General features: G+C 42.0%; 5 protein-coding genes, 1 long non-coding RNA gene and 36 other non-coding genes across 79 annotated transcripts; 39 read left to right on the top strand and 3 right to left on the bottom strand.

Moving 5' to 3' along the window:
- Nucleotides 1–11,029: 11,029 nt before the first annotated feature.
- On the bottom strand, nt 11,030–19,479 carry LOC120024463 (mitotic checkpoint serine/threonine-protein kinase BUB1-like). 2 transcript variants are annotated; one of them, XM_038968712.1, is made up of 24 exons: nt 19,334–19,479; nt 19,068–19,127; nt 18,290–18,628; nt 18,174–18,217; nt 18,031–18,065; nt 17,820–17,866; nt 17,542–17,726; nt 17,173–17,309; nt 16,544–17,073; nt 16,303–16,349; nt 16,070–16,189; nt 15,731–15,847; nt 15,411–15,492; nt 15,227–15,302; nt 14,913–15,081; nt 14,537–14,606; nt 14,156–14,372; nt 13,394–14,066; nt 13,184–13,284; nt 12,820–12,981; nt 12,344–12,501; nt 11,943–12,120; nt 11,745–11,851; nt 11,030–11,574 (listed from the first exon to the last, which is right to left on the bottom strand). In XM_038968712.1, the coding sequence occupies exons 1-24, from the start codon at nt 19,354–19,356 to the stop codon at nt 11,379–11,381; spliced, it is 3,873 nt and encodes a 1,290-aa protein (XP_038824640.1). In that variant the 5' UTR covers nt 19,357–19,479; the 3' UTR covers nt 11,030–11,378. The 2 variants fall into 2 exon arrangements, with proteins under 2 accessions (XP_038824640.1, XP_038824641.1); XM_038968713.1 differs by having other exon boundaries at nt 13,394–13,994; nt 17,977–18,065.
- Nucleotides 19,480–19,676: 197 nt separating this feature from the next.
- LOC120024450 lies at nt 19,677–34,075 on the top strand. 30 transcript variants are annotated; one of them, XR_005472838.1, is made up of 34 exons: nt 19,677–19,727; nt 20,099–20,132; nt 24,097–24,147; nt 24,340–24,395; nt 24,593–24,640; nt 24,833–24,888; nt 25,081–25,136; nt 25,340–25,391; nt 25,586–25,633; nt 25,826–25,881; nt 26,077–26,124; nt 26,317–26,372; nt 26,573–26,656; nt 26,777–26,824; nt 27,017–27,072; nt 27,273–27,324; nt 27,517–27,572; nt 27,768–27,815; nt 28,008–28,063; nt 28,264–28,347; nt 28,468–28,515; nt 28,708–28,763; nt 29,208–29,263; nt 29,699–29,754; nt 29,955–30,006; nt 30,199–30,254; nt 30,449–30,504; nt 30,699–30,754; nt 30,955–31,006; nt 31,199–31,254; nt 31,449–31,504; nt 31,699–31,754; nt 31,957–32,008; nt 32,200–32,258. XR_005472838.1 is itself a non-coding variant. In XM_038968689.1 (27 exons), exons 12-26 carry the CDS (start codon nt 28,045–28,047, stop codon nt 33,011–33,013), a joined length of 768 nt encoding a protein of 255 aa, XP_038824617.1. In that variant the 5' UTR covers nt 24,921–24,963; nt 25,586–25,633; nt 25,826–25,881; nt 26,077–26,124; nt 26,317–26,372; nt 26,573–26,656; nt 26,777–26,824; nt 27,017–27,072; nt 27,273–27,324; nt 27,517–27,572; nt 27,768–27,815; nt 28,008–28,044; the 3' UTR covers nt 33,583–34,075. The 30 variants fall into 30 exon arrangements, 11 of the variants coding, with proteins under 11 accessions (XP_038824617.1, XP_038824618.1, XP_038824620.1 ...); XR_005472850.1 differs by lacking the exons at nt 25,586–25,633; nt 31,957–32,008 and adding an exon at nt 32,701–32,742 and having other exon boundaries at nt 32,200–32,255; XR_005472843.1 differs by lacking the exon at nt 26,077–26,124.
- Nucleotides 24,189–24,260, top strand: LOC120024630. Its single transcript, XR_005472882.1, has one exon. It is a non-coding gene; the product is annotated as a small nucleolar RNA SNORD50 (small nucleolar RNA).
- On the top strand, nt 24,439–24,510 carry LOC120024631. The gene has a single exon (XR_005472883.1). It is a non-coding gene; the product is annotated as a small nucleolar RNA SNORD50 (small nucleolar RNA).
- Nucleotides 24,682–24,753, top strand: LOC120024651. The gene has a single exon (XR_005472902.1). It is a non-coding gene; the product is annotated as a small nucleolar RNA SNORD50 (small nucleolar RNA).
- Nucleotides 24,930–25,001, top strand: LOC120024632. Its single transcript, XR_005472884.1, has one exon. It is a non-coding gene; the product is annotated as a small nucleolar RNA SNORD50 (small nucleolar RNA).
- On the top strand, nt 25,181–25,252 carry LOC120024670. Its single transcript, XR_005472920.1, has one exon. It is a non-coding gene; the product is annotated as a small nucleolar RNA SNORD50 (small nucleolar RNA).
- On the top strand, nt 25,432–25,503 carry LOC120024667. The gene has a single exon (XR_005472917.1). It is a non-coding gene; the product is annotated as a small nucleolar RNA SNORD50 (small nucleolar RNA).
- On the top strand, nt 25,675–25,746 carry LOC120024652. Its single transcript, XR_005472903.1, has one exon. It is a non-coding gene; the product is annotated as a small nucleolar RNA SNORD50 (small nucleolar RNA).
- Nucleotides 25,923–25,994, top strand: LOC120024653. Its single transcript, XR_005472904.1, has one exon. It is a non-coding gene; the product is annotated as a small nucleolar RNA SNORD50 (small nucleolar RNA).
- Nucleotides 26,166–26,237, top strand: LOC120024654. The gene has a single exon (XR_005472905.1). It is a non-coding gene; the product is annotated as a small nucleolar RNA SNORD50 (small nucleolar RNA).
- Nucleotides 26,414–26,485, top strand: LOC120024655. The gene has a single exon (XR_005472906.1). It is a non-coding gene; the product is annotated as a small nucleolar RNA SNORD50 (small nucleolar RNA).
- LOC120024633 lies at nt 26,623–26,694 on the top strand. The gene has a single exon (XR_005472885.1). It is a non-coding gene; the product is annotated as a small nucleolar RNA SNORD50 (small nucleolar RNA).
- Nucleotides 26,866–26,937, top strand: LOC120024656. Its single transcript, XR_005472907.1, has one exon. It is a non-coding gene; the product is annotated as a small nucleolar RNA SNORD50 (small nucleolar RNA).
- On the top strand, nt 27,114–27,185 carry LOC120024658. Its single transcript, XR_005472908.1, has one exon. It is a non-coding gene; the product is annotated as a small nucleolar RNA SNORD50 (small nucleolar RNA).
- Nucleotides 27,366–27,437, top strand: LOC120024634. The gene has a single exon (XR_005472886.1). It is a non-coding gene; the product is annotated as a small nucleolar RNA SNORD50 (small nucleolar RNA).
- On the top strand, nt 27,614–27,685 carry LOC120024635. The gene has a single exon (XR_005472887.1). It is a non-coding gene; the product is annotated as a small nucleolar RNA SNORD50 (small nucleolar RNA).
- Nucleotides 27,857–27,928, top strand: LOC120024659. The gene has a single exon (XR_005472909.1). It is a non-coding gene; the product is annotated as a small nucleolar RNA SNORD50 (small nucleolar RNA).
- Nucleotides 28,105–28,176, top strand: LOC120024660. Its single transcript, XR_005472910.1, has one exon. It is a non-coding gene; the product is annotated as a small nucleolar RNA SNORD50 (small nucleolar RNA).
- Nucleotides 28,314–28,385, top strand: LOC120024636. Its single transcript, XR_005472888.1, has one exon. It is a non-coding gene; the product is annotated as a small nucleolar RNA SNORD50 (small nucleolar RNA).
- LOC120024661 lies at nt 28,557–28,628 on the top strand. Its single transcript, XR_005472911.1, has one exon. It is a non-coding gene; the product is annotated as a small nucleolar RNA SNORD50 (small nucleolar RNA).
- LOC120024663 lies at nt 28,805–28,876 on the top strand. Its single transcript, XR_005472913.1, has one exon. It is a non-coding gene; the product is annotated as a small nucleolar RNA SNORD50 (small nucleolar RNA).
- On the top strand, nt 29,057–29,128 carry LOC120024637. Its single transcript, XR_005472889.1, has one exon. It is a non-coding gene; the product is annotated as a small nucleolar RNA SNORD50 (small nucleolar RNA).
- On the top strand, nt 29,305–29,376 carry LOC120024639. The gene has a single exon (XR_005472891.1). It is a non-coding gene; the product is annotated as a small nucleolar RNA SNORD50 (small nucleolar RNA).
- LOC120024664 lies at nt 29,548–29,619 on the top strand. Its single transcript, XR_005472914.1, has one exon. It is a non-coding gene; the product is annotated as a small nucleolar RNA SNORD50 (small nucleolar RNA).
- On the top strand, nt 29,796–29,867 carry LOC120024665. The gene has a single exon (XR_005472915.1). It is a non-coding gene; the product is annotated as a small nucleolar RNA SNORD50 (small nucleolar RNA).
- LOC120024640 lies at nt 30,048–30,119 on the top strand. The gene has a single exon (XR_005472892.1). It is a non-coding gene; the product is annotated as a small nucleolar RNA SNORD50 (small nucleolar RNA).
- Nucleotides 30,298–30,369, top strand: LOC120024642. The gene has a single exon (XR_005472893.1). It is a non-coding gene; the product is annotated as a small nucleolar RNA SNORD50 (small nucleolar RNA).
- LOC120024643 lies at nt 30,548–30,619 on the top strand. Its single transcript, XR_005472894.1, has one exon. It is a non-coding gene; the product is annotated as a small nucleolar RNA SNORD50 (small nucleolar RNA).
- On the top strand, nt 30,796–30,867 carry LOC120024666. The gene has a single exon (XR_005472916.1). It is a non-coding gene; the product is annotated as a small nucleolar RNA SNORD50 (small nucleolar RNA).
- On the top strand, nt 31,048–31,119 carry LOC120024644. Its single transcript, XR_005472895.1, has one exon. It is a non-coding gene; the product is annotated as a small nucleolar RNA SNORD50 (small nucleolar RNA).
- On the top strand, nt 31,298–31,369 carry LOC120024645. Its single transcript, XR_005472896.1, has one exon. It is a non-coding gene; the product is annotated as a small nucleolar RNA SNORD50 (small nucleolar RNA).
- Nucleotides 31,548–31,619, top strand: LOC120024646. The gene has a single exon (XR_005472897.1). It is a non-coding gene; the product is annotated as a small nucleolar RNA SNORD50 (small nucleolar RNA).
- LOC120024647 lies at nt 31,798–31,869 on the top strand. Its single transcript, XR_005472898.1, has one exon. It is a non-coding gene; the product is annotated as a small nucleolar RNA SNORD50 (small nucleolar RNA).
- LOC120024668 lies at nt 32,049–32,120 on the top strand. The gene has a single exon (XR_005472918.1). It is a non-coding gene; the product is annotated as a small nucleolar RNA SNORD50 (small nucleolar RNA).
- Nucleotides 32,299–32,370, top strand: LOC120024648. Its single transcript, XR_005472899.1, has one exon. It is a non-coding gene; the product is annotated as a small nucleolar RNA SNORD50 (small nucleolar RNA).
- Nucleotides 32,550–32,621, top strand: LOC120024669. The gene has a single exon (XR_005472919.1). It is a non-coding gene; the product is annotated as a small nucleolar RNA SNORD50 (small nucleolar RNA).
- Nucleotides 32,798–32,869, top strand: LOC120024649. The gene has a single exon (XR_005472900.1). It is a non-coding gene; the product is annotated as a small nucleolar RNA SNORD50 (small nucleolar RNA).
- Nucleotides 34,076–37,642: 3,567 nt separating the features above from the next.
- LOC120024100 lies at nt 37,643–56,199 on the bottom strand. 2 transcript variants are annotated; one of them, XR_005472807.1, is made up of 4 exons: nt 56,073–56,199; nt 52,825–52,929; nt 48,706–48,786; nt 37,643–37,693 (listed from the first exon to the last, which is right to left on the bottom strand). It is a non-coding gene; the product is annotated as an uncharacterized LOC120024100 (long non-coding RNA). The 2 variants fall into 2 exon arrangements; XR_005472808.1 differs by lacking the exon at nt 56,073–56,199 and adding an exon at nt 55,473–55,544.
- On the top strand, nt 43,188–53,639 carry LOC120024099 (heterogeneous nuclear ribonucleoprotein Q-like). Of its 3 annotated transcripts, none has more exons than XM_038968237.1 (12): nt 43,188–43,323; nt 44,051–44,228; nt 46,894–47,012; nt 47,104–47,211; nt 47,504–47,617; nt 47,904–48,080; nt 49,339–49,474; nt 49,643–49,848; nt 50,264–50,413; nt 50,520–50,641; nt 50,818–51,341; nt 52,764–53,639. In XM_038968237.1, the coding sequence occupies exons 1-12, from the start codon at nt 43,321–43,323 to the stop codon at nt 52,790–52,792; spliced, it is 1,866 nt and encodes a 621-aa protein (XP_038824165.1). In that variant the 5' UTR covers nt 43,188–43,320; the 3' UTR covers nt 52,793–53,639. The 3 variants fall into 3 exon arrangements, with proteins under 3 accessions (XP_038824165.1, XP_038824167.1, XP_038824164.1); XM_038968239.1 differs by having other exon boundaries at nt 52,767–53,639; XM_038968236.1 differs by lacking the exon at nt 52,764–53,639 and having other exon boundaries at nt 50,818–51,967.
- Nucleotides 55,359–77,881, top strand: LOC120024098 (sorting nexin-14-like). 5 transcript variants are annotated; one of them, XM_038968231.1, is made up of 30 exons: nt 55,359–55,548; nt 55,725–55,875; nt 56,086–56,206; nt 56,517–56,590; nt 56,824–56,902; nt 57,029–57,072; nt 57,177–57,264; nt 57,457–57,541; nt 57,673–57,829; nt 58,079–58,154; nt 58,441–58,485; nt 58,574–58,654; nt 59,016–59,130; nt 59,407–59,562; nt 59,683–59,807; nt 61,803–61,861; nt 62,242–62,268; nt 63,275–63,404; nt 63,757–63,943; nt 64,194–64,277; nt 64,443–64,543; nt 65,069–65,180; nt 65,472–65,512; nt 67,269–67,385; nt 71,473–71,593; nt 72,645–72,809; nt 73,126–73,221; nt 73,512–73,603; nt 73,716–73,772; nt 77,715–77,881. In XM_038968231.1, exons 2-30 carry the CDS (start codon nt 55,739–55,741, stop codon nt 77,745–77,747), a joined length of 2,805 nt encoding a protein of 934 aa, XP_038824159.1. In that variant the 5' UTR covers nt 55,359–55,548; nt 55,725–55,738; the 3' UTR covers nt 77,748–77,881. The 5 variants fall into 5 exon arrangements, with proteins under 5 accessions (XP_038824159.1, XP_038824160.1, XP_038824161.1 ...); XM_038968232.1 differs by lacking the exon at nt 62,242–62,268; XM_038968233.1 differs by lacking the exon at nt 55,725–55,875.
- Nucleotides 77,882–79,025: 1,144 nt separating this feature from the next.
- LOC120024101 (5'-nucleotidase-like) lies at nt 79,026–87,574 on the bottom strand. Its single transcript, XM_038968240.1, has 9 exons — nt 87,149–87,574; nt 85,845–86,067; nt 85,363–85,551; nt 84,091–84,288; nt 82,988–83,142; nt 82,787–82,895; nt 82,457–82,606; nt 80,392–80,592; nt 79,026–80,054 (listed from the first exon to the last, which is right to left on the bottom strand). The coding sequence occupies exons 1-9, from the start codon at nt 87,476–87,478 to the stop codon at nt 79,888–79,890; spliced, it is 1,722 nt and encodes a 573-aa protein (XP_038824168.1). The 5' UTR covers nt 87,479–87,574; the 3' UTR covers nt 79,026–79,887.
- Between the last annotated feature and the right edge of the window lie 53,089 nt (nt 87,575–140,663).

Raw genomic sequence — 140,663 nt, forward strand, 5'->3', positions numbered from 1 at the left:
ACATTAAGCATATTTTACTGTGATTGTCAGAGGAAATGACATTTTAACCAGCTTTGCCCACTGAGAAGTACTGTTAGTGAGAATAAATGTGTGTGTTCCTTATTGGATAAATCAGTTCATATGCATTACCTTACAATTCTCTCCTCTTTTAGCGGGCTCCTCTTTTTTCTTTAAATTACATTGGGGACGATATCATAACATTTAATTGATATTCTGTGGCATCGCACCTCTTTATTTACTCTTTACCCAAACAAACCCCTCAGCCCACTTAGTTTTAACGGCAGACTTTATATTCTGCATTGCAGAGCAGGTGTGAGCAGCTTCTTAATCTGTTTTGTGATCGCAGCGGGGTGGTAAGCAAACTATTGAAAGAGATTATTAGTTTGGAAATTAAATGCAGAGGTGGAACAAATACGATTGTGACTTAAACACACCTCTCTAGTAAGTTAGGAAGCATGAATATGAAAATGTTTCTGCAGTTGTTTGAAGGGTTTTGAAAAGCAACGAGGGTCCAATAAAATGTGTGGCCTGTGGGAAGATGACCTATATCAACAATCTTCCAAATCAGACTGGGTAGCCTAGCAAACCCCAAGCTGAAAAAAAAACATTCTAGGTTGGTGATGTTTTGCTTTAATTTGTAGAATTCTCAAACCCCACGACAAAAAAAATACAGACTATTGCTGTGTGTTCTTAGGGTATGACATACATTGTCCATAGGGTTAATTAGAGTGGCCTATAGAGGGACACAGCACGGGCATTTTTCTTTGAGGCATATTGGGCCATAGAGATTTCGATTAAGGATGCTTTGTGGTACCTCGCAACTGTTTACTTTGATTGCGTGACGCACTACACACCATGATTGAGTCATAATAGCGTGTCGCACACATGCAGCTTATATGGTCCACAACAACCTGTAACGGTCAGATAGATACACTTTATCAATCAGGCAGAGCAGTAACATTGTAATGTGGCTTCAACCCGACGTTCGCTCTTGGTAAAGAGCGCGCAACCACCAGAACAGAAATGAATCAAAGCTACATTCGTGGTTTCGCGGTAGAGCATTAAATAACGTTAGGGAGGTCATCATGGCGATGTGTGACTGAAGAAGGAAGATGTTAACATGTTTGCCACTGCAGTAAGTTACATGGGCCTCTGTATGCCCAGGCTCCTACAAGCATCCGAGGAGGAGTTCGGTTCAGACAAGGTCATCGGGCTCCACCTTTTCCTGATTCTCCTCTCCATTCTCCTGCTCCTGTTCTGGGCCATCCATTTGTGTAAGGACGATGTAAGTGCGCGCCACCAGTAGGGAGACGTTACTTCTTTATATAGTCTAATTGTGTTTGACGCGTGTGTGACAAACTGGCAGGGTGTGACAAACTGCCCACAAACCAGGGCTATATATTTAGAGAATTTTGAATATTCTAGACATTCAGTTACACAGGGTTTTTTAAATATCCCCCATATCATTTTAATGGGGAGCTAACATTGCTGCCATAGAATGTTGAAGTGTTATGTAAATGCACCATAATGCACTAACCGCATTGGCCCAACTCGCTAAATACATGGCCCTGCCACAAACATGAAAACTCTATAGCTGGCTAGACAGTGGCGCTGTCCATTCAGCACTGCAGAGTGACTACCACTATTTATAAAGCGGGTGGTTGGAGCCCTGAATGCTGATTGGCTGAAAGCAGTGGTAGGTATATTAGACCATAAATCACGGGTATGACAAAACGTTTATTTTTACTGCTCTAATTATGTTGGTGACCAGTTTATAATAGTGATGGCACCTTTGGGGTGTGGCGTCATGCCTAAGAGCAGCCCTTAGTCGTGGTATTTTGGCCATATACCACACCCCCTCGGGCCTTATTGCTTAAATACACATTACCAGTCAATAGTTTTGACACACCTACTCATTCAGGGGTTTTTCTTATTTTTTTTACTATTTTCTACATTGTAGAATAATAGTGAAGACATCAAAACGATGAAATAACACATATGGAATCATGTAGTAACCAAAAACATGTTAAACAAATCAAAATATGTTTTATATTTTAGATTCTTCAAAGTAGCCACCCTTTGCCTTGATGACAGCTTTGCACACTCTAGGCATTCTCTCAACCAGCTTCATGAGGAATGGTTTTCCAACAGTCTTGAAGGAGTTCCTACATATTCTGAGCACTTGTTGGCTGCTTTTCCTTCACTCTGCGGTCCAACTCATCCCAAACCATCTCAATTGGTTTGAGGTCGGGTGATTGTGGAGGCCAGGTCATCTGATGCAACACTCCATCACTCTCCTTGGTCAAATAGCCCTTACACAGCCTGGAGGTGTGTTTTGGGTCATTGTCCGGTGGAAAAACAAATGATAGTCCCACTAAGCTCAACCAGATGGGATGGTGTATCGCTGCTGTGGTGGCCATGCTGGTTAAGTGTGCCTTGAATTCTAAATAAATCACAGACAGTGTCACCAGCAAAGCACCCCCACACCATCACACCTCCTCCTCCATGCTTCACGGTGGGAACCACACATGCAGAGATCATCCATTCACCTACTCTGCGTTTCACAAAGACACAGTGGTTGGAACCAAAGATCTGAAATTTGGACTCATCAGACCAAAGGACAGATTTCCACCAGTCTAATGTCCATTGCTCATGTTTCTTGGCTCAAGCAAGTCTCTTCTTATTATTGGTGTCCTTTAGTAGAGGTTTCTTTGCTGCAATTTGACCATGAAGGCCTAATTCACGCTGTCTCCTCTGAACAGTTGATGTTGAGATGTGTCTTACTTGTGAAACATTTATTTGGGCTGCAATCTGAGGTGCAATTAACTCTAATGAAGTTATCCTCTGCAGCAGAGGTAACTCTGGGTCTTCCTTTCCTGTGGCGGTCCACATTCACAGCCAGTTTCATCATAGCGCATGATGGTTTATACGACTGCACTTGAAGAAACTTTCAAAGTTCTTGAAATGTTCCGGATTGACTGACCTTCATGTTTTAAAGTAATGATGGACTGTCATTTTTCTTAGCTTATTTGAGCTGTTCTTGTCATAATATGGACTTGGTATTTTACCAAATAGGGCTATCTTCTGTATACCACCCCTACCTTGTTACAACACAACTGATTAGCTCAAACGCATTAAGAAGGAAAGAAATTCCACAAATTAATGTTTAACAAGACACACCTGTTAATTGAAATGCATTCCAGGTGACTACCTCATGAAGCTGGTTGAGAGAATTCCAAGAGTGTGCAAAACTGTCATCAAGGCAAAGGGTGGCTACTTAGAAGAATCTGAAATATAAAATAAATGTTGATTTGTTTAACACTTTTTTGGTTACTACATGATTCCATATGTGTTATTTCATCGTTTTGATGTCTTCACTATTATTCTACAATGTAGACTTTAGTAAAAATAAAGGTTAGGTGTGTCCAAACTTTTGACTGGTACTGTATATACAGTATATACGAGTGCTCTCCATTCAGTGGTGCTGAAGGTCGGCCATCTTAACTTCCTAATTTTGCCATTGTTTGCCATGTGTCACTGTACAGAATTTACAATTTATATATATTTAAAAATCCTTATCGTATACACATTTTTTATATTTTTTAAACAGGATGATGTCTTCAGCGACATTGACCAGTAAGTTTCATCCTTCATAATTCATTGTGATTTCAAAGAGATCTTTCATGTGGTTAAAACATTTGTAAAAATCATGAAAATGAATGGCTCTGAACTTAATTTTAACCCAGTCTTAAATGTTCTCTTGCAGAGTGCTGGTCAATAACTTCACAGAGGGAGTTCATCTCTACTACAGCTACCTCCAACGACTGGAGGAACTAACGTTACATATGGAGGACCTCACCTCTGAGGTGGACCTGGAATCCTGGTCTGACCTCCAATCGTGCTTTGACTCATGCTCATCCAGATCATCTTCTAGATCACATTCTAGATCTTCTAGATCCTCCAGATTTAGTGACTGCAGCACATGCCGAACCTGCAATAAACGGCGGAAACGGCATCCACCTGACAGGTTTAAATTCCTGAAAGGTGGTGGTCCAGATAGTCGCTGTTCTTCAAGTAGTCCCAGCCCACTGGCTAAGCCCTGCCTCAAGCTACCAGGAGGTGGTGATGTTAAGGACAGTCACCATGGCTCCACACGCGCCTCCTGTAGCCCCTCCTGCAGCTCCTCTAGGTACGTGACTCCTTCTGACTCCCCTCAACCTCTGGAATACCAGCCCTGCCCTCGTAAGCTTACTGCTATTGGTTGGAGGCTAAACTGGACTCTGATGGAGGCCAAACTGGACTCTCCTGTCGCTGTGCCTGTTGCTGCTGCTTCTACTGTCACTGGCTGTAAAGACATAGCTGCCGGCCGCACAGACCGCTCCAGGACTCCGACTGTGAGACATATTCAAACGGTGAGACAGCTGTTTGAGGTCGTGCCGAGGAAAGGAGACCCGGCCGTCCTGTGCCGCTGGCACCGCAGACACTTGGAACTCAACGTGATACAGAAGGTCTGTAAAAAACAAAAACATTTTTACTGACCCTATTTCCTACATAGTGCACTATATAAGATATAGAGTGCCATTTGAGACACCCACTTCTGTTAAATGTCTAGTTGATGAGTTGCTGGTTAGGTGTTTGTCTAACTGTCTAATTTCCTCCTTGGAGTTGAATTAATCTAATTTAATCTATAATCTAAGGTGGCCCGCAAGCGCTGGAGGATTGCCGTGCTGATGATCTCCATTGTTAGGTGGCTGCTCCCCGAGAGACTGAAGAGAGGAGGCACCACCAGCTCAACCTCCACCTCTGCGTCCACCCCGACCACCACCACTACCATCACCACTACCACCCAGTTCAACACCTCAACCACCTGTCAGGCTAAGAAAGGATCAAAGATCACCAGGAAAACTGCCAGTGTTCCAGCTTTCTGCTCTCAGGGTGCCAACCCTCCATCTCCCTCCAAGGCTCCATGCCAGTCTCCAGGGTTAGAGGGTAAACCCAAGTCCATCATGATGTACGCTCAGGGCGCCAGGATCCCCTTCATTTGCCAGGAGGTCCGAGAGAAGCTTGAGTCTCATGTTTGCCGCAAGCAGAGCCAGCGCCTCTGGGGCTTCCCCAAGCTGGTCACCAGGTACGTGGGCGACCTTGCACTCCAGCAGCTCCCTACCTCCGGCAGCGCAGGCGACGGGAAGATCATGGGCAATGTGACCGACCGTCAGGCGGTGTTCTCTGGACGAGCGCACCGCAACACAGAGTTCAGGTTGAAGAACAAGACTACAAGGCCAGCGGAGGAGCCGCAGGCTACTGCAGCCGTAGCGAAGGACAGCTCACCAGCCACCAGACCTGTGGAGAAGACTACCACCAGCACTGTGCTCCAACCAGCCGAGACCCACGATACCAAAACCTCCCAGACCAGACACTCTCTGAACCAGATATCCCCTGTGAGGAGCCTGACCCCAGAGAGATACTGGTTAGAGGAGAAGGTGAGGAGTAAGTGTATGGAGGTGAAGCTCAAACACTTTCCCGGCATGGTGGCCCAGTCATACCACTCCGCCCTTGCTTCGGCAACCAGCCAGCCAACTAGGAAACCCACCCAGGTGGCAGAAGCCCCCGCTGTTCTGAAACGCACCACCCCACTCAGACGGCGGGATAAGGTGTTGTTCATGGACCAGGAGGAGCTCAGGCACCTAGAGGACAACCTGATCATGAAACACATGGAGCACCTTCAGAGGCAGGGAGTGACGACTGCCTCGGCCCCCTCGGCCCACACCCAGGGAGTGACCACCGCCTCGGCCCCCTCGGCCCACACCCAGGGAGTGACCACCGCCTCGGCCCCCTCGGCCCACACCCAGGGAGTGACCACCGCCTCGGCCCACACCCAGGGAGTGACGACCGCCTCGGCCCCCTCGGCCCACACCCAGGGAGTGAAGACCGCCTCGGCCCACGCGCAAAGCTCACACAGCCTGGCTCTAGAGACCTCGACCCACACAGCCACTGTCTCACATCCCCATCCTGCCCTCATTAAACAGCTGGTGCTGATGAATGGTTTGGAAGGAGGCTTCGGGGAGCTCAAGACCCTGCTGGCTCCACAACAGCACGAGGTGAAACCTAGCTCAGCCACAGCCAAGGTGGTATCCGGAGCAGCTGATTCTGCAGTATCATCCAACACTGAGGCCCAAAGGTCCAGCGGGCTCCCTCTGCCTCCTTTGATTAGGCCTCCCTCTCATTTTATTTCTGCATATTTTACTTAAAGATGTATTCTTTCTACCAAATACATTGTTTTGCATTTCACATGATTTGACTCTGTTTGTTCTATGAGTACAGTATGTGTCTGTTCCTAATGAATACATTTGGTATGCCTATTGGTTTGGGCTAATTCATTTTGGTTTGTTTTAAATACAACATGCATAGTTTAGGCTACAGAAAAAAAGTAAATATCATGGTGCACTGTTTAAAATACACAATGTCAAAACGTGTCTTAGAACAGACACAAGCGAAACAGCAGAATGGAGGTGAAATGGCAGGGATGTTGATGCTATAATACACTTTACAGTAACAAACTGACATGTTGAGCTATTTTGGTCTGAGGTGGTGCCTCTTGAAGTATTACTGCTGCTTACATTTCCATCGCAGAGCCCTTTTCCCAGTTAGCCTATGGGAATGACACTTGTAGATTCATTCCCCTGTGCTATTTTTCAGTCTATCTATGCTTGCGGATTCCTCTAGATGTCAGAAGAAAGCAAGACTACCTTGGAGACGGTGAGAGCAGAGATACAGAGCTATACTCCCACGCACTGACGCATAGCCCTACATTATACTACATGTCAGGCACATGGAGCAATACAGGAATGAAGAGAGGAGCACGTGCTAAATTATGCCTGAACACTATAATTGGGGTGTTACTATAAATAGTCAGGATGCATCCCAAAATTGCACCCTATTCGTTTTATAGTGCGCTACATTTTAACCAGGGCCCCTGGCTGCATCACCGCTTTTTATGGCAACTGCTTTGCCTCCGACCGCAAGGCGCTACAGGGGGTGGTGCGGATGGCCCAGTACATCACTGGGGTGGAACACCCTGCCATCTAGGACCTCTATACCAGGCGGTGTCAGAGGAAGACCCTAAAAATGGTCAAAGACTCCAGCCACCCAAGTCATAGACTGTTCTCTGCTACCGCACGGCAAGCGGTACCGAAGTCTGAAACCAACAGGACCCTGAACATCTTTTACCCCCAAGCCATAAGACAGCTAAATAGCTAGTTAAATAGTTAACCAAAAAGCAACCCGGGCTGTATGTATTGACCCTTTTTTGCACTTGACACTGTTAACACTTTGACTTGACACTTGACACTTTTTTGCTGCTACTGTTAACTATCTCGTACCCCGTGTATATAGCCAAGTTATTGTTACTCAATGTAATCTCTCCATTGTTGGGGAGGGTCTGTATGTAAGCATTTTACTGTTAGTCCACACCTGTTGTTTACAAAGTAGGTGACAAATACATTTTTATTTGACCTCCCCAGCCGTGTCACAGTTAGCTTCCTCTCTGGCAGACAACGAGGCTGACACTGTCAGACAGGATGATGCCTGCTGCACTCCACAAGGTGGAGCTCTGAGGGTTAAATGGGTGTTTAGATGGCTGCTGAGAGCCCAACTGGGACTGCTGAAGACCAGTGGTTTCTCTCACCACTGTGCATGGCACCCTATGGATGGGCTGTCACTGCTGCAGTCACAGCAATGGACGTTCAACTAAACTGAATATAAGGGGATAATGGGCTCTAGTCAAAAAGACAGACGACTGACATTGACGCTTGTAGTATGAACAGGTTTGCTGGCTGTTCTCATGGAAGCTTCTTATGGTAAATAATAATCACCTGCAAGCATCAGATTGGATTTGTGAAATAATCAAACTGTTCAGTCTGAATCAGTCACCTCAGAGTTCACATTTTTGGGGATTTATGTGGGAAAGTAATGAAGTGCCCTTAATGTGATGATATACCCCATGGATATCTCACTCAATATACACTGCTCAAAAAAATAAAGGGAACACTTAAACAACACAATGTAACTCCAAGTCAATCACACTTCTGTGAAATCAAACTGTCCACTTAGGAAGCAACACTGATTGACAATACATTTCACATGCTGTTGTGCAAATGGAATAGACAAAAGGTGGAAATTATAGGCAATTAGCAAGACACCCCCAATAAAGGAGTGGTTCTGCAGGTGGTGACCACAGACCACTTATCAGTTCCTATGCTACCTGGCTGATGTTTTGGTCACTTTTGAATGCTGGCGGTGCTTTCACTCTAGTGGTAGCATGAGACAGAGTCTACAACCCACACAAGTGGCTCAGGTAGTGCAGCTCATCCAGGATGGCACATCAATGCGAGCTGTGGCAAGAAGGTTTGCTGTGTCTGTCAGCGTAGTGTCCAGAGCATGGAGGCGCTACCAGGAGACAGGCCAGTACATCAGGAGACGTGGAGGAGGCCGTAGGAGGGCAACAACCCAGCAGCAGGACCGCTACCTCCGCCTTTGTGCAAGGAGGAGCAGGTGGAGCACTGCCAGAGCCCTGCAAAATGACCTCCAGCAGGCCACAAATGTGCATGTGTCTGCTCAAACGGTCAGAAACAGACTCCATGAGGGTGGTATGAGGGCCCGACGTCCACAGGTGGGGGTTGTGCTTACAGCCAAAACACTGTGCAGGACGTTTGGCATTTGCCAGAGAACACCAAGATTGGCAAATTCACCACTGGCGCCCTGTGCTCTTCACAGATGAAAGCAGGTTCACACTGAGCACATGAGCACATGTGACAGACGTGACAGAGTCTGGAGACGCCGTGGAGAACGTTCTGCTGCCTGCAACATCCTCCAGCATTACCGGTTTGGCGGTGGGTCAGTCATGGTGTGGGGTGGCATTTCTTTGGGGGGCCGCACAGCCCTCCATGTGCTCGCCAGAGGTAGCCTGACTGCCATTAGGTACCGAGATGAGATCCTCAGACCCCTTGTGAGACCATATGTTGGTGCGGTTGGCCCTGGGTTCCTCCTAATGCAAGACAATGCTAGACCTCATGTGGCTGGAGTGTGTCAGCAGTTCCTGCAAGAGGAATGCATTGATGCTATGGACTGGCCCGCCCGTTCCCCAGACCTGAATCCAATTGAGCACATCTGGGACATCATGTCTCGCTCCATCCACCAACGCCACGTTGCACCACAGACTGTCCAGGAGTTGGCGGATGCTTTAGTCCAGGTCTGGGAGGAGATCCCTCAGGAGACCATCCGCCACCTCATCAGGAGCATGCCCAGGCGTTGTAGGGAGGTCATACAGGCACGTGGAGGCCACACACACTACTGAGCCTCATTTTGACTTGTTTTAAGGACATTACATCAAAGTTGGATCAGCCTGTAGTGTGGTTTTCCACTTTAATTTTGAGTGTGACTCCAAATCCAGACCTCCATGGGTTGATAAAATTGATTTACATTGATCATTTTTGTGTGATTTTGTTGTCAGCACATTCAACTATGTAAAGAAAAAAGTATTTAATAAGAATATTTCATTTATTCAGATCTAGGATGTTATTTTAGTGTTCCCTTTATTTTTTTGAGCAGTGTATATATATTTTTTAAAGCAGCTAGCAGATAGTTAGTAAGTTGTGTTATCGTAAACAGTGCATGTTAAGGCCATCACACAACTACAAACTCAATTTTCAGTTTGTGACATTTAATATCTCACACACTGGAATACACCAAATAAAAAAGTAATTGCCTTGATTCGTATTCAATGTTATGAGGTTTGTTCTATGTGTAAATCCTCCCTATTCGTTAGGGTGTCTAGGTTCTCATTACAAGGTGTCAGATCAGTGGCCTGAATATAGTGATACATTTTCCTCTCAGAAGCTTTTGGTGGATTTTTAAATGATCAGTCACACCTGACCCTTTTCCTTGTCCTAGCATATATCTATTCAACTATGAAAAACACCCCACTGTGAGCCACAGCATAACAGCCAGATATTTATATTAAGGATTACTTTCAAAGTGTAGTTACTCAGGGGTTGATTGAGGACCAGCTGTTTTGTTGTAGTCTGGCTGACACCAGCTCTCGATGTCCTACTGTAGTCACATGGGTCACGTCAGCCAGGCTAGTATTGATGGTCTCTGATATCACTCTCGCCAGGGGGGATGGTAAAGGAAAAACAGATTGAGGCACGCTTCTATCATTAACACCCTTTGAGAGGTTTACTCTACCGTCCACCCTAAAAGTCTGGTCTGTTTCTAAATACTGGACAGAAAAACTGTGACCAAACAACAAAGAAGCTCATTAATAATGCTGAGGACATCAGAGGGCAGGGCTGTTAAAGTGGGAGTCAAACAGGGTCCCTAGCAATGGAATAGACAGTGGCAAAACTAGAGGCACCTCTGAGGGAACTGTACTGTAGAGGCACAGATTGTGGTAATTACATATGTAGCCTGGATCCAAACTGAATTGTAAGAAAGCCTTGTCCAAACCAGAACAGATCATAGGACACCTCCTGGGCAGGACACTAGCCTATCACAGGGGTTCATCACCCAATCGATGTCCTTAATGCCGAGCGCCAAGCAGAGGCATCGGGTTCCATTTTAAGTCTTTGGTATGACTCGAAACTGAATTGCTCCAACGGGAAAAAATGACATTTGGATCCAGTCAAGTATTTTGTGCTCATTTCGTACATCACTTCCTTAATTTGTTTTGATCCGTTGTTCTGGATGAAAAGTAGTTTTTGATTGCTGTATTCTGCTGGTGCATTAACCTAGCTATCATCAAACATCTGGCAATAGGTACTGAAACATAAATAATTGCCTTGCCTTCATTTATCTTGCATTGTAGTATCAAGGGAATACACAACTATATACTGTGTTAATATCATATACTGTCCTTAAAATTGCACACTAAATTCACAAACTAGAGCATGTTGCTCAACTTCTTGAACAAGGGTGACACCTAGTGACATATTTCTGCATGAAGTTGGAGCCAAAAGAAATTCAAAGGCCATGATAAACTACACTTGCAAAACAGAAATGTTTTTATTTTTATTCTTTACAAATGAAAATACACCATAACATCTCCAACCTCACAATTTCTGTTATTTAAATGGACAAATTGTTATCACTAAAAAACATAAAAGGTTATCACAGTGACCGGACCCGATCTAAGGTCAATCTTTTGTATTTACAAATGGACTAGAAATTCGACATTGCAGTAGTATCCATCCAGGGTCGTGTTCATTAGGGTTGTTCATAAAGTACAGATAGTATCTCCCAAGTTCCACTCAGTTTCAGACAGCTTTCTTTAATTCTATACCTACTGAACAGGACCCAGGAGTAGAAATGTTCTCAGGGGAGTTCTATCTCCGTGCCGTCCTGCTCTCTAACAGCTGGATAACCAGGCGGGTCTTCAGCGATGGCAGCTTGTTGCTGTAGTTCTGTTGGAGCACAGTGCTCAGTCTACTGCGCAGGCTCTGCAGGCAGGGCAGGGAGCTGCAGTCAGGTACATTCAGCAGAGTGTGGAAGAACTCTGTCCACAGATCACTGTGGGGATTTCTGGAGGAGAGAGACAGACATGGGGAAAGGTAATATAGTGTGAATTGTAACTATTTACGGTGGAGTGGAGAGATGTTTTCAAAATCAAAACAAATATATTCAACGAGTTTGAGAGCAAAAAATAAGTTGTGGGTTGTGTAAAAAACAACCTCTCCTACTAAAAGGGTTACCTTCTAAATACTGCATTTGTCTTCCACACGCCACCCTCCTGTGTCACTTGCATGTATGTTCCAAAAATCATGCAGTACACCGTTCCAGCTATTCCAAAGTAGTCCGTCTAAAACACAAAGAAACTTAATATCCTCAACAGGTATTATCAGACATCCACCATCATTACAGGAGCACGCACACAAACAAGCAATCTTTACCTGGTAGTTCCATGGTCTCCCACTCTGCATCTCTGTACACTGGAAGCCAGAGGTCATACACTTGGTGTTGAAAGCCGTGCCCTCTGGGAACAGAGTCATGTCAATGCTCTGACCCAGGTCAATTAGGGAGAGGCCATGATCCAGATTATCTTGGTCAAAAGACTTGTTCTCCAGGAACCTAAAGAACAACAGGCAAACAATTAAAACAGTTAAGAGGAGACATTGGAAATCCCTGGTAGAGTACTGCATCCACCCACTACTAAATAATTGGAAGGAAAATACTCAAAAATAAAAAAAGATGTTCCTCACTGAAATGACACAGTTGAACATATTGAACATAAGTTTAGCATTTGATACAGGATTCCTATCGGTCTGCTTTACACACTCAGGGACGTCACTACCTCTCTCCCAGCAGGAAGTTGTCTGGTTTGATGTCAGCGTGAACAATGTGGATATTGTGCAGCTGTTCCACCATGTGCAGGATGCAGACAGTGAAGTAGATCACCAGAGGCTGGGGAATCACCTTGCCACTAAGGTTCTTGTACAGGTTTACAGCATTCTAGAGGGGAATAATAAAACATGTTTAACTCCTTTCAGTGCTCTGCTGTGGCCTCTCCTTGGGTGAATCCCAATAATATTTCCTTTCTCCTATAGTGTAAACTTGCTCACTACTTCCCACAAATCAAAAACCATTGGATTGGTACAGGCATGGGCTAGAGGGAGTTTCCACTATATTTTTTATACCAGTCCTTTCAAATCAGTGAATGGAAGTGAAACATTACACACTTTGGGAAGAAAGGGATATAATTGGGACGTATCCTTGATCTTTAATTGATCGATAAAGTCTGGTGGGTGATGAAGAGGGGTTACTACCCACCAATAGGGTGCCACAGTTGTAGAGCTCGCCCAATAGCACGCTACCATTCTGGAAGAGGTGGGCAGAGTGGATGTTATTAAAGAGGTGGCGCACGCTGGGCTGCAGCCGGGCATTCAGCTGAGAGTTGATGTAAAACTCCCACGGATTGGCTGGTTTCTGCACCTATAGATCAAGAAAGACACATTCAAGCATTGAGAATCAATCATCCAATAGTAGCGCATTAATTGTGAGGGCCAGCTCCATATAAACTTGCCATGTTCTCTGGCTTTAGTAATGGCAGAGGCAAAATAATTACTACTAATTTTATTGATGGGTCAGGGGAGTCAACCGCTTTAAATTAATATAAAGTCTAGATCCATCTTACCTTTAAAATCATCTTCTCTGAGGTGTTGAGGTCAGTTGCCTGGTAGACTGTGGCAAAGGCACCCTGTCCGAGTACACAGTCAACCCGTAAGGAGCCTTCCCCTGTGTGATGACCATCAAAGCCATTTTCAGATGTCATTTTTTTGGGGGGTGATTTTTTTTATTTTTATGTCACTGCTTGTAAACACACAAAGATAGATGACTTTCTTACCAATCTTGATGGTCATCTTGGGTGCAATGCTGGGGACTTTGCACTGCCAGGTGATGAAGTTAGGCTGTGAGGTGAGTGGCGTGGACAGCTTGGAGAGCAGGGAGGAAATCAGCTCCTCATCCCAGGGGTCGGAGACCAGCTCTACAGCCGCTGCCCCTTGTGCTGCTGGACTCATGGGCACATCCATGTTCACCTTTGAACCTTGGTCTGGGCTCATAAGAATATCCATGCCATACCTCACCTCTGGAGCTGGGCTCATAGGACTATCCATTCTGAACTTTGATGACGACTGGAATGGACTCATGGTCACATCCGAGCCAAATTTAGGTGGATCTGGACTCATGGGGATGTCCATGGTCCCCAGAGGGATGCCGACTGTTCTCTGACCCTGACGGGCACTCATGAAGGCATTCAAGTCAGGTTCAACCACAAACTCTGGGCTTTTGACCACTAACCAGTCTGACTTGGGTGCATACTCCGGACTCATGGGGATATCGAAGGCAGGCGTTGTGGCTTTCTCTGGACAAGTTGGAACATCAAAGTTGGATTTGAGGGCATAGATCTGGCTCTTTGAAAGGAATGCTTCTGCCACAGGTGCACACTGTGGGAGAGGAAAAGCTGGCTTTGAGGACTGCTCTGGGCTCACATAGACATCCCAGTCTGGCTTTGAGGCCTTGGAAGGAGGGCATAGGTTAAGTCCTGAGATTACAGACTAGTACTAAAACACTTGAAGTAGACATTCTAGAGTTAAATCACTGCCACCTCAGCATGGGTCAGGGGGGCAGTCTGGTCTCTGAAGGACAGTGCGGCCGGGGCATGATGCTGCACTTCAGTCATGGAGCAGGTAGCCAGGCTTCGCTGGGCCAGGGCTAGCCCTTCTCCCACGATGGTGCCCTGCTCAGCAAAGCCCTGAGCTCTCATAGAGCACTCCGTGCCAGTCTCAGGTAACCCATCAGGTGGGCTCTGCTCTATGATAGGGCTGAGGAAGGAGGTCATTATCACCGCCATGGAGGCAACTACATTGGTTTGACCCACACACTCTTGACTACACATCAAAAACGTAGACCAACAAACATTCAACGTAAACACATATAGTACACTGCAGTTACCGGTAGTCTACAATAGGGGGTTACTGGTAAGTACCTGAGTTTTGTGGGCTGTCGTAGGAAAGGGACTTCTTCCAGACCCCCAAAGCCTCTGGGTTGATCATGTTCTAGAGGGATGAGAAATAAACAAAAAAAAAGGTAAAGTACTTGCTATAGACAGCATTGTTGTTCTGAACTACAGACACGTTTTGCCAGGCAAGGGCATTTGATTTTTGAACAGCCAAATGGCACACTATTCCCTATATAGTGCACTACTTTTGACCAGAGCTCTATGGCACACTATTCCCTATATAGTGCACTACTTTTGACCAGAGCTCTATGGCACACTATTCCCTATATAGTGCACTACTTTTGACCAGAGCCCTATGGTACCAGTTGGGATGCATCCTGTATAAGCTCAGACAGAGGACTACCTTGATCCTGCTCAAAGTCCCAGGAGTAAGGAGCTTTGTTTTGGAAGGGCGTGGAGACCAGGTGAGCCGACAGTGAAAAGTCTCTGGTGCTGTTGGGGCAGGCAGCCAGGGAGTTGTAGCGTGCTTCCCACATAGTGCTCTCATCTGGTATCAATTCCGACGGAGATTCCTGATAAAAATAAATAAAAAACAAGCACACACACGAAACGATAAAGGTTTGCATTGTGTACTCAACTTAAAATAACCCAACCATCAACAACATTGAGTACTTGTTGAATCAACATGGGTATGTCACCATGTAATTGTGCACTTACATTTTGTTTCTCTGGTTTAGATACAGGGATTTCTGCTAGGGCCCTTGGTGGCTTTGCATTGTCCACCATAGCAGCACTAAATGGAACAGGAGAAGAACAATAATGCATTGTTAATAAATGTCCTTTGAGAATTAAAGAGACGGCAAAGAGAAAGGGATGCAGGGGAATAAATGCAATGCTTCACCTGCATTTCTCCTTTATGTCATTCTCATCTTGAAAGATGGCGAAAGGGACTGCACTGCGGGGCTTGCTGAATGAAGTGGCGCCTCCATTACATAATACAACAAAAACATTTATAGAAAGATAATTTAATCACTGTATGTAAAATCAAAAAGGGCGACCCGCCATTATGTGTCGCTTTTATTGTCTGTTGGCTTTAACCTCTTATTTTATTTTATTGTTTTACTGTAAAATGTGATGCGATTTTTTACATGCACTTTTGATTTGACCTACAGTCTGAAACAAAGGTTTTGAGAAGTTCCAATCAGATGGAAATTGAATTACCCGTTCTCTGGTAGCCAGCATCAAAGCTCTTCTCCGCCTGATGTGGATGCATTGGCATGCTGCGGAACTGGTCCTCCTGCAGGAGGGTTGGAGCCTGGAACATGTCCATGATAGCATCTGGAGGTGAAGGTAAAGAGGAATGAGATACTAAGGACTCCATTGGTTGTACCGTCTTTCCCATACACAGGTATGGTAATAGAATATATCCACCAAAAAAAGGGACTGGGTGTAGTAGATAGCACCACAGTGGTTTTTCTGCATTTTAGACATCTAAATCACCAATATGTAAACACAACATGGTTTATGACTGAGTCATCAATAAAAGTATGCATTTATCACCAAGTGCCTCCCGTGTGTTGACTGTGGGGGATGGGAGCACCCTGGACGGAGTGGCTTGCACCAGTCCCAGAGAAGTGTTAGGAGTGATATGGGACACGTTTCCAGTCCCTCCCTGTGACACTGCCAGAGAGAATAGGAGGTGAGTGAGGGACGGTGTGATTAAACAATCTTTTAATTCCCATACGGATTCCAATGAAGGGGATAACGGGCCCAGGTTACGATCCTTTACTCACCATCTAATTTCACCTCCGACTCAGGAGCTTCACTGACAGACACCTCACTGGAAAAAAACAAAGAAGAGATTAGCTTGGAGATGAGCGGCAAATTAATTAAAAACAAATTAATTAGCTTAATCTCTGAGGCGTTTCACTCTGACTAAGCAGTGGCATAAGAGATGTAATTAAGTCTGGTTGGGAACAATTACACATCTGAAAAACCAGAACCAATCTGGAGACATGACTCATTATCACTTACTGATGATCACTGCCATTGTGCTGCTGGAAAATGCTGCTGAGGTGAGAGTGACCACCCTGATTTGGAACTCCACCAAACTGCACGTCAGATCTGTAGGCTGCTGGCTTCTGTGGGGCCGACCCAAATGGCTTAGGGTTTTGTTCTGGTTGGGGCCGAACTAGAGAAGCTTGTAGAGAATATGCCTGGGAAGCGACTGCAAATGGTTTTGGAGCTTTTGTACATTCACCCAAGTGACCCATTGTTGCTTCTGGCATGTGGAGGGAGCGTCTAAGGGAGGTGTTTACCTCCTCCAACTGTCCAGATGGGGAAACGGATCTCTGTGAGCGCAGTGTGTCTGTAATGGGAGCCCTGAGATGGTCGCACTGAAGGTGTGTCTCAGATTCCCTAACCATGCCTTGTCTGGGGTCCTGTCCACTGTTCAGTCTAAAGCCTGGAGTGAGTCTGATGCCGAGGTTGCTCGAGAGTATAGGTTGCCTTAAGGAATGTTGGAGGAACTCAGGATTCAGATCTGTTGCAGGTGTGCAGAGTGCCTGAAACAGAAGTGCCCTACCAATGTTTAAAAAAAAAGTGTACTAGGGAAACTATAACAGAAACGACTAAAGATAAAAAGGCCATGTGTTTTCTCTCACCTGCTGCACTGGTAGAGCACTGGCGGTGCTTCCCTGGCCTGTAGAGCTCACACAGAGATTACTCTCCAGCTCCTCCAACAGCCGGTTCATCCTCATTACCTCCTCCTCCTGCTCTCTAACCAACCTCTGACGTTCCTCTGGTTACAGAACACAAAGAAAACGTTGGTCAAAACCCACAATTAGCCCTGTGGTAGTGCGTTATGCAACCAGTTGTTAATGCATTTGATTTAGATGAAGGGTGTCTGTAAAGGATATCATGTGGCCTGTTCATATCGATGTCCTTGACTACACTAAAATCCAGCCATGCATTTCTTCTCTTTAGAGGAGTGTGATGGAACAGCGCTGGGTTAAGAAGTCATATGAACCTACCAAACTCTCTCCGTTTCTTCTCTTGCTTGCATCTCACAAAGTATCGTCTGGCTCTGACCTCCTCGAAGCATAGTTCAGACCCATCGCAGACGAGGTCTTCCGTACGGTACATCGACACTGTCTGCAGGCTCACAACCGGGCCTTGATTGGGTTTATTTACCACCACATTTTCAGACCGGGAGATTCTGTGGTAGAGTAATTTCATTAGAGGGAATATAATGTAACGTTCCGAAAATAAGGGACAAGAAGAAGTATTGGTATTCTGTCTAGTGACTTACATGCGAACAGTTCTGTCTGTAGAGAGTTGGTACAGACGTTCAGGGTCCTGTGGCAAAAAAAAAATCTCATTGATCACTTTTTATGAACAACACATGAGAAACGGCCATTAACCAATGTATACCAAGTTTGAAGCTACAAAAACTGTTAGTAACCCACTGTGGGCTGGGCACTCTGTGGGCTGGGCACTCTGTGGGTTTGCAGCCGATTTACCAAGTTGGAATTCTGAAGAGGACTCCGTACAGCTTCTGTTTTCATAAACACAGGTTAGATAGTGGATACATTAGTTTCCTTTGATAATTTCCACAGCCAAAGATCGGGTCCAGAAGGAAGAAATGCACACAAAACAGTCTCACCTGAAGCCCCTGCCCCACTTCCAGAAGTCCTGGTTTGGAACATTCTGTGAATACATTAAAATGTATCAACAATAGAAACTTCAACATGGAAAGGTAAACACAATACTTCAAGTTACCTGTATTGCTGAAGGACAGTGTCAGTTGGCTTAGCTTGGTTTTCCATGGCTCTCTGGTACACGGCATCAGCCTGTTGAAGCAGGCCCTGCTGCTCAAACTGTTGAGCCCACGCCACATAGAGGACTGCATCTCTGGTGCCAATGCCCTTACTGTATATGTGGCTGTATAGTTTGATGGGCTCATTGTAATAACTTGCACATTTAATGCAGTAGTTTACGTATCGGATGTCATTGGTATAACGCTCTTCTTGGAGAAATCTTTGTACTAGACGATCTAGCACAAGAGACATCGCTTTGGAGTCTTCAGCAGGTAATCTCTTCTCTAGATATTTTATAAACCTGAAATAATGTAAATGTATGGTAAAGAGTTACACACCAACACATTCAAGCTGGCCAAAAAAACATAGATGACTAATCACAATCACTTGCTTGCTTCATCAGTACTTCGATTTCGTATTTTTTTACAGAGTTATGTTGCTCTCAAACCAAGTGCGACATGCATGTGAAAATGTCAAATCAATGGCAGATGAATAACCCTTCATTGTCTACTTTTCGTTGGTGGCCCCCTCTGAAGGGCGACAGGTAGCCTAGTGGTTAGAGCGTCGGGACAGTAAAGGTTGCTGGATCGAATCCCCGAGCTGAAAAGTTAAAAAATCTGTTGTTCTGCCCCTGAACACTGTTCCCCGGCAGGCCGTCATTGTAAGTAAAAAGTTGTTCTTAACTGACTTGTCTAATTAAATAAAGGTTACACACATTATGCAATGCATCGACAAGTTACCTGTCCCATGGATCGAGTGGGTCGTCTCCAGTATAGTTGATTAAACTTTGCTCAAAACTCCTGTAGAACCAAAACATTTGTTTAAAACCCTGGTATCAAATAAACATCTATAACTATCAAATGTAATATTATTCACACATTTTTGGGAGAAATCATTACTTAGTTAGGTAGTTATCTTATTTGCAATAATTAGCGTTAGTTGGTTGGGGAAAATCAACAGTTAACGCGTAAAGTTAGCTAGCTCGTTAACTAAATTCGGAACTTACTGTAAATGTGAACCAACATCCATGGTGTACTGAACAACCAATTTTATAACAATACAAATACGAGCAATTTACAAGCAAGTTAAATTAATGAATTAACAAAATATCGCTCCGCTAGATTCACAGCTAGCTAGTTAGCTTAGCTGGTACATTTCAAATTGCGCGTTTAGCTGGTACGTCATCAGTAAGCACGGCGACAAATCCGAATGGAGCAAATCAGCGCCCTTGGAGCGAGAAAAACGCGATTTCAATGGCACTTTCGCCAATGTTTGAATCGGCTGTTTTGAATCGTGTGATAATATGAATATAAGTACTTCACGAAACGCTTACAGGATCTCTTTTATCTGCAAAGTCCAACTTGTTAACTCAGTTAGTTTGCTGGAGAAGTTCACTGGAAGTAAGACTATTAGCAATACATCTGCAGTTATAACCTAGCGACAGATAGCTATTGACATTAGTTGTCCGTCCAATCGTCACTTTTAAAAATGATATGTGAAATAATATTAAGCCAAAGTAGAGCACCACGTGTTCGCGAAGTTTGCTTGCTTTCCAAGCACCTTTTGCAACCCAGAAACATTAGCTAGAATGAAAAACTAACGGCTGTATGAATTAACTGCTGCTACTGACGAATCTGACTTCTGAAATTCGACAACACTCGTATCTGACTACTGAAATACAATTTACATTATATTAGCTAGCTATGCTATATTTGAACATGCACAATAAATGTACATGTTAACAGGCTATTCTTGTCTTAATGTATTTCAGGGGACTGCAGACATGGAAAAAAATTGCAACTCCTGTAAGTCAATTTAACTGCTGCTAGTTTTGTGAAATAGTGTGGCATAACATTAAAGTCTGTATGCAAAAACAAGACAACCTGTAAGAATATACTGTATTTTAACAGCTGCTAGTTTTGTTCAAGATTGTATTAAAAAAGAGCGACTGCTCCTAAAAGCAACTTTTAAGTTTTGAAAACGTCCTATGTGTGGCATCGATATGAGTCAAACATTTATTTTTGTGCCAAAATGGACTACAAGTGTAAATATAATAATTTGTGGTCAATGGGCATTCCTACTACCCAGTGTCTTTTGGTAAAAATGTATATTTGTTTTATTTTCTTAGTATTCTATCACAAAAAGGACACGTTTGACTTTAAGAAAAACATTGGTCAAGCACATGAATCCTAATATTTATAGGCAGATTGTTCAAACGTGGACCTTGAGGTATTTCCTCCCTATTAGAGACAATACTATCTGCAAATGTCTAAGACCTCAAATTTAGCTAACTCTTATCATATACAGTGTTTTATTTAAGTCAATATAAAACAATGATTATTGAGTGAAATATGTTATTTTCAGAACCAGTGCTTTATTTGCACCCTATTTTTCCAAACAAGAATAACAATAGAATTTTGACAACATTATTTTTAGTCGAACCCTTCTATCTCTACACGTTAGCACAAAAATATGCATGACATTTGATGGTGTTAAATTATGATTTTAAAATACTGACCTAACTGCGTTGAATGAAGCATAAGAGGGTGGAAAGCAATACCACTGTGGAAATAACACTACTAATGAATACAAGATTTAAACAATTAAAGGTATTCTAACTTTGGCATAATTTTGAAATGGTTGAAAAATACCTGTAATAAGAATGAATATTGTACATTAGTTTACTTAACTTTCAATTTATTACATTTTTTACCTGTCTTTTTAAAAACATTGTCAACCTTCAGTTTGTAAAATATGAAAATAGAGTATTTATATATTGTTGCTAGCTAATATTATTACTAATTGCATTTATATATGCATTACAATTACGTACAGTGCATTCCCGGAAAGTGTTCAGACCCCTTCCTTTTCCCCCCATTTTGTTACGTTACAGTTATTCTAAAATGGATTTTAAAAAATTAATAAAACTCAATCTACACACAATACCCCATAATGACAAAGCAAGAACAGGTTTTTTGCAAATGTATTAATAATTTAAAAAACTAACTTGTTTACATAAGTATTCAGACCCTTTGCTATGAGACTCGAAATTGAGCTCAGGTGCATCCTGTTTCCATTGATCATCCTTGATGTTTCTACATGATTTGGAAAGGCACACATCTGTATAATGTCCCACAGTTGACAGTGCATGTCAGAGTAAAAACAAGCCATGAGGTTGGAAGAATTGTCTGTGGAGCTCGAAGACAGGATTGTGTCGAGGCACAGATCTGGGGAAGGGTACCAAAACATTTCTGCAGCATTGAAGGTCCCCAAGAACACAGTGGCCTCCCTCAATCTTAAATGGAAGCGGTTTGAAACCGCCGAGACTCTTCCTCGAGCTGGCTGCCCGGCCAAACTGAGCAATCGGGGGAGAATGGCCTTGGTCAGGGAGGTGACCAAGAACCTTATGGTCACTCTGACAGAGCTCCAGCGTTCCTCTGGAGATATGGGAGAACCTTCCAGAAGGACAAGCTTCTCTGTAGCACTCCACCAATCAGGCCTTTATGGTAGAGTGGCCAGGCGGAAGCCACTCGTCAGTAAAAGGCACATGACAGCCCGCTTGGAGTTTGCCAAAAGGCACCTAAAGGACTATCAGACCATAAGAAACAAGATTCTTTGGTCTGATGAAACCAAGATTGAACTCTTTGGCATGAATGCCAAGCGTCATGTCGGGAGGAAACCTGGCATCATCCCTGCGGTGAAGCATTGTGGTGGCAGCAACATGCTGTGGGGAAGCTTTTCAGCGGCAGGGACTGGGAGACTAGTCAGGATCAAGGGAAAGATGAACGGAGCAAAGTACAGAGAGATACTTGATGACAACCTGCTTCAGAGCGCTCAGGAGCTAGCTGTGCAGCGACGCTCCCCATCCAACCTGACAGAGCTTGAGATGATCTGCAGAGAAGAATGGGAAAACTCTCCAAATACAGGTGCCAAGCTTGTAGCATCATACCCAAGAAGACTCAAGGCTGTAATTTCTGCCAAAGGTACTTCAACAAAGTACAATACTGTGCAGCTGTATTCATCGACCTGGCCAAGGCTTTCGACTCAGTCAATCAACACATTCTTATCGGAAGACTCAACAGCCTTGGTTTCTCAAATGACTGCCTCGCCTGGTTCACCAACTACTTCTCAGACAGAGTTCAGTGTGTCAAATCGGAGGGCCTGTTGTCCGGACCTCTGGCAGTCTCTCTATGGGGGTAACACAGGGTTCAATTCTCGGGCCGACTCTCTTCTCTGTATACATCAATGATGTCTCTTGCCGCTGGTGATTCTCTGATCCACCTCTACGCAGACGACACCATTCTGTATACTTCTGGCCCTTCTTTGAACACTGTGTTACCTAACCTCCAGACGAGCTTCAATGCCATACAACTCTCCTTCCGTGGCCTCCAACTGTTCTTAAATGCAAGTAAAACTAAATGCATGTTCTTCAACCGATCGCTACCAGCATCTGCCCGCCCGTCCAGCATCACTACTCTGGACAGTTCTGAATTAGAATATGTGGACATCTACAAATACCTAGGTGTCTGGCTAGACTGTAAACTCTCCTTCCAGACTCACATTAAGCATCTTCAATCCAAAATTAAATCTAGAATCGGCTCCCTATTTCGCAACAAAGCATCCTTCACCCATGCTGCCAAACATACCCTCGTAAAACTGACTATCCTACCGATCCTTGACTTCAGCAATGTCATTTACAAATTAGCCTCCAACACTCTACTCAGCAAATTGGATGCAGTCTATCACAGTGCCATCTGTTTTGTCACCAAAGCCCCATATACTACCCACCACTGCGACCTGTATGCTCTCGCTGGCTGGCCCTCACTTCATATTCGTCGCCAAACCCACTGGCTCCAGGTCATCTATAAGTCTTTGCTAGCTAAAGCCCCGCCTTATCTCAGCTCACTGGTCACCATAGCAGCACCCACATGTAGCACGTGTTCCAGCAGGTATATTTCACTGGTCATCCCCAAAGCCAATTCCTCCTTTGGCTGCCTTTCCTTCCAGTTCTCTGCTGCCAATGACTGGAATGAAATGCAAAAATCACTGAAGCTGGAGACTCGTATCTCCCTCACTAACTTTAAGCACCAGCTGTCAGAGCAGCTCACAGATCACTGCACCTGTACATAGCCCATCTGTAAATAGCCAATCCAAGCTACCTCATCCCCATAATGTTATTCATTTATTTATTTTGCTCCTTTGCACCCCAGTATCTCTACTTGCACATTCATCTTCTGCACATCTATCACTCCAGTGTTTAATTGCTATATTGTAATTATTTCGCCACTACAGCCTATTTATTGCCTACCTCCCTTATCCTACCACATTTGCACACACTGTATATAGACTTTTTCTATTGTATTATTGACTGTATGTTTGTTTATTCCATGTGTAATTCTGTGTTGTTGTTTGTGTAGCACTGCTTTGCTTTATCTTGGCCAGGTCGCAGTTGTAAATGAGAACTTGTTCTCAACTAGCCTACCTGGTTGAATAAAGGTGAAATAAAATAAAAAAAACTGAGTAAGGGTTGGATTACTTTCAGGGTGTTTTAATTTTTTACAAAAAAATAAAACCTGTTTTTGCTTTGTCATTATGGGGTATTGTGTGTAGATGAGGATTTGTTTTATTTTATGCATTATAGAATTAGGCTGGAATGTAACCAAATGTAGAAAAAGTCACTGGGTCTGAATACTTAACAATTGCACTATACATTTGAACATGCACGCACAAGAAAGTTAATGTTAATATTTTTACTGTACCGTCTTTCAGGGAACTGCAGACCAGAATGGATGGGGAAAATACAGACTGTAGCTAACAACTGTAAGTATCTGCTAGTTTTGTGCAAACTCGTTGCAATATTGTATTAAGGATGAACCTATCCCGAACCTGATTCCTGTAAGATTGACAACCCTGTCGGATCTGACTTCTGAAATACAATTTGCAGATTTCTGATGCCACAGTTGAACATGCACCAGGGTTTAATGTGAAACTGTTCATCTTACCGTTTGTCAGATATGCAGACCAGAAATGGAATCCTCCACACCAGAACATGGCTTCCTGTAACGCCTGTAAGATTCTGTTGTCTACTCCTAGTTTTTTTTGCAAAGATTGTATTAAGGATGAACCTATCCCGAACCTGATTCCTGTAAGATTGACAACCCTGTCGGATCTGACTTCTGAAATACAATTAGCATAATTGGTCATGATACATTTGAACATGCATGCACAAACTTCATGTTAATATTTTGACTGTACTGTCTTTCAGGGAACTGCAGACCAGAATGCAATGAAAAAGTACATCTTGTAGCTAACTGTAAGTATCTGCTAGTTTTGTGCAAACTCGTTGCAAGATTGTATTAAGGATGAACCTATCCCAAACCTGATTCCTGTAAGATTGACAACCCTGTCGGATCTGACTTCTGAAATACAATTAGAAGATTTCTGATACCACAGTTGAACATGCACCAGGGTTTAATGTGAAACTGTTCATCTTACCGTTTGTCAGATATGCAGACCAGAAATGGAATCCTCCACACCAGAACATGGCTTCCTGTAACGCCTGTAAGAATCTGTTGTCTACTCCTAGTTTTTTGCAAAGATTGTATTAAGGATGAACCTATCCCGAACCTGATTCCTGTAAGATTGACAACCCTGTCGGATCTGACTTCTGAAATACAATTTGCAGATTTCTGATGCCACAGTTGAACATGCACCAGGGTTTAATGTGAAACTGTTTATCTTACCGTTTGTCAGATATGCAGACCAGAAATGGAATCCTCCACACCAGAACATCGCTTCCTGTAACGCCTGTAAGATTCTGTTGTCTACTCCTAGTTTTTTTTTGCAAAGATTGTATTAAGGATGAACCTATCCCAACCCTGATTCCTGTAAGATTGACAACCCTGTCGGATCTGACTTCTGAAATACAATTAGCATAATTGATCATGATACATTTGAACATCCAGGCACAATAAAGTTAATGGTAATATTTTTTTACCCTATTGTCTTTCAGATAACTTCAGACCAGACATGGATGGGAAAAATACAGACTGTAGCTAACAACTGTAAGTATCTGCTAGTTTTGGCAATCTCGTTGCAAGATTGTATTAAGGATGAACCTATCCCGAACATGATTCCTGTAAGATTGACAACCCTGTCGGATCTGACTTCTGAAATACAATTAGCATAATTGATCATGATACATTTGAACATGCATGCACAAACTTCATGTTAATATTTTGACTGTACTGTCTTTCAGGGAACTGCAGACCAGAATGCAATGAAAAAGTACATCTTGTAGCTAACTGTAAGTATCTGCTAGTTTTGTGCAAACTCGTTGCAAGATTGTATTAAGGATGAACCTATCCCAAACCTGATTCCTGTAAGATTGACAACCCTGTCGGATCTGACTTCTGAAATACAATTAGCAGATTTCTGATACCACAGTTGAACATGCACCAGGGTTTAATGTGAAACTGTTCATCTTACCGTTTGTCAGATATGCAGACCAGAAATGGAATCCTCCACACCAGAACATGGCTTCCTGTAACGCCTGTAAGAATCTGTTGTCTACTCCTAGTTTTTTGCAAAGATTGTATTAAGGATGAACCTATCCCAAACCTGATTCCTGTAAGATTGACAACCCTGTCGGATCTGACTTCTGAAATACAATTAGCATAATTGGTCATGATACATTTGAACATGCATGCACAAACTTCATGTTAATATTTTGACTGTACTGTCTTTCAGGGAACTGCAGACCAGAATGCAATGAAAAAGTACATCTTGTAGCTAACTGTAAGTATCTGCTAGTTTTGTGCAAACTCGTTGCAAGATTGTATTAAGGATGAACCTATCCCAAACCTGATTCCTGTAAGATTGACAACCCTGTCGGATCTGACTTCTGAAATACAATTAGCAGATTTCTGATACCACAGTTGAACATGCACCAGGGTTTAATGTGAAACTGTTCATCTTACCGTTTGTCAGATATGCAGACCAGAAATGGAATCCTCCACACCAGAACATGGCTTCCTGTAACGCCTGTAAGAATCTGTTGTCTACTCCTAGTTTTTTGCAAAGATTGTATTAAGGATGAACCTATCCCAAACCTGATTCCTGTAAGATTGACAACCCTGTCGGATCTGACTTCTGAAATACAATTAGCATAATTGATCATGATACATTTGAACATCCAGGCACAATAAAGTTAATGGTAATATTTTTTTACCCTATTGTCTTTCAGGTAACTTCAGACCAGACATGGATGGGAAAAATACAGACTGACAAAGATTGTATTAAGGATGAACCTATCCCGAACCTGATTCCTGTAAGATTGACAACCCTGTCGGATCTGACTTCTGAAATACAATTAGCATAATTGATCATGATACATTTGAACATGCATGCACAAACTTCATATTAATATTTTGACTGTACTGTCTTTCAGGGAACTGCAGACCAGAATGCAATGAAAAAGTACATCTTGTAGCTAACTGTAAGTATCTGCTAGTTTTGTGCAAACTCGTTGCAAGATTGTATTAAGGATGAACCTATCCCAAACCTGATTCCTGTAAGATTGACAACCCTGTCGGATCTGACTTCTGAAATACAATTAGCAGATTTCTGATACCACAGTTGAACATGCACCAGGGTTTAATGTGAAACTGTTCATCTTACCGTTTGTCAGATATGCAGACCAGAAATGGAATCCTCCACACCAGAACATGGCTTCCTGTAACGCCTGTAAGAATCTGTTGTCTACTCCTAGTTTTTTGCAAAGATTGTATTAAGGATGAACCTATCCCAAACCTGATTCCTGTAAGATTGACAACCCTGTCGGATCTGACTTCTGAAATACAATTAGCATAATTGATCATGATACATTTGAACATCCAGGCACAATAAAGTTAATGGTAATATTTTTTTACCCTATTGTCTTTCAGGTAACTTCAGACCAGACATGGATGGGAAAAATACAGACTGTAGCTAACAACTGTAAGTATCTGCTAGTTTTGTGCAAACTCGTTGCAAGATTGTATTAAGGATGAACCTATCCCGAACCTGATTCCTGTAAGATTGACAACCCTGTCGGATCTGACTTCTGAAATACAATTAGCAGATTTCTGATGCCACAGTTGAACATGCACCAGGGTTTAATGTGAAACTGTTTATCTTACCGTTTGTCAGATATGCAGACCAGAAATGGAATCCTCCACACCAGAACATGGCTTCCTGTAACGCCTGTAAGAATCTGTTGACTACTCCTAGTTTTTTGCAAAGATTGTATTAAGGATGAACCTATCCCGAACCTGATTCCTGTAAGATTGACAACCCTGTCGGATCTGACTTCTGAAATACAATTAGCATAATTGATCATGATACATTTGAACATGCATGCACAAACTTCATGTTAATATTTTGACTGTACTGTCTTTCAGGGAACTGCAGACCAGAATGCAATGAAAAAGTACATCTTGTAGCTAACTGTAAGTATCTGCTAGTTTTGTGCAAACTCGTTGCAAGATTGTATTAAGGATGAACCTATCCCAAACCTGATTCCTGTAAGATTGACAACCCTGTCGGATCTGACTTCTGAAATACAATTAGCAGATTTCTGATACCACAGTTGAACATGCACCAGGGTTTAATGTGAAAATGTTCATCTTACCGTTTGTCAGATATGCAGACCAGAAATGGAATCCTCCACACCAGAACATGGCTTCCTGTAACGCCTGTAAGAATCTGTTGTCTACTCCTAGTTTTTTGCAAAGATTGTATTAAGGATGAACCTATCCCAAACCTGATTCCTGTAAGATTGACAACCCTGTCGGATCTGACTTCTGAAATACAATTAGCATAATTGATCATGATACATTTGAACATCCAGGCACAATAAAGTTAATGGTAATATTTTTTTACCCTATTGTCTTTCAGGTAACTTCAGACCAGACATGGATGGGAAAAATACAGACTGACAAAGATTGTATTAAGGATGAACCTATCCCGAACCTGATTCCTGTAAGATTGACAACCCTGTCGGATCTGACTTCTGAAATACAATTAGCATAATTGATCATGATACATTTGAACATGCATGCACAAACTTCATATTAATATTTTGACTGTACTGTCTTTCAGGGAACTGCAGACCAGAATGCAATGAAAAAGTACATCTTGTAGCTAACTGTAAGTATCTGCTAGTTTTGTGCAAACTCGTTGCAAGATTGTATTAAGGATGAACCTATCCCAAACCTGATTCCTGTAAGATTGACAACCCTGTCGGATCTGACTTCTGAAATACAATTAGCAGATTTCTGATACCACAGTTGAACATGCACCAGGGTTTAATGTGAAACTGTTCATCTTACCGTTTGTCAGATATGCAGACCAGAAATGGAATCCTCCACACCAGAACATGGCTTCCTGTAACGCCTGTAAGAATCTGTTGTCTACTCCTAGTTTTTTGCAAAGATTGTATTAAGGATGAACCTATCCCAAACCTGATTCCTGTAAGATTGACAACCCTGTCGGATCTGACTTCTGAAATACAATTAGCATAATTGATCATGATACATTTGAACATCCAGGCACAATAAAGTTAATGGTAATATTTTTTTACCCTATTGTCTTTCAGGTAACTTCAGACCAGACATGGATGGGAAAAATACAGACTGTAGCTAACAACTGTAAGTATCTGCTAGTTTTGTGCAAACTCGTTGCAAGATTGTATTAAGGATGAACCTATCCCGAACCTGATTCCTGTAAGATTGACAACCCTGTCGGATCTGACTTCTGAAATACAATTTGCAGATTTCTGATGCCACAGTTGAACATGCACCAGGGTTTAATGTGAAACTGTTTATCTTACCGTTTGTCAGATATGCAGACCAGAAATGGAATCCTCCACACCAGAACATGGCTTCCTGTAACGCCTGTAAGAATCTGTTGACTACTCCTAGTTTTTTGCAAAGATTGTATTAAGGATGAACCTATCCCGAACCTGATTCCTGTAAGATTGACAACCCTGTCGGATCTGACTTCTGAAATACAATTAGCATAATTGATCATGATACATTTGAACATGCATGCACAAACTTCATGTTAATATTTTGACTGTACTGTCTTTCAGGGAACTGCAGACCAGAATGCAATGAAAAAGTACATCTTGTAGCTAACTGTAAGTATCTGCTAGTTTTGTGCAAACTCGTTGCAAGATTGTATTAAGGATGAACCTATCCCAAACCTGATTCCTGTAAGATTGACAACCCTGTCGGATCTGACTTCTGAAATACAATTAGCAGATTTCTGATACCACAGTTGAACATGCACCAGGGTTTAATGTGAAACTGTTCATCTTACCGTTTGTCAGATATGCAGACCAGAAATGGAATCCTCCACACCAGAACATGGCTTCCTGTAACGCCTGTAAGAATCTGTTGTCTACTCCTAGTTTTTTGCAAAGATTGTATTAAGGATGAACCTATCCCAAACCTGATTCCTGTAAGATTGACAACCCTGTCGGATCTGACTTCTGAAATACAATTAGCATAATTGATCATGATACATTTGAACATCCAGGCACAATAAAGTTAATGGTAATATTTTTTTACCCTATTGTCTTTCAGGTAACTTCAGACCAGACATGGATGGGAAAAATACAGACTGTAGCTAACAACTGTAAGTATCTGCTAGTTTTGTGCAAACTCGTTGCAAGATTGTATTAAGGATGAACCTATCCCGAACCTGATTCCTGTAAGATTGACAACCCTGTCGGATCTGACTTCTGAAATACAATTTGCAGATTTCTGATGCCACAGTTGAACATGCACCAGGGTTTAATGTGAAACTGTTTATCTTACCGTTTGTCAGATATGCAGACCAGAAATGGAATCCTCCACACCAGAACATGGCTTCCTGTAACGCCTGTAAGATTCTGTTGTCTACTCCTAGTTTTTTTTGCAAAGATTGTATTAAGGATGAACCTATCCCGAACCTGATTCCTGTAAGATTGACAACCCTGTCGGATCTGACTTCTGAAATACAATTTGCAGATTTCTGATGCCACAGTTGAACATGCACCAGGGTTTAATGTGAAACTGTTTATCTTACCGTTTGTCAGATATGCAGACCAGAAATGGAATCCTCCACACCAGAACATGGCTTCCTGTAACGCCTGTAAGATTCTGTTGTCTACTCCTAGTTTTTTTTGCAAAGATTGTATTAAGGATGAACCTATCCCGAACCTGATTCCTGTAAGATTGACAACCCTGTCGGATCTGACTTCTGAAATACAATTTGCAGATTTCTGATGCCACAGTTGAACATGCACCAGGGTTTAGTGTGAAACTGTTTATCTTACCGTTTGTCAGATATGCAGACCAGAAATGGAATCCTCCACACCAGAACATGGCTTCCTGTAACGCCTGTAAGAATCTGTTGTCTACTCCTAGTTTTTTGCAAAGATTGTATTAAGGATGAACCTATCCCAAACCTGATTCCTGTAAGATTGACAACCCTGTCGGATCTGACTTCTGAAATACAATTAGCATAATTGATCATGATACATTTGAACATCCAGGCACAATAAAGTTAATGGTAATATTTTTTTACCCTATTGTCTTTCAGGTAACTTCAGACCAGACATGGATGGGAAAAATACAGACTGTAGCTAACAACTGTAAGTATCTGCTAGTTTTGTGCAAACTCGTTGCAAGATTGTATTAAGGATGAACCTATCCCGAACCTGATTCCTGTAAGATTGACAACCCTGTCGGATCTGACTTCTGAAATACAATTTGCAGATTTCTGATGCCACAGTTGAACATGCACCAGGGTTTAATGTGAAACTGTTTATCTTACCGTTTGTCAGATATGCAGACCAGAAATGGAATCCTCCACACCAGAACATGGCTTCCTGTAACGCCTGTAAGATTCTGTTGTCTACTCCTAGTTTTTTTTGCAAAGATTGTATTAAGGATGAACCTATCCCGAACCTGATTCCTGTAAGATTGACAACCCTGTCGGATCTGACTTCTGAAATACAATTTGCAGATTTCTGATGCCACAGTTGAACATGCACCAGGGTTTAATGTGAAACTGTTTATCTTACCGTTTGTCAGATATGCAGACCAGAAATGGAATCCTCCACACCAGAACATGGCTTCCTGTAACGCCTGTAAGATTCTGTTGTCTACTCCTAGTTTTTTTTGCAAAGATTGTATTAAGGATGAACCTATCCCGAACCTGATTCCTGTAAGATTGACAACCCTGTCGGATCTGACTTCTGAAATACAATTTGCAGATTTCTGATGCCACAGTTGAACATGCACCAGGGTTTAGTGTGAAACTGTTTATCTTACCGTTTGTCAGATATGCAGACCAGAAATGGAATCCTCCACACCAGAACATGGCTTCCTGTAACGCCTGTAAGAATCTGTTGTCTACTCCTAGTTTTTTTTGCAAAGATTGTATTAAGGATGAACCTATCCCGAACCTGATTCCTGTAAGATTGACAACCCTGTCGGATCTGACTTCTGAAATACAATTAGCATAATTGATCATGATACATTTGAACATCCAGGCACAATAAAGTTAATGGTAATATTTTTTCACCCTATTGTCTTTCAGGTAACTTCAGACCAGACATGGATGGGAAAAATACAGACTGTAGCTAACAACTGTAAGTATCTGCTAGTTTTGGCAAACTCATTGCAAGATTGTATTAAGGATGAACCTATCCCGAACATGATTCCTGTAAGATTGACAACCCTGTCGGATCTGACTTCTGAAATACAATTTGCAGATTTCTGATGCCACAGTTGAACATGCACCAGGGTTTAGTGTGAAACTGTTTATCTTACCGTTTGTCAGATATGCAGACCAGAAATGGAATCCTCCACACCAGAACATGGCTTCCTGTAACGCCTGTAAGAATCTGTTGTCTACTCCTAGTTTTTTTTGCAAAGATTGTATTAAGGATGAACCTATCCCGAACCTGATTCCTGTAAGATTGACAACCCTGTCGGATCTGACTTCTGAAATACAATTAGCATAATTGATCATGATACATTTGAACATCCAGGCACAATAAAGTTAATGGTAATATTTTTTCACCCTATTGTCTTTCAGGTAACTTCAGACCAGACATGGATGGGAAAAATACAGACTGTAGCTAACAACTGTAAGTATCTGCTAGTTTTGGCAAACTCATTGCAAGATTGTATTAAGGATGAACCTATCCCGAACATGATTCCTGTAAGATTGACAACCCTGTCGGATCTGACTTCTGAAATACAATTTGCAGATTTCTGATGCCACAGTTGAACATGCACCAGGGTTTAATGTGAAACTGTTCATCTTACCGTTTGTCAGATATGCAGACCAGAAATGGAATCCTCCACACCAGAACATGGCTTCCTGTAACGCCTGTAAGAATCTGTTGACTACTCCTAGTTTTTTGCAAAGATTGTATTAAGGATGAACCTATCCCGAACCTGATTCCTGTAAGATTGACAACCCTGTCGGATCTGACTTCTGAAATACAATTAGCATAATTGATCATGATACATTTGAATATCCATGCACAATAAGGTTAATGGTAATATTTTTTTGCCATATTGTCTTTCAGGTAACTTCAGACCAGACATGGATGGGAAAAATACAGACTGTAGCTAACAACTGCTAGGTTTGTGTACGAGTGACAACCCTATCGGATCTGACTTACTTTTTTGTCATTTTTATTTATTTTTTACCCCCTTTTCTCCCCAATTTCGTGATATACAATTTTGCTACAACTCCCTCAGGAGATGCGAAGGTCGAGTCATGCGTCCTTCCCAAACCGCACTTCTTAACACCCGCCTGCTTAACCCGTATGCCAGCCGCACCAATGTGTCAGAGGAAATACCATTCAACTGATGACTCTAGTCAGCCTGCAGGCGCCAGGCCTACCACAAGGAGTCGCTAGAGCGCGACAAGCCAAGTAAAGCTCCCCTGGCCAAACGCTCCCCTGGCCAAACGCTCCCCTAACCCGGACGATGTTGGGCCCTATGTGCACAGCCCTGTGGGACTCCCAGGCATGGCCGGTTGTGACACAGCCTGGGATCGAACCCCTGTCTGTAGTGACTCCTCAAGCACTGCGATGCAGTGCCTTAGACTGCTGCGCCACTCAGGAGTCCCCAATTTGCAGATTTCTGATGTCACATTTTAACATGCAAAAGGGTTTATCGTTAAATTATTTTCCTGGTTGTCTTTCAGGGCACTGCTAGTCGTGACTCCATCCTTCCAAATTGTCTCGTTGACTAGCGACGCCTGGGCTTCAGAGGTTGGGGGACAGCAGACCAGAAAAGGACACAGTGTTACACTTTAAGAATGCATTTTGTGAAGTTGTTGCAAGATTGTATTTAGGATGACACTATCCCGAACATGATTGACAACACTGTCAGACTTGACTTCTGAAATGCAATTTGCAACCAAATGTGTTAGCAGGATTATGGGGAGAATAGCTTTATAAAGGTTGTAACAACTTGTTTTCTTTCATTTATTTAATTCCTAGTGACTGTCTTCGCAAGGGTCATTGTGATCTTTATCATACAATGGAGCTGGCCATCACTAGCAATGTGGAGACCGCATTATTGCCTTTTCATTTACAAAGCTCTAAATTGGAACTGAGCTACCCTAGGACAAAGTTTGTTATATTGACTGTATTGATTTGTGGAGTAACTGGATGTTTGAATTTAATAAAGATAATTTAAATGCATTCAGTCTTTCGTTTTTGTTTCACTGCATAGGCTTTTGTCCCAACTCATTTGGGTGTGAATGATGGCCTGTGGAATCTAATGCGTCATAATGTCAGATCTCATAATCACAATATCAGTGTGTCATTGTTAAATATTTATTCTGTAAATATCAATTCTCTAAAGATTAGATCTTATTTTCTAAGAAAAGCTGCATGTTAATTTTCTTAGTGGTATGAGAGCAGCAATTAAAAATAAATAAAAATTCACTTGGCTAGTCAGTTAAGAACAAATTCTTGTTTACAATGACGGCCTACCCCGGCCAAACCCTACATGTATGACGCTGGGCCAATTGTGCGCCGCCCTAATGAATTTGGCCTAATTTAAGTAATTTTGTCTTTGAGAGAACGGAGTAAGACCGTTCTGTCGAGGTAAGGTCTGACTCAACTTTATTTGAGTAACGTTAGGTGTAAAATACTTGGCATATGGCTTTCTCAAGATGGACCTTATCAATCAAAGCATGTTAAATGGGTGAAAGATTCCCACAGCATGGCTTACTGACCACAACATGGAGATCCACAAGACAGCCTATTATTTGTGATGGGTGCATTTGTCCTATCACCTCCACCGAGGACCTTACCATTAGTGACTGGAACGAGCTGCAACAAACACTCAAACTGGACAGTTTTATCTCAATCTCTTCATTCAAAGACTCAATTATGGACATTCTTATTGACAGTTGTGGCTGCTTGGTGTGATGTATATTTGTCTCTACCTTCTTGCCCTTTGTGCTGTTGTCTGTGCTGCTACCATGCTGTGTTGTCATGTGTTGCTGCCATGCTATGTTGTCGTCTTAGGTCTCTCTTTATGTAGTGTTGTGTTGTCTCGTTGTGATGTGTGTTGGCCTATATTTTTATTTAATTCATTTTTATTTTTAATCCCAGCCCCAGTCCCCGCTGGAGGCCTTTTGCCTTTTGGTTGGCCGTCATTGTAAATAAGAATTTGTTCTTAACTGACTTGCATAGTTAAATAATTAACTTTGGAGGAGATGGTGTTGCACTTGGAGCAAGTGGTCATGAAGTGCAGGAATGACGTGATGGTGGGTTCAAAGAGTTGCCCTGGCCCATGGAGTTAGAGGAGAGATGTAACAAAGGTAATACCTTTGCCCCATTCTCAATTAATCTTTCCTCAATATGTCCAATCCTCAAAAGCCATAGGAAAAGGTCTGAGTGGAGGGACCGTTGAGATGAGACAAATAGAAATGGAGCCTCTGACTCTTTGCAATGTATGTTTTTCCTTGTACTGTAACACAACTGAAGCAATGCAAATGTTGGGCCCTCCCAAATTTCTTGTGGTCAGGCCCAATAACTGAGCAGTGGCATGCAGAAGGTGTGTGACTGAAGTCACCCAGAGGGTGCAAGACCTGCATCAGGCAGAACCTACTCAGGAACAACCTGTTGATGTTGGTCTGTTTTTCACCACAGCTTCCAATTTAAAATAAATCAATCTTTGCTTTATTAGTGTCCATTTTTAAGGACTTGTTTTCTGGACATAGATTAATTCTAATCCCGGACTATAAAACACCCCAACGTGTTTCTCAAATTGTGTACCTTAGGTGCTGGTAAAATGGAATTGATGCCCTGAAGGGGTGAAAGTGGCATAGTGGTAATTTACGAGGTATTTATCTTGAAAGACTGGTGCAAATTGTAGAGCACTTTTATTTGGGTCCATACAAGCATTTCGCTACACTCGCAATAACATCTGCTAAACATATTGTAATGAAACAGCAGGGAGCAGGTCTCAAACCCTCGACTTCCTAGGTCCGGCGCGCTATCGACTGTGCCGCAAAAGCATGCTCGAACCGCAGAGTCGATTTCCGCGCTTATAAACCCAGGGTCGTTACACTACTCCCTCCTTTCAAAGAGCGGTCCTCGCGCTAGCTTGCGACTCTACGTCTTAGGGGAACGCGCTCACCGGGCAAGCACACGCACTGTCGTGGATGCAAGGTCCGATCACTTCTGACACCAGTGTAATGAAACAGCAGGGAGCAGGTCTCGAACCCTCGACCTTCTAGCCCGAAGTCCGGCGCGCTATCGACTGTGCCGCAAAAGCATGCTCGATTTCCGCGCTTATAAACCCAGAGTCGTTACACTATGTATGTGACCGATAAAATTAGATTTGATAATGCCCTTATAACTTCTGTTGTGAGAACTTATTTATAGGACATGACAAAGGGATGAAGATGGCATATGAAGAAGATAGCTATGATGCCTGAAATATCTAACACCTTTATAAAAATGCCTCCCTGTTTGTTCTGGACAATGTCACTAGGCCACTGCTTCTGTTATGTGCCAAAAGCACTTAGTAGCCCTAGCGCTTGATCAGTTCCATTACATTACACATAAATCATTGGACAAGGCGTCTTCTGTATGGGGAGTTGTTAACCTTAAGAGCCCCAACACTTATTTAGAACACACATCACTTGCAGTAAGGTTTTGGAAGGACATATCTTTATCAGCGATAAATAATTGTCAAAAAACGATGTTAAATGTATACATTTTTTATAGGGTTAGGGTTCCCACGGTGCTTGTCTCCTAAAACCTGTGTGTAAATGGAAGACGTGTTGTCACTGAAAAATACTGTTGGCTGCAACTGTTAACTGTGTACAGTACGTATATTTGTCATTTGTGAAATTATTTTCATGTGGTATGAAAGTAGAGCGATTGATGGTTCTAGAACCGTACCGCAATTGAGAATCGATTCACGTTTAGGTTGAGTATATGGCTGTTTTGTCCTCCAGAGCCAATTTGCCTTTAAACAGTCAGAACATGTAAGGTCCTTGGACTACAGGAAGTAACGTCAGGCTCATTTGGTCCATTATTGGGCTATCAGTAGCCTCAGCCCCATTAATAAACTGTTGGCTATAAAATATTATGGATATACTGACAAGATAGCTCCCGGTCCTAACCGTGTGGGGAGTCGTCCACAAAACAGCACAGTGAGCTATCTAGCTCCCGCCTAACCTTTCTTTGGATTGGTGGATACATCTCATTTAACATAGCCACCTCGCGACAACTCCGATATAACGTGTTTTTTCTTAAAGTTGCCGGGATGTTACGTATCCTACTGACACTACTTGACCAAAAGTATCAATCAATCAATCAAGTTTATTTTATATAGCCCTTCGTACATCAGCTAATATCTCGAAGTGCTGTACAGAAACCCAGCCTAAAACCCCAAACAGCAAGCAATGCAGGTGTAGAAGCACGGTGGCTAGGAAAAACTCCCTAGAAAGGCCAAAACCTAGGAAGAAACCTAGAGAGGAACCAGGCTATGAGGGGTGGCCAGTCCTCTTCTGGCTGTGCCGGGTGGAGATTATAACAGAACATGGCCAAGATGTTCAAAATGTTCATAAATGACAAGCATGGTCAAATAATAATCAGGAATAAATGTCAGTTGGCTTTTCATAGCCGATAATTAAGAGTTGAAAACAGCAGGTCTGGGACAGGTAGGGGTTCCATAACTGCAGGCAGAACAGTTGAAACTGGAACAGCAGCAAGGCCAGATGGACTGGGGACAGCAAGGAGTCATCATGCCCAGTAGTCCTGACGTATGGTCCTAGGGCTCAGGTCCTCCGAGAGAGAGAAAGAAAGAGAGAAGGAGAGAATTAGAGAGAGCATACTTAAATTCACACAGGACACTGGATAAGACAGGAGAAGTACTCCAGATATAACCAACTGGCCCTAGCCCCCCGACACAAACTACTGCAGCATAAATACTGGAGGCTGAGACAGGAGGGGTCAGGAGACACTGTGGCCCCATCCGATGATACCCCCGGACAGGGCAAAACAGGAAGGATATAACCCCACCCACTTTGCCAAAGCACAGCCCCCGCACCACTAGAGGGATATCTTCAGCCACCAACTTACAATCCTGAGACAAGGCCGAGTATAGCCCACAAAGATCTCCACCACAGCACAAACCAAGGGGGGGCGCCAACCCAGACAGGAAGATCACGTCAGTAACTCAACCCACTCAAGTGACGCACCCCTCCTAGGGACGGCATGAAAGAGCACCAGTAAGCCAGTGACTCAGCCCCTGTAATAGGGTTAGAGGTAGAGAATCCCAGTGGAGGGGAACCGGCCAGGCAGAGACAGCAAGGGCGGTTCGTTGCTCCAGAGCCTTTCCGTTCACCTTCACACTCCTGGGCCAGACTACACTCAATCATATGACCTACTGAAGAGATAAGTCTTCAATAAAGACTTAAAGGTTGAGACCGAGTCTGCGTCTCTCACATGGGTAGGCAGACCATTCCATAAAAATGGAGATCTATAGGAGAAAGCCCTGCCTCCCGCTGTTTGCTTAGAAATTCTAGGGACAATTAGGAGGCCTGCGTCTTGTGACCGTAGCGTACGTGTAGGTATGTACGGCAGGACCAACTCGGAAAGATAGGTAGGAGCAAGCCCATGTAACGCTTTATAGGTTAACAGTAAAACCTTGAAATCAGAAGCCAGTGTAGGGAAGCTAGCACTGGAGTAATATGATCAAATTTCTTGGTTCTAGTCAGGATTCTAGCAGCCGTATTTAGCACTAACTGAAGTTTATTTAGTGCTTTATCCGGGTAGCCGGAAAGTAGAGCATTGCAGTAGTCTAGCCTAGAAGTAACAAATGCATGGATTCATTTTTCTGCATCATTTTTGGACAGAAAATTTCTGATTTTTGCAATGTTACGTAGATGGAAAAAAGCTGTCCTTGAAACAGTCTTGATATGTTCGTCAAAAGAGAGATCAGGGTCAAGAGTAACGCCGAGGTCCTTCACAGTTTTATTTGAGACGACTTTACAACCATCAAGATTAATTGTCAGATTTAACAGAAGATCTCTTTGTTTCTTGGGACCTAGAACAAGCATCTCTGTTTTGTCCGAGTTTAAAAGTAGAAAGTTTTCAGCCATCCACTTCCTTATGTCTGAAACACAGGCTTCTAGCGAGGGCAATTTTGGGGCTTCACCATGTTTCATTGAAATGTACAGCTGTGTGTCATCCGCATAGCAGTGAAAGTTAACATTATGTTTTCGAATAACATCCCCAAGAGGTAAAATATATAGTGAAAACAATAGTGGTCCTAAAACGGAACCTTGAGGAACACCGAAATGTACAGTTGATTTGTCAGAGGACAAACCATTCACAGAGACAAACTGATATCTTTCCGACAGATAAGATCTAAACCAGGCCAGAACTTGTCCGTGTAGACCAATTTGGGTTTCCAGTCTCTCCAAAAGAATGTGGTGATCGATGGTGTCAAAGGCAGCACTAAGGTCTAGTAGCACGAGGACAAATGCAGAGCCTCGTCTGACGCCATTAAAAGGTAATTTACCACCTTCACAAGTGCAGTCTCAGTGCGATGATGGGGTCTAACACCAGACTGAAGAATTTCGTATACATTGTTTGTCTTCAGGAAGGCAGTGAGTTGCTGCGCAACAGCTTTTTCTAAAATCTTTGAGAGGAATGGAAGATTCGATATAGGCCGATAGTTTTTTATATTTTCCGGGTCAAGGTTTGGCTTTTTCAAGAGAGGCTTTATTACTGCCACTTTTAGTGAGTTTGGTACACATCCGGTGGATAGAGAGCCGTTTACTATGTTCAACATAGGAGGGCCAAGCACAGGAAGCAGCTCTTTCAGTAGTTTAGTAGGAATAGGATCCAGTATGCAGCTTGAAGGTTTAGAGGCCATGATTATTTTCATCATTGTGTCAAGAGATATAGTACTAAAACACTTAAGTGTCTCTCCCGATCCCAGGCCCTGGCAGAGCTGTGCAGATCCAGGACAGCTAAGCCCTGGAGGAATACGCAGATTTAAAGAGGAGTCCGTAATTTGCTTTCTAATGATCATGATCTTTTCCTCAAAGAAGTTCATGAATTTATTACTGCTGAAGTGAAAGCCATCCTCTCTTGGGGAATGCTGCTTTTTAGTTAGCTTTGCAACAGTATCAAAAATAAATTTTGGATTTTTCTTATTTTCCTCAATTAAGTTGGAAAAGTAGGATGATCGAGCAGCAGCGAGGGCTCTTCGATACTGCACGGTACTGTCTTTCCAAGCTAGTCGGAAGACTTCCAGTTTGGTGTGGCGCCATTTCCGTTCCAATTTTCAGGAAGCTTGCTTCAGAGCTCGGGTATTTTCTGTATACCAGGGAGCTAGTGTCTTATGACAAATGTTTTTCGTTTTTAGGGGTGCAACTGCATCTAGGGTATTGCGCAAGGTTAAATTGAGTTCCTCAGTTAGGTGGTTAACTGATTTTTGTCCTCTGACGTCCTTGGGTAGGCAGAAGGAGTCTGGAAGGGCATCAAGGAATTTTTGTGTTGTCTGAGAATTTATAGCACGACTTTTGATGCTCCTTGGTTGGAGTCTGAGCAGATTATTTGTTGCGATTTCAAACGTAATAAAATGGTGGTCCGATAGTCCAGGATTATGAGGAAAAACATTAAGATCTACAACATTTATTCCATGGGACAAAACTAGGTCCAGAGTATGACTGTGGCAGTGAGTAGGTCCAGAGACATGTTGGACAAAACCCACTGAGTCGATGATGGCTCCGAAAGCCTTTTGGAGTGGGTCTGTGGACTTTTCCATATGAATATTAAAATCACCAAAAATTAGAATATTATCTGCTATGACTACAAGGTCCGATAGGAATTCAGGGAACTCAGAGAGGAACGCTGTATATGGCCCAGGAGGCCTGTAAACAGTAGCTATAAAAAGTGATTGAGTAGGCTGCATAGATTTCATGACTAGAAGCTCAAAAGACGAAAACGTCATTTTCTTTTTTGTAAATTGAAATTTGCTAACGTAAATGTTAGCAACACCTCCGCCTTTGCGGGATGCACGGGGGATATGGTCACTAGTGTAACCAGGAGGTGAGGCCTCATTTAACACAGTAAATTCATCAGGCTTAAGCCATGTTTCAGTCAGGCCAATCACATCAAGATTGTGATCAGTGATTAGTTCATTGACTATAACTGCCTTTGAAGTGAGGGATCTAACATTAAGTAACCCTATTTTGAGATGTGAGGTATCACGATCTCTTTCAATAATGGCAGGAATGGAGGAGGTCTTTATCCTAATGAGATTGCTAAGGCGAACACCGCCATGTTTAGTTTTGCCCAACCTAGGTCGAGGCACAGACACAGTCTCAATGGGGATGGCTGAGCTGACTACACTGACTATGCTAGTGGCAGACTCCACTAAGCTGGCAGGTTGGCTAACAGCCTGCTGCCTGGCCTGCACCCTATTTCATTGTGGAGTTAGAGCCCTGTCTATGTTGGTAGATAAGATGAGAGCACCCCTCCAGCTAGGATGGAGTCCGTCACTCCTCAGCAGGTCAGGCTTGATCCTGTTTGTGGGTGAGTCCCAGAAAGAGGGCCAATTATCTACAAATTCTATCTTTTGGGAGGGGCAGAAAACAGTTTTCAACCAGTTTTCAACCAGCGATTGAGTTGTGACACTCTGCTGTAGAGCTCGTCACTCCCCCTAACTGGGAGGGGGCCAGAGACAATTACTCGATGCCGACACATCTTTCTAGCTGAAGTATGTGGACACCTGCTCGTCGAACATTTCATTCCAAAATCATGGGCATTAATAAGCCCTTTGCTGCTATAACAGCATCCACTCGCCTGGGAAGGCTTTCCACTAGATGTTAGAACATTGCTGTGGGGACTTGCTTCCATTCAGCCTCAAGAGCATTAGTGAGGTCGGGCACTGATGTTGGGCGATTAGGCCTGGCTCGTAGTCTGTGTTCCAATTCTAAGGTCTTTGTTGGGGTTGACGTCAGGGCTCTGTGCAGGCCAGTCAAGTTCTTCCACACCGACCTCAACTAACTGTTTCTGTATGGACCTTGCTTTGTGCACGGGGGCATTGTCATGCTGAAACAGGAAAGGGCCTTCCCCAAACTGTTGCCATAAAGTTGGAAGCACAGAATTGTCTAGAATGTCATTGTATGCTGTAGCGTTAAAATTTCCCATCACAGGAACAAAGGGGCCTAGCCCAAACCATGAAAAACAGCCACAGACCATTGTTCCTTCTCCAAACTTTACAGTTGTCACTATGTTTGGGGCAGGTAGTGTTCTTCTGGCATCCACCAAACCCAGGTGGTGAAGCATGATTCATCACTCCAGAGAACGTGTTACCAATGCTCCACAGTACAATGGTGGCAAACTATACACCACCCAAGCCTTCGCTTGGCATTGCACATTGTAATCTTAGGCTTGTGCAGCTGTTTGGCCCTGGAAACAGTATGTAAAAATGTAATAAAAATGTATGCACTCTACTGTAAGTCGCTCTGGATAAGAGCGTCTGCTAAATGACTAAAATGTAAATGTAAAAAATGAAACCCCTTTCATGCATCTCCCTACAAACAGTTCTTGTGCTGACGTTGCTTCCAGAGGCACTTTGGAACTCTGTAGTGACTGTTGCAACCGAGGACAGACAATTTTTACACATTACGCCTTCAGCACACGTTCTGTGAGCTTGTGTGGCCTACCACTTTGCGGCTGAGCCGTTGTTGCTCCTAAAGGTTTTCACTTCACAATAACAACACTTACAGTTGACCAGAGCAGAAATTTGACCAGCTGACTTCTTGAAAAGGTGGCATCCTATGACAGTACCACGTTGAAAGACACTGAGCTCTTTAGTAAGGCCATTCTACTGCCAGTGTTTGTCTATGGAGATTGCATGGCTATGTGCTCGATTTTATACGCCTATCATCAATGGGTGTGATTGAAAAAGCAGAATCCACTAATTTGAAGGGGTGTCCTACTTTTGCATATATAGTGTATATCAGTACACTCGTAAGAACTTAAACATTACAAAACGTATATTCGATCAAGTAAACTTCACGTTACAAATAAGCCATTAATTTGCTTGTTGACCAATTTCGACACTTACTGACCATACAAAAACTCCTCGCTTTGGTTGGCGAAAGAACGACAAATCGCCATCTGCTGGAGGGAGACAGATTTTCCACCGAGTTGGCCCTCTCCCTTTTCGAGTCTACTCTACATCGTCAAAATGCACCAGCCCGTGGTTTGCAGCTGCAGAAACCCCATAGATGTAGAAGCACTCGCGGCGTCAACTAGCCGCCATTTTACATTATCGGGACAGGAGTGAAAACCCGACCTACGTCGGGAATCGTAGATTTTTTTTCTTTTTTTTTGTAACACCCTGAAATCAGACAAAATCAGCACCGTGCACCTTAGTGAACTATCAAATGGTAAATATTTGCATGACGTGCCAACTAGTCAAGCTAGGGATAGGTGAAGATGTTTGTTCTTGCAGTGTTTTCAAACAATGTGTAACGTGGTTAACGTTAGCTAACTAGCTACTCCTACCCGGCATTTTGAAAATGGATTCCAGAGCTAATGTCGTTAGCTAGATAGCTAACTAGCTAGTTATTTGGCGGCTGGACACCAGGCCGGGGCCACCGAGTAGCTAGCTATGGCAGTTTCACTAATGTTACTAGCGAACAGGGGGCAAATATTTCAGACAAATTCCTGAAGGGGTGAACATTAGCTAATGTATTAGCAAATACGTTAATTGTAGAACAATGAGGTTTAGTTATATCTGTGGTATTAGTTTACTAGCTAACGTTACTTCACAATGTATTGCTAAACAAGTCTACAGCAGTGCCGTCAGTGCGCACAAAACACGTGTAACGCTAGTTTTCTGGTTCCTAAATGAGTCCAAAAACGCATCCAAATGTCAGCTACTTACTGTAGCTAACGTTAGTTATATTTAACGGTTATCTTAATTTCCGAAGTTCAGTATAAAGTCTGGTACCTCTGGACTTAATTATTTTTTAAGGCACTGTTTGCTTAAAACAAGACCATCGTAAAATATTTCTCTTCGTTGCAGGAGTTTAATGATTCGCATGATCATAAAAGGGTTGTTGTTATACTACATTTCCCCGTCTAATTTATTTGACTCATTGCATTACACAGATGTCTGGAGACATGGTGACTGATCAAGTAAATGGAAATGGTACAGAAGAACCAATGGACACAACTACAGTGGACACAACTGCTGCAGAAGTTAAACATTCAGACCATTTCCAGACTTTATTAGACGTTGGTTTACCACAGAAAATTGCTGAAAAATTAGATGCAATTTACGTAGCAGGTGAGCGCAACTACCGTAATTGTTTGCCTTTTTATTTCTATCTATTAACAGTTTGTATTTACCACAGAAACTTTGTCTGATTTCTTTACAAAATGGATACAAACAAAGCTATCCTCACCATACCAAAAAGCTGTAAAACTGAGTGGGAATTTTAATGAATTGTGTTTGGACAGAGTAGAGAAGCTGTTGCTTAATATGGATGGAAGCCTATTGTGGTTTAGTATACATTTTGAACCTGAGAAACTGGAGTGGATGGGGGAGGGTTGTCTTGATATGGTCTCAGGGGGAATCTGGGGCCATGGCATATGCAGGAACAATGGCACCAGCTGCCTGGACTGGGACAAGTGATGTCCCCCAGAAGCACAATGTGGACATGCTAATTATAATATAAAGAAAAGCATAACAGGGCTCTTAATACATCTGTATTTACTTGTACAAGTACAGCTGACTGACCTGGGTTTTACAGTGTGATACTTGCTTGTGGGTGCAGATTAGAGGTCGACCGATTATTGGAGGACCAAAAAAGGCAGATACCGATTAATCTGCAGATTTTTATTTATTTATTTGTAATAATGACAATTACAACAATACTGAATTAATTCTTATTTTAACTTAATATAATACATCAATAAAATCATTTTAGCGTCAAATAAATAATGAAACATGTTCTATTTGGTTTAAATAATGCAAAAACAAAGTGTTGGAGAAGAAAGTAAAAGTGCAATATGTGCCATGTAAGAAAGCTAAAGTTTAAGTTCCTTGCTCAGAACATGAGAACATATGAACGCTGGTGGTTCCTTTTAACATGAGTTCAATATTCCCAGGTAATAAGTTTAAGGTTGTAGTTATTATAGGACTATTTCTCTATACGATTTGTATTTCATATACCTTTGACTATTGGATGTTCTTATAGGCCTCGAAGCAGCGTTACCCATGCAGAGCAAGGGGAACAACTACTCCCAAGTCTCAGAGCGAGTGACTTTGAAACGCTATTAACGTGCACCCCACGCTATTAACTAGCTAGCCATTTCACATCGGTTACACCAGCCTAATCTCGGGAGTTGATAGGCTTGAAGTCATAAACAGCGCAATAGCTGCTGGCAAAATGCACAAAAGTGCTGTTTGAATGAATGCTTACGAGCCTGCTGGTGCCTACCATCGCTCAGTCAGACTGCTCTATCAAATCATAGACTTAATTATAACATAACACACAGAAATACGAGCATTAGGTCATTAATATGGTCGAATCTGGAAACTATCTTCTCGAAAACAAAACGTTTATTCTTTCAGTGAAATACGGAACCGTTCTGTATTTTATCTAACGGGTGGCATCCATAAGTCTAAATATTCCTGTTACATTGCACAACCTTCAATGTTATGTCATAATTACGTAAAATTCTGGCAAATTAGTTCGCAAAGAGCCAGGCGGCCCAAACTGTTGCATATACCCTGACTCTGCGTGCAATGAACGCAAGAGAAGTGACCGAATTTCACCTGGTTAATATTGCCTGCTAACCTGGATTTCTTTTAGCTAAACATGCAGGTTTAAAAATATATACTTCTGTGTATTGATTTTAAGAAAGGCATTGATGTTTAAGGTTAGGTACCGTTGTGCAACGATTGTGCTTTTTTCGCGACTGCGCTTTTGTTAAATCATCCTCCGTTTGGCGAAGTTGGCTGTCTTTGTTAGGAAGAAATAGTCTTCACACAGTTCGCAATGAGCCAGGTGGCCCAAACTGCTGCATATACCCTGACTCTGTTGCAAGAGAAGTGACACAATTTCCCTAGTTAAAATAAATTCATGTTAGCAGGCAATATTAACTAAATATGCAGGTTTAAAAATATATACTTGTGTATTGATTTTAAGAAAGGCATTGATGTTTATGGTTAGGTACACGTTGGAGCAACGACAGCCCTTTTTCGTGAATGCGCACCGCATCGATTATATGCAACGCAGGACACGCTAGATAAACTAGTAATATCATCAACCATGTGTAGTTAACTAGTGATTATGATTGATTGTTTTTTATAAGGTAAGTTTAATGCTAGCTAGCAACTTACCTTTGCTTCTTACTGCATTTGCGTAACAGGCAGGCTCCTCGTGGAGTGCAATGTAAGGCAGGTGGTTAGAGCGTTGGACTAGTTAACTGTAAGGTTGCAAAATTGAATCCCTGAGCTGACAAGGTAAAAATCTGTCGTTCTGCCCCTGAACAAGGCAGTTAACCCACCGTTCCTAGGCCGTCATTGAAAATAAGAATGTGTTCTTAACTGACTTGCCTAGTTAAATAAAGGTGTTAAAAAAATACAGATTTCCGATTGTTATGAAGACTTGAAATCGGCCCTAATTAATCGGCCATTCCGATTAATCGGTCGACCTCTAGTGCAGATAGTGAGATATTCTTCACCTCTTTTGATAAGCTGCATTTTTGTTAATTTCCTTATGTTTCTGTTATCCTTGTTCATGTTTTCACTACTAACCCAACTTTTTCTAGCAATATTGACTACTTTGTGTTGATTGTTCACATGATATCTATTACTCAAATCCTGGAGCAACTCAACGTTGCTGTGATGTTTTACCGCTAAGATTTGATTGGACATAATGCCATGTCTTATTGTGATGTCTTTGGTGAACAAAATGGTTATATTTGGAATGTCTCATCTACAGGACTGGTAGCACACAGTGACCTAGATGAAAGGGCTATTGAAGCGTTGAAAGAATTTAATGAAGAAGGTGCTCTGCAAGTCCTGCTTCAGTTTAAGGAAAGTGATCTGTCGCACGTGCAAGTAAGTGGGGCAGCATTACTCTTGGTTGAGGATGATTTTCTGAGTTAGTGAAACGCTGGGAGGACCTAAAAGCTAAAATTTTCCCATGCAGAACAAAAGTGCATTTCTCTGTGGAGTAATGAAGACTTACAGACAGAGGGAGAAGCAAGGGACCAAAGTTTCAGATTCCACAAAGGGACCAGATGAGGCAAAAATAAAGGTATGTCAATACCAGGAAGTTTACTTTCCATGCTCTTTGTAGAAATGAAATATTTCTGTTCCAATCTCTTCCCACTGCCTTGGCATATTGTAATAGTTGGGCATTTGTTGGCAGACTTGATCTAGACTCCACTTAGCTTGTCAGAGTATTATACCAAGGTTCATAAAGTCTGTCAATTTAGGCTGTGATCATAGATTTTTTTTGCATAGCTGAATATTTTGGTTATTTGTGACAATCAAGCATTGTTTTTGTGTAGTTGCAACATTTAATCTATTTATTTTGATTATGTCAGGCTCTGCTTGATAGAACCAGCTATACACTTGATGTGACAACGGGTCAGCGCAAGTATGGAGGCCCCCCTCCAGAGTCTGTGTATTCAGGTGCTCAACCCACTATTGGAACAGAGGTAAGGTCTTTACCTTTCAGTGAACAGACGCACATGAATGAGACCATCAAACATCTACAAATTGCTGTTTGTCCTAATGATGACATTTGTAGTTCTGGAGAGACTGAGAGCTTACTGCTAAGATCTGACTGGGCTTAAACTTAAAACACTAAAGTGTAATAATAAAAAAAGAACCTATCTCGTGCCTTTTAAGTTCCATAAATATTTTGTGTATTCATTTCCAGAACCGAGCACTTTCGCATCTGCTCGCAGATGTTTCTTCATGACATGTTCCTTCCCTTTCCAGATATTTGTTGGGAAAATTCCTCGAGACTTGTTTGAGGACGAGCTGGTGCCGCTCTTTGAGAAGGCGGGACCTATCTGGGATCTACGTCTAATGATGGATCCCCTTAGTGGCCTGAACAGGGGGTACGCCTTTGTCACTTTCTGCACTAAAGAGGCTGCCTCAGAGGCAGTAAACCTGGTGAGTGTGTCTTCGTGCCTTGACGAGGGTTGCAAAATTCCAGGAACTTTCAATAAATTCCCTGGTTCTCCAGAAATCCTGATTTGTAGGATTCTGCATTTCATAATTATTTGCTCCTGATTCCAGGAATCCTCCAACTGGGATTTCAGGAATACCGGGGAATTTTGCAACCCTAACCTTGACACTCCAGTTATGGCATCCTCTACAGCAGGGATCTCCAACAGGTCGATCGCGACCTACCAGTAACTCGCAGCCCACATATGAGTAGCTCGCCAAACAATTCTGAAAGTACATGCAATTTCCATATGTTCCACTGCAAACTGATAAACAAATCTCACCAGTATCCGCTACGATCTAATCAACCCAACATTGACATTATCTCAACCCCTGGTTAGCCACTATTGGCTTAAAAAGCTAAATCTAACACAATCTGCCAGTTAATTTGCAGCAATATTGCCCCTGTCTGTGTGGTGCACGTATTTCTATCGCTCCGTGTGTAGCTAGTTGATGTGATAAGTCTTGTGGGTTGACAGAAATGCTTTCCCCAAAGCCGTCTCAATTAAATGTTAACTGCAAAGTAGGCTAACCTGGCAGAAGTATATTATTTGTATCTATTATTTGTTACCTGGAAACGTTGCCACGAAATTTGAGCAGCAGCAGTACAGAACCATCGCTAGACCGGCACATCAGATGGCACATTCCTCACCTGCCAGATGCACAATTAAAGGTAGAATTACACAAAAAATCGAAATGGCTTCATTTTGTTCCAGACTTATAAAAATGGTCTTCAGGTGTGATTTAAGCATTGTCATGGACTCAGAACATCCAATTTCGTAGTTTTTTTTTGAACAATTGCATTTTTGATTTCAAAACAAATCTAAAACCAGGAAAATTTTAATTGAGAACATAATTTAGGGAAATATACAACATAATTTGGAGAGAAAAAAATCCTTTGTTTATTAACCATTATTTTACCTGGTATATTTACCGAAAACGCAGTGCACTACTTTCTCTTGTACAGTAAGGACCTTGGGAAGAGTTGCGGGGGAGGGTGGAAAATGTGCCTATTTAAAAGCCACAATTTTTATTTTAAGTAGCTCATGCTAGAAAAGGTTGGAGAACCTTGCTCTATGGTATTCCTCAAATTTGTTTTCAGGCTTCATCGGTTTAATCAATTTGAAAATATGAACTTTCTGTGCCATGGTGGTTTCATATTTATGCTTGTCACCCTGGTTGACGAGTTCCTCTCTTTCCGTAGTGTAATAATCATGAAATACGCCCCGGCAAGCACATTGGAGTGTGTATATCTGTTGCCAATAACAGGCTGTTCGTCGGCTCCATCCCCAAGAGTAAAACGAAAGAGCAGATGGTTGAGGAGTTTGCTAAAGTCACAGGTAAGAAACATCTTTGCTGATGGGTGAGATTAGGGCTCTTCATTTTATTAAATTAATGACATGTCTTCTGGTTGTAGCTAACTACATCAAGAGCAGATTTGCTTTAGCTATGAGAATGTGATATTTAATGCATTTCAAACCTGAACTGACTTTTTCTTTTTCCAACAGAGGGTCTTAATGATGTCATACTGTACCATCAGCCGGATGACAAAAAGAAGAACAGAGGTTTTTGCTTTTTGGAATACGAGGACCACAAAACTGCTGCTCAGGCCAGACGCAGGCTGATGAGTGGCAAGGTGAAAGTCTGGGGGAACGTGGTTACTGTGGAATGGGCAGACCCCATCGAGGAACCCGATTCGGAGGTCATGGCCAAGGTAGGTGATCTGATTATTACAAAGTGATGAAACACTGGATAAATGAGGGTGTATCCCTAATGATACCCTATTCCTTATATAGTGCACTACTTTTGACTAGGGGCCATTGGACCTGCGCAGAAGTTGTGCACTATATAGGGTGTCATATGGGGCGACGCCAGGGTTTCTGAATGTTGCCTATTTAACTTTATCTCGGGTATAAAAATCCCTCTGTTGAAGGACAGGGGATGTACATTGATTGGTTTCCCACCTGAAGTCTTGCTTCATAGGCTTGCAGTTGAAAATTGATCAACCTCAAGTCTTGCATTTAACAAAATACAACAGCTAGTCTTTAACTGGGTTTAGATCACACTGACGTCTTTGTGGAAACCATGTAATTCATAACACGTTTCCTTTCATGCATTTCAATCCACAGGTCAAAGTTTTGTTTGTTCGAAACCTTGCGAACAGTGTTACGGAAGAAATACTGGAAAAATCCTTCGGCCAGTTTGGTAGACTGGAGCGAGTGAAAAAGCTGAAAGATTACGCGTTCATTCACTTTGATGAGAGAGACAGTGCAGTCAAGGTACTGCCGTTGAGTGATAATATAATGAGAATACACTGCTGTAAGTACATGACGGTGCATAGGTGTGTAATTGTATGATGACTGTAGTTTGCCACCATCTCCACAGGCATTGGCTGAAATGAATGGCAAAGATTTAGAGGGAGAGCACATTGACATAGTCTTTGCAAAGCCCCCTGATCAGAAGAGGAAAGAACGCAAAGCTCAGAGACAAGCAGCCAAAACAAACATGTAAGAAGTCTTCCCAAATGTTACACCTCTTTACAAAAGGCTCCACTTTTCAAAGCCCAAATTGAAATAGTTGCATGACCAATTCTAAGTTCTAATCCCATAAGAACAGTAATGAGTCCATATGTGTATAGTGCCTTGAACATTTTTGCATTGTTCTGCTTGTCTTTCCCACATAGGTATGATGATTATTATTACAACTACGGCCCCCCTCAGTTGCCCCCTCCCACAAGAGGCGGAAGGAGTAGAGGTGGTGGTAGGGGAGGGTATGCTTACCCCCCTGACTATTATGGCTACGAGGATTACTACGATTATTATGGTTATGACTACCACAATTACCGTGACGGATACGAGGACCCCTACTACGGCTATGATGACTATCAGGCTCCCGCTCGAGGAAGAGGGGGCAGAAGTGCCTGGGGGCCATCTCCAGCCAGAGGCCGAGGCGGTGCAGGCGCTTTCAGGGGCAGAGGTGGCTTCTCACCGCGTGGTGGTCCAGGATCAAGCAGAGGAGGTGTACGAGGTGCCAGAGGAGGTGTGCAGCAGAGAGGCCGCGGCGGGGTACGTGGTGCAAGGGGTGGCCGCGGTGGAAATGTAGGAGGAAAGCGCAAAGCTGATGGGTACAACCAGCCAGATTCCAAGCGGCGCCAGACCAATAATCAGAACTGGGGCTCTCAACCCATTGCTCAGCAACCGCTCCAAGGTGGTGATCGTTCTGGTAACTATGGTTACAAATCTGACAACCAGGAGTTTTATCAGGATTCTTTTGGGCAACAGTGGAAGTAGAACTTTAGGGCTATGATTTCAAATCCTTTTTTTTAGAGGCTTGATCTGATTAGTCGTAAATCCATACGGTCACCTCCATTTTTTCCAATTTGGTAACATCTGGCAAGTTTTGTCTTGTATATAATAATCCGCTTGGATTTGAACCGTAGATACAATCCCACCTGCTTCTGGCGAACTGGTACATTTTTTATAAAGTTGATTGTGATTTCCATAATGTTTTGACATTTTAAATTTGCAGTCATGTGCTCCAGCTCTCTATTTGGCTATAGTAGTATTATGTATGTTTTTAGCAATTCTGATCTCCATGTCTTAAGTAGCTAACAGCAACAACGCTTATGTCTCTTAAATATGAAGCCTCGCTTTTTAAAACAAATGAAATTACAATTTGTATGTTACACAAGGTAATTCTAGGAAATAGCTTGTCTTGTTAAAAAAAAAAAAAAGGGACTAGTCCTATTTTTTGCCTTTACATTTTGGCTTGTATTCTTTGCTGTTTGTCTGCTTTAATAAACATACACACACAAGTGTACAAAACTTCAAATTGTGTTGCAAATTCATGTTTCGGCAAATTCTCTCTTTAAATTGCCTTCAAATTTAAGGCTCCTTGTGGAAGAGAAGGACTAAAGGTTTGCCTATGTTAGCCACATACTGCAACGTCACTTTTGCATGCCATCAAATTTATCACCTAGTTCAGCAGTCGGCATCTTTCCACAATTCAAGTGTTACGTATGTGTAGAGACATACCCCATTAGAGCATAAAAAAAAAATGAAACGCCATATCTCAAACATTGTCAATTTGATTTAACTTTTTTTTGTAGCCGAAATTTAAATGGATTTTCATTAAAGACATGCCCTGAAAACAAGTGTGAAATCTTTCTCTGGTGGCCACTTCAAATCTGTACCTTCGGCTATTAAGAAAGCACAATTTGTGAAGCTTTTCGTGTCTTAGGAAGATCTATATAGTCATTGGTAGCCTTAACACTGATCTTGCATGTTTCTCAAATTCCTAATTGAGTAATGGTGGGAAATAATTGTCATGCATGGACTGTCTGTCTGTAGAGCTTGTAGTTTGGCCATAACCCCTAATCTTTCCACATCCCAACTACTTAACTTGTCTCCTTTTAAAGAACACAGCAAAGCCACTGTTCTGCTTGACCTTTTCCTAAAGGCATAGACTTGTTGCATGTGACGTTGAAAGGTGTGGAAGTCGATGAATGATAACAAGAGTTTTTGTCTTTAATGTGCAGTAGCCCATTTTCTGTAGTTACATGTGTGTAGATGTTATGTGGTCTTCTGTTGTGGTCTATCTTCTAATTGCATCCTTTTGTTACCTGACTAGCAGGGAAAAGAGGTCGAGGCCGATCCTGACCTGTAACTATGAAGACTGACCTGCTACTTACTGTATGTGGGGGTTACACCAGGAAGCTGCCAATGGAAGTGATGGTAAGGTCAACTCAATGGTCCAATGATATTCCAGCCTTAAAGCAGCATATCTCCCAGAACTGCTACAGGAGAAGATGATCAAAAGAGAACTCAAATCACTTGCTTGGACTTTTTTATATTAACCTGTCACCTTCCCCCATATCCCCAAAGAATATGCCATTTTAAATGACTGAAGATGTTGAGATTTCCCAGGGGACTCTTCATCCTGAAATGAAATGTAATTATGTCTTTTGCACTTTGTCTAAGTTTGAAGTGGCTCAGAGGAGCTTGATGCTAATGTACAGTTGTGTGGTTAATGCAGCTTTATGCTGGAATAGACATGTTTTAATCCTGTTTTGATAGTTCAGGAGGTTTTTTGGATTGGTTTTAAGATAATGTTTTCAGGCGTAACCCCCTGGCATAAATAGTCAGGCATTCCAGGAAGGTGGTTATTTTCAGAATTTATTTTAAAGAGTTGGTTAACTACAGTGGTGAAAAAATGTACTGAATTGTCATACTTGAGTAAAAGTAAAGATATGTTAATTAGAAAATGACTCAAATAAAAGTGAGTCACCCAGTAAAATACTACTTGAGTAAAAGTAAGTATTTGGTTTTAAATATGCTTATTTATCAAAAGTAAATGTAATTTAAGTATCAAAAGTATACATTTCAAATTCCTTATTAAGCAAGCCACACGGCACCATATTCTTGTATTTTTATTTATTTACGGATAGCCAGGAACACACTCCAACACTGACATAATTTACAAACGAAGCATTTGTGTTTAGTGATTCCGCCAGATCAGCGGCAGTAGGGATGACCAGGGATGTTCTCTTGATAAGTGTGAATTGGACCATTTTCCTGTCCTGCTAAGCATTCAAAATGGTTTTGGGTGTCAGGGAAAATGTGTGGAGTAAAAAAGTACATTATTTTATTTAGGGAATGTAGTGAAGTAAAAGTTGTCAAAAATAGTAAAGTACAGATAAGCAAAAAATCGACTTAAGTAAAAATACTTTGAAGTACTACTTAAGTACTTTACACCACTGGTTAACTACCTCCGTACAGAGGATTCAACTGCCCTGTTTGTACTGTAAATAGGAAAACTTCATTGATGAAAGAAGGGCTTGTTCACCCACTAAAAATTAGGACTGTGAAGGTACCAGTATCGCACAATTTTTTTCCATGGCAAAAATGACAACACGAAGCAGACAACTCTTTGTTACTTAAAACATCTACTGTATGTAAAGTATTGTGTGCTATAGCTTGGAAAGTAAATGTACATGTGACTCTGGATGACACCATAATGTTTGTTTCCAACATTAGGGTTTTGTTTTCTTGCCACAATACGAGTATCAGTATCGCGATACTGGTATCGTCCCGGCCCTACTAAATATGCACAAGGGCAACAGCAGAGCACATGTAGTTTTATTATAGGTGCTGCGTGCTATTTGTCTGACACTGGGAACAGTCAAACTCTGCATGTTAAATAATCTCATGTAATGAGCCTGAATGAACAAGCCTTGCTTTCATCTAGGCTGAACTGAATTTGCGGTGTGCTTCTTCAGATAATGTAGTTACTGGTTGTATTATAGTTTAGGAAAATGTTACTTTTGTAAAAGCTTGAACACCAGAATAACATCAATGTTTTTCAAGCTTTAAAGTGTCCCTTTCTTTGTTCGATGGGATAGGAAGTCTAACTTTTGTATATAATCGCATCCCTTTTGTTAGGTTGCATACACTAATGTTTGAAAGCCATCCATCTACTTTGTGTACAGATATTTGCCTAATCATGTTGTACAACGTGAGCATTGATCAGACATCCAACCAGCTGCCTTTTTGTCACATTTGACAAGTGTCTTCAATCTGCATCATGTTGAACATATGATTAGTAGCGGAGCTTCTTTTTTTTGCATAAAGGATACTGAACAACTTGATCAGGTTTTTTACACAGTTGACTCCCTCAGTAAGTCTTATCATTAGACAACCTTTGAAAATACCCGTGTTAAAATATTGTTGGCTGGCTAACAAGTTTTTTTTTTTTTTTGCAGTCTTGCAAATAAATTGTTTTATACTGTAAATTGAAGCGTAACTTGTTTAAAAAAAAAAAATAAAGGTCTTGATTTTATTGTAGTGCTCTTGCTACTATATACATGTGTATGACTATATCCATCTAACAAGTGTATAGATGTAATGGAAATTGGTGAAAAGACTGATAATCAGCATGTTTGAGTTGAATTAGTACACTACATTCACTACCCTTTTTCTGGAATTTACAGCAATAGTCACAGATTTTATTTTGTTTACTGATCATGTCACTATCAAAACTACGAGTTTAATTGGAAATGCCAGAATTTCCACTATCAATAAGGGGATTATTAACTAACGTTACAGAAAATATGAACGCTAATACAACTAAAGTCTACTGGTACTAAAGATTTCCCATTCGCATCTCCGATCCCTGCCTGCTGGGCCTTTCTACTAGTGGCGAGGATTAGAGCCGGAAGTGACGACAGTAGGATTAAGGAAACAGTCGATCTGTCAAGGAAATAAACAACACTTTCTGGCATAGGAAATAACAACGCCAGCTAGCTACAATTAAAATGAAGACATAGTTAGCTATACTTACTTCTATCTGAAACTGACACAAAAGTACAACATGGTTCGCTGTCTGAAGTAGAACTAGCTGCCTGGATTACTCATTTGTAAGTAGCCAGCTAGTTAATGTCGCGTGCCCCTTGATAATTTAAGTAAATTGTAGCTGGGGTGCTGTTACTTTATACTGGTATTACTTCAAATTAGTAGGCTATCCATGTAACTAACTTGCTAGCTACATCTTTCAAGCTAGCGTGAGTAAATAAAATGTTCACATCTTCAACAGACCCCATTTGTAAAATGGAATGTATTCGAGTTTATCTGGAGAGCCTGAAGCAAGGACTGCAAATTGATGTCTTGAGGGAAGTTGGACGTCAATATCCTGTCTTTTGCTTTCTTTTGGTTTTCATGCTGTCATTAACTATACTTCTTAATAGGTAGGTTTTGTGGACAAACGAGGTGGATGTCTATTTTTGAATAAATGACAAATGTTATACCTTATGCTCATGTAATCTGAAGGTCAATTCAGAACTGTCGCGGGGAAAAGTCAGTATAGCATCCTGTCTATACTCATTCTTTCAGAATATTTCATTTTTTTCAGTTGAGGTATTAGACATCTAGCTATGTGTCTGACCTGGTTATTCTAGGTATCTTCACATTCTGATGGTGTTTTGGTCCTTCCTGGCTGGAGTGATTACGTTCTATTGCTCCCTCGGTCCAGAATCACTCCTGCCCAACATCCTGTACACCATAAAGCCCAAGAACAAAGTAAGCACATTCCAAAAACTTGAAGTACAAGGGTCATGTTCACTGTGCACCAAATGGAAGAATACGGATGAAACAGGGAGGGACAACCTCCTGAACTAAACACTCGTTTTAGTTTTCTGTTGCAAATGTTTTCCTTCAGTGTGCCCTAATTAATATGACCCAATAGTCAGAGGGCAATGCAGTGTTTTGTAATTGAGTTGCTTATTACGTTTCTGTAAACAGTTGGTAATTTCTCATTAGTCAGTGGGATATCCAAAAGTAAGTGACAAGTGTTGTAGCTACAGGGTCTCCCTATCTATTCTTCCACCAGCAAGAGCAACAGGAGCTGTTTCCATTGGGACACAGCTGTGCAGTGTGTGGGAAAGTAAAGTGCAAACGTCACAGGTATGTTAGACCACTCAATATAAGCCTAGCACAAATGGAGAACAGACCAAATGTCACGCTTACTTGTATGGCGAATGAATGGAAGCTTGTGTTGAGCGGCAATGAACAGCTGTGGCATTGATTGATTAGTAAAAGTCAAAGAAGGATTTGGCATAGTTAATCTGCCACCTAGTGGACACTATGAGTCGGTGCTTCTCATTCACATCACTATTGAAATATGTTGTCCTTCACAGACCAACATTACTCCTAGAAAACTATCAGCCATGGTTGGACTTGAAAGTCTACTCCAAAGTCGATGCTTCCATGTCTGAGGTATTGCAATGGGTCATTTTAAATAGGATTTTGATTAGAAATCACAATTATAACAGATTGTTAATCAGTCAATGTCTTTATTGTCCAAATCAGGAAATCCATTTTGTATTATCGTTTGGCCCGTAGGTGCTCGAGTTGGTTCTGGAGAATTTTGTATATCCCTGGTACCGGTGAGTAGATTCTACCACAGTTTTGAACATTTGACTTCTCTGTTCTGTGGAGAGGAGAGGGAAGTGTGAATGCATATTTCATTATGCTTTTCTTTACATGACAGGAACATCACAGATGATGAGGCATGTGTAGATGAACTGAGAATGACCTTTCGGTTCTTTGCATCTGTGTTAGTTCGGCGCGCTCAGAAGGTGATGCATAGTTCTCAGTCGATTCAAGTTATGTATGCCTTTAAAAATATATATATATTTAACCAGGAAAAGCCCATTGAGACCCAGAGTCTATTTTTCAAGGGAGACCTTGGGTCCACATATTGCTGATTATGGTTAAAACATTGTTAATGTACTCAGGCTTTACACTAACTGTGAAAATGTTTCATACAGGTTGATGTCCCCTCAGTTATTTCTGGCAAAATGATGAAAGCAGCCATGAAGCATGTTGAAATAATTGCAAAGGCCAAGCAAAAAGGTTTATTTTCTGTAGATTGGTAACACAAATTGCAGTAAGTTTCTGCACTGCAAGATGTTGGTCAGTAGAGAACTAAATGTGCACTGACTGTGCAAGGCTTAATACTGTGTGTGTGTTTGTGTGTGTTTCAGTGAAGAACACTGAGGGTTTGCAGCAGGCTGCTCTGGATGAGTATGGCCCTGACTTACATTTTGCCCTGCATAGTCGCAAAGATGAGCTCTGTTATCTCAGGAAGGTGACAAAGATGCTATTTGCCTATCTCATGCCTCCCAAAGCCACTGACTGCAGGTAGGCCAAACCAACCAGACAGTTGCATCCCAAATGGCACCCTGCACCCTGTATTGTGCACTACTTTTGACCAGGGCCCATAGGGCAATAGTCAAAAGTAGTGTTGTATAAAGGGAAAAGGGTGCCATTTGGGACATAGCCAGGGTCCGTGTACCTGTTGAAGGGAAAGGAAAACTAAAACATTTATTTTTGAAACAAGGCAATTGGAAACCTGTCTTACTCTGAATCCTGTGTCTTACTCTTTGTCAGATCTCTAGCTGTGCTGATGCAAGAGATCCTGGTAGGCTCTGTGTTCCTCCCCATCATGGATTTCATGGCTGATCCTGTAAGTATGATGATGTATGTGTGCTTAGTGATAGAGGGTGTAGAAGCTAAAGGCCATTCACATGACTCTTGCAAGAACAGCTTTGCGCTGAGCAAGCCATTGTTTTTCAACGGAGCAGAATCAAGTGAATGGGCCAATTATACAAACTCAGAACTCTCTGCATTAAGATTGTATCGATGAAATGCATGAACGAGCAGAACATTTTAGAACTGGAATTTTAGCAATGTAACTGAGTGGTGGTTGACATATTCCATCTTACTGATGCATTCCTCCTGTTGCTTTTCAGGATTCTGTGAACCACATGGTGCTAATATTCGTTGATGACACTCCAGTAAGTAAATTGCACATTTTACCAATCTTCTAGTGGAAGCATCATGCAGTCGTGCATTTGTGATTCATTCCTCAAATTGTTTTCCCAGTCTGAGCCAGCCATGGAGCCACCATCTACCCTGGTTCCATTCCTGCAGAAATACGCTGACCCTCGTACCAAGAAGACATCTGTAAGTACTTTGTCCTATGGGCACAGAAAGCCCTTGTTACCGACATATCCAGTCCACTGACCAATTAATTGTCTGTACAGTACCCTATCAGCCATTACAAGCACAGTGAGAAAGGTAGTTAATGAACTTAAACAGAATACAAAAAAAGAGAAGAGATTGATAGATTAAATATTGGTAGAGAGTTTTGCATGGACAAACACAGGATGTGTTCCAAATGGCCTCCTATTCCCTATATAGTGCATTACTATGGGCTCTATTGGCCCTGTTCAAAAGTAGTTGACTATAAAGGGAACAGGGTGCCATTTAGGGAGCACACACAGCTGCTGAACTCTGTCTTTCCTCCTGCCATCTGGTTTCCCAGGTGCTGAAGCTGGAGCTGAAGGAGATCCGGGAGCAGCAGGACCTTCTGTTCCGCTTCATGAACTTCCTAAAGCAGGAGGGAGCCGTGCACGTGCTCCAGTTCTTACTCACCGTGGGTAAGGACAAATCTCATAGAACCTCATACGAGGCTGTAAGGTCTTTCCTGCATACTGCTCTATTGAGAGGCATTTATATAAATTCATCAAAGATCCATTTAATGTAAGTCCAGGAGGACATGTAAAATAACCATAGTCAAGCCAGTGATATTTAGAGAGGTACTACACAACCCCACTTATTTTCAGTTATGATTTTGAATTTGAAAGTTTTATAAAGCATAGATCAATCTGGTAACACTAACAGCATTCATCCACTTCTCCTTCATGGTATTACAGAGGAGTTCAATGATAAGATCCTGTGTCCAGAGCTGAGTGAAGCTGAACTGCAGCGTCTGCATGGTGAGGTGCAGCACGTCTACGAGACCTACTGCTTGGAGGAGAGTATCGACAAGATCAGTTTTGACCGCTTCATCGTTGAGGAAATACGAAACAGTAAGCTGTGGTAGTCACTTGGTGCTCACAATTTTACCACAATCATTTAACACAGTGTGATGTGAGATGTGCTCTTTTCTGGAAGTCCATAAACCTTTAAAAACATGTCTCTTGTTTTAGTTGCAGAGGGGCCGTACGAGGGAGTGGTGAAGCTGCAGACTATGCGCTGCCTGTTTGAGGCCTACGAGCATGTCCTGTCCCTGCTGGAGACCGTCTTCACCCCCATGTTCTGCCACAGCGATGGGGTGAGCCCCAGCCATGCACTGACACTACTCTCTGGTTGAATCCCAATAATCTCTCCTACTTCCTGAAGTTTGTGCTCGTTCACTACTGCCCACCCATTTTAAAACATTGTAATGGTCAAGTAGGCTTCGGCTAGAGGGAGTTTCCATCTCGGAAGTTTACATACACTTAGGTTGGAGTCATTAAAACTAGTTTTTTTCAAACACTCCACAAATTTCTTGTTACCAAACTATAGTTTTGGCAAGTCGGTTAGGACATCTACTTTGTGCATGATACAAGTCATTTTTCCAACAATTGTTTACAGACAGATTATTTCACTTATAATTCACTGTATCACAATTTCAGTGGGTCAGAAGTTTACATACACTAAGTTTACTGTGCCTTTAAACGGCTTGGAAAATTCCAGAAAATGATCTCATGGCTTTAGCTTCTGATAGGCTAATTGACATCATTTGAGTCAATAGGAGGATATATTTCAAGTACCTGTGGATGTATATCAAGGCCTACCTTCAAACTCAGTGCCTCTTTGCTTGACATCAGAGAAAATCAAAAGAAATCAGGCAGACCTCAGAAAAAAAATTGTAGACCTCCACAAGTCTGGTTCATCCTTGGGAGCAATTTCCAAACGCCTGAAGGTGCCACGTTCATCTGTACAAACAATAGTACGCAAGTATAAACACCATGGGACCACGCAGCCATCATACCGCTCAGGAAGGAGACGCGTTCTGTCTCCTAGAGATGAACGCACTTTGATGCGAAAAGTTCAAATCAATCCTAGAACAACAGCAAAGGACCTTGTGAAGATGCTGGAGGAAACAGGTACAAAAGTATCTATATCCACAGTAAAACGAGTCCTATATCGACATAACCTGAAAGGCCGCTCAGCAAGGAAGAAGCCACTGCTCCAAAACCGCCATAAAAAAGCCAGACTACGGTTTGCAACTGCACATGGGGACAAAGATTGTATTTTTTGTAGAAATGTCCTCTGGTCTGATGAAACAAAAATAGAGGAGGAAAAAGGTGGAGGCTTGCAAGCCAAAGAACACCATCCCAACCGTGAAGCACGGGGGTGGCAGCATCGTGTTGTGGGGGTGCTTTGCTGCAGGAGGGACTGGTGCACTTCACAAAATATATGGCATCATGAGGAATGGAAATTATGTGGATATATTGAATCAACATCTCAAGACATCAGTCAGTAAGTTAAAACTTGGTCGCAAATGGGTCTTCCAAATGGACAATGACCCCAAGCATACTTCCAAAGTTGTGGCAAAATGGCTTAAGGACAACAAAGTCAAGGTATTTGAGTGGCCATCACAAAGCTCTGACCTCAATCCTATAGAACATTTGTGGGCAGAACTGAAAAAGCGTGTGCGAGCAAGGAGGCCTACAAACCTGACTCAGTTCCACCAGCTCTGTCAGGAGGAATGGGCCAAAATTCACCCAACTTATTGTGGAAGGCTACGCAAAACGTTTGACCCAAGTTAAACAATTTAATGGCAATGCTACCAAATACTAATTGAGTGCATGTAAACTTCTGACCCACTGGGAACGTGATGAAAGAAATAAAAGCTGAAATAAATCATTCTCTCTACTATTATTCTGACATTTCACATTCTTAAAATAAAGTGGTGATCCTAAATGACCTAAAACAGGGAATTTTTACTTGGATTAAATGTCAGGAATTGTGAAAAACTGAGCTTAAATGTATTTGGCTAAAGTGTATGTAAACTTCCGACTTCAACTGTACCTGTCATTTTCCTTTCTAATCCATGAAGGGAAGTGAACAAGTGCACATTTCTGGAAAAAATAGAGATTATTGGGACGCAACCTGTACTTTCTATGTGGACATAAACTGTACACCCTAATCTAATCTCCTTCAATGGAATTGTCCTACAACAAGCCTGAACATGATACAATGACAACGTGAACGTTTCAATATACAAAAGCAAGTTGACTAACTGATAACATTTTTCCCATTCATAACTCTATCTCTGCAGTATTTCACACACCTGCTGATGGGGGCAGAGTCTCCAAAAAGGGACTCCAGAATGAACAGGTTTGTGCTCCTGATGGCAATGACTGTAACATTAGAAAGAGGTGTAATATTCTTCTAAGCTGAAGTGTTTAGTGTTGTTTATTTTCACTCACTCATATTATATACACACATATTGTCTCTTTGCATCTAAATAGAGACTTGATTGGAGAGCTTTCATCTTCTTCTAAACAGAAGTGTTAAGTGTAGTTTCAATGGCTATTTCTACACCGTGCATCTTTACTTCTCAGCCAAGACTCCACATTAGGGTGGTGTCTTGCTATTTTTGGACCCTGTAACATAGGCCTGTTTACGCCCACCACAAATGATGGCACTGAAGCTATTTTGTACTATTTGAAGCCTGTAGCTATGGGCTTATGCTGTTTATCTTGCTGTTATTCCAGGAATAGTCTGAGTGTGGATGATATGAGGTGAGTATGTGTTTGGGAATGATGCAGACCAGGTTAATGTCCTGCTGCCGACTGCCGTTGAGTTTGCTGCATGCCAGATATAATTAGCCCAGACTGCAGTGAATGGAACCAAAATGTCCCTTAGAAAAAGCATTGTGGGGCAATAAGCACTTTTCTTCAGTAGGCTTTTGCAAGCTAGCGTTTGTGTTGTTTTTGTTAAGACTTTCTCTTTACCTTGTATTGCTGTAACTGAACAAGAGTTGGGGTTATATGTAATTGTTTTTATTCAGTTGAATAATTGTTGAACATTCAAGGTAGCAAGTGCTTTGAATAGTATTTTAATTTCTAGTTTTGGCGTTGAACTCGAGCCACAGAATGGAGAAAGAGGAGAAATATGGTGTTTCCCATGGCCCCATAACTAATCTCCTCTCATACTGTTTCTCTAATGGTCTATCCATGTCTTGTGTGAGCGCCCATAGTTCTCTTGTGTATAATGGACGCCAGAACTCCTTGTCGGGACAGCGTTGGAGGGCCTCAATTTCACCTCTTCAACCTTCCCTTCTTGTCCTTAATATTTGGTCTGCACTAAGTTGCCCATCCAACATTCAAACCTCCACCTTTACTGACATATGGCTAGATGTGAGCCTCAGTCTGTAAGCAAGGACTCTTGTACACAACTACAAACTACCTCTCATTGCTTAAGTGCATCTGTTCTCATCTGTCTGCTTGGCATTAGTAGAATGTGCAACGTTTCATAATGTGTGCTCTCTTTGTGTGTTCATGTTTGGATTTGGACCTCAGCATGGCATTTTGACTTTGGACTTATAATTTCAACATCTTTGCAGCATTTTGAATTATTTTGATCTGCATAGCACCATTTGAGGCATCGCTGCATTAACAGCAGATGTTTGGATTAGTGGCATCAACTGTTGATAGCAACAACACATGCAGTTTCACACAGCTGCCTGTCTGGCATTCCATTTCCTTGTGTGTGTTCACTTCTGTGTTCATGTGTGTGCCTGTGAAGGAACATCTCAAAACGAGGGGAGATGTTCGGGATCAGCCGGTTCGGCAGCAAAATCAAAGGCGTCTTCAAGAGCACCACCATGGAGGGGGCGATGCTGCCGTACGCCATGGTCGACGCTGAAGATGAAGCGGTGAGAACTACCCCCCCCCCCCAAACAAACACTGACACCGAAACCATGATCACATCCCCATCCTCCACCGTGCATATGAATGGGGGATTTCTATTTCTGCATATTGTAGCCGCAGGCTGGGTTTCCATAGTGATTTTGATTGAATTGTCAGTTACTTTAGTAGTAAGTACAGTTTAAAAAAAAATACACTCCGAGGATAACACTTTAAAGTATCACACAACAATTATTTCCAATTCCAATATAGTTCTTGAATTTTCACACACTAACACATCATTGAACATGCCATACAAATAAAGGATTTTTTATTAATTATATGATGAGTGCCTTTTTGACATCCCATGTTGTGTTGCAGGTTGAGGAAGCGACTATGGTGATGGAGGATGACTCCCCTGTGGAGGCAGCTAGTACTCCAGGAGTCCTGAGGAACTTGTCAGCCTGGAGCATCACCATCCCCTACATTGACTTCTACGATGACGAGGTGAAGAAGGAGAGGGTCCCCGTGTTCTGCATCGACGTGGAACGCAATGACATGAAGGAAGGTGAGGGCACGGCCAGAGCTGTTTATGTTAAAGTCCCAAATGTCACCCTATTCCCTACACAGTGCACTACTTATGATCAGAGGGCTCTGGTCAAAAGTAGTGTACTTTGTACGGAATATGGTGCCATTTAGGATGCACTATATATGTGTTCTATGAATTATGTGTGTGGGAATTGGGGAAATATAAAACTGCAGTATTGATGTTGGTTTTCAATTGTGTTGATTTTTGAGTGATTTCTTTTCTGTTTCAGTGGGACATGAAACAGAGGACTGGTCCATCTTCAGACGATACATGGAATTCTACGTTCTAGAAAATAAACTCACTGAGTTCCATGGTAAGACGGCATTGTGTACTTTCTCACACATTTCTTCAGAGGAAGTTTACCTGTTTGGCTTTGTCATCTCTGAAGTCCTGTGGTTAGTAGATGTGAGCTTCCATTACCTTTTTTCACATTTGTTATGTGTCACTGGTAGTTTTTAACTTGCTTTTTTTTGCACAGGCTCATTTGCAGATGCACAGCTCCCTTCGAAAAGAATTATAGGACCAAAGAACTATGAGTTCCTATCATCAAAGAGGGAAGAATTTGAGGAGTATTTGCAGGTATTCCTACAAAACATTATGAACGGCTCTTTCCATGATATAGACTGACAAGGTAAAAGCTATGATCCCTTATTGATGTCACCTATTAAATCTACTTCAATCAGTGTAGATGAAGGGGAGGAGACCGGTTAAAGAAGGTTATGGTAGTAGGTGCCAGGTGCACCTGTTTGTGCCAAGACCTGCAACGCTGCTAGGTTTTTCAGGCGCAACAGTTTCCTGTGTGAATCAAGAATGGTCCACCACCCAAAGGACATCCAGCTGACTTGACACAAATGTGGGAAGCATTGTAGTCAACATGGGCCAGCATCCCTGTGGAACGCTTTCGACATTTTGTAGAGTCCATACCCCGACGAATTGAGGCTGTTCTGAGGGCAAAAGGGGGTGCAACTCAATATTAGGAAGGTGATCTTAATGTTATGTACACTGTGTACGTAGGCCTGTTGCTCTGTAGTGTACAGTAACTGTAGTACCTATACAGTTCTATGAAATCGAAACTACTATAATACATGTCTGTGTTGTAAACAGAGACTGCTGCAGCACCCAGAGCTGAGTAACAGTCAGCTGTTGGCAGACTTCCTGTCACCTCACAGCATGGAGACTCAGTTCATGGACAAGATGATGCCTGATGTAAACCTGGGTATGGAGCATCAAATAACACTTATGTATAACACAAGGAGCACTAAAAAGTAATGGGATGTATCCCAAATGGCACCCTATTTCCCATATAGTGCACTACTTTTGACCAGAGCCTAATAGGTGTGCAATATGTAGGGAATAGGGTGCCAATTGGGATGCATCCTTAATAACCCACACATTCATACAAGGAGGCCTAAAGATGCCATAGAGAAATATAGGATAAATTAATTGTTGATTAGCTATGTAGCACCATGTGTAGTCGTGTTGAAAAATTGATTTTATTCCTTCTCAGGTAAAATATTCAGGTCTGTCCCTGGAAAAATTATAAAAGAGGTAAGAGGCATTTATCCAATGGGATTTTAATAGTAGAATATCTCTTGGGATATACTGTAGTTAGTCACTGAAATTATTTCACTCTTAAATAAAGAATATACACTGCTCAAAAAAATAAAGGGAACACTTAAACAACACAATGTAACTCCAAGTCAATCACACTTCTGTGAAATCAAACTGTCCACTTAGGAAGCAACACTGATTGACAATACATTTCACATGCTGTTGTGCAAATGGAATAGACAAAAGGTGGAAATTATAGGCAATTAGCAAGACACCCCCAATAAAGGAATGGTTCTGCAGGTGGTGACCACAGACCACTTCTCAGTTCCTATGCTTCCTGGCTGATGTTTTGGTCACTTTTGAATGCTGGCAGTGCTTTCACTCTAGTGGTAGCATGAGACGGAGTCTACAACCCACACAAGTGGCTCAGGTAGTGCAGCTCATCCAGGATGGCACATCAATGCGAGCTGTGGCAAAAAGGTTTGCTGTGTCTGTCAGCGTAGTGTCCAGAGCATGGAGGCGCTACCAGGAGACAGGCCAGTACATCAGGAGACGTGGAGGCGGCCGTAGGAGGGCAACAACCCAGCAGCAGGACCGCTACCTCCGCCTTTGTGCAAGGAGGTGCACTGCCAGAGCCCTGCAAAATGACCTCCAGCAGGCCACAAATGTGCATGTGTCTGCATATGGTCTCACAACGGGTCTGAGGATCTCATCTCGGTACCTAATGGCAGTCAGGCTACCTCTGGCGAGCACATGGAGGGCTGTGCGGCCCCACAAAGAAATGCCACCCCACACCATGACTCACCCACCGCCAAACCGGTCATGCTGTGGGATGTTGCAGGCAGCAGAACGTTCTCCACGGCGTCTCCAGACTCTGTCACGTCTGTCACATGTGCTCATGTGCTCAGTGTGAACCTGCTTTCATCTGTGAAGAGCACAGGGCGCCAGTGGCGAATTTGCCAATCTTGGTGTTCTCTGGCAAATGCCAAACGTCCTGCACAGTGTTGGGCTGTAAGCACAACCCCCACCTGTGGACGTCGGGCCCTCATACCACCCTCATGGAGTTTGTTTCTGACCGTTTGAGCAGACACATGCACATTTGTGGCCTGCTGGAGGTCATTTTGCAGGGCTCTGGCAGTGCACCTCCTTGCACTAAGGCGGAGGTAGCGGTCCTGCTGCTGGGTTGTTGCCCTCCTACGGCCTCCTCCACGTCTCCTGATGTACTGGCCTGTCTCCTGGTAGCGCCTCCATGCTCTGGACACTACGCTGACAGACACAGCAAACCTTTTTGCCACAGCTCACATTGATGTGCCATCCTGGATGAACTGCACTACCTGAGCCACTTGTGTGGGTTGTAGACTCCGTCTCATGCTACCACTAGAGTGAAAGCACTGCCAGCATTCAAAAGTGACCAAAACATCAGCCAGGAAGCATAGGAACTGAGAAGTGGTCTGTGGTCACCACCTGCAGAACCATTCCGTTATTGGGGGTGTCTTGCTAATTGCCTATAATTTCCACCTTTTGTCTATTCCATTTACACAACAGCATGTGAAATTTATTGTCAATCAGTGTTGCTTCCTAAGTGGACAGTTTGATTTCACAGAAGTGTGATTGACTTGGAGTTACATTGTGTTGTTTAAGTGTTCCCTTTATTTTTTTGAGCAGTGTATGATCAGACAATGGTGTTGCAGACCTCCCAGCTCAGTGGTCTGATATTAATCATGATGTTCTGTCTGTTTCCTCTGCCTGCCAGAAAGGACAGAACCTAGAGCCTTTCATCCAGTCCTTCTTCAACTCTTGTGAATCACCCAAAGTCAAACCCAGCAGGCCTGAGCTGACCATCCTCAGCTCTACTGCTGAGTACAACAAGGTCAGCTACTGTTGCAAATTTCCCAAAACTTTCCCCAAATTCCCTGGTTATACCTAAGTTAAAATCACTGTGCAAAACTCCCCATCTGTCCTGAGTACACTTGGCCTATACATACTTCACAGTGGAAACACTACGTACACCCCTCCCATCCAGCTCAGCTATATGTAAGGATATATCCTGCCTCAGTGGACAGCCTTAATAACTGATTATCTTCTTACCCCTGCTCTCTGCCAGGATGTTCTCACTTACAGTTGAAGTCGGAAGTTTACATACACCTTAGCCAAATACATATAAACTCAGTTTTTCACAATTCCTGACATTTAATCCTTGTAAGAATCCCTGTCTTAGGTCAGTTAGGATCACCACTTTATTTTAAGAATGTGAAATGTCAGAATAATAGTAGAGCGAATTATTTATTTCAGCTTTAATTTCTTTCATCGCATTCCCAGTGGGTCAGAAGTTTACATACACTCAATTAGTATTTGGTAGCATTGCCTTTAAATTGTTTAACTTGGGTCAAACATTTTGGGTAGCCTTCCACAAACTTCCCACAATAAGTTGGGTGAATTTTGTCCCATTCCTCCTGACAGAGCTGGTGGAACTGAGTCATGTTTGTAGGCCTCCTTGCTCGCACACGCTTTTTCAGTTCAATTTTCTATAGGATTGAGGTCAGGGCTTTGTGATGGCCACTCAAATACCTTGACTTTGTTGTCCTTAAGCCATTTTGCCACAACTTTGGAAGTATGCTTGGGGTCATTGTCCATTTGGAAGACCCATTTGCGACCAAGTTTTAACTTACTGACTGATGTCTTGAGATGTTGATTCAATATATCCACATAATTTCCATTCTTCATGATGCCATCTATTTTGTGAAGTGCACCAGTCCCTCCTGTAGCAAAGCACCCCCACAACATGATGCTGCCACCCTCGTGCTTCACGGTTGGGATGGTGTTCTTCAGCTTGCAAGCCTCCCCCCTTTTCCTCCAAACATAACGATGGTCATTATGGCCAAACAGTTCTATTTTTGTTTCATCAGACCAGAGGACATTTCCCCAAAAAGTACGATCTTTGTCCCCAGTTGCAGTTTCAAATCGTAGTCTGGCTTTTTTTATGGCGGTTTTAGAGCAGTGGCTTCTTCCTTGCTGAGCGGCCTTTCAGGTTATGTCGATATAGGACTCGTTTTACTGTGGATATAGATACTTTTGTACCTGTTTCCTCCAGCATCTTCACAAGGTCCTTTGCTATTGTTCTGGGATTGATTTGCACTTTTCACACCAAAGTACGTTCATCTCTAGGAGACAGAACGCGTCGCCTTCCTGAGCGGTATGACGGCTGCGTGGTCCCATGGTGTTTATACTTGCGTACTATTGTTTGTACAGATGAACGTGGTACCTTCAGGCGTTTGGAAATTGCTCCCAAGGATGAACCAGACTTGTGGAGGTCTACAGTTTATTTTCTAAGGTCTTGGCTGATTTCTTTTGATTTCCCATGATGTGAAGCAAAGTTCGAAGGTAGGCCTTGAAATACATCCATAGGTACACCTCCAATTGACGCAAATGATGTCAATTAGCCTATCAGAAGCTTCTAAAGCCATGCCATCATTTTCTGCAATTTTCCAAGCTGTTTAAAGGCACAGTCAACTTAGTGTATGTAAACTTCTGACCCACTGGAATTATGATACAGTGTGAAATGTGAAATAATCTCTGTTAAACAATTGTTGTAAAAATGACTTGTCATGCACAAAGTAGATGTCCTAACCGACTTGCCAAAACTATAGTTTGTTAACAAGACATTTGTGGAGTGGTTGAAAAACAAGTTTTAATGACTCCAACCTAAGTGTATGTAAACATCCGACTTCAACTGTATGTCAAAACGATAAATCTTTACACACTCCTTCCCAGAAACATAAACCAAGACTGTTCCGGTCATTCCAGGGTTTATCACTTTTGGAAGAAGAACATTTTCCACTGAAACTATGCATATAAAAAACAGACTTTTGATATGTACAGTCGTGGCCAAAAGTTTTGAGAATGACACAAATATTAATTTTCACAAAGTCTGCTGCCTCAGTTTGTATGATGGCAAATTGCATATACTCCAGAATGTTATGAAGAGTGATAAGATGAATTGCAATTAATTGCAAAGTCCCTCTTTGCAATGCTAATGAACTGAATCCCCAAGAAACATTTCCACTGCATTTCAGCCCTGTCACAAAAGGACCAGCTGACATCATGTCAGTGATTCTCTCGTTAACACAGGTGTGAGTGTTGACAAGGCTGGATATCACTCTGTCATGCTGATTGAGTTTGAATAACAGACTGGAAGCTTCAAAAGGAGGGTGATGCTTGGACGCATTGTTCTTCCTCTGTCAACCATGGTTACATGCAAGGAAACACGTACCGTCATCATTGCTTTGCACAAAAAGGGCTTCACAGGCAAGGATATTGCTGCCAGTAAGATTGCACTTAATCAACCATTTATCGGATCATCAAGAACTTCAAGGAGAGCGGTTCAATTGTTGTGAAGAAGGCTTCAGGGTGCCCAAGAAAGTCCAGCAAGCGCCAAGCCCGTCTCCTAAAGTTGATTCCGCTGCGGGATCGGGGCACCACCAGTACAGAGCTTGCTCAGGAATGGCAGCAGGCAGGTGTGAGTGCATCTGCATGCAGTGAGGCGAAGAGTTTTAGAGGATGGCCTGGTGTCAAGAAGGGCAGCAAAGAAGCCACTTCTCTCCAGGAAAAACATCAGGGACAGACTGATATTCTGCAAAAGGTACAGAGATTGGACTGCTGAAGACTGGGGTAAAGTCATTTTCTCTGATGAATCCTCTTTACGATTGTTTGGGGCATCTGGAAAAAAGCTTGTCCAGAGAAGACAAGGTGAGCGCTACCATCAGTCCTGTGTCATGCCAACAGTAAAGCATCCTGAGACCATTCATGTGTGGGGTTGCTTTTCAGCCAAGGGAGTGGGCTCACTTATAATTTTGCCTAAGAACACAGCCATGAATAAAGAATGGTACCAACACATCCTCCAAGAGCAACTTCTCCCAACCATCCAGGAACAGTTTGGTGACACAAAATGCCTTTTCCCGCATGATGGGGCACCTTGCCTTAAGGCAAAAGTGATAACTAAGTGACTCGGGGAACAAAACATCGATATTTTGGGTCCATGGCCAGGAAACTCTCCAGACCTTAATCCCATTGAGAACTTGTGGTCAATCCTCAAGAGGTGGGTGAAAAAACAAAAACCCACAAACTCTAAGCATTGATTATGCAAGATTGGGCTGCCATCAGTCAGGATGTGGCCCAGAAGTTAATTGACAGCATGCCAGAGCAGATTGCAGAGGTCTTGAAAAAGAAGGGTCAATATTGCAAATATTGACTCTTTGCATCAACTTCATGTAATTGTCAATGAAATGCTTGTAATTATACTTCAGTATTCCATAGTAACATCTGACAAAAATATCTAAAGACACTGAAGCAGCAAACTTTGTGGAAATTAATATTTGTGTCATTCTCAAAACTTTTGGCCACAACTGTACAGTGCCTTGCAAAAGTATTTATCCCCCTTGGCGTTTTTCCTATTTTGTTGCATTACAACCTGTAATTTAAATAGATTTTTATTTGGATTTCATGTAATGGACATACACAAAATAGTCCAAATTGGTGAAGTGAAATGAAAAAAATTACTTATTTCAAAAAATAAAATAAAAAGTAAAAGTGGTACTTGCATATGTATTCACCCCCTTTGCTATGAAGCCCCTAAATAAGATCTGGTGCAACCAATTACCTTCAGAAGTCACATGATTAGTTAAAGTCCACCTGTGTGCAATCTAAGTGTCACATGATCTCAGTATACATACACCTGTTCTGTAAATCAAATTATTACAAACCCCCAACAAATCAATTTTAATACCAGGTTGTAAGGCAACAAAATAGGAAAAATGCCAAGGGAGATGAATACTTTTGCAAGCATGTAAGACAGTGTTAGGAAGAAGATGGCTTTACTGACTGCCCTGTAGCTCTGAACTGCCTTGACAGTTGTATTTTTCATTCTGTCAATATAATAGTGTCCCTTCTAATCTCCCTAGCTCTCCAATGACCTCTACAAAAACAATGCTGATCTGTCTGGGACCCTGGAGACACATAACCGGAACTACTTTATGGAGATGATCTCAGTAGACGGGATGTATGACTACATGATGTTTATGGGTAAGTGACCAGGCACAAGTAGTAGTTCCCTTTAACAGAGAAGAACTGAACTATGTGGTACGTTCCCCAGCACTCAAACAGAAGGGAGAACAAACAATGAGTCACTGACAACAACCAAAACAAGTGGGGTTTTAGGAGGTGTTCTGAAAGACACTCATGGGGGTGTCCACAGAAAGTTGACTAGCAACAACAACTGGAACCTAAGAGACCCACCATGAGTGCCCACTAAATTTGCAGAAGAAGAAGCAAACAAAAGAAAAACCCACACCAAACAGGTGGAGTGAAACAAAATCAGATAAAGGATTGTTTGTCTAAAAATCAAAATAGATAGCGCCAACTAAAGGTGTTAACCCTCCGCATCTATCAAGACAACTGGGGCAGCCACTCTTAAATAGCACTTGGGCCAGCACAGGTGAAACACCTTCCCACTAACAAGACGGAAACCAGCACAGGTGTAACACATACTGACTAACGAGGTGACACCAATTGGTGCGCCCTACGTGGTAACGAGCTAAAGACCAACCTCAAAACATAAATGGAAAAACCAAAGCTTGTAACATATGACAAACTGTTGTAGGATTCAGCCAAGAGACATTTTTTAAAACATTTTAGGCATTTAGCACAGTGTTTCCCAACTCCAGTCCTTCAGTACCCCCAACAGCACACATTTTTGTTGTAGCCTCGGACATACTCACCTGATTCAACTTGTCAACTAATCCTCAAGCCCTCAATGAGCTGAATCAGGTGTTTGTCCAGGGCTACAACAAAAATGTGTGCTGTTGGGGGTACTGGAGTTGGGAAACACTGATTTAGCAGACTCTCTTATCCAGAGTGACTTGCTCAAGGGCACATTGACATATTTTTCAACGAGTCGGCTCGGGGATTCGAACCAGTGACCTTTCGGAGTTTTAGCACTATCAGTGATGGCCACCACAGTGTTTGTCATGATAGAAAGTTTTTAGGATGGTTTGCGTATCCTGACTGTCAGACGCACACCTGTTGCCCAGTCATGATTCTTTTCATTGTCTTTGGTGTTGTGTTTGATGGACAGGTCGAGTCGTGTTCCACATGCCAGACTGGTTGCATCACATCCTGTCAGGGGGGCGGATCTTGCTCAAGAACACATTGGAGGCCTACATGGATAACTACATTCAAAACAAACTGGAGATGATCCTGCAGGAGCACCGTGTGGTGTCTCTCGTCACCATGCTCAGAGGTACTGTGTGTGTGTTGGTCTCTCTCCGTGTGTGTGTGTGTTTGTGCGTGCGGTCGCTTGTGTATGTTCCTTCAGTAACGCATCCTGTTTTGTTGACATTCTCCCCCAACCCCCTCCTATTTCCTTCCTAAGGCTCCACCAAAGGTTTTTAGGGCAGCATACAATCACTGTAGATGTGCTGTTTCACTTCAGTGCTCATCCAAATCCAATCACCATGATATTGTTTGTTATCCCATGACCATTGAGGTCTGGGATTGCCCTGCCTTACTTAATCCAGCTCTCCTAAACTCATAATTAATTTTCTGCCCAATTTCAGATGCTGTGTTCTGCGAGAACAGTGAGGAACGCACCACAGGAGACAAGCAGAGAAGAGCCAAGAAGGCATTTGAAGAGATGATTAATTATCTGCCAGGTTAGACCCAGGCTTTGGCTGACTATTAATATTATCTCTACTCAGTAGTTTTCTTTTGCCATATTCACCTGCTCTGAGTGGGAAAAATAGTTTTGAGCGGTCATCCAACCTGGAATTGCAAGTCGGAAACGCTGGGATCATCCTAGACAGTTTCCTCCAATCCCAGATATTTTCCATTGTAGAAACATTACAGTTTCACCAATCAGTCCCATTAATGGCAAAGGCAGATAACATTGGCCTCAGTTCAGCTGTACAGTATTGCTGTGTCTTTCTGTCTTTTCACCCTGTAGACTTTATGGAAAAGTGCATTGGACAGGAGGCCAAGTACGAGGGCATCCGACTTCTCTTTGACGGCTTCCAGCAGCCACTTCTCAACAAGCAGGTAAAGCTGAAAGGCACACATGAAGACGAGTAACAGCTTCTCTGCAGCCAAGGTCTCATGGCGATATTAACTGTTTTCTCTCCTCTTGTTTCTGTCTTTTGGCTCCCCTAAGATGACTTACGTTCTGATGGATATTGCTGTCGAAGAACTGTTTCCAGAACTCTGCAAGGTAAACTTCTGAGAATCAGCTATACAGTGCCTTGCAAAATTATTCATCCCCCTTGGCGTTTTTCCTATTTTGTTGCATTACAACCTGTAATTTAAATAGATTTTTATTTGGATGTCATGTAATGGACATACACAAAATAGTCCAAATTGGTGAAGTGAAATGAAAAAAATTACTTATTTCAAATAAAATGTAAAAGTGGTGCATGTATATGTATTCACCTCCTTTGCTATGAAGCCCCTAAATAAGATCTAGTGCAACCAATTACCTTCAGAAGTCACATGATTAGTTAAAGTCCACCTGTGTGCAATCTAAGTGTCACATGATCTGTCACATGATCTCAGTATACATACACCTGTTCTGAAAGGCCCCAGAGTCTGCAACACCAATAAGCAAGAGGCACCACCAAGCAAGCAGCACTATGACGACCAAGGAACTCTCCAAACAGGTCAGGGTTGGGTTATTAAAAAAATCAGGGTTGGGTTATAAAAAAATCTGAAACTTTGAACATCCCACGGAGCACAATTAAATCCATTATAAAAAAAAAATGGAAATTATATGGCACCACAACAAACCTGCCAAGAGAGGGCCGCCCACCAAAACTCACAGACCAGGCAAGGAGGGCATCAATCATAGAGTCAACAAAGAGACCAAAGATAACCCTGAAGGAGCTGCAAAGCTCCACAGCGGAGATTGGAGTATCTGTCCATAGGACCACTTTAAGCCATACACTCCAGAGAGCTGGGCTTTACGGAAGAGTGGCCAGAAAAAGCCATTGCTTAAAGAAATAAATTGGTGTTCGCCAAATGGCATGTGGGAGACTCCCCAAACATTGAAGAAGGTACTCTGGTCAGATGAGACTAAAATATAGCATTTTGGTCATCAAGGAAAACGCTATGTCTGGCGCAAACCCAACACCTCTCATCACCCCGAGAACACCATCCCTACAGAGATTTGAGACTGGGACGGAGGTTCACTTGGGACGGAGGACAATGACCTTAAGCATACTGCTGAAGTAACACTCAAGTGGTTTAAGGGGAAACATTTAAATGTCTTGGAATGGCCTAGTCAAAGCCCAGACCTCAATCCAATTGAGAATATGTAGTATGACTTAAAGATTGCTGTACACCAGCAGAACCCATCCAACTTGAAGGAGCTGGAACTTGAAGAATGGGCAAAAATCCCAGTGGCTTGATGTTCCAAGCTTATAGAGACATACCCCAAGAGACTTGCAGCTGTAATTGCTGCATCTTGCTCCTTTGCACCCCAGTATCTCTACTTGCACATTCATCTTCTGCATATCTACCATTCCAGTGTTTAATTGCTATATTGTAATTACTTTGCCACCATGGCCTATTTATTGGCTTAACTCCCTTATCTTACCTCATTTGCACTCACTGTATATAGACTTTTTGTTTTCTTTTGTTCTACTGTATTATTGACTGTATGTTTTGTTTATTCCATGTGTAACTCTCTGTTGTTGTATGTGTCGAACTGCTTTGCTTTATCTTGGCCAGGTCGCAGTTGCAAATGAGAACTTGTTCTCAACTAGCTTACCTGGTTAAATAAAGGTGAAATAAATTAAATAAAAATAAGGTGGCTCTACAAAGTATTGACTTTGGGGGGGTGAAAAGTTATGCAAGTTCAGTTTTTTGTCTTATTTCTTGTTTGTTTCACAATAAAAACATATTTTACATCTTCAAAGTGGTAGGCATGTTGTGTAAATCAAATGATACAAACCCCCCCAAAATCCATTTTAATTCCAGGTTGTAAGGCAACAAAATATGAAAAATTCCAAGGGGGGTGAATACTTTCGCAAGCCACTGTATGCAGGGCAACCATTCGTAATACGTTTGTTATATGTATGCCTACTTACTACAATGCAATTACTATGCTGTATACGGTAACCTTAGCTGTGTTCTTAAAAGGAAACTGGACAGATTCTGTTTCTAATTCTGGGGGCTAATGAAGTTACTGTGTATTTGCTTGTATTACACCAATAAATGTAAAGTTACCAAACACAGCTTTAGATAGTGTCTTGCAAAAGTATTCAGACCCCTTGGATTTCTTCACATTTTATTGCGTTACAAAGTGTGATTAAAACAGATTTAATTATATATATTTTTTCAACAATATACACAATACTCTGTCAGTGTCTGAAAAATGCTAACTTTTTTGATGAATAAAAATGTAATAAATAAAATACAGTAATTGCATAAGTATTCAGCTCCCTTAGTCCATACATGTTAGAAACTCTTAAGGAGCGATAACAGCTGTGAGTCTTCTTGGGTAAGTGTCTAAGAGTTTTGCACACCATGATTGTGCAATATTTGCCTATTTTATTTTTCCTTGTAAATATTCTTCATACTCTGTCAAGATGTTGAGGATCATGGCTAGACAGCAATTCAAGTGTTGCCATAGTATTTCAAGCAGATTGAAGTAAAACTGTAACTTGGCCACTCGGGAACATTCACTGTCTTCTTGGTAATCAACTCCAGTGTAGATTTGGCTTTGTGTTGTATGTTATTGTCCTGCTGAAAGGTGAATTCCTCTCCCAGTGTCTGGTGTAAAGCAGACTGAAGCAGGTTTTCCTTTAGGATTTTGCCTGTGCTTCTTTTTATCCTGATACCCATGCCATGCCGCAGCCACCACGCTGGACAATAAGAAGGCAATTACTCGGTGATGTGTTTGTGTAGGGTTTTGCATTTATGCCAAAAAGTGTATTCTTTGCCATGTTTTTTTTGCAGTATTACTGTAGTGCCTTGTTGCATACAAGATGCATGTTTTTTTTTTGTATATTTGTCTTTTCACTCTGTCATTTAGGTCATTATTGTGGAGTCACTACAATGATCCATCCTCAGTTTTCTCCCATCACAGCCATTGAACTCCATTTAGGTTTTAAAATCACTAATGGTAACATCCCTGAGCAGTTTCCTTCCTATCCTGCAGCTCAGTTCTTTGATGTGTCTTGCTCGTTTAATACAGCATAACTAGAGCTGGGACGGGCAACCCTGGTCCTGGAGGGCCATAGGCACTTTATGCGTTTGATTTAACCAACCTGGAAGACCAGGTGTTTTGAATTTAGGTAATCACTGAACTGATCAATTAGCTCAGTTGGTCAAGTGTGGTGCCTAGTTGGAACAAAATGCTGCAGTACGTGCGGCACTCCAGGAACAGGGTTGCCGACCCCTGAACTAGACCATGCTTTGTCTGGGTGGTTTATTAATATACTGTATAATTCACAGCATAATTATTAACTACTAGACCATGCTTAAAGAGATATTCAATGTCAGATGTTTTATTGTCATCTACCAATCACGGCCCTTTTTATGAGGCTTTCAAAAAAACTTCCTGGTCTTTGTAGTTGAATCTGTGCTTGAAATTCAATACTTGACTGAGGGCCCTTACAGATGTATGTATGTGGAACAAAGGAAGGGTTAGTCATTTAAAAATCATTTCAACCCCTATAATTTCAGTGAGTCCATGTAACTTTGTATTTGATTTGTTAAGCCACATTTTACTCCTGAACTAATTTAGGCTTGCCTTAACAAAGGGTCTGAATAGTTATGCAACAACTGTTAGTTATATATATTTTTTATTCATAAAAAAAAAAATCAAATTTTTCTTACATTTTGACAGAGTATTTTGTGTATATTGTTGACAAAAATAATATAATTATATCTGTTTTAATCCCACTTTGTAACACAATAAAATGTGAAGGAAATCCAAGGGGTCTGAATACTTTAGCAAGGCACCGTATATTGTATTTAACTTAAGCATCTCTCTGCCATAGGGCCCCTGAAAGTAAACACTCACTTTGTGTTTCAACTAGGGGGTAATCAACCGGATGTCTTTTCCAAACTATTTATAAATGAAGTGAAAGTAGAACGGTAACAGGATGTAGGTTGTGTACCTCCCTGCTGATACTGTATGTTGTCTCTTCAGCAGGGACAAGGGGAGCCCTTCGGCAGACAGTAACCAGTGAATTTTGATAACAGCTTGCTTCCCTTTTCTGGAGCCAAAGTGCAATACAGCAAATTCCAATGTCTCTGGGAGCATATATCAACATTCCAATGTATAATGCATTAATAAAAATATATTTATAGATTTTACTGGGTGGTCAAATATTTTACTTATTGGATATAATAATGCCTTGCTGATCTTTAGTTAGATGTCTTCCCTTCTCCAAGTGAGATGACTGTTTTAAAGACCAATTTGAATCTGTTTCTGTATTTTTCTATGGTAACTGTAGGTTCATTTGTGTCATTTTACAGCTGAGAAGCAGGTTGGAGCAATAAGCTGAGCACTAAGACCTGTTTTGTTTCTCACATTCAATTTGTTTGTCAGCTTCTGTTTTCTAAAATGAGGTTGTGTCCTGCATATGACCTAATGTGATTTCCATCTCCCTTCCCTCCTTGGAGTCTCATTTCTGCCCTGATAATGTTTTAGTCCACTGTGAAAAGGAGATACTTTCCATGCAGTGTTCCATGGATGTAGTAATTGGCAACACCATGTACATTCCCACTGGTCAGAGCCAGCTGGGTCGGAGCCATCAGTGGAGACTAATAGCTGGCCCCTGTGAATAATGAAGCTTGTGTTTGTGGGCAATCCAGAGACAGAATGGTACTTGTCCTCAGAATACTACTCTACCCCGTGGCCCTGACATAGTTCTGATGAATAGTGAGAGCAGCAAAGCTCAAGGTTACATCACTCACAAGTTAAAGAGTAATTGTGAGGGGTGTTATGTAATTCTTTCCTTTGAGAAATACTACATTCGATGGAATTACGCCTGGGCGGCATTTCATAATTCATGTGTTTTTCTTTGTTTTTAAGAAGTTTAAGATGAGCTCTTTTTTTGGGGGGGGGGGCATGACAATTTATTGGTATTTTTAAGTAACAGCGTTACTGTTGAATTGTTACATTTGGCGAAATAGCTGCTAGACGTTCAAAAAACAGTAAGGAGAACAGTTTGTTCATTTACCTGTATAACCTTCAGGCTTTAGGTACATCATATCAGTATATTGTACTATTACCAACCTTGTTGCAATATCACAACACCAAATATAAAATGTTAGAGGTCACAATTTATCATAGGCTATTTAGAAATTACAACTCAGAAAAACATTCCCTCTTTGGTGTACAAAACATGAAGAACACCTGTTCTTTCCATGACCAGGTGAAAGCTAGGATCCCTTATTGATGTCACTTGTTAAATCCACTTGAATCAGTGAATGATCAAGACAAAATATTTCAGTGCCTTTGAACGGGGTATGGTATTAGGGTGCTGGGCGCACCGGTTTGTGTCAAGAACTGCAACGCTGCTGGGTTTTTCACGCTCAGCAGTTTCCTGTGTGAATTAAGAATACCAAGTGTATCAGTTTCCTGCTACCTCATTACTTTGAGTGGGTATGTCCTGTAAATAGAGTTTCTCTAAATGTTTACAAAAGGTTGATCGCCAACTTGTTTATCCCACCTTGAGAGATTTATATTTCATGTCTAAAAGAGCTTCAAAATATTGACAAAACTATTCTGGAGCTCTGTGTTTGGACACCCTATCCCATAAACAAAGTCTATTCTATCCGTATCATGGACTTTCGTTGTTACAGCGTGATTGACATTTAAAGGTAATGTCCTCCGTTAGCGGAGACTGCATATGTCGGCTCAATCGGAAATTACCTTTACATTTCTATCCCAAAATCTGTAACGCTTCAGTCCTAATGCTGGTTAAGCAGGCTCTGCCAAGGGCACACACTTAAACAAGCACCGGTCATCTGTTTGAGCATAAAAATACATTTGCTTATGTACTCTAACTGGATCGCAGACCAAGAGCTTGACAGCAGCTACTGTACACGAGACTTACCAGTGCATCATTTCTAGTTTTAGCCATAGGATAATACATTTACAGTATTTTCCCTGAAGTTTCAATAGCGAATTTCATATCAAACTGCAGTATTTATAAAGAAATATCTGAGAGCATTGGTGAAATATCCATTCACCATATCCCTGTTCAATTTGTACTCAATAGACTAACTAGAGTTGAGCTCTTCCCTTGAATGCTGTTGGTGAGAGGAATATATCCAATGGTGAGCTTTGCATCATGATTGCAGCCAGGGATCTCTCATAGTCTCCCAAACAGAGCCATCACTAGCCCCAGCATGATTAACAGAGCCATGTGACCAGGCCCTCCTGAAGCTGAGTTGGAAATCTTGATACGTCCCTCTATAGCCGGATGCACCTTCTTCCTCTCAGCAATGTAGCTGGCCACCACCGATATGTCCATGTCACCTGAAAGAGAAACAGACACAGATAGTTTGTGACGTCAAGAACATTTTAATTTTCAACCCTCATGCAACAGTTCACCAACATTGCTTGGTCTGTAATGGTTGTACAACAGAAAATGACCAAAGGGTTCCTGTTCATAAGGAAGTTGAGTCTGCAGAGAGGAGCTCACCCATAGAGATAGATTGTCTACGTCGCAAATGGCACTCTTTCCTTCCTGTGCCCTATGTAGTGCACTACCTTTGACCGGGACCCTGGTCAAAAGTAGTGCACTATACAGGGAATAGGGTACCATTTAGGACATAACCATAGTGTTTTAATCTGTTCAGTTCTGTGAGCTCACCGCTGTCATGTTTCAGGTTCTCCTCTTTAATCATGGAGAATCCGTCTCCTCCTTCCACCATGTATGAGGGCAGGACCACCTTGTATAGCCTTCTGTCATCCAGAGGCTCATAGACAGGCACTCGGCAGTCCGTACAGAGCACACTAATACTCCTAGCGCGCTCCCCAGGGGGCCTCGACATATCATACTCTACATGAAATCCTATTGAAATTGTACAAGAGGGAAATAAAATTAGTCCAAAACACAGCGGGAGACCAAACACCTGTCCTCATTCCTCTCCCTCATGTAGGTTCCTCAATCTGTTGCTGGACCTAACTTATGTAACCAATATGTAACAAAAACTAAATTCAATAAAGGTGCACAGGCTCTTGGGGATAGACAGCTACTAGAGACACACTGAGTGTTCCACTTCAATCAGTGTAGATGAAGGGGAGGAGACAAGTTAAAGAAGGATTTTTAGGCCTTGAGACATGGATTGTGTATATGTGCCATTCAGAGGGTGAATGATCAAGACAGACTTAAGTGCCTTTGAATGGGGTATGGTAGTAAGTGCCAGGCGCACCGGTTTGTGTCAAGAACTGCAACACTGCTGGGTTTTTCATGCTCAACAGTTTCCTGTGTGTATCAAGAATGATCTGTGGGGGAGTCTTGGATGGTTGAGGTCTCCGATTCGACAAAGTGGGGGATCTGTCGATTTGCCTTTGAGCGGGGCACTTGACCCTGGTTGCTCCTGTGGATTGCTCTGGAGCGTCTGCCAGATGACTGAAATGTTGAGCGGCTTCACTGCGGGTAGATTGTATGTTTTAAAAAATCATTAAGATAAAAAAAAAAAAAAAAGATTGGTCCACCACTCAAAGGACATCCAGCCAGCTTGACACAACTGTGGGAAGCATTGAGTTGAGTTTATTTTTACAGGGACAGTATACATTAATCAACGTTTCAGTAAAAGTGCCGGTTTTAGCCAGACGGCTAATTTTCAACCACAGTCCCTGGGCAGGTTATTAAAAACAATTACAATAACAATACAGACAATCATTGAGCACACGCAGAGCAACATAGAACAAGTAAGATGTAGACAGCGCAAAATAGCACAAAAAGCAACAAGACAAAATCCATAAAAGCAACAAAGTGTTTCCACACCTCATAAGCTACAGACAACATGGAAAGCGGCAATACACAACTAGGGATTATGTTCACAAATCTGATTGACCTTTAGCCATGTTTTTTGTGAAAGTGTGATAGGTAGCAGTTATGTGTGTCTGATGGCAGTGTATTCCAGACATGGGAAGCTCTCACAGAAAGCAGATTGACTAAAGGTGCTTTTCCTTAAGGGAACTATACAGTCACCTCTCATGGCAGACCTTGTGGATCTGCTGCCATATGTTTGGGTTTTCTGTTTAACAAAAGTACTGAGTGGAGGGGGAGTCAGGCCATTTCCGATCTTGAATACAAGACATGCGTCGGTGTATTGCACAAGATTTTTCCAACTCAGGACCTCATGATTTCTGAGGATGTAACAGTGATGATGGCTATTGGGCTTCCTATCAAGCACTTTGAGAGCCTGTTTGTAGACAGACTGAATGGGTTTTAATGTTGTACAGCAAGCTTGGGCCCAACTAGTCAAGCAGTATGTTAAGTGGGGGAGTATCATAGATTTGAAGTACAGTTTTGCTACCTCTGTAAAATTTCGTATAAATCATAAATTAGCTCGGTTGAATTTGGTTATTTGAATTACCTTTTTCACCTGCTTTATAAAAGAGAGGTCGGAATCAAGTATGATGCCAAGGTACTTAAAATCAGATACCACCTGGAGCTTCTGCCCTGACACAGACATCTGGCTCAGTAGCATTAGTTGTTGGAGTCAACATTGGCCAGCATCCCTGTGGAATGCTTTCGACCCTTTGTAGTCTATTCCCAGACGAATGAGGCTGTTCTGAGGGCAAAGGGGGGTGCAACTCAATATTAGGAAGATGCTCCTAATGTTTTGTACACTCAGCGTAACTGCCCCTGGATGATGTCATATTGTGACCCTCTGTACCAATTAAAATAAAACAGTGTCTGATACCTGATACTTGAAGGAATTCCCCTGTGTTCCCTCCATATCTCCTGACGGAGTGCTCAAAAGCCTTCCTCAGAGTAGATCCCTTCAGCTGAACCAGATCATAGGTGCCTCCAAACGGCAACACAGCAATGAGGTCCTCCATCGTAATGGAACCTAATAAAAGACATTTCACTCAGTTTCCTCAGCCATTGCTGGAGTTTATTCTCTCTTAAACACACAGGGCCAGTTTCCTGGACACATTAAGACTAGTCCTGGAGAAATTGAAAATATTTTTTTTGTCCAAGATTATGCTTAATCTGTGTCCAGGAAACGGACCCATAAAGGCACACACACCGTTTCGACTCCGCTCATCTATGGATGACCGTATCGATCCCCCTTGGAGGATGCAGGAGCTAACATGGTTCCATTGAAGCTCATCTGCATATTTAATGTTGTGGTGTACCTACAGCGAAAAAACAGAGAGGATTTCAGTAGGTTACAGACTGGCCCAAAGGTACCTGCTTTGGTTAGCTTTTCTGAATACTACTACCTCACCATAGCGTCACAGATTAGGTTTCCCAGGTTGCATTCTCGGAACCTGCACTCTTCAAACGTTCCATTGAGATACACCAAGGTCTCCCCCACATACTGGGAGGAGTAATTGGCCAGGGCCTTTTTCCACTCGTTGACTTCAGCCAGAATACTGGGGTCTGACAAAACGGAATCATATACACTTACTATATACTCCATACAATATAAGAATTCTAATGCGTGTGTACATTATAATGATCCTGATAGTGATAATAACAGTGTTGACGTTTTCATGGTGAACTCATGCTTATCATTGTATTAAGATAGTGACAGTGGACAGAGACATACTACTGATATATTACAGTATAAATAAAATATCACCATGCACTACAAGTATACAACTACTGTATATCCCCATGCACTACAAGTATACAACTACTGTATATCCCCATGCACTACAAGTATACAACTACTGTATATCCCCATGCACTACAAGTATACAACTACTGTATATCCCCATGCACTACAAGTATACAACTACTGTATATCCCCATGCACTACAAGTATACAACTACTGTATATCCCCATGCACTACAAGTATACAACTACTGTATATCCCCATGCACTACAAGTATACAACTACTGTATATCCCCATGCACTACAAGTATACAACTACTGTATATCACCATGCACTACAAGTATACAACTACTGTATATCACCATGCACTCACTGCTGATGCAATTGAAGTCCATTTCACTGTGTACGTCCCAAATGGCATCCTATTCCCTATATAGTGCACTACTTTTGACCAGAACTACTTCCTTGACAGGAGTAGAGGTAGAATTTATGTGCTTTGATTGGACATGAAACAGGCTATGTTGTTATGGAGTTTCTATGGTGCTGAGGTTAGAGGGAAACATCTGGTGCTTTCAATTACATTTCCAGTCTGTTGTTGTTGCTTTCATGTTCAGTTCTGACAGACAGTTTTACCAGATGCAGGTGTTCTGAAGAAAGGGTGCCTATGGGTCCTGGTCAAAAGTAGTGCACTATATAGGGAATATGGTGCCATTTGGGATGCACTTACTGTCAACTTCCCCTCATTTTACTCAGCAGTACTGTACTCACCCTCTGGTACAGAGCTGTCCAGAAGAATGGGGTTGCCTGTGGACTGGAGCACGTTGCCAGCTTCGTCAAACGTAACCTTGAGGTAACCCAGATATTTCCCAAAGGCAAAGGCCTGCACCACAGGGACGTCACGCCCACCCTCTGACCTTACTATGACCGGGTAGGGACCTGCCGGGATCTCAGAGGAAGGCTGTTTTCCTAGAAACGGTGAATGTAAACCATTGAATTGATTAACATTGTTAATATCAGTCATCAGTTGCATTGTACTCATGCGTAAGAAAACAGCGTTGCAATTTATACAACACCTAAATGACTGTGGGGTGAATAAAGATTCAATGCAGTCTTCTTGCATTGCTAATTTCTGTGCTTTCCCACCACATAAGTGAACTGTATAGGCCTCCGTTCAAAGGGAAACCTTATAGCAATTATTTAATCACTCTCTTAGTCCCTCCCTTAGTCCCTTAGTCCTCTCTGGCTCAACTTAACCCACTCTCCCCTACAGTTTATTGAATGTGCAGGTGTGGGAACCAGACAGTTTAATGGCCCTAACAAAACATTCCAACATTAATTATGGCTGCTGCTGTGGAAAAAGCGGTTAGCAGCACAGCTCAAGTTAACAAAGAGTAAGGCTATGATTGGCATCACCGGAGAGCAGGTAAGGCAGGTGGCAGATACTCATCGTTTCAGCTTTTTGAAATTGCACTAAGGATGAGATGGTCACAGTCATGGGCCAAGAGCTGCTGAGGCATAATGTACATACATCTACTGCATGTGTAGCAGAAACAGCATGGTTAGTGTGTTGGCTGAGCTATTAGTAGACCTACTTCCTTGACAGGACTGGAAGCAGAATTTATTTCCTTTTGATTGGACATAAAACATGCTACGTTGTTTTGGACTTTCTATGGTGCTGAGGTTAGAAGGAAAACTCTGGTGCGTTCATTTACATTTCCAATCTGTTGTTGTTACTTGATTTCACTGTTGGATCACTTGGATCACTTCTCTTCTTGAACTGCACTGTTGGTTAAGGGCTTGTAAGTAAGCATTTCATGTTAAAGTCTACACTTGTTGTATTCGGCGCATGTGACAAGTAAAGTTGGATTTGATTTGAAAACTGAAGACAGCCAGGGACACATGTTCAGTTCTGGAATAAATCAACTGTAGGCTCCTTACAAAAACGATGACAGTTTACCAGATGGTGTTCTGAAGAATTACAGCGGCTAGCTACTATGATTGTAAATAAGAAAAGTAGCCTATAGCAAACATTATGCATACCTGTGTACAGAAAGGTGTTACTATGTCCTCCGATGACCACATCCACACCCTTTACCCTTCTGGCTATTTCTTTGTCTGTAACGAAGCCAGAGTGACCAAGGGCGATAATCTTGTTTACCCCCAAAGTGATTAGTTTGTCAACCTGGAGCTGGAGGGCATCAATCTCATCCTCAAACACTAAATTAGGTCCTGCAACAGAATGGGGAACAAAAAATGGTTTTACACGAGGGTCATCCTCAAATGTAACTACGTATGGAAAGGCATCTCAAAATCATATTTGCTTCAAAACAAAAATAGGAAGCAAATATGAAGCAACCTGGACAAAGTGATCAATATGGATTATTGTGAGGAGAGAATGCCTGAATATGAATAACAATGTATTAAGTGAAGCTCAATAGAGGACAGAGGGATTGAGGAAAAGAGAAAGAGATTTTAAGAGAGGAAGATGGATGAAGAGGAGCTAGAACTTCAATCAATTATACCTGTTTGTGACAGAGCAGGCGTCTCCTTTGATGTGTATCCCACCACGCCCACTTTCTTAGAGTCCACATCAAATACCTTATAAGGGAAATAAAGGCCACTGATGCGTGGTGCTAGTGTGTCGTCTGCTTTGATGTTAGCACTGAGGACTGTGCAATTCACTTCCTGGAGAAACGGCTTGATAAGTCCCTCCACTTTATTGTCAAACTCATGATTCCCCAGAGCCTATAAAGACAGTTCAAAACCACAGGAGGCTGCTTAGGGGAGGAAGGCTCATAATATTGTCTGAAACGGAGTAAATGGAATGGCATCAAACACATGAAAACCATGTGTTTGATACCATTCCATCTATTCCGCTCCAGCCATTACCACAAGCTCATCTACCCCAATTAAGGTGCCACCAACCTCCTGTGTAATCAAAACAAAGGTAAAAGTCATCCCCAATATTTCACCTGTTAACAAAGTGTGCAACAAATCAGCCATAATGTTCAGTAGTTATTGTGCTGCCAAGTTCATCTTAGAAAACAAACAAACATATTTTTAGATTATATCTAATCGAATCAAAAGTAATATTTGTCCTCATCTAATGTCTACTAGCCTCTGCCACAGGCTTCCACCTCCCCTGGTTAGCGGAGCATAGGAGTAGAGGCTACATGTCTACTAACAACTGATGGAATTAAAAACATTTGTGATTGGACATATCCTGGGGTTGGCTTCCTAAACATAATATGAAGATGCCTGGAATTATTCCCGGGCCAGTGTCACACTGGGAATTGTAGTCCTTTGTCAGGACTAGTTTTACCCACTACCTCATTGACACCTTACTCCAGGTTACCTGTCCCTTGTACATCACAGATGTCCCCATTGTACCTGTATCTTTTTGTTGGGGGGGCTTTCAATTTAGGCTACTGCTGTTGAGAGTTGTATCGTAGAATGCAAAAGGTAAAATGACAAAATGTTTTGCTATCTCATTCACTGACAGACCTTAGAGAGCTTTTCATAAACTGTCAGAAATGTTCAGTGGATCAACTACCAGCCCATGTTAGCTAGTTAGGCTAACCAGCTATCTAAATCTTGTAGTTATCATTGCCAGATTATGTGCCCAGAGGCCTCGACTGCCAGGGGGCCCCCATTGATTCTGTCACTCAGGTATCATATGTTACTACACCGATAAATTACAATATCTATCAGGACCTTTGCCACCTAGGAAATGTGTGTGACCGGACCTTCTCAAATAGTAGTTGAGTACCCCAACACGAGCCCATATTAATATTAATTCTTACCTAACTAGGACTAAACGGCTTACCATTGCATCGTAGCCAAGTTTGTTCATAAAATGTGCAGCCTCTGCTCCCTTATAGACATTAAACCAAACGGTTCCTTGAAATTGATCGCCTGCATCCAGCAGCATCACATTTCTCTCTCGGTTCCGGATCTCCTTTATTTTCGTAAATCTCCGTGCCACCCCGGCAAAACACGGAGGCTTGGTGCATTTGCCGGAGTCCTTGCTTGTCTCCTCAACCCGTGCGTGGACATCGTTGGTATGAAGCAGCGTGAGTTCCCACTCTTCAGTACAAACATGACTACAGATGCAAAGGTAGAATAAAATGCTCTTCACCGGCTCACGCACTCCCATTTTATCTGCTCGTTGCCAGCGCAGTGTATTAGGACACTGAAGTTATCCCCCTACTTTCAGTGACTACACCAGAAGGCGTGGACACTGTTCTTCTCCGATCGTAGCATTTAAGAGAGAGAGAGTAATCTGGGCAAAAGATTGTGCCTTCCCATGTACACATTCTATAGTTATAATATTGTAGTGTCTTCTTAGCTTTTACCACAGAGGTGTATACAGCATATGAAGAACATTTCCTGCTATCTGAATTGTTCAATTCAATCACCACCCACAAACTGAATTATGGCAGCCACAGGATGTAGGGGTGCTGAAGCACCCCCTGATTAATCACAATTTAAAATAAAAAAATGTTCTCACCAAATTACTGCACTCGGCCTTTATTACGCCTGTATGAGCAGAGAAAAATACTAATTGACAAAAATTCCCCCCACCCCAACCAATCGACAGCACACCACCCCAAAGCATCTTCCCGCTGCCATGCATTACAGCATAAAGATTAAGCAGACATTTAGACATGCACCACTCCTCTTTGCAGTCACTCCACTCTCTCCCTCCTCTAACCAGTATCTGTTTACAGTTGAAGTCAGAAGTTTACATACACTTAAAGCTTGGTCGCAAAGTTAAAGCTTGGTCGCAAATAGGTCTTCCAAATAGACAATGACCCCAAGCATACTTCCAAAGTTGTGGCAAAATGGCTTAAGGACAACAAAGTCAAGGTTTCGGAGTGGCCATCACAAAGCCCTGACCTCAATCCTATAGAAAATATGTGGGCAGAACTGAAAAAGCGTGTGCGAGCAAGGAGGCCTACAAACCTGATTCAGTTACACCAGCTCTGTCAGGAGGAATGGGCCAAAATTCACCCAACTTATTGTGGGAAGCTTGTGGAAGTCTACCCGAAACGTTTGACCCAAGTTAAACAATTTAAAGGCAATGCTACCAAATACTAATTGAGTGCATGTAAACTTCTGACCCACTGAGAATGTGATTAAAGAAATAAAAGCAATCTCTCTACTATTATTCTGACATTTCACATTCTTAAAATAAAGTGGTGATCCTAACTGACCTAAGACAGGGAATTTTTACCAGGATTAAATGTCAGGAATTGTGAAAACTGAGTTTAAAGGCATTTGGCTAAGGTGTATGTAAACTTTCGACTTCAACTGTATGTGTGGGCTGCTACTGGTATACTCATGTAGAACAATAGATTAAACATTATATACTGGGCGGTCGAGCTCTGAATGTTGATTGGCTGAAAGACGTGGTATATCAGACCAAATACCACGTGTATTACAAAACATATTTCTTTACTGTTCTCATGTTGGTAACCAGTTTATAATAGCAATAAGGCGCTTTGGGGGTTTGTGGTATATGGTCCAACTGAATGTATTCAACTGAAATGTGTCTTCCGCATTTAACAACTTCGCGTTGCGTCGTGCATAAGAACAGCCCTTAGCGGTGGTATATTGTTCATATACCACACCCCCTCAGGCCTTATTGCTTAATGTCTTAAATACAGCAGTGGTATTTGAAAGTCGGGGTCGTAACCCCCTAGAGGAACTGCAGTGGGGTTATTGAGTAACATTGTTTTATGGTTTTATTTAATTTTGATAAGAGATTAACATTTGATGAATTGAAGGTTATTTATTGATGTAAAAATATATATTCTGGTGGAAAAAATGTGGTCCCCACTGAAAAAGTTTGAATACCACTGCTGTACAGGGAGAGTCACTTTTTTTAAATGTACAACTCCCAATAAATATTTATGTTTAAATACCAGATACTCTGTGCCACGTCTGTAAAAATGACAAAGTCTGCAGACTCATCACCACAAACGGTGGAGGCAATAATCATACTCCTTGCATACTGCTGTATTGCTACAATTATTGCTCACAAACACATTTTCTCTTATGTCTGCTGACAGAGGCATATAATGAACATGGACCAGAACTACCAGTAATAGTTTGTCTTGGGCTTGAGGTGATATCATAACAGGAGAGTTGGCTACAGTATGCTGGTACAGTATGTGCTGATGAGTAGGGTAACACAAAAGTTTTTTTCTATCAGTAAATAAGTAGCAGTGTGGATGCGTCCCAAATGGCACTCTATTCCCTATGTAGCACACTACATTTGACCAGGGCCCATTTGGGACCAATATTCTCTCTAAGCTATGCTAGAGTTTTTCGCCTTAGTTAACACTATGAACGTTTCCCTTTAAGGTGGGAATTATGATTGAATCAACGCAGTATTAGCCACTTTCAATGAACATACCAAAAACAAAATGAATTATGCAAGAATTAGTTTGCAAAACGAATAACTATGCAAGATATTTTGTTGTTGGCAGAACACATCGAAGTAGAATTCTATTGCATTGACACACATACACAGACCGGTGCGGCATAACCAATCAGACCTGCAGTAGACCTATATGCAAGTAGACCATTGCCATATATGGATCTGTGCCATTCACTTTGAACTGGACTGTTTACAGAATGAGCGGTCGTGAGTAGATGCGCCTGTGCATATTTGTTCATATCCTTTGCTAGTTAGTGAGTTATTAGCCCAGTTATAGATCATTTGTAGTCAGCAATAGGGGAGTGATTGCTTCCTACAAGAGCACAAAATGTGTACATTTCTAGACATCTTTGAAAAGCGAGTTGGGTAGAGTTTTTTTTGTCTAAAGGGGCACTGTTGTATTTTGAGACAGGCTTGAATAAGCTAAGTAGCCAATAGGCAGAGGGTAACATAACTTGTCGGATTCTCTGTAATAATGGTATGGTAATAATAATGAATTTTATTTTGTAAAGTGGTTTCTTGCATCAAACACAGCAACATTTTCAGTCACCTTGTATGAAGAACAGGTGGATAAACAGGTTCATGTCAAGCCCTGCATGTTTTTTTTTTACAGTCTCATGGAATGTAGGCATACATTGAACACCACACATTGGCTGCTACTGTAGGCTGAATGATAGAACTGACGTCTGTGCCCAGTGGAAACAGCCAACCCAGTAGGGGCTGGAAGCTATAGTGACCTTCGATTGGTCAACCATACACGATGTTGCAGAATATTTGAATAAAGTTAAACTTTCTCCAACTTTAGTCCCTCGCCCATGCTCGCATGGCCCAACGGTCCCCCCACCCACTTGGCTTCCTTCATTTAAAATGAATGGGCTTCTGTTGTTTCATCGCCCCCAATGTGCTATATGGATCTCTGCTGTTAGTGGTTCCAGTGTAATGGCTCTTTTTTCATGTTGTAGACCTTTAGGGTCAATTACCCTGACACTTTCAATAGAGATTCTCCATTGGACATTCTTATTAGTTCAGGACTAGGCTTAATCTGTGTCTTGGAAACCGGAAATACATACCGGCAATTGTTTCCATAATAATCCTGTGTTTTTAAGATAATTTGTCCCATTATCCGTCACCACTACCTCTTCTGTGGCTATTTATTACACATTTACTAAACCTTTATTTGGTATGTTCCAATACTTTGAAAATCGTAGAGAAATGATAGTGTTATTAGTTAGACATACTGCAGGGGCACCTTTGACGCACAAGGTGGCAGTAAACATTAATTCATGGAGATATGTAGCTTTACCCAGAGATGAGGTACGCTGCATGTGGGACTGTTTTGATGTGTTACAGGGCTAACAACCGTGTCGTACCAGCACCTACCACCACCAGATACAAACAGATATGGTGACCGTTCAAATAATACAGACTACTACTTCACTGGATATTTTAAATGAAAGCCAAGCCTGATGTTAGATGAAAAATGTAATGGCTGAAACAATTCACAGAACATTTGACAGCTTCTCAAGAGTCCCTGTTTTTCTATAACAGCTGCTCACCAAATGAATGATGATCTGTGTGTGTGAGCTTGCACACTGACAGTCTCTCTCACCTTCCCACTTCACATTCAACACAAATGACAAATGAAAAACACAAAGACCTGCACGAGTACGTTTCACTATAGGCTGAGACTGAGAGAGAAAGAGAGAGTGGAGGCACCATGTGGAGAGGGAGTCCTTCCATTAGAAATAACTCTATTTCGTACTGATGGCCATTGGCCAACCCTCTCATACACCAGCCTTAATATGACTACCTATAATGATAGTGTTGGTGATAAGGGTCAGTGGTCCAATCTTACAAACAATGAATGAATGACCATGGCATTTCATAGAAGGCCCTGTAGCCAATCATGAATGGGTTTACCAGTCAAGAGCAGGCCTGTTATCCTCACGTACCTGTCCATGTCCTCAGTTGAAGATTAACCCCATGTTGTTGACATGGTGTGCATCCCAAATGGCACCATATACCTTTTTAGTGCACTACTTTTGACCAGGGCCCATAAGCCTTGTTCTGAATAGGTGAGGAAGAGGACCTGCTCGATATGAATGATGATTGATGAGGCCAAAGGACGAAGAGCACTTGGTGAGGAATTCAATTGTTGCTGGGCTCCTAGGGAACTATGGGTTGAAATAGAGTGATGAAATGACCTGCTGTGCATTACTGCATGTTCTTGTTCTTGCCCCCCATCCAGACTTGGGTGGGCGGAAAGGGAGGATGAAACAGAACTCTCCAAAAAGTAAAGGGGTTGGAGGAATGATAGAGTGATGAGGTACTGAGACTGTCAGAAATGATAGCTGGAGGGGCTAAGGGTGTGAGATTGAGACAGGAGGAGTTGAAAAGGAACATGTCGTCAAAGGGAAACCAAAGCTGTTATTTTACAATTTGTTCTAAGACACTCTAAATTCAAAGAGAGAAGTCATTTTTTTGCATTGCTGTAATTTTCTCCATAAAGACTTTGAACATTTTTGATGCACAGTTTTGACACAATAGCTTTCTCAAAAGACTATAGCTCCCTCTCAATGAAGTCTTAAAATGCCAGATGGCGTCCTTTTCTAAAGACCTGCTGTGATTTTATTTCCGAGGTGAATTGAAATGGAGTGAATTTAGTGCCTATTCTTCATGAAAGGCATTTGAAAATATGTTTTCAACCTGCCAGCTGTGACTTCCCGACACCTCATCACAGCTTTCCAGCTGAAGAACTTGAGTTTTGTTTGATTCCGTGATCATTCCTTGATTTGATGAACACGTTGGTGATAAATAACTTTTGGCCATGTGGAGAAGTTCAGTGATATCAGTTACTAGCCTAATTTGAAATGGTCACAAAATTATGGATGATATAATTGTATACAGTATTAGCAAATCTATAAGCTTTTTATGATTTTGGACCTCTCAAATCACTTACTGAGTTGAGATGTCACGATCGCTGTCGTCGTGGAAATGACCGGACCAAGGTGCAGCATGGTGAGCGTACATTTCTTTTATCGATAAATGTCGCCAACAAAACAAAGAAACGACCGTGAAGCTTACTTCGGCTATAATGCCACTAACAAAGACAACTACCCACAAATCCAAAACGAAAAAAGGCTGCCTAAGTATGATTCCCAATCAGAGACAACGATAGACAGCTGTCCCTGATTGAGAACCATACCCGGCCAAAACATAGAAAAAAAGAACATAGAGTTTCCCACCCGAGTCACACCCTGACCAACCAAACATAGAGAATAAAAAGAACTCTACGGTCAGGGCGTGACATGAGACTTTTACTGTTTGACTAAACCAATACCTCACGGTACAATGCCTCTCTCCCATGTGACCTACTTGTTGTGTGTATGTACTGACATGTATGTGTAATTGATAGATGCACACACACACACACCACATGCTAATGTTTTAAATGTATGTACATTTTGTCTGTAATGTCTTTTTCATCATGTGTCGGGCCCCAGTAAGACTAACTGTCACCATGGGGATACTAATATTTTTTATATACATCAAAAAAGGGGAGAAAGTAAGCAGTGACTTTGGCATCATCACAACTACAGAACATGGGGGTGGTGGTGTGGGAAACTAGCCCTCTTGCCTTGCCCGATCTTCTTGCCAAGTATTAAGCCACGAACACCCTTGTGGGTAGCAGCATGAATCAGTGACTGGTACACAGATGCTACTCTGAAAAATATAAAAGTTATTAGCAGAAATTAATTAGTAGAACAAAAATGGTCTGAAAAATAATGTTCCCAGTGGGCTGCAAACTAACTGAGATCTCATATGCGTATTTTGTAATCAATGGAGATTTTATTTAATTACATTTTAATTTAATGGTTGAATAGGAGATAAAAGCTGAGACTCATGAGTTCTGTGATGGAAAAGGATTCCGAACTCCAGTGGAACTCCTGTGGAACAGCACTATCCTATCCGCCCGGCACAATTTACATATCATTATCTGAATTAAATGTGAGACAATGTCATCAAAATTTAAAACAATTCTAAGCAGAAAGCAGTACACATGAGGATTGATACAAAGTCCTATTACAATGTTGATTCATATTCATTTCTATGCGAGCATAAAACCGAACCCCCCAGAACCAAATCACAAAAGTTCATATGAAGTCGGAGGGGATCATTTCATTTCATGTTGAATGAAATGTTATCAGATATAGCCTTACCTCATTTCCTGAAAGAGAAGAGAAATGGAATTTCTCTCTCACTCTATGCATCTCATTATCAGGCTTGGGAGTTCCATATCCCCTGTCTGATTCACTTCTAAGTTCTATTCATTCTAATTATATGGTTCTATCCACCTATTCAGCATGGTAGAGATGGTGTCACTTTTAAAAGTGTTTCTCCTAACCCCTATGTCACTCTCCTTGAGAGCTTAAGTACACTGAACAAAAATATAAAAACATGCAACAATTTCAAAGATTTTACTGAAACATGAGGTTATGGCGGCGGATGAATGACATGACAATGGCCCTCGGGATCTCGTCAAGATATTTCTGTGCATTCAAATTGCCATCGGTAAAATTAAATTGTGTTCGTTGTCCGTAGCTTATGCCTGCATGGGGCACTCTCTTCACAACATTGACATCAGCAAACCGCTGCCCGGTACAGTTGAAACCGGGATTCATCCGTGAAGAGCACACTTCTCCAGTGTGCCAGTTGCCATCAAAGGTGAGAATTTTCCCACTGAAGTCAGTTACGACGCCACTCTGCAGTCAGGTCAAAACCCTAGTGAGGACAATGAGCTTCTGACAGACTGTACAGAAATTCTTTGGTTGTGCAAACCCACAGTTTCTTCACCTGTCCGGGTGGCTGGTCTCAGACGATTCCGCGGGTTAAGAAGCCAGATGTGGTGGTCTGCGGTTGTGAGGCCAGTTGCAAAATTCTCTAAAATGAAGTTGGAGGCGGCTTATGGTAGAGAAATTAACATTCAATTATCTGGCAACAGCTCTGGTGGACATTCCTGTAGTCAGCATGCCAATTGCCCGCTCCCTTAAAACATTTTAGAGTGGCTTTTATTGTCCCCAGCACAAGGTGTACCTGTGTAATAATCATGCTGTTTAATCAGCTTTTTAATATGCCACACCTGTCAGGTGGATGGATTATCTTGGCAAAGGAGAAATGCTCACTAACAGGAATGTAAACAAATTTGTGCACAACATTTGAGAGAAATAAGCTTTTTGTGAGTATGGAACATTTCTGGGATCTCTGATTTCAACTCATGAAACATTGGACCAACACTTTACATGTTGCGTTAATATTTTTGTTCAGTATATCAGTAAAGAAAGAAAACAATGTTTTCATTATAGCTAGTTCTAGACTCTAGGAGCTACACTACGCATTTTAAAAGGAGCAGGAAAAAACATACACTTTTGACTGGGACCATCTGTACTTGTCTCTGCACATGAGTGGAGAACATTGATATATTTTAATTGTGAGAAGTAAGTGCTGCGGTGTCAGAGAGTCAAGATAGAAACAATTACAGAAGTCCATTAACTTGCCTTTTATAGGGGCTGACTGTATGACAGGAGGTAAGATTAGCACATAGTGCCCAAATGATTCTGCATCGTTCAACATTTCAGCACTCAGCCTGATGACTACTGATACTTAAAGAGTCTGTTGCATTAGAAACCCTCCCACATCTGACTCTTTCCTCAGACTAAATTATCAAATCAAATCAAAGCAAATTTTATGTCATATGCGCCGAATACAACAGTGAAATGCTTACTTACAAGCCCTTAAGCAACAATTCAGTTTTAAGAAAACACCTAAAAAGTAAGAAATAAAAGTAACAAATAATTAAAGAGCAGCAGTAAAAAATAATAGCGAGGCTATATACAGGGGGTACCGGGACAGAGTCAATGTGCGGGGGCACCAGTTAGTCGAGGTAATTGGGGTAATATATACATGTACTGTAGGTAGAGTTATTAAAGTGACTATGCATAGATAATAAACAGAGAGTAGCAGCACCGTAAAATAGGGGGGTGGGGCAATGCAAATAGTCTGGGTAGCCATTTGATTAGATGTTCAGGAGTCTTATGGCTCCGGGATAGAAGCTGTTTAGAAGCCTCTTGGACCTAGACTTGGCGCTCCGGTACTGCTTGCCTTGCGGTAGCAGAGAGAACAGTCTATGACAAGGGTGGCTGGAGTCTTTGACAATTTTCCGGGCCTTCCTCTGACACCGCCTGGTAAAGAGGTCCTGGATGGCAGGAAGCTTGGCCCCAGTGATGTACTGGGCTGTACGCACTACCCTTTGTCGTGCCTTGGGGTTTGAGGCCGGGAAGTTGCCATACCAGGCAATGATGCAACCAGTCAGGATGCTCTCGATGGTGCAGCTGTAGAACCTTTTGAGGATCTGAAGACCCATGCCAAATCTTTTCAGTCTCATGAGGGGGAATAGGTTTTGTCATGCCCTCTTCACGACTGTCTTGGTGTGCTTGGACCATGTTAGTTTGTTGGTGATGTGGACACCAAGGAACTTGAAACTCTCAACCTGCTCCACTACAGCCCCATCGATGAGAATGGGGGTGTGCTCGGTCCTCCTTTTCCTGCAGTCCACAATCATCTCTTTTGTCTTGATCACGTTAAGGGAGATGTTGTAGTCCTGGCACCACACGGCCAGATCTCTGACCCCTTCCCTATAGGCTGTCTCGTCGTTGTCGGTGATCAGGCCTACCACTGTTGTGTCATCGGCAAACTTAATGATGGTGTTGGAGTCGTGCCTGGCCATGCAGTCATGAGTGAACAGGGAGTACAGGAGGGGACTGAGCACGCACCCCTGAGGGGCCCCCGTGTTGAGGATCGGCATGGCGGATGTGTTGTTACATACCCTTACCACCTGGGGGTGGCCCGTTAGGAAGTCCAGGATCCAGTTGCAGAGGGAGGTGTTTAGTCCCAGGGTCCTTAGCTTAGTGATGAACTTTGAGGGCACTATGGTGTTGAGCTGAAGTCAATGAATAGCATTCTCACATAGGTGTTCCTTTTGTCCAGGTGGGAAAGGGCAGTGTGGAGTGCAATAGAGATTGCATAATCTGTGGATCTGTTGGGGCGGTATGCAAATTGGAGTGGGTCTAGGGTTTCTGGGATAATGGTGTTGATGTGAGCCATGACCAGCCTTTCAAAGCACTTCATGGCTACAGACGTGAGTGCTACGGGTCGGTAGTCATTTAGGCAGGTTACCTTAGTGTTCTTGGGCACAGGGACTATGGTGGTCTGCTTGAAACATGTTGGTATTACAGACTCAGACAGGGAGAGGTTGAAAATGTCAGTGAAGACACTTGCCAGTTGGTCATTGCATGCTCGGAGTACACATCCTGGTAATCTGTCTGGCCCTGCTGCCTTGTGAATGTTTACCTGTTTAAAGGTCTTAATCACATCGGCTATGGAGAGCATGATCATACAGTTGTCCGGAACAGCTGATGCTCTCATGCATGTTTCAGTGTTACAGTGGCTTGAAAGTACTCACCACCCTTGGCATTTTCTCTATTTTGTTGCCTTACAACCTGGAATTAAAACTGATTTTTGGGGGGTTTGTATCATTTGATTTACACAACATGCCTACCAATATGAAGATGAAAAATATTTTTTCTTGTGAAACAAACAAGAAATTAAACAAAAAAAACAGAAAACCTGAGCATGCATAACTATTCACCCCCCCCAAAGTCAATACTTTGTAGAGCCACCTATTGCAGCAATTACAGCTGCAAGTCTCTTGGGGTATGTCTCTATAAGCTTGGTACATCTAGCCACTGGGATTTTTGCAGCAAAACTGCAGCAAAACTGCTCCAGCTCCTTCAAGTTGGAAGGGTTCCGCTGGTCTATAGCAATATTTAAGTCATACCACAGATTCTCAATTGGATTGAGGTCTGGGCTTTGACTAGGCCATTCCAAGACATTTAAATGTTCCCCTTAAACCACTCGAGTGTTGCTTTAGCAGTATGCTTAAGGTCATTGTCCTGCTGGAGGGTGAACCTCAGTCTCAAATCTCTGTAAGTCTGAAACTGGTTTCCTTCAAGAATTTCCCTGTATTTAGCGCCATCCATTATTCCTTCAATTCTGACCAGTTTCCCAGTCCCTGCCGATGAAAAACATCCCCACAGCATGATACTGCCACCACCAAGTTCTCGGGGTGATGAGAGGTGTTGGGTTTGCGCCAGACATAGCATTTTCCTTGATGGCCAAAAAGCTACATTTTAGTCTCATCTGACCAGAGTACCTTCTTCCATATGTTTGGGGAGTCTCCCACATGTCTTTTGGCGAACACCAAACATGTTTGCTTTTTTTTCTTTAAGCAATGGCTTTTTTTCTGGCCACTCTTCCGTAAAGCCCAGCTCTGTGGAGTGTACAGCTTAACGTGGTCCTTTGGACAGATACTCCAATCTCCGCTGTGGAACTTTGCAGCTCCTTCAGGGTTATCTTTGGTCTCTTTGTTGCCTCTCTGATTAATGCCCTTCTTGCCTGGTCCGTGAGTTTTGGTGGGCGGCCCTCTCTTGGCAGGTTTGTTGTGGTGCCATACTCTTTCCATTTTTAATAACGGATTTAATGGTGTTCCGTGGGATGACCCAACCCTGATCTGTACTTCTCCACAACTTTGTCCCTGACTTGTTTGGAGAGCTCCCTGGACTTCATGGTGCCGCTTCCTTGATGGTGCTGCTTGTTTAGCAGAACACCAGTCTCAACGTCAACAGTGAAGAGGCGACTCCAGGATGCTGGCCTTCTAGGCAGAGTTCCTCTGTCCAGTGTCTGTGTTCTTTTGCCGATCTTAATCTTTTATTTTTATTGACCAGTCTGAGATATGCCTTTTTCTTTGCAACTCTGCCTAGAAGGCCAGCATCCCGGAGCCGCCTCTTCACTGTTGACATTAAGACTGGTGTTTTGCGGGTACTATTTAATGAAGCTGCCAGTTGAGGACTTGTGAGGCGTCTGTTTCTCAAACTAGACACTCTAATGCACTTGTCCTCTTGCTCAGTTCTGCACCGGGGCCTCCCATTCCTCTTTCTATTCTGGTTAGAGCCAGTTTCTGTGAAGAGAGTCGTACACAGCGTTGTACAAGATGTCGCATGGAATAACCTTCATTTCTCAGAACAAGAATAGAATAGAGTTTCAGAAAATTATTTTAGTTTTTGTCCATTTTGAGCCTGTAATCGAAACCACAAATGCTGATGCTCCAGATACTCAACTAGTCTAAAGAGGGATGGTTTTATTGCTTCTTTAATCAGAACAACAGTTTTCAGCTGCGCTAACATAATTGCAAAGGGGTTTTCTAATGATCAATTAGCCTTTTAAAATGATAAACTTGGATTAGCTAACACAACGTGCCATTGGAACACAGGAGTGATGGTTGCTGATAATGGGCCTCTGTACGCCTATGTAGATATTCCATTCAAAATATGCTGCTTCCAGCTACAATAGTCATTTACAACATTAACAATGTCTACACTGTATTTCTGATCAATTTGATGTTATTTTAATGGACAAAAATGTGTTTTCCTTTAAAAAACAAGGACATTTCTAAGTGACCCCAGACTTTTGAATGGTAGTGTATATGTTATTCATGTCGTCATTCAGCCACGACTCAGTGAAACACAAGATATTACAGTTTTGAATGTCCCGTTGGTAGGATATACGTGCTTGTAGTTCGTTCACTTTATTATCCAGAGATAGTACGTTGGCCAATAGCACCGATGGCAAAGACAGATTAGCCACTCATCTCCTTCCTCGATATCTTCTTCTTTTTATTCTGCGAATGGCAGGGGATGATGGCCTCGTCGGGTGTCTGGAGTAAATCCCTCTCGTCCGACTCATTAAAGAAAAATTATTTGTCAAATTCAAGGTGTGTAATCACTGTTCTGATGTCCAGAAGCTATTTTCGGTCATAAAGAGACAGTAGCAGCAACATTATGTACAAAATCTGTTACAAACAATGCGAAAAAACTAACAAAATAGCACGGTTGGTTAAGAGCCCATAAAACGGCAGGCATCCACTCTGGTGCCATTACTCACTGATTAAACTATGAACCGGTGACTAGAATCTCTTAGTATGAGGAAAAACATCAAACACTCGATTGTAACTCCTTGGGTGCCCGGTGTGTATTCAGACCCCGTACAAGCCACACAGACAAGATGTCCTTACCCCCCCCACCCCCCCCCTCTGAGCCATCCACATCTCCTCGGCCCCAGAGACCTCCAGTCCTGTGTGATGGAAGAGCCTCTCTTCTGACTGCCTCTCTGCTTCTCTATTTATCAAGACGACTGAGTCCATCTGGAGAGTGATGGACAGAGCCATCAAAAGAGTACGGCAATCAAACACTCCCTGTTTGTGCCAGCCAGGCCTGAGCTGTCCAGATAGCCGCTCCACTCAGCCCACCACTGCGTCATTCACCACAGCACTGTTTATTGAATTTCCCTTTGCTCTGTTTGATGTTAGCTCGGGGTCGCCCATTCAATTATAAACAGGGATGGATACACGAAAGAAGGATTGTATGTTGTTTCTCACTGAAGAAGTGGGTGTACATCAACACTGAATCAAACAGAGTGTTATGAAACTGTTTCTCAATGTTTCTCAAACACTGCTACTTCAATCAACCTTTGAGGTACTAGAAGCTATTCATTTGGCAGGAAGCAATAGGGAGCACATACATACGAATCGGTAAACCCAGAACTAAAGTCTTGCGTAATTGGTCAGCTGCTCGATTATGTTCTGGGTTCCTACTTGTTTTTTTTTGTTTAAAAAAAAAAATGTATCCCCTTTTCTCCCCAATTTTTCGTGGTATCCAATCGCTAGTAATTCGTGCACCTGGCCCCCTTGGTTAGCGCGCACTGCGCCCGGCCCGCCACAGGAGTCGCTGGAGCGCGATGAGACAAGGATATCCCTACCGGCCAAACCCTCCCTAACCCGGACGACGCTAGCCCAATTGTGCGTCGCCCCACGGACCTCCCGGTCGCGGCCGGCTGCGACAGAGCCTGGGCGCGAACCCAGAGACTCTGGTGGCGCAGCTAGCACTGCGATGCAGTGCCCTAGACCACTGCGCCACCCGGGAGGCCCGGGTTCCTACTTGTTAAGAGAAGGGATTAAGAGATGCGACCGTCTCGCTTCGAAAGATGCTAACACCTGCTAACACGTGATTTGTCCAAATGACCAGTTACGACAAACCCAAACCTCGGAACTACTGCTGCTCGTTACCCCACGCATCCCGAATTCTTTCCAGACAGATATGGTACCAGTTGTGTTAACATAGATCTTCCCACAAGAGATTACATAATTACAAACTGAAAAACACAAAATAAATACAAAAACTGACAGTACGTGGGATTCTTAGGAACATGTATTTATTGCAGAATTGGCCTATTACCACAGTCGGAATTACATGACCAGATCCCTTTAAAGATTTCCAGAAAAACACTGGTTAATAAAAGAACAATGCTAAGAATAAAAGTGGAACATTTCAGGACTCCTAAAAGTCAACGTCAGGAAAAGTAGGGGAGAGATGGTTGTGGAGAAGGCCAAAACCATTCATGTCTCAATCTGTCTCGTTTTACCTATCAGCCACTGAAAGCAGCATCCTAATAGCATCCTTCTCCAACCTGGTCACAGATCATTACATATTATTCTGTACGTAAATCCGAGACATTCCATTTAGTATGATATGTTACCTTTGGTATGATTACATAAGACAGATTGTTACTTAGGGTGTTTGGTTGGGGTTGATGGGTGGGCGTATAACGTGTACGTCTAGCAACCTAAAGTTTGCGAGTTTGAATCTCATCACGAACAACTTTAGCATTTTAGCTAATTAGCAAGTTTTCAACTACTTACTACTTTTTAGCTACTTTGCAACTACTTAGCATGTTAGCTAACCCTCCCCTAACCCTAACCTTAACTATTTTAGCTGACCCTTCATATAACCCTAACCTTAACCCTTTCCCTAACCTTACCCTTTAACCTAACTCCTAAACTTAACCCTAACCTTAACCCAAACCTCTAGCCTTGCTAATGTTAGCGAGCTAGCTAACGTTAGCACCTAGCCACTTAGCTAGAATTCGTAACATATCATACGTTTGCAAATTCATAACATATTGTACATTTAGCTAATTCATAACATATTGTACATTTTGCAAATTCGTAACATATAATAAGAATTGTAATTTGTAATATATCATACAAAATGGGTGCTGAACATCCACAAATTAATACATATCATACAACATATCATAGTAAATGGAGTGTCTCGGATTTACATAATGAATAATACTAAATGTTCTGAGACCAGGTTGCTTTTTCAGGTGGGCTTCAAAAATACTTGTTGTCACCAAGGCCATCCCATCCCCTGGCGAGCGACTGACCTGTGTGGAGGCCAGGAGATTTAGCCCAGATTTAAGAGTTCAGGCGCTCGGCTGAGCTCATCAGAGGAGCTTGCTGTCCTCATATGGGTGGGTGCTGGCACTGCCTCCTCTCCTCTGGCTGGATGTGGCTGGAATACTAAGAGTCTGCTTCAATAGAGACAGTCCCCAGCCCTTTCCCCCCTCATGAATCTTTGAAGCGCTCCTACAACCAAATTACATTCTACACAAGACCCATCAATCTACCCATGCCAGTAATTGCACCGATTAATCAAGGACGTAATTCTTCTTCTGTTTGATGTTGGTTAGAGTGGATGAGTGACAACCCCTCACACACTCCGCGTTCCTATTCTGTATATAGGATAGTCTGGTAGTAGTAAACGTATGTTGACTTAACTTTGAGACTGATGTCAAAATAACAGTCAAAAGATAGATGCTTGAACAAAAAAATGGTTTAACCTTAGTTATATAGAACACTGTTGATATAAGAGTAGGTCAGATCTTACATTCTGTCATGAAATTGAAACATGCGCACTTCCATGACTCTCGGATCAACAGAGATGGAAATCTATAGATTTGTTGTTGAAGCATCTCTCTTTTTACTGTTATTTTGACATCAGCTCATCTATAGTCATAAATGTATGCTACTTCTTTAGTCCTACGAGGCATGCTTTTATGAGAGCATGGTGGATAAAAATACCTTGTCTACAGTATGTGGAGAAGACAGCAGAGTTTGGAACGCTCTAAATTCTGTCCACTCTGTCATACACACTTTGACAAACTCTCTCCATGGACCAAATGCTTGCATTGCTATTTCCAAAGGACAAAAACCAGCAAAACAATAAACCAAATGGTAAAACCAGTGAAACAATATCATCTCTGTTTCATGCCCCATTAGATGTTTTGAAGGTTTTTACAATCATTTTGCCTTGGTATGTGTGGAGTCCAAGGTGACACGACTTTACTTATTTTCTACTGGCCCACATACAGTGATTCAATAAGGAGAGAGAATGGAGTGAAATAGAGTCCCTTAACCTTAATTATGAGCACTTCAGAATGAAATCAGTAATTTCAAACATACCACTTTGAGCCCTACTCACACCCAGAGGTACTGTATACACTGCTAGTCTGCTACTCAAAGCCTTAATGGGGAGGCACCAAACAAATGGAGTGTGTCACAGACAGTCCTCAATGTACATTGGTGATACCGGTTATGATTGATGTGATACAACTATCCTCCAACCTGATTGAAAAGGTGATTTGTGGAGAAAGCCAATATCAGAGAGGAGGGTATACAGGTCCACTACTTAATGAGTGAGCGTCCTAAAACAGGGCTGTCCCTCAGTCTTAAACAGCTTGTCTCACTGCTCAGCAGACCCTGACAGCAATGGAGACCCAGTAAACACAGAGAGGGAAGGTGTCTAGTTGTGATGCCTCTATACAGTGACAGACTCAGTGTGCGTCCCAAATGGCATCCTATTCCCAATAAAGTGCATTACTTTTGACCAGGACCCTAGTGTGCAATATAGAGGGAATGCAAAGGTGCTATTTAGGACACAGCCCAGAGAACACAGAGAGGTAAGGCCTCTAGTTGTAGTGATGCCGCTTGAACATGACAGACCGAGCCTCGTTAAGTCTGACACCTGGGCTATGCTCTGATTGACTGTAATTTCCCGGTCCCTGCTCCTAGCTACACTAGGCAGCTCCTTCCTTCAGTCTGCTACGCCTCAGTGGCCATCTGTGTCCAACTACCCCAGTCCATATCTCCAATGGGAAATGAGAGGCTAATTAGCAGTCAGCTACTGATTCAATCCCCAATATGATGCCCGTCCACCCGCCTTACATTCCACTCAATAGAGAGCCACACCTCGGCGCTTTATTCATCACTTTGAGGAAGTTACGTTTTTTTTAATGTCTTCAATATTGGAAAACCGGAGAAAGATCGGTTCAATTTGGTCACTGCTTGAGGAGGAGGAGGGGAAATAAGGTCACGTCCTCTCAGGCTATCAGTGTTTCATGTTTACTTTTCCTTAAACACACACACCAGTAGAAATCCACTTTTTTGAGCGATGGCCAGAGCGTACCCATGATGTTGCACACAATTTAAGTCAATAAGTCATCATTTTAGTCAAAGTATGACATATTTGGGCTTGAAGTGACAAATTCGAAATTCGTGCAAATCTGAGTGAATCTTTTCCTACATGATATGTTCAGCCTACATTTCATTTCAGGGCTAATCAGAAACAGCTGCAAAGTTATTCCTTTCTGCAAAATAGATTAGCCAAACAGCCTTGTGTCCACTTTGTAGCCTGAGTGATGGAGTAAATTAAAACAAGGACTGCTAACTTTTTGCAACTCCACTTTTTTTAACCTGAAAAGTATCACAATTCATTGGATAAGTTTGCAATTTCCACTTATTTTTTAGCTAGTCTGTATATATATACAGTGGGGAGAACAAGTATTTGATACACTGCCGATTTTGCAGGTTTTCCTACTTACAAAGCATGTAAGCACAAAAATCCAGAAAATCACATTGTATGATTTTTAAGTAATTAATTTGCATTTTATTGCATGACATAAGTATTTGATCACCTACCAACCAGTAAGAATTCCGGCTCTCACAGACCTGTTGTAGATTCCGTCTCTCACAGTTGAAGTGTACCTATGATAAAAATTACAGACCTCTACATGCTTTGTAAGTAGGAAAACCTGCAAAATCGGCAGTGTATCAAATACTTGTTCTCCCCACTGTGTATATATATATATATAAAAAATATATATATATACATTTTATAAATGTAATAATTGCGTGATATGATAGCACTTTGCAAACCCGCTCCCCCCGTCATCCCAAGATGAATGGTTTTGACAACTAAAGTTTTGCTTCACTACACACTCCGCTGCTTTGACTGGTGTAACGTCAGCTACAAACCAGATCATGAAAAGGTGAAAGAAAATTCAAGGAAATTATAGTTACATGTCATTTGCGGGATGCATGATCATGAGCAAAGTTATTGTAGCCTATAATTTCACTTCCCCTGTGAGAACCATGAGCATGGGCTGACTTGGCTTTGCTGTACCGCAGCTGAAGCCTGCCAGCAGCCTACCTACCAAAGGTTGCATTGTGTCCATTACAATGTAGAAAAACACATATCAGCTATCTTTCAATAGTTATCCATATTACCGGAGCTTCATATTTTTTCTAACTACATTGAAGAAAAATATAGATGCAAAATGCAGCAATTTCAAAGATTTTACTGAGTTATAATTCATATCAGGAAATCAGTCAATTGAAATGAATAAATTAAGCCCTAATCTATGGATTTCACATAACTGGAAATACAGATACCTTAAAAAAAAAGTAGGGTGTGGATCAGAAAACCAGTCAGTATCTGGTGTGACCATCATTTGCATCATGCAGCGCAACATCTCCTCCGCATAGAGTTGATCAGGCTGTGGAATGTGGTCCCACTCCTCTTGTTTATAGACCCCTCTGACATGGTGCTGTGCATTGTCATGCTGAAATATGAGGTGATGGCAGCGGATTAATGGCAAAAGAATGGGCCTCAGGATCTCATCACAGTATCTCTGTGCAGTATCTCTCGAAGATGAAGATTTGTCCACTGAAGTCAGTTACGACTCCAAACTGCAGTTAGGTCAAGACCCTGGTGAGGACGACGAGCACCCAGATGAGCTTCTCTGAGACGGTTTCTGTTGTGCAGAAATTCTTCGGTGGTGCAAATCCACAGTTTCATCAGCTGTCCGGCTGGCTGGTCTCAGACGATCCCTCAGGTGAAGAAGCTTTTTAATCAGCTTCTGGATATGCCACACCTGTCAGGTGGATGGATTATCTTGGCAAAGGAGAAATGCTCATGGATGTAAAAAAAATTGTGCTGAAAGAATTGAGAGAAATAATATTATTTTGTGCGTATGGAACATTTCTGGGGTCTTTTATTTCAGCTCATGAAACATGGGACCAAGACTTTCCATGTTGCGTTTATATTTTTGTTCAGTATTTTTATATGGCGGATTTGCGGCTGCAATATATGGAAATGCCATAACTTTGGAGATAGCAATAGATGGCAAAGTCAAAGATATGCCAGTGGGTTCCATCTGTGGCAAAGTTTTCCCTAAATCAATGTTGATGACAAATCCAGCTCCAGAATCAGCTATAGAGCCAACTGACTAATCTTTTCAATACGGGGTAGTTAAAAAAAAAACCCCAGCAACAACAAATAACATTAGCTATCTAGATAAGGTCAGAAAGATAACTAGCTAGATAAGGTCAGAAAGATAGCTAGCTAGATAAGGTTTGCATGCTAGCTAGCTACACTGACAGCTGTCAGTGCCCTATTTGTTGATGTTTATCAACTCCACGTGGAAATTCCCCACACCCAATTTGTGAATATGTATAAGTAGCCTTCGTCATTCTTCGTGGGTGGAACATAAACATGAATTTCCCTTCTCGGACTAGAAAATACGTCGAAATAGTTGCGTCAACTTCCTTTTGGGGGTCCTTTAAACATTTAGTGCCACCACAGCATGGCCAATCACATGTAGCAAATGAGCACAATTTCAAATGGACTTAAAACCGTGTGATAAAGCTGCAGAGAGCTCTTACTTAAATGTGACTTTTACTATTTTAATCATGATGGCCTCCACAGGGAAATACGCAGCTCTTTTATTTGGACAAAAGTCAACTTCTAAAGTTCACAAGGCGATTGATTAATTTGTGAAAATCAGAAGACGAGAGATGAATACATGAGAAACACACACAAGCACACACACAAATATACTATAGGATTTAAATGTGTGGTAGGAATAAGTCGAGCCAAAGAAGAATGTTGCTTGTCAGTGAGAGTAGGCCGAGGGGAGAGACTCTGGGGAGCTGCATGACAGCATGTGATAAAGACCCTGAAGTCTGACTGTGGGAAGGACACCTGCAGTGGCAACAGCATGTGCTCTTTCAAAGTGTGTTTACGTGTGTATGCGCCTCTTTTGAGTGGTGGGCTCTCCCTAACAGCCTGGGTTACAAGCTGCCATCATGGCATTATGTCGTGCCATGGAAGGAACTGTATCCACAGGCAGAGGGAGAAAGACCGATTTTTTTCATGTCCTCATCAGTCACGTCACAGACACATGGTGTGGGTCCCAAATGGTATGCTGTATGCATGAAGAAGTCCTCTAAACAGCCAGCACACATTAGAATTTAAATTCAGGAGTTTATGAAACACCTAAAAGTAACAATTGGGATGATATATAATCTGTCCTCCATAATTCTGCTTCACAATTACTAGTTTGCAGTTTGCGGATACTTTCGTTTGAGGAAAATGGACAGACACTGTACATCACTCCAACCACACACAGAGAAAATTGGATGGAAACTTTGGAAAAGAAAAACTGATGATTCATTATGTTGCATTCCAATAATTTGGTTATTTTCCACAGCTAGTCATTACGAAGGGGCAGTGCCAACAGCAGAGTACGTGTAAATTATGTTTCATATTTTATCTCTCACCAGAGAATCAATTAGTAGTGTTGTGAAAGCCCAGTTAATATTTCTGATCTGCATCCCAGATAGTACCTTATTTCCAATATATGGGCCATGGTTGGAAGAAGTGCACTATAAAGGGAATAGGGCACCATTTAGGGCATAGTCTTGATGTAGTTAGCTGTGCTGTGTTTGTTTCCTGTGGGTTTCTGCCTTGAAGAGATTGATCCCTTGTGTGGTTCACTCCTTCATGTGACATCCCAATGCAATAACAAAGCACTTTGTTAAAAAAATATCCCCACATTACCATGGTGTTAAGAGGACAGCCAGCCAGGATGAAAGGAAAACACAGGAGTTAAAGTGGCTCTTGTCCCTGTTCTCAAAATGGCTCATCATAAAAGATTGTGATCATCTAACAGTAGCCTTTGCTCATTTGTGGTGCTGGAGGATTCAGGCGGAACAAAGAGGAAAGACACTTGTAAATAAAAACGGGGTAATGAGACAAAGAACTAATGAGGTGCCGGAGATGGGCCTCGTAGCATAGAACAAATATTCTAATGAGACAATGTGGATCTGATGCTGCTGAGCTGAGGGTCTTAAATGGAGTTCAGTGTGAGAGAGAGAGCTCACCCATCCTGTGCCTGCTTGTTCACCCCTCAAGCACAGAGAGACAGAGAGACAGAGAGACAGAGAGACAGAGAGAGACATCCTGTGCCTGCTTGCTCTCATCTTAAGCACAGAAAAAGAGAGGTCTTTATTATTTTGGAACTTTTGTGAGTGAAATATTTACTGTTCATTTTTCTATTGTTTATTTCACTTTTGTTTATTATCTATTTCACTTGATTTGGCAATGTAAACGTATGTTTCCCATGCCAATAGAGCCCTTAAATTGTAATTGAAACTTATGTGAGTGTAATGTTTACTGTTCATTTTTATTGTTTATTTCACTTTTGTTTATTATCTACTTCACTTGCTTTGGCAATGTTAACATATGTTTCCCATGCCAATAAAGCCCTTGAATTGAATTGAGAGAGAGAGGGGGAAGGAATTTGGTTGGGGGAGGATGTGGTTGGGGGGGGGCCCACCCACCTCCACCCACCTCGAGGGCAATTTTCTTTAGTGGCCCCCCTCTTGACGGCGGAGAGAAACATTTACATTTTAAAGTTCATGCAATTCTACCCATTTTGCCATTGGGTGAAGAGAAATTGTTTCAATCTTTAAGCAAAATTCCTGCAAATCTACACATTTTGCCATGACTTATGCCATGTTAATGATATCTGAGTGAGAGTGACTAACAAAATCAATGTGGGCCTCCTGGAGGTCAGGTCCCCTGGGCACGTCTCTTGCGTGCCTGATCGGTATTCGGCCATGATTAGTTTAGATAGCTGGCTAGACTTACTTACCAATCAAATAATTGTTAGCTGAAATGGCTACTTGAGTGACAGTCAATGACTGACATAAGAGAACAATTGCTGGTGCACAACCAAATTTCGAACATAAACCTTGTGTATTATACTATTCTAACTCTCAACAGTAAGTTGAGACCCCGACTGAGTCCCCCCCCCCAAAAAGTATAATACACTGCTCAAAAAAATAAAGGGAACACTTAAACAACACAATGTAACTCCAAGTCAATCACACTTCTGTGAAATCAAACTGTCCACTTAGGAAGCAAGACTGATTGACAATAAATTTCACATGCTGTTGTGCAAATGGAATAGACAAAAGGTGGAAATTATAGGCAATTAGCAAGACACCCCCAATAAAGGAGTGGTTCTGCAGGTGGTGACCACAGACCACTTCTCAGTTCCTATGCTTCCTGGCTGATGTTTTGGTCACTTTTGAATGCTGGCGGTGCTTTCACTCTAGTGGTAGCATGAGACGGAGTCTACAACCCACACAAGTGGCTCAGGTAGTGCAGCTCATCCAGGATGGCACATCAATGCGAGCTGTGGCAAGAAGGTTTGCTGTGTCTGTCAGCGTAGTGTCCAGAGCATGGAGGCACTACCAGGAGACAGGCCAGTACATCAGGAGACGTGGAGGCCGTAGGAGGGCAACAACCCAGCAGCAGGACCGCTACCTCCGCCTTTGTGCAAGGAGGAGCACTGCCAGAGCCCTGCAAAATGACCTCCAGCAGGCCACAACTGCTGTTGCCACTACAGGTGTCCGTCCCAAAATTCACTTTAAGAACATCAAGAAATCGAGCAATGTGTTGTTGCTGCAGTAAAGACCCATGTTAGATACTGGTCGTTGGTAGGAACCCTTTCAAATTGTGGGCAGCGGCAATTCATTTGCATGTAATTACTGAGTCTTTCAATTAATTATTCTCTAAATTCACAAGACACTTTTATTGTCTATTTCCACATTGACTTTGAAATGTATTCCATTAAAAAGCTTGTTCCGCTGTCATCCTATCTTTCATCAATTTTAATGTATTTCTATCCAAAATACATTTTGATGATTTTCATTACATTTTGGGTGTTTTATTTAACTTTTGTACACCTGTGGTGTTCCCAGTCAAAAATGACCGGTCATTAGAAAGTAATAGGTGAGATTACAATTAGTGTATAAAATTGAGTTCAGGCACATGCCCATTCATCAGATGGACACACTTCCTCTCCCAGACCCCACATGCATGTATGTTTGAGCACACACACCTCACTCCCCTTCTTGGATTCCATGGCAACCCCCTCGGGAACCTTTCCCCAATAGAATCTTTCCCCAACGGGAACCAACACCTGATGGTATTCTCACAAACAATCGCAACATTGTTTCAATAATATATAGAACTTTTCTCACAGCTCTGGTATATAAAGCTTTTTTGAGGCCTTGCACACAATTCCTTCTGTGGCAGCACAATGACCAAATGATATACTGTATGTGAGGCTCTTGATCATATCTTTGATCATGACACTGGTAAGGAGGAGAGGCCAGCAAACTGACAGTGAAGATGCATTAGAGGAGGAAGTGTCAGAATTTGAAGACAACACAGAATATGATCCAGACCAAGAGACAACCGATGTGGAACAATCCAGTGATGAGGAAGAGCGCCCTGCTGAGGTTGTTCCGGTCAAAGATGGGAATTTGTCCTGGTCTTCATCCCCAACTGAGAGGAGAGGGCAACTGTGGGCTGAAAATGTTATCAGGATGACCCCAGGACCAACGAGATACGCCATATCCCGGGTTGATGACATAAAATCCTGCCGCTATTTAAAAATGTGAAATGGTTTCAAAACAAATGTCCTTGTTAAACTTTGACACAAAGTAGTCTGTGATAAAAAGCACAATATGTTTCATCTGAGTATTTGTTACAGTCAAAATAATCCATACATGATGCTTTTTTTTACTCAAAATGACTTGTATGAGCTCAGGTCAATGAGCTCAGGATATGAGGCCTACAGGCCATAAATAGCAAATAGAAGTTCAAAACTTGTAATATTCACAAGAACTGAAGTTGATAAAAAGATCTAACACAACATTAGGTGATAATATATGTATTATTATGGATTTATAATCAGCTATTATGGAGTGGTCATTTTGGACCGGGAAAACATAATTAATTAACATGAAACGAACACAACAGGAGGGCTAATAGCAACCTGTCGGCCTTCTTGTTGTAATGAAGACAGGTAGAGTATTTCGTAACAAGCTGTAGACCACACTATCTACCTAGAGAGTTTTCATCTGTATTTTTCGTAGCTGGCTACATACCACCACAGACTAATGCTGGCACTAAGACCACACTGAATGAGCTGTATTCCGCCATAAGCAAACAGGAAAATGCTCACCCAGAGGCGGCGCTACTAGTAGCCGGGGACTTTAATGCAGCGAAACTTAAATCCGTCTTACCAAATTTCTATCAGCATGTTAAATGTGCAACCAGAGGGAAAAAACTCTGGACCAGCTTTACTCCACACACGGACTCATACAAAGCTCTCCCTCACCCTCCATTTGGCAAATCTGAGCATAATTCTATCCTCCTGATTCCTGCTTACAAGCAAAGATTAAAGCAGGAAGCACCAGTGACTCAATCAATAAAAAAGTGGTCAGATTAAGTAGATGCTAAGCTACAGGACTGTTTTGCTAGCACAGACTGGAGTATGTTCCGCGATTCCTCCGATGGCATTGAGGAGTACATCACATCAGTCATTGGCTTCATCAATAAGTGCATCGATGACGTCATCCCCACAGTGACTGTACATACATACTGCAACCAGAAGCCATGGGTTACAGGGAACATCCGCACTGAGCTAAAGGCTAGAGCTGCCACTTTCAAGGAGCAGGACTCTAACCCAAAAGCTTATAAGAAATCCCGCTATGCCCTCCAACGAACCATCAAACAGGCAAAGCGTCAATACAGGACTAAGATTGAATCGTACTACACCGGCTCCGACGCTCGTCGGATGTGGCAGGGCTTGCAAACCATTACAGACTACAAAGGGAAGCACAGCCGAGAGCTGCCCAGTGACACGAGTTTACCAGATGAGCTAAACTACTTCTATGCTCGCTTCGAGGCAAATAACACTGAAACATGCATGAGAGCATCAGCTGTTCCGGAAGACTGTGTGATCACGCTCTCCGCAGCCGATCTGAGTAAGACCTTTAAACAGGTCAACATTCACAAGGCCACAGGGCCAGACGGATTACCAGGACGTGTTTACCTCCGAGCATGTGTTTACCTCCGAGCATGTGCTGACCAACTGGCAAGTGTCTTCACTGACATTTTCAACCTCTCCCTGTCTGAGTCTGCAATACCAACATGTTTCAAGCAGACCACCATAGTCCCTGTGCCCAAGAACCCTAAGGTAACCTGCCTAAATTACTACCGACCCATAGCACTCACGTCTGTAGCCATGAAGTGCTTTGAAAGGCTGGTCATGACTCACATCAACACTATTATCCCAGAAACCCTAGACCCACTCCAATTTGCATACCACCCTAACAGATCCACAGATGATGCAATCTCTATTGCACTCCACACTGCCCATTCCCACTTGGACAAAAGGAACACCAATGTGAGAATGCTATTCATTGACTTCAGCTCAGCGTTCAACACCATAGTGCCCTCGAAGCTCATCACTAAGCTAAGGACCCTGGGACTAAACACCTCCCTCTGAACTGGATCCTGGACTTCCTGACGGGCCACCCCCATGTGGTAAGGGTATGTAACAACACATCTGCCAAGCTGATCCTAAACACAGGGGCCCCTCAGGGGTGCGTGCTCAGTCCCCCCCTGTACTCCCTGTTCACTCATGACTGCATGGCCAGGCATGACTCCAACACCATCATTAAGTTTGCCGATGACACAACAGTGGTAGGCCTGATCACCGACAACGATGAGACAGCCTATAGGGAAGGGGTCAGAGACCTGGCCGTGTGGTGCCAGGACAACAACCTCTCTCTTAACGTGATCAAGACAAAGGAGATGATTGTGGACTGCAGGAGAAAGCGGACCGAGCACACCCCCATTCTCATCGATGGGGCTGTAGTGGGGCAGGTTGAGAGCTTCAAGTTCCTTGGTGTCCACATCACCAACAAACTAACATGGTCCAAGCACACCAAAACAGTCGTGAAGAGGGCATGACAAAACCTATTACCCCTCATGAGACTGAAAAGATTTGGCATGGGTCCTCAGATCCTTAAAAAGTTTTTTTACTTTTATTTCTTATTCTTATTCATATATTTTTTTTTAACTGCATTGTTGGTTAAGGGCTCGTAGGTACGCATTTCACTGTAACCTGTTGTATTCGGCGCATGTGACAAATATAATTTCCTTTTATTTGATTTGCATATGTTATTGCCTTCATAGAGCCATTACTGTCAACATTAGATTAATCTAAAGTTAGTGACTGATCGATCAGCCTGAGTGAACTTCTGTCAACTTCAAATAGATTGTGTTCATCCAGGTGGATGACATGTAACCAATCAAATAACCAATCTGCCTCACAGCAACACATTGATGTAAATACCGGTTCCCGAAACACATCCATGAGGCGACATGGAGCTCCCCACCAATCATAAACTTCAATTAGTACACTCCTGACCCCTGACCCTTAAGGCCACATCCCCATTCAGTTCCAGTGATCTGTATGTGTCCCAAAAACTTTTGAAGCAGTGCACTAAATAGGGAATACGGAACAATTTAGGACAAAGCCTCAGTCTTGACTCTCAGCACCGTTTCCCTGCCTCACCGCTGTTTTGTTCTCCAGTCCAATTTATGTATCTGTAAACATTGTTAGTGCGCTCGCATCCTCTGAGGTCATGGCTTACATTGTCAGAGAATACTAATGGTATGCAAATCCTCTTAATCATACCATGTTTATTCCTCTTCTCCTCAAGCTATAGTTTGATTGCATCATCTATGTAGTTGAGTGAGGACTGAGGAGCCACCACAGGCATGTGGGTGGCATTCTATAGCCAGAGTGGACCATAGGATAAGAACCCAAGGCCACTTATTCCAGAACATCTTCTTGCTAAGTGCTCTACGTGCTTGTTATAAATACAACAAGTAAGCCAAACTTTAATGTGTATCTGATGGAATTTCATAATAAACTCATCATGCTGTTGTGTTCAAGATTTTTCTTTTTTACAAAAAATGACCCTTGTAGGTCACCTAACTTTTAGAGGAGAAAGACAGAACATTGTTTATGTGCACTTTTGTACTCAGTTCGATACACTCTGCTGATGTTTTCAAATCGTAAATTGTAGATGGTGCCCCATGTGAGGACAATCCTTTATGTAAGGATTCAGTAGAGGCAAAGTCCAAGAACTTGATCAATAGATGACACAACCTTGCTCCTGTGACATTGACTTATTTGACCACCAGGGGCAGTATGGGGTAGGACCAGCCTCTAGGTTTCATCCTGGGATTAACATGTAAAACCTCAATAGTCAATACAGTAAGTCAATAGTTTGTTTTAGTAGAACCACATACTTCCAGGGTCTGAATTTACAGTGATTTGTGTGGAATGATGTGGAATTAACAATTCCTTTCCAATCCATTTAAGCATAACTTTTTTTTTGCTTGGGTGGTTACCCAAGGTTATTATTGGTTGGAGTCAATGATCACTACATTTAATTGAAATTGGATGTACAATAAACCTGTCCTATTACAAGATCATTGTTACTCTGACTACTGTACACACAGGCCTACTGTAGCACTAGATTATCAGATCTCTGACTCCAGGGCCACAACATTATGTGAAAGAATTAAGATTTCCTCAAATCATATTATCCATACCATAAACTATTTAGCCACAGCTAGCTATCAAATAACTCATCTCAATTTAACAATTGAGTTCAGCTTTCCTTGACCTTGAACTAACAGTAATTAGTCTGAGACACAGGAATAATGTTATGTAAAATGGAAGTGGGAAAAATGACTAGAAAAACGGTATCTAATTACAACAGAGTTGACTTTGTCATCCAGTTGCTCTTGTCTATATTTCATTAAGTACATTTCCATCTTAATAGGTCAAGGATTATCTTCTCACGCTCTAGTCCAATCCTAAAATGTCCAAGGGATTTATAGGTTTTGTCTTCAGACTGTTGCTGTAGGGATGTAGTTTGCTCTATCTGGGGATGGAATGAACAATGTGAGAGGTTCCTGTGAGTATGACTCATTGTGGGTCTGTTAACAGAGATAGCAGACGCTCGTTATCCTCATTATCCTGTGAGGACATCAGAATCCATTCAGACAGACTGTGTTTATGTTTGCAAGCTAATCAGCTCCATTGTCCTTCAACTAGTCTGAATGCGGATGCAGGTTGGATAAGAATGGATGTCTACATTTACATTTTAGTCATTTAGCAGACACTCTTATCCAGAGTGACTTACAGTTAGTGCATTCATCTTAAAATAGCTGAATAGAGTTTGAATACTGCAAGCTCTGCACCAGTGCTTGACTTGGACTGAAATAGTGGCGGCACTCATTTTGGGTGCCGGTACTGTTTCTATTTAGGTGCCGGAACTATGCAAAATGTTCAAGACAGTATTCTATAAGAGGTGCAGGATTCTGTATTCTGGTTTCCTGTAGGATGGCATATACAGTACCAGTCAAAAGTTTGGACACACAAGAATTATACTAAAGTTATTTTAAAAGTTATTTTTTTTAAATCTAACACAGCGGTTGCATTAAGAACCAGTGTATCTTTAACTATATGTCCAACATGTATTTTTCAGCAAAGTTTATGATGAGTTTTTCTGTTAGATTACGTGACTCTCCAAAATTTCTCCGGACAATTTGGAGCATTTTTGCGCCATGTTCACAATGTAAAACCAGGATTTGTAGCTATAAATATGCACATTTTCGAACAAAACATAAATGTATTGTATAACATGATGTTATAAGACTGTCATCTGATGAAGTTGTTCAAAGGTTAGTGATTATTTTTATCTCTATTTGTGGGTTTTGTGAAAGCTATCTTTATGGTGAAAAATGGCATTGTGTTTTGGGCTATTGTGGTGAGCTAACATAAATATATGTGTTTTCGCTGTAAAACATTTTAAAAATCGGACATGTTGGCTGGATTCACAAGATGTTTATCTTTCATTTGCTGTACAACATGTATTTTTCATAAATGTTTTATGATGAGTATTTATGTATTTCACGTTGCTCTCTGTAATTATTCTGGCTGTTTTGGTGCCATTTATGATCATGGCACCAATGTAAAACCAGGATTTGTAGCTATAAATATGCACATTTTCGAACAAAACATAAATGTATTGTATAACATGATGTTATAAGACTGTCATCTGATGAAGTTGTTCAAAGGTTAGTGATTAATTTTATCTCTATTTGTGGGTTTTGTGAAAGCTATCTTTGCGGTGAAAAAATGGTGTTGTGTGTTGCGCTATTGTGGTGAGCTAACATAAATATATGTTGTGTTTTCGCTGTAAAACATTTTAAAAATCGGACATGTTGGCTGGATTCACAAGATGTTTATCTTTCATTTGCTGTATTGGACTTGTGATTTCATGAAATTATATTATATGATATTCCCTGTGGTGCTAGGCTAGGCTATGCTAGTCAGCGTTTCTGATGAGGAGGATCCCGGATCCGGGAGGGTGATTCGGTAGAGGTAAAAAAAAAACAGGTTTTATTGCTAGCTTGATTTACCTGGGGTGGCATACAGTTCCATATAGTCATGGCTCTATTTAATACTGTGCGTTTCCCAGCCTTGGTTCTGAACCTGGGGACTGTGAAGCACAGGAGGTTGGTGGCACCTTAATTGGGGAGGATGGGCTTGTGGTAATGGCTGGAGCGGAATTAGTGCAATGGTATCAAACACATGGTTTCTATGTGTTTGATGCCATTCCATTTGCGCCGTTACAGCCATTATTATGAGCCGTCCTCCCTTCAGCACCCTCCACTGCTGTGAAGAGACCTCTGGTTGCATGTCTTGTGTTGTACCGATGAGTGTCTGAACTGTGTGCCAACTGCTTGAACAGACAGATCGGTACCTTCAGCACATCAATACCTCACACAAAGACCAATAGTGATGCAGTCAAGCTCTCCTCAACTTTGAGCCAGGAGAGACTGACATGCACATTTGGAAAGTTTTCAGACTTTTTCCACATTTTGTTACGTTACAGCCTTATTCTAAAATGGATCAAATAGTCCCCCCCCCCCCCCCCCCCCCTCATCAATCTACACACAATAACTCCTGATGACAAAGCAATAAAAAAAAGCTATTTTTCTTCCCGTTGGAAGGTGAACCTTCGCCCCAGTCTGAGGTCCTGAGTGCTCTGGAGAAGGTTTTCATCTAGGATCTCTCTGTACTTTGCTCCGTTCATCTTTCCCTCGATCCTGACTAGTCTCCCAGTCCCTGCCACTGAAAAACTTCCCCACAGCATGATGCTGCCACCACCATGCTTCACCGTAGGGATGGGCCAGGTTTCCTCCAGACATGACACTTGGCATTCAGGCCAAAGAGTTCAATCTTGGTTTCATCAGACCAGAGAATCTTGTTTCTCATGGACTGAGAGTCCTTAGGTGCCTTTTGGCAAACTGTAAGCGGGCCTTCTTGTGTCTTTTACTGAGGAGCGGCTTCTGTCTACGAACAATTCCTTCGACCTCATGGCTTGGTTTTTGCTCTGGCATGCACTGTAACTGTGGGACCTTATATAGACAGCCTTTCCACATCATGCCCAATCAATTGAATTTACCACAGGTGGACTCCTATCAAGCTGTAGAAACATCACAAGGATGATCAATGGAAACAGGATGCACTTGAGCTCAATTTTGAGTCTCATAGCAAAGGGTCTGAATACTTGTAAATAAGGTATTTCTGTTTTTGATTTTGAATAAATTTGCTAACATTTCTAAAAACCTGTTTTTCTTTGTCATTATAGGGTATTGTGTGTAGATTGATGAGGGAAAAATGTATTTAATCCATTTTAGAAGAAGGCTGTAACCTAACAAAATGTGGAAAATGTCAAGGGGTCTGAATACTTTCCAAATGCACTGTAAGTGTGATATGTGTCTCTTTGTTCTGGACCAACTGCAATTTACCTATGTCCTTCTTTGCCGCACATGACCACACACCTGGGCAGTAGTCCAGGTGCTACAAAACTAGGGCCTGTAGGACCTGTCTTGTCGACTGAGATGTCAAGAAGGCAGAGCAACGCCCTATCATGGACAGACCTCTTCCCATTTTAGCAACCATTGAGTCTATATGTTTTGACCATGACAGCTTGCTATTTAGGGTTACAGCTAGCAGTTTAGTCTCCTCAACTTGCTCAATAGCCACATTATTCAATAATAGATCTAAACAAGGTTTAGCGTTGAGCGAGTGATTTGTCGCAAAAATGAGGCTTTTCATTTTTTTGATATTTAGCACCAGCTTATCGCTAGCTACCCATTGTAAAACTGACTGGAGCTCTATGTTAAGGGTGTCAGTTATTTATTTTATTGTTGTAGCCAACGTTTATACTGTTGAGTCGTCAGCGTACATAAACACATGATGGGTCACATGATGAAACTAATTCAATTTCAGTCAGAAGTAAATTGAAGAGAAAAGGGATGTGAGGGACCCAATAACACAAAAGCTTTTCAGTGTCCTCGCCATTTCACTTAGTTGTGTGGCTTATTAACATATAATCACAGAGTCAGAGTGGAAACGAAAGCCCCAAATTGCTTTAGATAAATTAAAACAGAATTTCAGTTCGGTGGGTGTCATGCTCTCTTGCTAAATTGAAAAACTGAATCAAGGGAATTTTTGAAGTGGTCATTTATACAAAAGGCATTTTGTGTCAGAGACAAAAACAACATAGAGCTCAGTGATGGAGTGAGAAGAACCTTCTTATTAAGCAACCTGAACTCTCATGGACGACATTATAATTTATGACCGATTAGTGCTGTTTGTGATCTTCCAACCAAACCCTGTTTTTGAAGCACCACTGCCCACTAATTAACGACAAGAGTGGGCTAATTCCAACACATACTGCCTCTGCAACAGTATCAAAAATGTAATGGAAACATAATACACATTTTGGCAACAATGTCAAAAGTAATGCACTATATAGGGAATAGTGTTTCATTTGGGACGCATTGCCTGTTTTGTATGGGGAGCAGCAGATCATGTCATTATAACTGAATAGCAGCTGTTTCATTAGGGTCGTGATGAATCATCCAGGGAGCTTTAAAACACAAAGGTCACAAACCGGAGTGTAACAGGATGGAGGTTCTGCCCCTGCAGAAGCGCAGGGCCCAGTTTTTCAAGCCATCTATCTGGATTTCGTCTATCGGATATGATTAAACACATAGAAATAGAATGAATAGAACTGACAAATCATTGACTTGAATGGGCACTCTTGTTATATTCAAATCTATTTCTAGGAATTTAATCCTATCCGATAGCCGAAATAGATCATTTTTGAAAAACTGGTCCCTGGTGTATTGGGACAACCGGACATGGCAGTAAATGCTGTACAGCCACTGCAGATGTCGGAATGACTTTAACACACCAGTAAAAACGAATTCCTTGAGGCCCCCACACGTCACATTTTCCCCCTCGAGGCACCCACACGTCACATTTTCCCCCTCGAGGCCCCCACACGTCACATTTTCCCCCTCGAGGCCCCCACATGTCACATTTTCCCCCTCGAGGCCCCCATTATTAACCAAATAATGATAATTCTGTGTAACCCTCCTAATTTAGGCAGGCCCACGGGGCTAAAGATGGACCAGCCCATCTGGACAGTCCGTTTCTGTAGACAGCACCAGTGCACACCATCTAATGCACAGCTCTCTGGATCTTTAGGTTAAACTAGTGCGTCACACATTACTGTCTTCCCTAAGAACCTGAGTTCCATTATAAGAACACTACAATGTACAAGGTTCCAGTTTGAAAGTCATGTCAGCACACACATAGGTCGTTGAGTTTTTGTAATTGGAAGCTCATTTTCCTATTTGGTCTGTAAACCTCTGACCGGGTCAAAAGTAGGGGATAGGGTGTTATTTGGAACACACACATCCTAAGAATAACTATTCTTATGAGTTAACAAAGAGAGGGTTAGAATGAAAGACGTTCTAGGACATATATTATTATTATCATCATCATCATATTATTATTATTATTATTATATTTCTCACAAAATATGACCTATTGTTGGAGCAGGTTTATCCCCACAACTGTATTCTCAGTAGTCCTGCTGGAACTTAATTGATCAATTACTGTGAAGAATTAGCGAGAAGATGCCAACATCTGGTTTCCCTGATCTAAATCAGTCCCGTTGAAAATCAAGATCCAAAACTAGCAAACACACTGGAAAACTCCAGTCAGTCATCATCATGGATTTTCCTTTTAGCATGACTTATTAATCATTACGTCAGATAACTGCAAACAAGCCGGAGAATCAACATTGTTCACAGTGGTGTTAAGTTCCATCCATAAATCCTCATAATGTACCTGTCCAATATGACCCATTGGAGTGTGAAGAACTGAAGACGGCCCTCATTTCCTTATATGAAGATTGATGGACATGTGTAGCTCCTCCTGAGTACTCGGACTGTGGGCACCCTAATCCCATTATAGTGCACTACTTTTGACCATGGCCATATAAAGGGAATAGGGCACCATTTGGGATGCAGACACTGTGTTCCGCTTCCACTGAGATGTCATATTTCAGAATGTAGAGGGAAAATAATGCTGTCATCTTGGCAGAGATGCCAAAACATGTAGAATTAAGACAAATGAGGATAAGTCAGCCTCAATTTACACCTTGTCAAAATACTGTATATTACATTAATCTCCCTGATTGCAACACATTCATAAGTAGGAGTGTGTGTATGTGTGTGAGTGAGTGAGTGAGTGAGTGAGTGAGTGAGAGAGAGAGAGTGATAGAGAGAGAGAGAGAGAAAGCGAAAGCGATAGAGAACGAAAGCGATAGAGAAAGTGAAAGCTATCGAGAGAAAGAGAGAGACAGAGAGAGAGGGGGCTTGCAGTTGAAATAGCAAGAGAGGACATTCAAACACTATTAACAGTGGGTTTATTTATACACTATCATTCAATATACATTTTACCGGAGGGCATCAATGACAAGTGTCACATAACAGTATTCCAGAGCACAGAAAGATGATGTACTTTTCACAATTTGAGTGTCAGCAAGAGAGTCATTCAGGGGAATACTTAAGGATTGACAAGGCCATTCTTCTTTTCTCCTATCGATAAAATTAGCAAATGGCAAACAATGGAATATGCTGAGGAGGACATTTAATCCCTCCTCTGAAATGTCCTGACATGGAGACCTCTGGGAGGGACAGGCATGCTTACTAATGGCATCTTAATAATCCTTCTGTACTATATAACCTTGACAAGGTATGTGTGTGAGTACAAGAGGGGAGAGTGTGATTTCATGGGATATGCATGGTTGGGATCCTCAGTGATTTTTCACTGTCTGTATAACATTCCTGCTTTATGTGGTATTCCAGGGGCTCTTCTAACTTTTCTAAAATAAAAGTTGTAACTAAACCTGGTTTCACAAGTCAGAGAAAGAGACTTGATACTGCAACAGCATGAAGTTCAGATGAGAGTTAAAGTGGCAATTTGGGATTTCTACATCCATTTTTGGACGTTACGTTTTTCCAGCCTTCAGCTGTTCACCAAAAAAGTGACAGGGTCACTGCTTTGTTTTAGTTTGATACCCAGATTGCCCCTTCATTCTAACATGAACGTAATTCCTACATACATGAACCCAGAGTAGCTCTGGCAAAAATCATCAAACGTTTCATTACTTTTATCAAGCGTGAAGATGGCTCAGACACCGTCAAAGAAATTGCATTAACACTGTTACGACGGACGCATCATCGCCACAACTCAAGCGTGACATGTGGGCTGTGGGCTCAAGGGCAGTGCTGTGATCTATGACACAGACCCAGGATGACTCCAACACAACACCCTTAGGGCACTGACGTAAACCGACCGGGCACCACTTTATGACTAAGTAAGAGTGCTAACTGCTAACCATTCAGAGGCAATAAGAGGGTTGTAAGTAATATACTGCATCATCAGTAATATACTGTATAGTCAGTAATATACTGTATAGTCAGTAATATACTGTATAGTCAGTAATATACTGTATAGTAAGAAATACTGTATATATATATATATATATATACACACACACAGTTGAAGTGGGAAGTTTACGTACACCTTAGCCAAATACATTTGAACTAAGTTTTTCACAATTCCTGACATTTAATCCTTGTAAAAATGCCCTGTCTTAGGTCAGTTAGGATCACCACTTTATTGTAAGAACGTGAAATGTCAGAATAATAGTAGAGAGAATTATTTATTTCAGCTTTCATTTCTTTCATCACATTCCCAGTGGGTCAGACGTTTATATACAGTCAATTATTATTTGGTAGCATTGCCTTTAAATTGTTTAACTTGGGTCAAATGTTTCGGGTAGACTTCCACAAGCTTCCCACAATAAGTTGGGTGAATTTTGGCCCATTCCTCCTGACAGAGCTGGTGTAACTGAGTCAGGTTTGTAGGCCTCCTTGCTCGCACACGCCTTTTCAGTTCTGCCCACAAATTTTCTATAGGATTGAGGTCAGGGCTTTGTGATGGCCACTCCAATACCTTGACTTTGTTGTCCTTAAGCCATTTTGCCACAACTTTGGAAGTATGCTTGGGGTCATTGTCCATTTGGAAGACCCATTTGTGACCAAGCTTTAGCTTCCTGACTGATGTCTTGAGATGTTGCTTCAATATATCCACATCATTTTCCATCCCTCATGATGCCATCTATTTTGTGAAGTGCACCAGTCCCTCCTGCAGCAAAGCACCCCCACAACATGATGCTGCCACCTCCGTGCTTCACGGTTGGGATAGTGTTCTCCGGCTTGCAAGCCTCCCCCTTTTTCCTCCAAACATAACGATGGCCATTATGGCCAAACAGTTCTATTTTTGTTTCATCAGACCAGAGAACATTTCTCCAAAAAGTACAATCTTTGTCTCCATGTGCAGTTGCAAACCGTAGTCTGTCTTTTTTATGGTGGTTTTGGAGCAGTGGCTTCTTCCTTGCTGAGCGGCCTTTCAGGTTATGTCGATATAGGACTCGTTTTACTGTGGATATAGATACTTTTGTACCTGTTTCCTCCAGCATCTTCACAAGGTCCTTTGTTATTGTTCTGGGATTGATTTACACTTTTCACACCAAAGTACGTTCATCTCTAGGAGACAGAACACGTCTCCTTCCTGAGCGGTATGACGGCTGCGTGGTCCCATGGTGTTTATACTTGCATACTATTGTTTGTACAGATGAACGTAGTACCTTCAGGCGTTTGGACATTTCACCCAAGGATGAACCAGACCTGTGGAGGTCTACAATTTGTTTTCTGTGGTCTTGGCTGATTTCTTCTGATTTTCCCATGATGTCAAGCAAAGAGGCACTGAGTTTGAAGGTAGGCCTTGAAATACATCCACAGGTACACCTCCAATTGACTCAAATGATGTCAATTAGCCTATCAGAAGCTTCTAAAGCCATGACATAATTTTATGGAATTTTCCAAGCTGTTTAAAGGCACAGTGAACTTAGTGTATGTAAACTTCTGACCAAAGGAATTGTGATATAGTGAATTATAAGTGAAATAATCTGTCTTTAAACAATTGTTGGAAAAAGTACTTGTGTCATGCACAAAGTAGATGTCCTAACCGACTTGCCAAAACTACAGTTTGTTAACAAGAAATTTGGGGAGTGGTTGAAAAACGAGTTTTAATGACTCCAACCTAAGTGTATGTAAACTTCTGACTTCAATTGTAAGTGGTAAGCCATGACTTCCTGTTTCACTGGGGTATAAATATGAGGTGACACACAGACCAAGTTCCCATAGTCATCCATCACTATGGCAAAGACCCGAGAATAGAGTAATGATGTGCGACAAAAGGTTGTTGAGCTGCACAAATCAGGAAATGGCTATAAGAAAATAGCTAAATGGTTGAAAATGCCCATTTCCACTAGCAGGACAATACTTAAGAAGTTTAAAGCAACTGGAGATTTTAACAATCGGCCTGGAGGAGGATGTGTGTCTATATTGACCCCACGCACAGTGAGGAGGATGGTTTGAGTAGCCAAAAAATCTCCAAGGATCACAGCTGGAGAATTGCAGACGTTAGTTGGGTCTTGGGGTCAGAAAGTCTCCAAAACTACAATCAGATGCCACCCACATAACCACAAGTTGTTTAGGAGGGTTGCCATAAAAATGCCTTTGCTGTCATCAAACAATCTCAAGAGCCTACAGTTTGCTAAATGTTACTGGAACTTTCAATGTGACCGGGTTCTATGGTCAGATGAGACCAAAATAAAGCTTATTGGAAACAAACACCAGAGGTGGGTTTGGCGTAGACAGAAAGATAGCCATGCAGAAAAGTACCTCATCCCTACTGTGAAGTATGGTGGTGGATCATTGATGTTGGGGCTGTTTTTCTTCCAAAGGCCCTGGACAACTTGTCAGGATACATGGTATCATGGACTCTATGGTATCATGCCAGCAGATATTAAATCAAAACCTGACTGCCTCTGCCAGGAAGCTTAAAAACTGGGCCATGGTTGGATTTTCTAGCAGGACAATGATCCAAAACACACCTCAAAATCAACACAAAAAGGGTTCACTGACCACAGAATCAAGGTTTTGCCATGGCCATCCTAGTCCCTTGGCCTAAACCCCATTGAAAATCTGTGGGATGAGCTGAAGAGGAGAGTCCACAAGTGTGGACCTCGGAATCTGAAGGATCTGGAGAGATTCTGTATGGAGGAATGGTCTCAGATCCCTTGCCATGTGTTCTCCAACCTCATTACACATTATAGGAGAAGACTCAGAGCTGTTATCTTGGCAAAGGGAGGTTGCACAAAGTATTGAATGAAGGGGTGCCAATAATTGTGGCACACATATATTTGAGAAAAATATTTGTTTCATGATAATACATTTAATTTTTATTTTATTTTACTTGAATTAAAGGTTCGATTTTTTGAATGAAAGACCAAGAGGATAAACAATAAATAAAAATTCATAGCCGTTTTTCTCATATTTACCAAGGGTGCCAATATTAGTGGAGGGCACTGTAGTAAGTAATATACTGTATAGTCAGTAATATACTGTATAGTAGGTAATATACTGTATAGTCAGTAATAAACTATATATCAGTGTTGACTTAAGAGTAGTACTGTACTGTATTTCTCCTTTATAATGTTGATGTATGTTGTTTATGGCCTGTACAGTAAGTTTAATATAAATGGAACCATTTGATTATTATAAATTGTATAGATTGTTTCTAACCTCATAGGTATTTTCTTGATTAAATAAAGATAAAATAAAATTGTATTCTACAGATTATTATAAAAATACATCTCTCCACCACTTTATATTGCAACTTTTCAAAGTAGAGAGACTTTTGATCTGCTTGTTCACATTCAACTGACGTTTCCTGAGGTTCATAATCCTTTCTCTGACCCCTAATGAATGGGTTTTAATGTTTCAACTCAGGATGGTAATAGCTTTGTAGTAATTAAAGAATTACATTCAGTAAATATATTATTGTTGACATCCAAAACAGCTGCCAAATAAAATTAGTTATCTATAACGTAAAAAAAACAAGCATATGGACCAAGCAGACATCAATGACATCAGTCTTATAAGTTAATCAGGGTTGCAAAAAGTAAATGTTAAGTGCTTGGCCTTGGAGTCATTTTTGTCATCAACTCATATAGTAATTACGCTATGTTAAATGGATAGTTCAACCAAATTACATATTGGTTTCCATACCCTGTAAGCAGTACAAAGCAAAACCAAAACCAATGTCATTTTGTCAAACTATCTCTTAAGGATCGGACCTCGTAGCTCAGGACCTGAAGCAAGGATATGCATATTATTGATACCATTTGAAAGGAAAGACTTTGAAGTTTGTGGAAATGTGAAATTAATGTTGGAGAATATAACACATTAGATCTGGTAAAAGATAATCCAAAGAAAAACATTTTTTTTGTCTCATCATCTTTGAAATGCCAGAGAATGGCCATAATTTACTATTCCAAGTTAGGTGCAATTTAGATTTTGGCCACTAGATGGCAGCAGTGTATGTGCAAAGTTTTAGACTGATTCAACCATTGCATTTCTGTTCAAAATGTTGTATCAAGACTGCCCAAATGTGCCTAATTGGTTTATTAATACATTTTCAAGTTCATAACTGTGCACTCTCCTCAAACAATAGCATGGTATTCATTCACTGTAATAGCTACTGTAAATTGGACAGTGCAGTTAGATTAACAAGAATTTAAGCTATATGCCCATATCAGATATGTCTATGTCCTGGGAAATGTTCTTGTTATTTACAACCTCATGCTAATCACATTAGCCTACGTTAGCTCATGGGTGGGAAACCGATCCCATAGAGGTTTTAAAGATTAGTCTAATAAATACTGTACGTGAAACCTTGCTGAAAAATATGTTTTAGAGGAGTCATCTTTTTCATTAGCAACATTTTAGTAATCTTATAGCCTAATTGGTTGAACATTAAACCTTGATCTCACATTAGAGATGAGGGAATCATTCAGTGTCTCTTTTGTGTGTCAAGGTTAAATCCTCTACTCTGATAGGAGAGTATTTGCGCCCGTCAACAGTGATCTATAAACAGAGATGTATGGTTCACCTGGAGCTGTGCATGCACCTTTAGGTGCTGTGTCCCAAATGGCACACTATTCCCTTTATAGTGCACTATCCTAGTTGTGACCTTTAAGGTACGAGAAAAATCCTCTAGGACAAGTAGAGCTGCCTGCCTGTGTGTGAGTGTGCGTGTGTATATAGGTGCTACATTGTATTTTGGTCACTTTAACCCTAGAGCTACCATTACCTCTAGGGTTAAAGTGACCGAAACTAAAAGACAAACTGGCTGGATAAAGTCTCACTATAACATGGATATAAGCTGGACATAACCTTGACCAGGATCTGGAGTCAGATGGGGATGTAGTAACAAAGTATTATACACTACCGGTCAAAAGTTTTAGAACACCTACTCATTCAAGGGTTTTATATTTTTACTATTTGCTTAGCTCCATTCCATTAATTTATCATCCTGAAAAAATTCAGAGTCCTTAATGATAACAAGCATACACATAACATAACGTGATGCAGCCACCACTATGCAAAAAAATATTGAGAGTGGTACTCAGTAACATACCACATTGTATTCAGGACAAAAAGTTAATTGCTTTGACACATTTTTTGCTGTATTTAGTTCCTTGTTGCAAACAGGATGCATGTTCTGTAATATTTGTATTCTGTACAGACTTCCTTCTTTTCACTCTGTCAATTAGTTTAGTATTGTGGAGTAACTAGTGTTGTTGATCCATCCATTTTTCTCCTATCACAGGCATTAAACTCTGTAACTGATTTAAAGTCACCATTGGCCTCATGGTGAAATCCCTGATTGGTTTCCTTCCTCTCTGGCAACTGAGTTAGGAAGGATGGCTGTATCTATGTAGTGACTGGGTGCATTGATACACCATCCAAAGTGTTATAAATAATTTCACCATGCTAAAAGAAATATTCAAAGTCTGTTTGTTTTTTTACTCACCTACTAATAGGTGCCCTTCTTTACGAGGCACTGGAAAACCTCCCTCGTCTTTGTGGTTGAATCCGTGTTTGAAATTCACTGCTTGACTGAGGGACCTTAAAGATAACTGTATGTGTAGGGTACAGAGATGAGGTAGTCATTAAAAATGTTATTAATCACTATTATTGCACACAGAGTGAGTCCATGCAACATATTATGTAACTTCAGCACTTCTTACTCCTGAATTAAAAATTAGGCTTGCCATAACAAAGGGGTTGAATACTTAGACTCAAGATAATTTAAGCTTACATTTTTTTATTCATTTGTAAAAATGTCTAAAAACAGTGACACAAAATGTAAATGTTTTCCATTTAAAATTCAGGCTGTAACACAACATTTTGAAAAAGAGGTGTCAATACTTGAAGGCACTATATTCCAGGCTTTGCATCTGGTTACCTTGACATTCAGCATGTCTTAGTGCAGCATCACCTGTCCGATGACTCTACCCCAGAATTAGAATAATAATAGAATTCATTATCTTTGTAAATTCTACGGACTCCACCTTCACTGCGGTTTGCTTTTGACGTATTAACGGAAGATAATGCCTCTGCACAAAGAGAGCGCCATAGAGATCATGCAGTTCAGTGTTCAATGTAATTCTAAGAAGAGTGTGTCCTAACAATGACGCAAGTAGTAACCATGTACGTCTTTTGCCCATAGAGATGTGTTTTATCTTAGCGCCTTGGTCATTGCATGTACGTATGCAATGCAATATTTCTGCCTGCCTCCTTTATATTTCTGTTTCCCTTTGAACCAAAACACATTAGATGTCTAGGCACGTAAAAGCTGTCGTTTTTTTCTCAGCAGGCGAATCCTTCCCGGCCCTGCTAGCAACAGGATATGAAAGATGAGGAGATCACAGGCAGTGAGGCAGGCAGGGACACAGAGACAGAAACAATGGGAGTAATGCCTACCAGCAGAGCCAGGGCTTCTCAGAGAGCTAGTCATTCTCCAGGCACCGCCTCAAACTGCACACTATTCCCTATATACTTTTGGCAAGAGCCCTGGTAGTGCACTATATAGGGAATACACTCTTAGCATCTTTTTTCCCTATCTAAGGTATTCGGCTTTCCCCTACACTCTTAGAAAAAAGGCTTCTGAGGCTTTCCCCATATGAAGAATTCTCCCTCCTATAGGGACAGCCCAGAACCCTTTTGGAACCCTTTTTTCTAAGAGAGTAGGGTGCCATTTGAGATGCAAATGTATTAAGTTGTACAGCCATTTGGACTCATGACCATTAATTACACACAACACGGGTTACAGCCGGGGCAAACATAGCAGAGCTGGCAGTCATCACAGGCAGTCTGCCTCACCTCCCCTCCCGTCCACAGCTATTTAGATGAGGATAACAAACTGGGGAGGGTCATGCAGCACTAATATAACCTGTTCAGTCTGTTAGGACACAGCCATCGCTGCTATAGAACATGGCAGTAAATCAGACTTACTGTATCCTACCTATAGAACACTACAACAAGTCAGACTTACTGTATCGCTGCACTAGAACACTACAAGTCAGACTCTAATGTCACTGACAATCTCTATACAATCATGTCTTAAATATCAGTACATATTTCTATAAACACTTATTTAAATCGATCAATCAAAGTCCAGTAACTAAATATTTACATGGACTTGAATCAAGGATACAATCTGGAATATGAACATTTTGGGGTTTTATTTATTTTCAAATCCATTTGTAAAAATACTTCACTACATCTTGCTAATAGAATCAACAAATGAAAATGTAAATGCCTAAAAACTTTCTGGACATACCTTCCTTACAGTAAGATATTCCTGCTCATACAGCACTCAGTATGTCCATTCTACATTCAGTCTGTAAAAAAAAATATTATAATAATCATAAAAAATGCAATGCTTTCCATTGTAATTCTAATGCCAGCCACAGTAGTCTATTTCACATTATAAACTGTGTGGTTCGAGCCCTGAATGCTGATTGGCTGAAAGCCGTGGTATATAAGACAGTATACCACAGGCATGTCAAAACAATTATTTTTACTGCTATAATTACCTTGGTAACCAGTTTATAATAGCAGTAAGGAACCTTGGGGGTTTGTGATATATGGCAAATATACCACGGCTACGGGCTGTATCCAGGCACTCCATGTTGAGTTGTGCTTAAGAACAGCCCTTAGACATGGTGTATTGGCCATATACTGTACCATTCCCCCTCGGGTCTTATTGTTTAATTGCCACACTTTTCCCAACAAGAATAATGACAGGCTTTGGTTTAGCGCCACACTATTTATAGATTATTCTTCTGAAGAGGTAGCCAACCTCAATGAATAACGCACCTCCCACCACCTCCTTCTCCAGTCTTGTTAAGTCCTGTCTCTTCAATCCTGTCATGTCAGTCAAATTGACTATCTGCACCAACTTCTGCAGCCCTTTGAAGTGGAAACATCCTGGAGGTGGAATTACACGCCTGTGTGGCCGTGGTGGCGCCATGCTCGTTCCTGGAACGCCAGTCTCAGGTCTGGGTGGTGGTGTCGGAAAAGGGGGTGAGGAGAGCCCCTATCCTCCACATGTAGAGGCTAAACAGGGGGAAGTCAGACAGGAGAAGGACGCTGTGTTCCAGGCTGCCCAGCAGGGCCCTCTGCTCCTACGCCCAGTGGTGACCTGGCCCCACTGCGGCCCCTGGAGGTCCATGTAGGAGCTGCTCCAGGAGCCAGACCAGGTAGAAGTTTTCATACTGGGACACATCAAACTGGACAGACCCCTTGCTGCTCTCCCCCTGGGAAACACACATCACACAGGAAAGGAAAGTACATGTCTGGAATAAAGAACAAGCTAACGGCATCTCACTCTTCATTGTTAATATTTGTACTCAACTTCCTCTCAAGCAAAGCTGCAATAAAAGATACAGTTCGGCTATATAACTGTACAGGCTAGTAAAAAGGGCAACGAAATTAATATCTACTCAACTGAAGTTAAAGGCAGAAAAACAGACAAAAAAGTGAACTACAAAAAGTTGGACTTATGCAAGACATGTACTTTGAGGCAATAAGAAGTCACTGTGTGCATGTGTGTGAGTGCTATGTGTTTGTTGTGTTTGTGTATGTGACTGTTGTGTGTGTGTGTGTCCGTGGTTAGCGTTTGCGTGTGTGTGCATGTGTGTGTGTGTGTCGAGTGTCAGTGAATACATTAGCAGCCAGATGGCTGTCGGGTCCAGGCGAGCAGCCTCCAGGAGAGCTGACAGGATGTGGCATACTTTGTCCTTCCAGGCTCACTCAGAGCCCATCAGGGTTAGAGCACGTACATACACCTCACCTCCCTGGGGTGCTAATATTTTATTCTCAATATTGCCGCCGCCATGACGTCTCCTGTCACATCTCAGGTGGTTGTCCTACTGTTAAAAGGTGCATTCCCAAACCACAACAACCTGGGAAAGTATGATCAGATGTCTACAGAATTCATAACGCTTAGAAATGTTTCACAACACAATCCATTCCCCTAATAGGTTGCATCATAGAAAACAAGATTGTACATTTGTCCATTAATATTACAGCAGGTTGGGAAACCAAATGTAGAGGAAGTCCCGAAATGTACTGCAACACCTCGATCAGTGGGGGTTCTGTGCACTATTCTGTCACTCCTCTCCCCTCAGGAAGAAGAAACGTTCTGCTACTGTCGTTAGTAGGGCCTTGGATTGGTCTCCTGGTGCTTCTATAAAAGGGAGCACCAGGAAACCTACCTCTCAACACAGCACTGTGAGGGGCCTTCAGTGTTGCACTGGATCTATCTGTCCGTCTACTCTACAGTAGGCTTGGTCGATACACCGTTTACTAAATCTGGATATCGCCCAACCCTACTCTACAGGGATTCTCATCATTATGTGCTTAAACCTTGATAGCATCAGAGGATTGAGGTAATGAAGTGGACCCTGAACGGAATTCAAATCGGCTCATTATCTTTAGGACAGTACATACGGTCCCTCTCTCTGATTGCAGAGCCAGCTATCAAAATCTGAGAGAGAGCACGAGAGAAAGCGAGAAAGAGCACGAGAGAAAGCGAGAAAGAGCGCGAGAGAGAGCAAGAGAGAAGAGAAAAAAAAGAGAATTGGTGAGACGATGGGGAAGACAGAGAGCGAACGAGACATATTGCGAGAGAAAGAGAGATACATTTGTGAAATTGTGAGCGTAGGCCTAATAATAAATGTAAAAAATGTTGATGTAATTGTATTTCCATTGTGAATTCATGCAACATATCTTGACAGGCTACATATCATTTCCCCGTATCAGTGCATTTGTTACGATAATAAGTACAGTAAATTTGTTAAATTCAAATCGTCCGTTTGATTAGACCTGGGGCTCGTTACCATTAGAAAGAGGGACAGTATGTAGTCTCCTGATTGCAGAGCCAGCTATTACAATCTCAGAGAGAGCGAGAGACAGAGAGCTGAATAAAGACAGATTGAGAGAGAGATTGAGAGAGACAGAGAGAAACACAGTGATGTGGGAGGCACAATAGAGCTGTGCTTAGAGGTCTAAAGGGTATAGAATGGGAAAATATATACAGTACCAGTAAAAAGTATGGACACACCTACTCATTCCAGGGTTTTTCTTTATTTTTACTATTTTCTACTTTTTATATTTGAGATTCTTCAAAGTAGCCACCCTTTGCCTTGATGACAGCTTTGAACACTCTCTTGGTATTCTCTCAACCAGCTTCATGAGGTAGTCACCAGGAATGCATTTTAATTAACTTTGAAAGTTTCTTCAAGAGCAGTCGCAAAAATCAAAGTTTGTCACGTGCGCCGAATACAACAGGTGTAGACCTTACAGTGAAATGCTTACTTACAGGCTCTAACCAATAGTGTGGGGGAAAAAAGAAGGTATGCGTGTGTGTGTGTGTGGGGGTGGGTAAGTAAAGAAATAAAAACAACAGTAAAAATACATTTGAAAAAAAGAGTAGCAAGGCTATATACAGACACCTGTTAGTCAGGCTTATTGAGGTAGTATGTACATGTAGGTATCGTTAAAGTGACTATGCATATATGAACAGAGAATAGCAGAAGCGTGAAAAGAGGTGTTGGCGGGTGGTGGGACACAATGCAGATAGCCCGGTTAGCCAATGTGCGGGAGCACTGGTTGGTCGGGCCAATTTAGGTAGTATGTACATGAATGTATAGTTATAGAGGTCCTGGATGGCAGGCAGCTTTGCCCCAGTGATGTACTGGGCCGTACGCACTACCCTCTGAAGTGCCTTGCGGTCGGAGGCCGAGCAATTGCCGTACCAGGCAGTGATGCAACCGGTCAGGATGGACCATCAAGCGCTGTGATGAAACTGGCTCTCATGAGGACAGCCACAGGAAAGGAAGACCCAGAGTTACCTCTGCTGTAAAGGATACGTTCATTAGAGTTACCAGCCTCAGAAATTGCAGCCAAAATAAATACTTAAAGTAATAGACATATCGCAACATCAACTGTTCAGAGGAGACTCTCACAGGGCACGTGTGAAAGCGAAACCATTGTTGAAATACTATAAAAGACTGAGATAATTGGAAATGAAATGAGAGATGGCTGATATTGCTCTGTTGGAAGATTTGGCACACACTGCATTTCGCAGAAAGCGTGTTTTTAGAGACAGGTGGGACTTTTTTGCAGAGGGTACGGATTGGCTCATAAGATACCGTTTCCCAAAACCAATCATATAGGATCTTTGTGAGGATTTCAGAAACATATGCTATTCTGGTGCACATCAAAGTGCTATCGGCATCTCACATCCCTCGATGAGCTAATGTTTTGGATGCAATCTTCGGCAAAATGAACTAACATACAATTTCCAAACACCATCGCACAGCAGGTTAAAGTCAAGGGGGGTTTCTCTGCCATCAATGGGTTCCAAAATAGCCTACAAACGAAGCAACAGATGACGCCCACATCGCCATAAAAGCACCATCCCAAAACGAACAGAAAAGGCTTCCACTTTGTGCAGGTTATGTGATGCTCAAAAAAATGCTGCTGAATGTGGTGGCAAGGTGACCAGGTGTAATGTACAACTCGTTCATTCTGCAGAACAGCAATATGCCTACAGCAGGGAGCTGTCTCTACAGCTGGATGGATGGCGTATTGGTGTGTTGCCTACTCATTTGAAGTATATTTGCCATTGCTAAAGCAACTTGAATTGTCCTAATGGTCCTCTCGTTGTAGCAGTTTTACTGGTCAAACCACAACTGAGCGAGCCAAATCAAACCTTTTGGTTTTACTCAATTGGATTGTGATAGCTGCAGCTGTTTCTAATCTTCAATTGTATCTGTAACTTATGACACTTTGTCTTTTGTGTGTATTTAGTATTTTATGTACATGCTGCTACTTCCCTGTTTAGTCTTCTTGCCAGGTCCCCCTCGTAAAACAGGTTTTTAACCTCGATGGGTCTTACCTGGTTAAATAAAGGTTCAATAAAAATGATCTGACACTAGCACCTCTACTACAGCCTTTTTTCTTGTTTTTTTTCAGTTGCACCTTTGTATGGCTATTTCATGATACAGTGTTGTAAAGGGTATTAAAGGGATGATTTTGACCATATATGGTTAATTAGGCACGTTTCGAAATGTAAATAGTCATGGTCATGCACAAGCACTGAGAACAACTGGTATTTATCAAAAGTTATCTCCTACCAGTGTGCTATGATGCTCGTGGGACTGTTTGATAAATCACACTTCTTCTATGCGTACGGACATTCTAAACTCCGTGAGCAAGTAGTATTTTAGTAGTATTTTAGAATAGTTCTACCCAATATTAATAAATGAGGCCCCAGGACTTTGGTCTGCATCCAAATTCCTTATAGTGCACTACTTTTGTCCCAAATGGCTGCACATAGTGCACTACCTTTGACCAGAGCCCTATTGGCCCTGGTCAAAAGTAGTGGAATATATAGCAAATATAGAGTGCCATTTCAAATCAAATCAAATGTTATTCGTCACATGCGCCGAATACAACAGGTGTAGACCTTACAGTGAAATGCTTACTTACAAGACCTTAACCAATAATGCTTTAAGAAGTTAACACTTTTTTTTCATAAGTAAAAACATTTTTTGAAAGTAAAAGTAACAAATAATTCAACAGCAGTAGTAAAATAACAATAGCGACGCTATAAATCAGGGGGTACCGGTACAGAGTCAATGTGAGGGGGCACCGGTTAGTCAATGTAATTGAAGTAATATGTACATTTAGGTAGAGTTAAAGTGACTATGCATAGATAATAAACAGAGTAGCAGCAGTGTAAAAGAGGGGTCTGGGTAGCTCTTTGATTAGCTGTTCAGGAGTCTTATGGCTTGGAGGTAGAAGCTGTTAAGACCTTTGGACCTATACTTGCGCTCCGGTAACGCTTGCCGTGCAGTAGCAGAGAGAACAGTCTATGACTAATGTGGCTGGAGTCCTTGAATTTTTATGGCCTTCCTCTGATACCGCCTGGTATAGAGGTCCTGGATGGCAGGAAGCTTGGCCCCAGTGATGTACTGGGCCGTACGCACTACCCTCTGTAGTGCCTTGCGGTCGGAGGCCGAGCAGTTGCCATAACAGGCGGTGATGCAACCAGTCAGGATGCTCTCGATGTTGCAGCTGTAGAACCTTTTGAGGATCTGAGGACCCATGCCAAATATTTTCAGTGTCCTGAGGGGGGAATAATCAAATCAAATGTATTTATATAGCCCTTCTTACATCAGCTGATATCTCAAAGTGCTGTACAGAAACCCAGCCTAAAACCCCAAACAGAAAGCAATGCAGGTGTAGAAGCACGGTGGCTAGGAAAAACTCCCTAGAAAGGCCAAAACCTAGGAAGAAACCTAGAGAGGAACCAGGGTATGAGGGGTGGCCAGTCCTCTTCTGGCTGTGCCGGGTGGAGATTATAACAGAACATGGCCAAGATGTTCAAATGTTCATAAATGACCAGCATGGTCAAATAATAATAATCACAGTAGTTGTCGAGGGTGCAGCAAGTCAGCACCTCAGGAGTAAATGTCAGTTGGCTTTTCATAGCCGATCATTAAGAGTATCTCTACCACTCCTGCTGTCTCTAGAGAGTTGAAAACAGCAGGTCTGGGACAGGTAGCACGTCCGGTGAACAGGTCAGGCTTCCATAACCGCAGGCAGAACAGTTGAAACTGGAGCAGCAGCACGGCCAGGTGGACTGGGGACAGCAAGGAGTCATCATCCCAGGTAGTCCTGAGGCATGGTCCTAGGGCTCAGGTCCTCCGAGAGAGAAAAAGAAAGAGAGAATTAGAGAGAGCATACTTAAATTCACACAGGACACCGGATAAGACAGGAGAAGTACTCCAGATATAACAAACTGACCCTAGCCTCCCGACACATAAACTAATGCAGCATAAATACTGGAGGCTGAGACAGGAGGGGCCAGGAGACACTGTGGCCCCATCCAATGATACCCCCAGACAGGGCTAAACAGGAAAGATATAACCCCACCCACTTTGCCAAAGCACAGACCCCACACCACTAGAGGGATATCTTCAACCACAAACTCACCATCCTGAGACAAGGCCGAGTATAGCCCACAAAGATCTCCGCCAGGGCACAACCCAAGGGGGGGCGCCAGCGCCAACCCAGACAGGAAGATCACGTCAGTGACTCAACCCACTCAAGTGACGCACCCCTCCTAGGGGCGGCATGAAAGAGCACCAGTAAGCCAGTGACTCAGCCCCTGTAATAGGGTTAGAGGCAGAGAATCCCAGTGGAGAGAGGGGAACCGGCCAGCCAGAGACAGCAAGGGCGGTTCGTTGCTCCAGAGCCTTTCCGTTCACCTTCACACTCCTGGGCCAGACTACACTCAATCATAGGACCTACTGAAGAGATGAGTCTTCAATAAAGACTTAAAGGTTGAGACCGAGTCTGCGTCTCTCACATGGGTAGGCAGACCATTCCATAAAAATGGAGCTCTATAGGAGAAAGCCCTGCCTCCAGCTGTTTTCTTAGAAATTCTAGGGACAATTAGGAGGCCTGCGTCTTGTGACCGTAGCGTACGTGTAGGTATGTACGGCAGGACCAAATCAGAAAGATAGGTAGGAGCAAGCCCATGTAATGCTTTGTAGGTTAGCAGTAAAACCTTGAAATCAGTCCTTGCCTTAACAGGAAGCCAATATAGGGAGGCTAGCACTGGAGTTTATCCGGGTAGCCGGAAAGTAGAGCATTGCAGTAGTCTAACCTAGAAGAAACAAAAGCAAGGATACATTTTTCTGCATCATTTTTGGACAGAAAGTTTCTGATAGGCTTTGTCGTGCCCTCTTCATGACTGTCTTGGTGTGTTTGGAACATGATAGTTTGTTGGTGATGTGGAAACCAAGGAACTTGAAGCTCTCAACCTGCTCCACTGCAGCCTCGCTCCTTGAAAGTGGGAATCATTTGGGATCAGTTGGATATCTTCTCTGTTCTGTTCTCCCTCTGAATATCTTTAATAGGCCACATTTAGAAGAAAAACGGGCCAGGTGGTGCCCTGACTAACTCCAGCAGGCTACGCTGTCACTGGCCACTCTTAAAACACAACCTTCCCAATATAATGTGGCTGTTCAAGATTTTGGCTAGGCAATCATTACAAAATTATTTAATTGCTAGAGAAGGACAGAAAAGGTGATCGACTGATGGTTAAAATGGGCGATGGTAAAACAGCCTCCAATGTGGCCTGAACAGAATGAATATGCACTGTGGATAGACCAGTGATGCCTAGATTCTAATATTTAAAGTACTCTACGTCTAGTCAACTATGAAACAATATACAGAGACTATATATAGAATGTTTGTTTTGGCAGATGTACAATATACTCAGATAGCGTTTGCTCATTTCAGAACAGAGCCAACAACACAAAAGCAAATAGACATTTGCTCATCACAAACACTGTTAAACAAACAAACTTTACTTAAGCGCCATTTCATCAAAACGACAACGCTTGTTTCTGTGGCAGATTCGCTGTACAATCCAAAATAGTAGAGAGTTCAAATCAAATGTCAAACTAAACTTGCCAGCAGGCACCATTATTGGAGGGTTACTCTTCCAAGCTTTTAAATCCGATTTTGTAAATTGAATAGCCTTTGGGGTCTAGGTCACTTGGCTATCAAGAAAGAATGGTTGTTAGGCTTACACTTAGCATAAGTCACCTTATTTCAGCAGCCAAGAGATAACCAGTACCCATTTCAAATCATTCAAAAAGTGAACTTTTGAACTCCCATTTCAATCATGAACATGTGTTACAATGCATTGTACTTCACTGTATTGTAAAGAATGTTATGCTCTGCTGTGAAAGTCATTCATAAGCATCATCAAAGAGATAAATGATCTGTGCAACTATGAGGCGTGAATATGATCAAAACATCTCCTGGACCATAAATCACGATAAGTTACAATAAATCTCTTTCAGCCAAAACAAAACAACCGCTGCCTAAAAATGGCTTCTTGCCAGGACAGTTGGTCCTGTCTTTACAATCCCATCTTATGTCATGAGGTCTGTGTAAACTGTGGAGCGCAGAGAAGAGCAGAGCAGATAGGCTTAGTGAATAAAATCCTTCCTGATAGCCATCTGATCTGGCCTATTGTAGCCAGCACTACAGAGTTGGACAACACTAGCCCACACTGCCGTCATCACCCCAGCTGAAGACAAGGAATTGATTTCTCTTCTGCCTCAGAGAAAGCCACTCGTTAGAGTGTCTTTCAAGGCGGTGGACTGACAATACAGCGATTTCTCTGACAGCTAATCGATCCCATCTCATCCACAAATGAATTCTCAGAGTTCTATATGACTGCATCTTGACCGCTTCTAGTGTGAGAACATTTACTTTTGTTACAAGACAAAAAAACACCAAGCTCCTTAAGCTTGTCTCAAAATCCACACTATTCAAATCTAGGCTATTCTCTGTGGAAGAAAATTACTTTGCAGTTCTTTAGGAAACAGTCTCTTGAGGTCTTGGCTCAGTCAGAACCGATGTGATGTAGTGAATATCTAGACGTTGACTCACTGGATGAGTGTAACATCAACCTTCTGAGGGGCTTATTACATGGGTTGAACTGCACTATTCCATCCATTTCCCCAAACAACTGTGTATTGATAGCTAGAAACCCCACACGCTATAGCCCCCTGCCTAGCTGCTTGAGGGCCTGACACCAGTGAGTCCAGTCCACCTTCTCCTCAGTCACCTCTCTTCCCAGCCGGTCCTTACCCAGGCACCTCTGCTCTATTTACCAGGTCTGTTTATTCCTAAAAGCCCAGAGCAATCAGTCAGAGCAGTCAGTCTGTCTGTCCTCAACATGTCAGTCCTGCGGTTCAGCTCCCAGTCAGCCAGCAAGTGGCAGGACAGGACAGGACACAGTGCAACCTGAACCCTGACTCATGTACCCAGAACCACAAAACAGATGACACATAGCTTCCTGGTCGAGTCACACCAAACACAAAGAATGGGCCGGATGGATCTCTGCACTCAGCATTAAGGAGATGGATTGGGGGTAAAGCCCTGCGACTGACTAGCATCCTGTCCAGGGGGTGTACTTGTAGTCTAGACACTTCTGTGTTTTGAGAAGGCACATAGGAGACCACCAGAGAAGAGGGTATGGTAATACTCCACAGATCAGCCCGCTCTGTCCTTCAGCTTAGCACGTAGCTAAGCTGTATTGACCTATACACAGAGAAACTGGAAATGAAGAAAATCAAGTAAACCTTATGTGAGCCAGAACGCCCCACAGGGCAGATGTCTATCTACTGTTTCTGTAGCATGAGGCAGATTGATGTTGCTAGAGTCTACTGAACAGCAAGCACAGAGAAAAACACACTGTCTAACATGATAATACATTATCAGCTTACCTAGCTCTTTTCTTTAGTTTTCAATTACAGATGTTTGGAAAATGTAATGCAAACTTTGAAATAAAAATGGCCATGTTATTTAAGATGGCTCTCAGTAAAGACACAGAAGTAGGAAATCCCTTCAGGGTCCATGATTGTGCTTCTATATATTCTCTGCAGTCTGCCTAGATAGGCTGTCACATGTGTTTGCTCTAGTGCTCATCAGCAGAGTGTGTGAGAGTCTATCTAGGACTGCAGAAGGGGGTGGCAATTTACCAGCGCACCGGTGACTACGGGCTTTGTCTCCTCATAACATGACTTTGATCAAACAGCTTGATTTTCCCCCTCGGTTAGAGTTCTAATGACATCTCTGCTGCTTTGAGGGGCTGAGGACGACTTTGATCCCGGCTATTTAATGGTCCAGCAATCCCTCTGCTGCAACTCCTAATCTGATCGTTCTTCAAACCTGTCACTGGCCTGGGCAGAAAAGCAATAGGCAGGACGCACCAACTGTGTAGAAAATACATATATACACACACACACACACACACACACACACACACACACATATATATATATATAGAGCGAGAGTGAGACGGCAGTTTGTTATAGCCTACACACACACACACATAACGTCTCGTAAATGTACGAGGCAGAAATGTATAATGAGAGACATAGCTCAGTCAGAAGTGCCAGAGTTATAATGACCATCAGCATCATGAAATGCTGGGAGCCATAAGTCAAGTTCCCTAGCAGCCTCGTAGGCTTGCTGGATAGGAGGGGTCCCCAATTACATTCAGCTGTGGGCTGCTTACAGGGTAAGGAAACCAATATGCTTCAGCCACGTAGGCTTGCTGGATACAATATATGGGGCTTCAGCACAGTGCATGTCAGCTGGGAAAATAATCAATGCCAAAATAACTTGACTTTTATGCAGAGACAACCACACACGCTTGCACGCAAACATGTACACGTAAGCATGCTTACTCATGCTCACAAGCTTGCTGGCACAGAGACATGAACAAACACACTTTTTCTCCTGACCAACAGGAGAGGACAAATTGGCAGAGGACGGCGTTTTCCCTCAGGTGCACTGCACAC

This window comes from Salvelinus namaycush, chromosome 29, assembly GCF_016432855.1.
Source record: "Salvelinus namaycush isolate Seneca chromosome 29, SaNama_1.0, whole genome shotgun sequence".
Lineage (NCBI taxonomy): Eukaryota > Metazoa > Chordata > Actinopteri > Salmoniformes > Salmonidae > Salvelinus > Salvelinus namaycush.

Bases quoted from the DNA above. Each gene is read 5' to 3' on its own strand.
- LOC120024101 (XM_038968240.1), bottom strand. From the start codon at position 87,478: ATGGGAGTGCGTGAGCCGGTGAAGAGCATTTTATTCTACCTTTGCATC. The intron at 85,552-85,844 runs GTATAATTGATT...ATTCTGTTGCAG, and splicing joins GCCTGCTCTGTCACAAACAG to GACCTAATTTAGTGTTTGAG. The intron at 80,055-80,391 runs GTGAGCTCACAG...TTTCTCTTTCAG, and splicing joins GAACCTGAAACATGACAGCG to GTGACATGGACATATCGGTG.
- LOC120024463 (XM_038968712.1), bottom strand. From the start codon at position 19,356: ATGGATGTTGGTTCACATTTACA. The intron at 16,350-16,543 runs GTAAGTGATAAT...GTTTTTTTCCAG, and splicing joins CACAATGGCAGTGATCATCA to TGAGGTGTCTGTCAGTGAAG. The intron at 16,190-16,302 runs GTGAGTAAAGGA...TCTCTCTGGCAG, and splicing joins GTCGGAGGTGAAATTAGATG to TGTCACAGGGAGGGACTGGA.
- LOC120024450 (XM_038968689.1), top strand. The intron at 29,755-29,954 runs GTAAGAATCTGT...ATTGTCTTTCAG, and splicing joins CATGGCTTCCTGTAACGCCT to GTAACTTCAGACCAGACATG. The intron at 31,007-31,198 runs GTAAGTATCTGC...ACCGTTTGTCAG, and splicing joins ACAGACTGTAGCTAACAACT to ATATGCAGACCAGAAATGGA.
- LOC120024098 (XM_038968231.1), top strand. From the start codon at position 55,739: ATGGAATGTATTCGAGTTTATCTGGAGAGCCTGAAGCAAGGACTGCAA. The intron at 59,808-61,802 runs GTGAGCCCCAGC...CTATCTCTGCAG, and splicing joins TGTTCTGCCACAGCGATGGG to TATTTCACACACCTGCTGAT. The intron at 65,513-67,268 runs GTAAGAGGCATT...TCTGCCTGCCAG, and splicing joins CTGGAAAAATTATAAAAGAG to AAAGGACAGAACCTAGAGCC.
- LOC120024099 (XM_038968236.1), top strand. The intron at 47,212-47,503 runs GTATGTCAATAC...TGATTATGTCAG, and splicing joins CAGATGAGGCAAAAATAAAG to GCTCTGCTTGATAGAACCAG. The intron at 50,414-50,519 runs GTACTGCCGTTG...CCATCTCCACAG, and splicing joins AGAGAGACAGTGCAGTCAAG to GCATTGGCTGAAATGAATGG.